The sequence below is a fragment of the Artemia franciscana genome, chromosome 19, assembly GCF_032884065.1.
Source record: "Artemia franciscana chromosome 19, ASM3288406v1, whole genome shotgun sequence".
Classification (NCBI taxonomy): domain Eukaryota; kingdom Metazoa; phylum Arthropoda; class Branchiopoda; order Anostraca; family Artemiidae; genus Artemia; species Artemia franciscana.
The window spans coordinates 30,849,942-30,994,120 of record NC_088881.1 but is presented as its reverse complement, the minus strand read 5'-3'; the positions used below and the strand labels follow the sequence as shown (position 1 = coordinate 30,994,120).

At 35.3% G+C, this 144,179-nt stretch overlaps 3 protein-coding genes across 10 annotated transcripts in view; 2 read left to right on the top strand and 1 right to left on the bottom strand.

Moving 5' to 3' along the window:
* LOC136039551 (phosphatidylinositol-binding clathrin assembly protein LAP-like) overlaps positions 1 to 61,697 on the top strand; it is a 119,371-nt gene extending 57,674 nt beyond the window's left edge. For 2 of the 7 annotated variants that reach the window (XM_065723383.1, XM_065723380.1), the window contains 9 exons: positions 5,282 to 5,388; positions 13,423 to 13,603; positions 15,808 to 15,966; positions 21,465 to 21,672; positions 36,702 to 36,890; positions 40,738 to 40,906; positions 44,058 to 44,178; positions 53,804 to 54,047; positions 59,099 to 61,697. In XM_065723383.1, coding sequence (XP_065579455.1) covers positions 5,282 to 5,388; positions 13,423 to 13,603; positions 15,808 to 15,966; positions 21,465 to 21,672; positions 36,702 to 36,890; positions 40,738 to 40,906; positions 44,058 to 44,178; positions 53,804 to 54,013 — 1,344 coding nt within the window. In that variant the 3' untranslated portion in view covers positions 54,014 to 54,047; positions 59,099 to 61,697. Of the gene's footprint in view, positions 1 to 44; positions 87 to 5,281; positions 5,389 to 13,422; positions 13,604 to 15,807; positions 15,967 to 21,464; positions 21,673 to 28,039; positions 28,130 to 36,701; positions 36,891 to 40,737; positions 40,907 to 44,057; positions 44,179 to 53,803; positions 54,048 to 59,098 lie in introns of all 7 variants that reach the window. The other 5 variants (XM_065723386.1, XM_065723385.1, XM_065723381.1 and 2 more) reach the window with 4 other exon arrangements.
* Positions 61,698 to 76,954: 15,257 nt separating this feature from the next.
* Positions 76,955 to 115,197, bottom strand: LOC136039552 (uncharacterized). 2 transcript variants are annotated; one of them, XM_065723389.1, is made up of 4 exons: positions 115,099 to 115,197; positions 106,626 to 106,800; positions 96,382 to 96,600; positions 76,955 to 77,352 (listed from the first exon to the last, which is right to left on the bottom strand). In XM_065723389.1, exons 1-4 carry the CDS (start codon positions 115,113 to 115,115, stop codon positions 77,095 to 77,097), a joined length of 669 nt encoding a protein of 222 aa, XP_065579461.1. In that variant the 5' UTR covers positions 115,116 to 115,197; the 3' UTR covers positions 76,955 to 77,094. The 2 variants fall into 2 exon arrangements, with proteins under 2 accessions (XP_065579461.1, XP_065579460.1); XM_065723388.1 differs by lacking the exon at positions 115,099 to 115,197 and adding an exon at positions 108,755 to 108,913.
* Positions 115,198 to 127,364: 12,167 nt separating this feature from the next.
* Positions 127,365 to 141,064, top strand: LOC136039550 (protein adenylyltransferase FICD-like). Its single transcript, XM_065723379.1, has 2 exons — positions 127,365 to 127,487; positions 138,674 to 141,064. The coding sequence occupies exon 2, from the start codon at positions 138,714 to 138,716 to the stop codon at positions 140,472 to 140,474; it is 1,761 nt and encodes a 586-aa protein (XP_065579451.1). The 5' UTR covers positions 127,365 to 127,487; positions 138,674 to 138,713; the 3' UTR covers positions 140,475 to 141,064.
* Positions 141,065 to 144,179: the final 3,115 nt, after the last annotated feature.

Genomic DNA, 144,179 nt, shown 5'->3' with positions numbered 1-144,179 from the left:
TTTTTTTAGATCTGCATAATTTTCTTTAGTTTCTTTTGTTTTAGCTAGTCGGTGTCGGTGGGGATCTCCTTCCAGATTTGGCTAAGGTGGGTTATGGATATTTGTCCTCTTTTTTTCTTTCCGTTTTTTTTTTGCTTTTCTATACTATCGCTGTTTGGTTGTACCCGACATTTTCAAGGTTCTGAAATAATTGCCGAAACCAGTTTTAAACACCAGAAACCACTTCATTCAAAGGAGGGATAATACTCGGTCATACTTCAATCCTTGGTCTAAATTACCATGCTTGTCCTTCCTTGGAGGACAGCTTAGCAAATATTTTTTTTTCAATTACCTCAGAAGAATGAAAGTGTCAGATACGTCCTTTAGGTTTAACTGCGACGATATGTTTTATTTATTTTATTTTTTGTGTTAACAGTATATTATGTGATGTCACTTAATTACATTTTCCTTTTTATTAGTTGAATGACTGTGGAAAACTCGCCTTGTCGTAATTCTAGACATCTTGTATAGGTGTGGTTGTTTTGTGGCTGCAGTTTGAGCAGAATGAAGAAAGTCAATCTGCTTGTTGGTTTGAGTCGGTTGAGGATCAGCTAAGCGGGAGGTGTGTGGTTGACGTAGTTGATAGTTAAATGATTGCGAACCCGTAAGCAGTTGATGCAGTTGATTGTCAAATTTCTCAGGAAATGGAACTGTGACTGCATATAACTGCTACTGCATATAACTACAACTGCATATAACTGCAGCTGCATATAACTACAACTGCATATAACTGCAGCTGCATATAACTACAACTGCATATAACTGCAGCTGCATATAACTGCAACTGCATATAACTACAACTGCATATAACTGCAGCTGCATATAACTACAACTGCATATAACTGCAGCTGCATATAACTACAACTGCATATAACTGCAGCTGCATATAACTACAACTGCATATAACTGCAGCTGCATATAACTACAACTGCATATAACTGCAGCTGCATATAACTACAACTGCATATAACTGCATGTGACTGTAAGTGCATATAATTGCAACTGCATATAACTGCAACTATAAACCACAAATGCATATTTAAACCTTGCGAATGCAAATTTAATATCTTCAAATTTTTACTTTTTTCGTTTCAAATTAACCTAAACAGAAAAGGGAGCGTGATGGGACATTATATTAAGGTTTGGCTTGACAAAAACAGCTGAATAATAAGTGATGCAGAACTTAAACCTTTTCCCTGTGGGGGGGGGGATTGGCACATCATGATCGAAACCAGCAATATCAAAATCCATTCTGGTAATTAGGAGACTAATGACAGCATCTGAAATAGAATCCAATGGATTAATACGGCAACATTTTATTCCCTTACGTTTACAGGGTAAGTGTCTTCCCGAAATTCTTATATTTTTATGACTTTTACCATAGTTCTCTATCAAATTCATCGCTACCCTAGAATAGGTTTTGGTATGTATATCGATGGTTGTCGTCTTTCTGGGCTTCAGGGAGAGAAAATTTGGTTATAATATTCTTCACTAGTCGACGGGGTTCTTTTATTTTTGATAATCAGAAGAGGACAATCAAAGCGAATAGGGTTCTTAGAAAGCTTGAATTTAAGGGAAAGAATCCTTCAATCGATTCATTGGAGTTCTTCAGATTCAGGACAACCATTGCGAACATTATACGACCATCTTCTACCGTAGATATTGCAATTTCCTTACCCCATCCTCCAAAGTCATTGATTTGAGTCTTAATTCTCGTGGTGAACGTGACTCGTAGTTCTCTTGGAGACTGTGGCTCGTAATTCTCGTGGTAATCGTGGCTCGTGGTGATCGTCATTCTTGTGGCTTTTCCCGGGGAGCTTTTATCGAAAGTTGTCAACCGCTTTTGGATGCACTCGGCAATTAAATAATTTTTTCTTTTACCGAAAGCAAAGAGCGACATTAAAACTTACAACGAACAGAAATTATTCCCTATATGAAAGGGGCTGTCTCTTCCTCAACGCCCCGCTCTTTACGCTAAAGTTGTCTATTGTTTTACAAAGTAGAGTTGTGAAAAAGTCAAACTTTAGTGTATAGAGTGGGGTATAAAGGAGGGGACAGCCCCTTTCACATACGGAATAATTTATGTTCGATTTAAGTTTTCATATTGCTCCTTACTTTCAGTAAAAAAAACTTGTTTTATTTTATTTAATTTCTGAATGTTTTTGAAATAATGAAGGTTTTGATTTTGGCTCGACGTACATTAATTATTAAATTGAAATTTGTATATTAATTTTACTTTTTTCGGCTAAATGGCTTTCTCAAAGTTTTGAACGAACGATTTTGAGAAAAATGAAGCGGGGGAGGGGACCTTGTTGCCCTCCAATTTGTTAGGTTACTTAAAAAGGGCACTAGAACTTCTAATTTTCGTTAGAATGAGACCTCTTGCGACATTCTAGGGCCACTGAGTTGACGAGATCACCCTTAGAAAAAAGTACGGATGCGTGATCTTTCTTCTGGCAAAAAATACAAAATTCCACATTTTTGCAGATAGGAGCTTGAAACCTCTACAGTAGAGTTCTCTGATACACTGAATCTGATGGTGCGATTTTCATTAAGATTATATGGCTTTTAGGGGGTGTTTCCCTCCTTATTTCGAAAATAAGGCAAAATTTTTTCAGGGTCGTAACTTTTGATGGATAAGACTAAACTAGATGAAACTTATATATTTGAAATCAGCATAAGAATCCTATTCTTTTGACATGTATATATTGGTCTCAGAATTGTTTTTTAGAGTTTCGTTTACTATTGAGCCGGGTCGCTCCTTACTACAGTTCCTTACCACGAACTGTTTGATACCAACGTTGAGTCAAAAACATAGCGTGAAGTACTTAAATCTTGTGCCAGGACTTGATTTAAACCAAAACTTCTGGATCATATCATAATAGAAAACAAAAATGGACTATATATTAGAGAGTCATAGTTATAATTATTGAAGACGAATTCGAAGAAGGAAAGAACTATTTCTGTCTTTGACATTATAGCCTGCGTGGATTTAATAATGTGTTTGAACATGTCTTATCCGACTTTTCGGCTTAACTCGGATGTAAACTGTAAAAGATAATAACAAATACTTATCCGACAACTTGTGCAACGTTATGGATGATTAGGGGAATAACCAACACTATTCTTTTGCAGTGCAGTATAAATAGCTTGTTTTCATACAGCTTGTTTTAAAATCCCTTAAGGTTTGTTTTCAAATCCCTAAGAATTGTTTTCAAGCTCCTAGAATCCAAATTTCACAATTAGTACCCCATCTAGCTCTCGCCATACAATTTCATGTTCTATTTTTTTCGCAAAGATCAAATTTTTTTTGTGTACTAATGACGTCATTTATCTTCGTTCATCCTGCTTTCCATTATTAGTAAGTGTTACTTGTCCGACAGCCAATCCAAACCGTTTTAAGTACTATTCCTCCTAACCGTTCGGACTTTTCGTAGGATAAACGATCGGACTTTTTGGATAAGTAATTTTGGGATGCTTGAACGCATTATGAATGAGGACATGTCTTTGCATTTACTTAGCATTAAAAAAAATGTCAAGAAGCTGCAAAATGTCCATAGAATGGGGCCGAGTGCCAAATGGGCCATGACCAGCAAGGGCAAATATCGAACAAAAAAAAATCGTGTTAAATATACTACTGTCGCGTCGGACCATATGCAATCAGGGTTGCCACCACGGTCAGTTCCTGAAATGCTATAATTGCCCAAATTTGCGTGTTACACAGCGATTTTCGCTTCTACAGCAAATAGTATTTTCGTGCTACATTTGGCAACCTAGATCACATACTACAGTGCTACACATAATGGAATAGTACTAAAATGGCACTTTTGTGCTACAGGTTGCAACCCTGGATGCAATCTGTCGGCTGATGTTCAGCAGCCAGCGGAGATTGACAACCGTAGCCATTATTTAAGTTTTTTTTGTAATTTAATCCATAGTTCGATTTTTTTTTTTTTATGTACCACTTGAAGATTTATTCTTAAGGTAGCCTTTGGTGATAATGAGTTTATTTTATGATGTTAATAAATTCCTTGGTTGTGAACAAATTTTCCTAGAGTAAGATTGATGGTTTTAATTTGTGTTAAAGACGATTATTGTAAATAATTGAAACAATTATTTTAGATCATAGAAAAACCAAATTTAAACAATCATTATTAACTATAGAAAAACCAAGTAAGAATTATCTGCATATTTGTAAGAATATCATATCGTGTAGTATTACATAGTAAATTTAGTGCCAAAGTGTTAAAGTGTTTTATTATGTTGTATAGGGCGATTTTGCGCCAAATTTTGGAAAACACCTTTTCTCATATTAAAAATGGAAGAAGTAAAAGTTATCCCTAGATCAAAGGCATATCCAGAATATTTGTCCAGGGGGGGGGGGCTACGCTTTTCACTGCATAATTCGTTCTTTACTACTATATTTCCTGTTACAGTTCATATCCCCCGTGTTCAATATAGACTATTGTAATTAATTACAATTACTAAATAAACAAACGTAATTATTATGCTGTATTGAACGCCGTTTGAACGTCAAAATTAATTTTACGTGAGTGATTTGAAAACTAGAAGAAAAAGTCATAATCTTGTGGTCTAACTATCTTTCAGTACACCAACTGTGGTTCTGATGTACAAAAAAAAATGTAGTTGAAATAAGAAATGAAAAGCCCATCTAAAGGTTTTTATTTATATTCATAGTTTCGTGGGGTAGATTCGTATGTACGGATCATCCTCAAAAGTGCTGATTCCAAACCCCAAGAGTTAAAGAGATTGCAGCTCCATAGAACCTTTTAAGAAAGGTTTTAATAGAAGTTTTTTTAATCTATCCTGATTCATAATTGCACCAAAAAATTTTTACCATAAAAAAAGAAGAAATTCTAGCCTATTTAGTTCTGTCCATAATAAGCTAATATTTAGTTTAATAAGCGCTTTCGAACGCTCTTCAATAGTTGCAATTGCTTATTGAACTCAAGAAATTACAAAAGTAATTTTAGTTATCTTATTGAACGTAGGATTGAAGAATTCCCCCCCCCCTCCCCAACTTGCACACACATCATATTTAAATATCAACCTTAATTTTTTTAAAGTTTTTATTTTCAAAAATTGAGAAGAATTCAGAAAAGTTTTCTTGTTTTAAGATCCTGAAGTCTATGCATGATTTTGTCTAGAATTATATTTTGTTGTAAACAGTAACACAATAAAAGCTTTAATATTTCTTTGAAATTTAACTGTCTTATTATAGGCTCCAGGAAGCCTCCTCGATGCTCTCGAAGCTCATTTAGCAGCTTTGGAAGGAAAGAAGCCGGGGAAAGAAGGACCTCCTGTTCCGCCCCAGTCTCAGGCTTCTAGGTAAGGAACTAATCGGAAAGTTTTTTCAGTGGCACAAGTGTTTCTTATCGGGCAACTCCACCTCCCCCATACATTACCCCCAACTCCCTCGGAAATAAACCCCAACTCCCTCAGTTATGTGTAACAAATACTAATCTAAGCAAGTGATAGTTGATTTTTTTTACCCTTTTCGGTTTATCTACGTGTTTGACGGTCCAAGTAAAGTAAACCGTCGCTTTCGGGACAAACTTTTTCTAATATTTTAAAGAAAGCAGTTAAGCTTTGTGGGGTGTAACTTCTAAAAATTTTCCGGAATTTAACTCTATGCTGATTCCTGAAAGTTTTTTTTTCCCCTGGTCCCATTACTTTCTTTAGAATATTATAGGAAGTTTGTCCGGAAAGTGTTTGTCCTGGTTAATTGTCCGTGGTGTTTCATGATGCTAGTCTTTGTAACCTAATGACGTTATTTGCATTTCAAACGCTGAAAACTAGGGACCCTACTTAGAGGATACGTTGCAAATCTTAGTACGTTGCAGCTCAGAGACGTCATACGTGCTTTTCATATTTAGCGCAATTTTCATATTTAGAGATGTTTTATTTAATTAGTTATGTTTGTAGGGGCTTTCTCTTTCGTGAAAATGTACTTTTTTGTATCTTCAAAATCTGAGTAACTCGAGTCTCCTTGTACCTCTAGAAATAGTTTACCAACACTAATATAAGATGAATAGGACACAACGTCGCTGTTACGCCTAAAGGTCGTAACTGACATTTTCACACTTCTGAGATATTCGACAAAACTGTTTGCTAAGCTGTTCGAAAGGGAGAATCAACAGGGAAATGGTTTTTGCTAAGTTAAACCGATTGGCCTACAAGGCAGATACGACATCTACTTGTAACAGAAATTTTAGCCTGATGTCAGATAAGAGTTTTAATACAAACGTATAAAGTGCAACATGATTCAAGTTTTTTCTTTTGTTATTCAGCTAACAGAATAAAAGGAACTCAATCTGGAACGGATACACTTAAAGATCTTCCAGATCCTCTTCTTTGACGTCTAACTCATCCAAGGCATCCCTGGTCGATTCCGATGAAGGAAGAGCAGCATAGTACTTGTGGAAAGTCCTGGGCATTACAAGAGTATAGTATAAGTCAATCAGATCTTTGTATTTTGCTGGAGGAAAAGGTCCCCCGTATGCACTGACGAGCTGCAAGGAGTTTTCCTTGGGTTTCATTCTACGTCGCGATTCGTTCACTTTTATGACTGAAAATTCAGAGTCGTAGTCGTACTTGAAATGGATCTCGGTTGGCCGCTCAATCGAGTAGTTGAACCACTTTATCGAATTCCATTTCACTTGCAGACTTTCCCCATCGGCCCCGTAGGCCCATTTTCGTTTTCTCAAGATAGTGTCAGCAGTTTGCTTGAAGTCCAGCCAAAAACTATAGTCATTGATCACGTGCACCTTATATGGCTCAGGGTTAGTTCTGGCTATTAGGCAGATGGTTCTCCAGTTTTCAATAGAAAACACAGGTAAGTTTTTGGCTGCTATTTCGATGAATGAGGGCATGCTGTCCCCTTCCTGCTGAGATTGGCCACTTTCAAGAAATATATGATTTTTTTCTTGGACGTGATGCAGTGTCTGAACAGCATATAAAAACATAGAGGCAACAAATCGGTTTTTGAACCGCCCACAGCAGCCACCAGTAACAAAATAGAATTTCCTGTAGCTCGTATACTCTTTCAGAATGTTATACATCAGTGTTGCGACTTCATTGGCGCCTCTTTGCCCTTTCATCTGTTCCCAAACGTTGCAGTGAGCCTCTTTGGTTACCAAATTGAAAATCGTTATGTTATAAACTGCTAGTTTTCTTTTGTAAGAGATAGGACTGGTCTCTGCTCTGAGAGTTTCAATTACTCTATGTAAGTCCGTATTCAGCAACATAGCACTCTCCAGTCCTTCCTCACTGTGCAGAATACCATCTTTTATCGCATTTTTTACTTCGCGAACACGCTTTGCTCTTGACTGGTGCTGCTGAAGTGACTCAGCCTCATTCTCTTTTTCTCCTTCAGTAAGTAAGTAGTATCGGGTGCAAGTATGGCATTGATCCTTTTTGGGAGTGTGGAAAGATAAGTTCAACGATTTGAAAATTTTTCTGTAGATACTTTTACACACAGGTACTCGTCGGCTGCCCAAGCAGGTGTCAGTGTACATTTTATACATTTTGGACTGGTTAAGTTCAGAGCTTAGATAGAGTCTCGTAGAATTTGCTCGACAATAGTGCGACTCGACTGCAAGAAAACTGCTAATGTGATCTCTGGCGTAAGCTAACTGGTCATCCGTTAGTCTCTTAGAGACTAGGTTCTTGGGACTCGACATGTTTCTTCTATCTCTGCCAGTGGTTCCAGTATTGGTTTTGTTCTTGACACATCCAGCAGCAAACTTTTCACCAAGTCCCAGAGTTGCCAAGAAAAACTTCTTGCACACTTTTTTACAAGTACTATTCACTTTTAATGTGTAACAGAGTGAGTTTTGCTGCCGTCAACTACTGGCACCTGTCCTTCTCCGAACAACTGGCTTCTTCGTCACACACTTCGAAATGAATAGTCTCTGTGACTCCATGGAGCCTAACTCCTTGCCTAGCAGCCAGAAGCTTTCGAATATAGATTTTCAAGCATCTTTATCAATAGTTTTGCACTCGAGTTTGAATTTGCCTCTAAATTCCTTTAGTTCTTTTGCTGAAACAACTTTTTGTGTTTTCTGTGCTGTGTATTCTTGTCCGGCAGCATGTTTCTTTTTCCTGTCAATATAGGTCTCTTTCTTTCTTTTGGAATGTTGTTCTGTGTTTCTTCTTTCACCTGATTGCTGATCATCAACAACATCCAGTTCTGTAGCAGTCACTGCTGGAACAGTTGCTCTGGAACAGTCGCTAATGTCTACTTCAATAAAACTTTCCTGATTGGGAGTTTCCCCGTCACTGTCTGAGCTTGAGCCATCCTTGTCTAGCACTCAAGCCTTGTCTTTGGGATCACCATCTGAATCAGATGACGAATCTTTGTTATTGTCATCTTCTATGAGCCTCCGAAGCTATTCCTCTGAAAGTGCAGTCCTCTTTGACATTCTGCTGCCTGAAAGAGAGTTCTGTTTCATTAAAACTTCTTCAACAAGGTAATACTGGACAGAGGATAAATCAAAAGTGGACTAAAATTATAAAACAAAATAAGGATAGGCATATAAGGATATGCCAGTCAGGGAAACTTTTAATTCCATATCCCTTGAAAATATTCTAACCCTATGCTTTAAACCATATACCTTGATTGACCAAATGCAAACCCTTTGCTTTAAACCACTCAATTTGAATCCTAACGCAGCCTGATTCAAGGTATGTGGCTTAAAGCAAAGGGTTGACATTTGTTCAATCAAGGTATATGGTTTACAGCATAGTGTTAGACCATTTTCAAGTTATATGGAACAGTCTAACCCTATGCTTTTAACCATGTACCTTGGTTTACCAAATGCCAACCCTTTGCTTTTAACCACATATGTGGTTTCAAGCAAAGGGTTGGCATTTGGTTAATCAAGATATATGGTTTGAAGCATAGGGCTCGACAATTTTCAAGTACTATGGAATTACAAGTTCCCTGACTCTAAGTATGTAAGTCCTCTTAGGGGGAAGGTTTCAGGCATAATGCGTTTTTTCTTAGATCAACCTTTCAAAAAACTGGAAAATGTGGAAGCCTCTTACCTCCAGATACGTAATCTGGTCAGGTTTAGCCCCATAATCTTCTGAATTATGATTTTTTATTTCCCAACTTCCAGATTTCATAATTGCGTAACTGACAAATAACCGATGAAACTCAGTTACGACCTTTAGGCGTAACAGCGTTTTGCAGATGCGTCCAGGTTGGGATTCGCCATTTCGGCAACAAGTGGACGTTACGTCTCCCTGTGGTCGCAAACTTGTAGCACAATGTCCTAGGAGTCTAAAATACAGATTAACTCAGTTTCGCCAAAAATATCACTTAGGACCTTTAGGTGTAACAGCGACGACAAGTAGAGAGCTCAATATTCTCAATACTGAGCTCAATAGCTTAATAATCGAACTCTGCTTCCCCTTTTCTTCTATCTCAATGCTCGAAAAAAGAACAGTATAATGCTATGTCTATTTTGTTTGTTCAATTGACGTGTTTTTGGTAATGTTAATTTCCTGTCATATTTCGGAGAGCCCAATTTTCTTTTGGGGGAGTTGGGGATATTAGAAACAATGACTACCTGGATTCACTACATAAATTAGCCAAATACGGACGTTGTTAGTGAATTACTAATCACTAAGTAAATAGTAAATTAGCTGCTAGTCTCCTGGAAACTTTGTTATGTGAATTGTCTCGGATCAGAAGTCACTCTAGAGTTTAGAAAAGTAGCCATTTGTCGATTCTGTACGGGATAGTGTTAAGCTTATTTCCTTCCAAAAGCCTCGTTAAAAGCGCATTAATCCACGAAATTGTGGAATTTACCATCTCCTGAAGATTTAACTGTTTGTACTTGTTATATTTGGTCTTTCTAAATCCCCGGAAATAAGCCGTTTCTGGTTTATAGGCCTTTAAGAACACGTTTATTTTTCTAAGAAACTTCTAGAGTGTGTTCCTGATGAAAATTACAATTTAATTCGCACCTACTTCAAGTTTAATGCGAATTAACGGCTCTTAAACTATTGCATTAATTCGGATTATAATGGTTATTAAAATATGAGTAATTTTAATGAGTAATGAATAAAACATAAAAAATATGAGCGTTTTGGCCATTTATCGCAATTTTTCCTATTTGATGGTGATGGCGCATAAGCTAACGCTAAAGATGCTAGGTAGTTAACCATATTCAACAAAAATTAATATGAACTTAATTTTTGATAGTTCTAGCTGTTTTGCTCTCTCATCTGGCTACTCCAGCTGCTCTCAACTGGAACGAAAAATTTAATTTTTATTCAGTTTTATTAACTTTTGTCGAACCATATTATACAAAAAAAAACATATTAAAAACCATATAAAAACCAAAAACCATATAAAAACAAAAACCATAGTAAACCATATTCAACAAAAATTAATATGAACTTAATTTTTGACTGTTCCAGCTGTTTTGCTCTCTCATCTGGCTGCTCTAGCTGCTCTCAACTGGAACGAAAAATTTAACTTTTATTCAATTTTATTAACTTTTGTCGAACCATATTATACAAAAAAAAACATATTAAAAACCATATAAAAACTAAAAAACATATAAAAACCAAAACCATAGTAAACCATATTCAACAAAAAGTAATATTAACTTAATTTTTGACCGTTCAACCTGTTTTGCTCATACATCTGACTACTCCAGCTGTTCCAACTGGAAAGAAAAATTTAATTTTTAGAAAAAGGAAAACAGCTGTTAACTGAAATTTTTCCTTTAAAATAGCCGATGATATTATAATTGTAATTAATTATAATTTAGTTATAATCAATTATTTATAATTAATTATAGCCCATTAATTAAAAATAGCTATTTTCCCTGATTTGGTTTTCTTAAAAGTAAAACAGAATTGTCCGACAGAAATACTTCACTTATTTTTTTGTTGTTTTTTTTTTTCAGGCGGAAATAATGTAAAAGTGTAAAAGTTTGAAAGAATGTAGTTATGCAAACACTTCTTTTTTGTTTCTTGATCTTTTTAAGAAGACTTTGGATTTATATTGAGTTTACCCTTGAAATGAACCGAAGTATCTTGAAGTTAATGGTGTAGCTTTACATATTTAAATTTATGTAATAGTTAGCATTTCTAAATTTTTTTCATTTTTTTCTAGTATTAAAAGAAATAAAATTTTATAAGTTTCGAATTTCCAGCTTTCCTGCTTATTCGAATTTTCAATAATTCCAATTTATCGGAATTTGTAGGAATCTGTAGTTTTTTTCGTCATGTTTTTTTCGTCTCACCTAACTACTCCAACTGTTCTCAACTGGAACAAAAAATTTAATTTTTATTCAATATCATTATTTTTTGTCGAATGTACTGCTAGTTTCTGATTAAATAGAGGGCGTTGGCAAAGAATTACTACGTTTTTATAAGAAAACGGTAATTTTTCTATGACTGCTTTTCTAGTTAGGGGAGTGTTCCTTATAGTTGATAACTGGGGACGGCTTTGTCTAGACAAAGCTTATAGAGTAACAAAGGTACAAAATACCGCTATTCAAGAGATCTTGATGTGTCATTTCTTTGTGGCTACCGAAGAAGAAAGTATTTTTCTAAAACAAATTGTTTTCACAAAAAGAAAAGCCGCTCTTTCTCAGAGGTACTTTTTTTTAATTTTACGCTCTATTATTTACCTTGAACTTCAAAGAGATATTGATTTATTGACTATATCAAATATAAATTTTACCGTTAATTTTATTTCTTTGGTGCCCTAAAGCTTTCCATTTTATATGCCAAAAGCTTTTCTTTAGAGGGAAATATTTAATAATTGAGAAGCTTTATAAGCCTTGAGAAGCTAGAAGTATGATAAGCTAAAAAATTCACAAGCTTTGGGTAAGTAAGCATCATCTATTGTTTGATTGAACAGATGGCGTTGAAAAAATTAAGACGTTTTTATAAGCAAATTAGGATAGTGAAAGATCTTAAACTATTTTTTTTTTACACATTTTTGCTTACTGACAGTTTTCAACTTAGATTTTGCTGTTAATTCTGTTTTTCTAATAGGTTTATGTAATATTGTATACCGAAAATGTGTCTCAAAGTCAAATATTTAATAATTAAGAAGCTTCATAAACATTAAGAAGCTAAATAATTAAGAAACTGATCAAAGGGAATGAGTTACTTATAAGAGTTGAGACTTGTGGTAGTGTCGGCAAAATACCAAAAATCATCAACACTATCTAGCGTTTGGTGAGACTTGGCATCTTTTAAACTTACGTAATCATTTTTCTGTCAGAAATGCTTCACACAAATATGAATGACTTTATATGAATGACTTCACACAAATATGAATGACTTCACACAAATAAATCAGACAATATTACTACGTTAGTTTCACCAAACACAGAAAATAAATTAATATTTTAATATCTTAAATAAATTAATATCTTCAACACAAATATGAATGACTTCACACAAATAAACCAGACAATATTACTACGTTAGTTTCACCAAACACAGAAAATAAATTAATATTTTAATATCTTAAATAAATTAATATCTTCAACACAAATATGAATGACTTCACACAAATAAACCAGACAATATTACTACGTTAGTTTCACTAAACACAGAAAATAAACTAATATCTGCTGTGTTGCATGTCTCTATAGCTTAGAATTCGATATCAGTTAACAGAACTTGTAAACGAGGGGATTTCATTCAATCTGAGTAGATCCATTCAATTAATATCTTAAGCTTTTCGATATTTCAAGTAGATTACTTTTGTTTGAACGCGTTTAATTTGTATTATTTTATTCTTTTAATAGTGCGGTCCTAGAAGCTATGATTTCAATCCGTTCTTACCGGATCCATAAGTCACTTTCATACCGAATTTACGCTCTACCGAATGACGTTATCACCGAACTTCTTAGAACTTGAACTTCGCAATCTGTATTTAGTCTTTAGCCTACACTTTTTTTTTATTTACTGTTTATTCAAGATATCGAAATTCTATGTCCATTTGACATTCTCATCATTTAACACCCTTTGACGTTGGAATTCTCGTTATTTTGCAATGAAGTGTTGATCTTCTTTTCAAGAATAAAGTAGATAGAACCATCCCCCCCCCCTCTTCACAAGCCTAAGATTTGTATTGATAGTAGCAATTGTAGTTTGCTAATAATTGTATCAAACCCCACGCTACTTCAGGCTTTTCCCCTTTTTATGTATTTTAATCAAGTACCAAGTTTGTCAGTATTGTAATTTATCTTCAAATATTATTTCTTATCAATTTTTCTTGACTTTCTTTTGCGATGCTAGTTATTATTATGTTTTTTTTATGCTTTCTTTTTTTGTTGGCTTTTTATTTTGTCCCCTGCATGCTGCTTTTTATTTTTGAAGGAGTACAATATCTACTGCTATTGGAACATTTGATTCAACTAGTTCATCATTTGGCAATGCTGCAACTAATAGTAATTCATCACGTGATTTTTTAAGCGCCAACGGAAATGGAGTAGCTCTAGACGAGACAACTAAAAGAAAAGTTATAGCTGAAGAAGAAGCAGCAATGGAAATGTTCAGGGTGAGTTTTCAAGGTTTTTACTTACAAGTCAACTCGGAATTTGCTAAATTAAAAAAAATCGGCAAATGTTCGCGATGATGATACAGAGTGTGCTGATACGCTTCAGGCAGCTTGTTGCTATAAGATGCTGTTAGTAGTAGGTACCAATGTATAAGTTCGACTCTTGCGTCAGACTATGAGTGTTTCTGTCTAAATATTCAGTTCTTCTATTCTTTTTTTTTTATATTCTCTGTATCCGACATTTTAGAATATTTACTTCTACCGCTTCCAAAATTTAATCGAATTTAAATTTAAAATGAAAAGCTATTCAAAATATGAAAAATATATTAAAAAAATTGAAAAAAAACTGAAGTAAGTGATGTAAATAACGACGAAGACTACGCTGTCTTTCCATCACAAACACCAAAAACAAGAAGAACAATGGGGAATTTTTTTTAAGGGAAACAAATTAGAATGAATGTTTCGGTCCCATGTCCAAGGGCCGTCCTCAGCAATACAACTAAGAAAAAACAACTTACAAGAGGATAAAATCGATAAAACTAAAATGAACAGTTTTTCAAAACAGTCCCAGTATCCTTACCTCAGCTGGGACTGTTTTGAAAAACTGTTCATTTTAGTTTTATTGATTTTATCAATAAAACTAAAATGAACGGTTTTTCAAAACAGTCCCAGTATCCTTACCTCAGCTGGGACTGTTTTGAAAAACTGTTCATTGGTGGGCGTTGTTGGGGGGTTAGTTGCCCTCCTATCACTCGACTATTAAGCAAGGCACTTGTTCTTTCAATCTCCAATTGAGTGAGCTATTTTTGAAGTTTTTACTACAACAAATGACCATCTCAAAATTTCTGTCTGATGCATTTCGAGAAACTAAGAGATTTGAGGGGGTAGTATTCACCCTCCGATGACTCTGAATCTTAAAAAGGGCACTAGAACTTCTAATAACTAATCCAATGAGCGCCCTCCTAAGTTAATACCATCATAACTTACAACCCTTGCCCTGATGGCTCTGGGTTTGTCATCCTCAAAGACATAATTTTTCGGACCTTTCAACTCTGTTAAACAAACTGGATATTACAGAATTTTGATTGGATGCGTTTGTGGAAGTTGTTGTCGTGGGAGGGTGGTTAGTTGCTCTCCAGTCACTTTTGACTATTAAAGAGGGCACTAGTCCTTCTAATTTCCAATCGAGCGAGCCTTTTCAAAGTTTCTACGATAACAAATAGTCTTCTCAAAATTTCTATCAGATGCATTGCGGGAAAATATGAGGTGTTTGGGGGGGGGGGTATCCACCCGCCCCATCAATCTGAATCTAAAAAAAGCACTAAAACTTATGATTAAAAATCCAATGACCCCGAAGTTTTTTCGATCACCCTTTATGTATAAACCTTATATGCCCTCAGGGCATAACTTAGAACCCTTGTCCTAAAGGCTCTGGGGGGAGGGTGTAGTGGGGTTTGAATCCTCTAAGACATAATTTCTGGACCTTATCAACTACGTTGAACAAAATGGCAATCTCAAATTTTGATTGGATGTGTTTGGGAAAATGGTGGGTGCGGAAGGGGTGTTTATTGCCCTCCAATCACTTTTGATTATTAAAAAGGGCACGAGCTCTTTCAATTTCTTATTGAATGAGCCCTTTTTGAAGTTTCTATGAAGTTTCTTTACTTTCCACAGGCCACATCCTATTTATACTTTATATGAACGAGTCACTCCTTGTGCCAGGTAACACAAACTTTCACTGCCACTGAACCATGGATGCCACTGAGAAGAACCGCTGCTCCAGGGCTGGCAGAACTTACTGATTGGCTAATAAATATCTAAACCTTTGCAAATAAACCAAAACCGTCTATTATATATAGTGGCATAAACTTCTTTGTTGATATTCCTTATCTAGGCTTGCCGAAAATAGTCTCATGAAGACTTACAAACCAAACCGAGGTTTTGAAGATGTACACCTTCAGACACAATTTAATGGGAATATAGGGAAATGAGATTTTATGATGTTCTTTCAGTACTTTGTGAATATAGTGTTTGTGTTGTTATTACTCTTATTGTTCATTGATTTATTGGGCATTTCTCTTATTGTAAAATTTCTTTCATTAGTGAAATCAATGCTCGACCTGAAACATACCTGAGAAATAACGTTTTATTTATGCAAAATATTACATAATATATTTTGTAATAATTTTTCCTTTTTTTTTTAGAAAAGCACGAATCCATTTCTGAGTTCTCCTACAAATTCAGCACCCCAAACTGCCCCTTCAGCTTCTGTAACCACGACGTCCTCAAATTCTGCTATTATCGACTTATTCAGTTTAGAAGAGCCGCCTATCAGTGCCATGACCTCTCAACCCATTACCCAGGTCAGCTATTTATCAATTTACTTCTACGCCAGAGTTTGTTAGTTTAACGTATAAACTCTTATTCTTTACGCATGATCGCCCATGTCTGAACATTTTCATACGATCGTGATCACGTAGAATAACCATGTGGCTAACATTATGTGTCTGTCCAGTGTGTAAGAATTCCTTTTTTTTCATATTTAAATTTTTCATTTTTCATGTGTTTTTTTTCAAATTTTTTCAAAAATTTTTTCATTTTTTCATGTCAACAAGATTTACCACAGTGTCACTTGTTTGGACCAAATTTGGTCCCAACTTTGGTCCCAACTTTGGTCCCAACTTGGTCCCAAATTGGTGTGTTTGAACTTTAGCTTTTGTTTGGTGGATGTTAACTAGCGGTGAATGAACATGGATGTTCTTCAGAAAGGTCAAAATAGCTTGCCTTGACACACTTTAGCCTGCGTCACAATACTTAGGAGATACAAATCGTTTAACTCACAAAGCTTCAAATTTTTCTAGGGCAGTGGGGTATTTCAATGTTTCAAGGGCATCTTTTAATGTTTCAAGGGCATTTTCCTATCTTCTCAAAGACCACATAATGTTACGACATCATTTAATTTATATAGTGACAGTACATTACTACTGCCAATTCTAAATCTCATTTCAGCACTATGCCACTTTTAACCAGCGTAGCTTTGCACGCTCTTCCTCCACTCCCAGTGTACTCATAATGACATTATCATGACAAATGACTTTACAGGCGTAACATATGTAAGATACATCATTATGTTTTCCCTTAGATTTAGCATTTTAATTATCTATAGAGGATTTCTGGTTATTTTTTAGGAATTGGATATGATTTTGGTTTTTCTTTAGGATTTTAGTATTTGGGATTCGTAGGATTTTAAGATTCTAGTAAATGTAGGATCTTTGGTTATTTTTGTGCAATTTATTTAGGTTTGTCATCTGCTGCTGATAGTTAGTCTGTTTGGTTTGTTTTAATGTCTGGATAAATTTTATGAAAAAGTATTTACATATTATCCCTTGTTAAAATAAGAATAAGTCAAGGTTGTTTAGTCTGTGGGATTAGAAGACACAAACTTGAATAACAACCACTCCATTTCCTATCCGTTTCCTCTCTTAGTTAATTGTTTGTGAAAGTTTCACTTGCTTTTGAGTGTAAGAATTTTTTTTTATTTCCCTGGTCTTTTACATTCGTGTGTTTACAACAACGTCTACTTATTAAGTATTTAATTTTTACTTTATGTGGGAGAAAAAATTAGAATAATAATTTTATCCAAATAACTGAGTGTGCCAGATCTTAAATTTTCTCCACGTCTTCTTGGTTATGAAGTACTATATGTGTATGGCCAGAAACGATACTCATTTGATCACATCATTAGAATGTCAAATGTGCTTTGGTGAAAATGATCTTAGCCAGTAACCTCAAACTCAAACGAGTGATGGGTCTACCCTTTTCACTACTAACTTCATTCTCCCGAGAAGCTTTGTAGCATAGGTCTACTTAACGCAGTCTACTTAACATAGAACTGAGTACTTTAGGAGCAGCTTCACCTGGCGTTGCACTTCTATCTGGAACAGTCTTCCCGGGGCTGATATTCCTGCAAATCCTTCTGTTGACTTCTTCAAAAGAAAGTTCAATGTACATTTAAAGTCTCGAGGTTTCAAAACGAGGTAATTGAATAGCGGTACATCAGAAAAGCGGCATTTGAATAGCGGCACTTCATGTATCTGGTGCCGTAAAAATACAAATAAAAAAACACGCAATCAAGTGATTACGAATAACATTTTTTTATTATCACGCTTAGATATCTGTTCTTTCTTCAAAACAGCACCAGCGAGAGGACGATCACAAGCTTTTCACTGGTGAAATCACAAGTTAAAATTGCAAGAAATTTAAAGTAATTTACGTAATTAATTAATATTTTATTAGTTAGTAACTAATTAGTAATAATTATAAGAGACTAAGGAGTTCAAATTTGTAAGATGATATTGTTCAATTTCCAACGGTGCTGGTACCCTTAGTAGAGGCTAATATTTGCTTGAAGTTCAGAATTCAAAGTTTTATTTTTAAATACATGTTGGAATCACAATTCTCTTATTCCCCCTCGAAAGGTTCTGTGGCCAGGGATACAAGGGGGATAAAAAAAAATATAAGCAAAAAAAAAAGGATCAATTGCCAAATAACATATAAGATTAAAAAGAGACCATATCTGAGACCTGGGAGTCAAAGTGCAGAGCTGACCACCATATATACTGAAATAGACACTCAAGGGACATTAGAAAGTGAGTCATGAGACATGGGGATATTTGATGTCATGGGTCATGTGTTGTGATGAGTCCTGTGTGGACATGAGAGTCAATATAATTGTATCATTTCTGTTGTTGATTGACTTATATGGAGATCACGGGTAGGTGAAGCAATGGTATGACGGATAAGGAACTTAATATGATTTACATCTACTGATCCTGCACTGATGCTAACATCTGGGGAATTTATAACTGATTTTTGAATAATATAGGTAGATTTTGCTACAGAAGCGTATTTTGCTATGGAGTTTCAATATTAATGCTGAAATTTAGCGTCTTAAAAAATCTTGCAAAGATAGGCCCACATAATTCAAGCATCAACAGAAACAGAACACTTTTCTTTAGCATACGTTTGCTTTTATGGTACTGTGTGGCTCATTTTATTTTTCACTAAGTCCTTTTCAGTGACTTGGAAAAAATCGACTCCAACTTTGCCCCCTCCCCAGGATGTTGACGAAATTACGCCCCTTTGTGCTAGTGTTATACAGTTGTTGTCTTAATTGTTGTCTCATCAGCTTCAAGGATCTGTAGGGCTTCTGTGAGCTTCGATGGTGAATCTGAGACAAGAGCAAGGTCATCGGCCTCTTTTGTGCCTTGGGAAAAATTTAGATATTTGCCCCTCTCCCCCCCCATTGTATCCCACAAAAATTTTCGTGCCAAATTTTGCAAAATTTTCAATTATTAATAATATTATTTTGAATTAATTAATTAATTAATAATTCTATGTTTTAATTATTTTAATTTATTATGTAATCTATTTAATTATTATTTTAATTTAAAATAATTGTGATTGTTCAGTTATTTTAGTCTTTAATTTATTTTTATTCTAATAATTTATTAAGAATTTATAAATTATCAATTATTATTAGTAGCAATTATGCCCCTAAAGTTATCCCTGCCTTTATATAACTTTGGAAGCGAGTTTTAAGAACATGTTTCTGACGAGTAGTAAGGCGACTAAACAGTTACAGTTATAGCTTACAGCAATTTACACTAAACAGTTACAGCAATTTCAAAATAGGGCGAAGAGGTGTTTTTGAGACAGGAGGATGCGGAAACTATTGTTTGTGTGGCCCAATTTTTTTTATAAGAAATGTTGATTTTGATTATTTTTTTATTAGATCTATTCAATCTATTTTACGGATATTGATAATTGTTGTAGCTGTCTTTCTGAAGAGCTCTGTCTCTTCTTGGATGGCTACTTGTAAAATGGTTCAATTTGTTGTATTTTTTTAAATAAAGTTTTATTCTTTCAAAACTCAATTCGACTGAATTATTTCCCCCCTCGCGCAAAATACCTTCCCCCCTCCGGAAAATACCCCCAGAAAACATTTAATTTGAGTTTTTTTTTTAATTTCCGTATGGGGAAGGAATTTTGATGCTTGTGTATTACGCGCCGCTCACTCAAGTTTACGCTGTGTAAACTCGAGAACAAACAGGGTTTCATCGTTAGTTTAATTCAGCTTAGCGCGAGACAAGACAAAGACAAGTGACAGAAAGTATGGGAAATATATAATTTGGGCTATATATTTGCACATGGGGGGGGGGGGGGGTAAAGTATTCGGACAGTTTGAAGTCGGAAAACAATACTTCATAATATGCAGGATAATTATACCTAACTCATTTTGCATGCAGACCCGCTGTACCTTACCCCTCCCAATCTAATGTGCATATCTTAGCGCACGTTTGTTTTTAAAATAACGAATAAACTAATAAAGAAAAATGTTTGTTCTCGAATTTACACATCGTAAGCTTGAGTGAGTGGCGTATAATACACAAGTGCTGGAATTTTTCATGCAGAGAGACCTGGATGTTTCGGTATTATTAAAAACGATCAGAAATTAAATTTAAAAAAAATATCTTTTTCAACTGAAAGTAAGGAGCAACATCAAAACTTAAAACGGCCAGAAATTATTACGTATATAAAAGGAGTTTCCCCTTCCACGAGGCCTTGCTCTTTACGCTAAAGCTATACTTTTTGTCCTAATTCCTTAAAAATGATTCCTGAAATTATGGCGGTTTAATTAGAATAATAAGCTTTGTTTTGAGGTGGGGGGATAAACTAGATATCCTTAAAACGTTATAGACATTTTTAATTTCAGAATAAAAGCTTTTGCAACAAACAAGCCAATGTGCTTCCTCAATTCTCGGTTCCGTAAGTCTATTGATGCTAGTGAATCTGTAAATTATAATTTCTTTAATAAGGACGAGGTCTGTAGTATCTCTTCTTCACAGAGCCATTTGGGTTACCCTTGGGGAAAGGCGAACAAAATTTGCATATGTTTCACCAACAGTGAGCCACAAGGCCACAAGCCCCGAACAAATTCACTTTCGCTTAGTCATGTTGTATTCTCAGAACTTGCCTCCCTCGTTCTGCCTTGACAAAATTCCTATTCTTACCTCCGCGAAACTCCACAGAAAGGTATAGAATAACTTTCCCCCCTTAATATTGCCCCTGCTTACTTTATCTCGGTTGATGTGCTTTCTATATTTAACAGAAAGATACAATATTATTTCTCTTCCAAAAAAACAGCGTAGACATACATAACTTCTGGAATGTTTGGATTTAACTTAAAAATTGAATAAACGTGATGCTGACCTGTAGCATCGTTATACAAATAAAGAAGAAGGCATGGACATAAAAAAAATCACCATTATCGTTTAGAAGGAGTCTTGAATAATTCCATGAATAATATATTTAACAAATAGAGAATACGGGTATAATATTCTCTCTTAAAACTATTATGTCACGATTTTGCGCAGATGTTCATCTGTTCGTATGATGAACGACGACAGACTGCCCAATATACTTCTTGTTGGACAGCCGTCAAGGACCAAACGAAAAGCAAGCTGCCCCTGGATGGGGTGGGAGGATATCATTAGGAAAAATTCGAGGGGAACGGCAACTTCTTGGGAGGATGTAAAAGGGGAAAACTTTGAACAGGTTGAGATGAGGAGGAGCATGCTTACTTGTGTTGGCCTCATACGGCTTGGTGCTGCAGTGTGTTGTCAGTAATAGTAGTGTCAACTTCGTATTGTTGCCAAAAGTACTCAAACACAGGCCCTCCCACCCTCCTACAATAGCCAAATCAACTACTTTAGCTTAATTGTAATGCATTTTTGCTATCTTTTTGCACTAATAAACGAATGAATTAAAAATGAATCGAGTCCGACTTTATTATTTTCAGGCGTCAAATTCTACAAAAAGCCTTGATGATCTGTTATCACTTGGAGCAAATCCGTTTGGATCGACTCAGGCAACTACTCTTCCACAACAAGCTCCTCCCATTCCACCGATGCCTATGACAGGAGGAATAAATTGGAGCTCTTCCAACTCTGTCACTTCGCAGCAGCAGCAATTCTTTTCTGCACAGACTGCAGTAGTGCAGCCTAATGGTAAGTTCTTTTATTTATTAAAGAATACGGCATTAGAATTTACAGTCTCTACTGGCGGTGCTGATTTCCGTTTCTTGGCCCTTCAGCCAGGAAGTGCAATGGGGGTTTGGGGCCAACCATCCTGTGATTTCGCATACCTTACCTTTTTACCTTCCCCAGATCTCTCCAGGTTCCCATTTAGAGCTGGTTCGATTCTGGCTTAGCTTACAGAGTCATGCCACTGACCCCAGTCCCAAACTAAATAATTGGGTACACTAGGATTCGAACCCTCACCCTCTCAGACAAAGGATCCTGAATCCAGTGCACCATCCCAGTCATTTATTTATTGCTAAACAAATTTAATGGTTGACTGTTAGGTGACGGAACAACACCGAATGTTCCTGATTCCGGTTCACCCCACGCTTCTGATTCTTTGATGCATTTCATAGTAGTGAGCTAGGGTGGTGTTAACCTTTTTAACATTGTTAACCCAATAGAGGTTAATAGATACCTAGGCTATTATGTGTTTGTTCTCTCATCTCTATTAGAGGAACATTCTTTATAAAAACGAAAATAGGCCATGAAATTGTGCAGTTTTCTTCATGAACTCCTTCTTACTTATTGAACTCCTCTTTTATGCCCCTTTTGATTCTTACCTGCTTAATAACGATTAAATAATTTATCACATCTTGCTTAAATCAATTGTAAATATTTTAGGTATATATTTATTAAGATATAGTCAAACACATAATAAGTAAAATCTATTAATGTATAATGGAAAAATGCGGGTCTGATGGAGTAACCAGTAAAAAAAAAAACAAGAAACAAAAAGCAGTACAATCAATCTTAAAGAAATAAATATAATCAGAAATGAATAGTTTCGAAGGTGTTCTCATCAGCAAACTGAATTCGCTGCCTCTCATTTCGTTTTTGGATGATGAATCAAGAATTAACAATTACATATAAAGGACGAGTAATTATTACTAGTCCAGAGGGATAGTCGAAGCAAATTTTTGCTTACTCATAGAAGCAGCTTGGAATGTTTAGAAATAGGCAAAGTTAGAGACAAAGGCACAAAATGCTGGACAACAAAGGCAAAATGGGCAACAAAGACAAAAATAGAGACCATGACGAAAAATGCCCAACAACAAAGGTAAAACGGGCAAAAACCGGCAAAAACTGGCAAGTGGGCAACAAAGACAAAAATGGAGACCAGGCCGAAAAAATACCGGACAACAAAGGCAAAACCAACAAATTTGGCTAACGGGCAACAAAAGGCAAAAATAGAGATCAGGCCAAAAAAATACGGACAACATAGAAAAAACGGCCAAAAACCGGCAAAAGGGCAGCAAAAAAAGAGACCAGGCTAAAAGATGACAGACTACAAAGGCAAAAAGGGGAAAAACCGGCAAACAGGCAACAAAAGTAAAAATAGAGACCAGTCCAAAAAATGCCGGTCAAAAAAGGCAAAACGGGCAAACTACATTACACACTAGTTACCGAGATCTATAATTTTGACCAATGTTGGCAGACATTCAAAATGTGTTTACCTAGTATTCCTCACCTAGTTGGACATTTAAGGAGCAATCAGAGTACCTCTTGTATTATACTTAATATTGTTTGTATATCATAAAATTATTATTATAAAATTTTGTTAATATGTAGTTTTAAAAATTATGTATAATTATACGGGTATACTTAGACTTACAAAATTTGCTTCAATTCTTGACACTTCTCTGTTAATATATAAGGACTTCATCCACAAAATTAGCCAGAGAGGCATCAGAACTCCTAAAGAAAGTGCAAGGGAGATGCACTTCCTGCGTTTGGAGATGTACTTCCCCTTCTTGTGCAGGCAAAGCCTGCACGGATTTGATGTGGGTAGTGTATGCCAAACTATCTAAAACTCAGTTGAAATCGTATATGTTACTGTTAATGTTCAAAAGTTATGATTGTCGAATTTCAACAGCGAATGGCATCAAACACCAAATACGTTACTGAAAGCTCAAATATTTTCGTACTTGTATCATATACCCCCGGCCACTCAATTTGTTCATTCATTGACACATTGTAGAACCGGTTTTTTTCGTTAGTTTCTTTCAGTTTAGGATGATATAAGACAAAGAGAAGTGGCAGAATAGATTTTGTGCTATATATTTGCACATTAGTGGGGGGGGGGGTAAAGTATTTGGACACTGTGAAGTTAAAAAACAATTCTTACTTCATAAATGCAGGATAATTGTACCGAACACATTAGGCATGCAGACCCGCTTTACTTTACCACCCCTCCCCCTAATATGCAACTACAGCCCAAATTTGCTCCTAAAGGGTTATATTTTATCATACTTAGATAAATTTCATTAGGATTGAGCGTCAGAGAAACAGGTTCTACTTACATGAGGGTATTAGGTCGGGTGTATATCACACAAGTATCCATATTTTATTTCATTCTTTTGCATTCAGACCCTCACTAGTGTATGCCAATAATCACAGATATACTCTACTGAATGTCCAAAAGAGAGGAAAAAATCCCCAATTCCTTAAAAACCAATCCTTGTCTCTAATAAAATAACCTAAGTGTTCTAGCAGTTGTTGTTGGAATAGAAAACTCCTACTTCTATAAACATGCAAATAAAAATGGTGCCCTCAAGTAGATTTACACAAGTAATTAATTAGTAATTTGTAATGAAAAAATACTTTCTATGGGCGGGATTGATTTTCAAGAAGTTTCGTTGAAGCAGCTGCAGCTAATTTGAGAAGCATTGGGCATGGCTTTGGACACTTGACACTGTCATTGACATTGACATTGGACACTGTCATCATTGGACGCTTGAAACTATCATTTACATTGACATTGGACACTGTCATCATTGGACACTTGGACACCGTTATTGAAAAAGGAATTGTTCTACAAACAAATGCACTTGTAAAAACAAATGCACTTTTTGTAATTCAAATTGCCATAATAATTTAAGTTGTTTTAAAAAATAAGATTTGAATCACAGAAGTTAGTAGATTTCACATTCTTTCAATATTTTTAATATTGGGTGCTCCAGCTATATTGCAATCGGATAATGGTAGAGAATTCAGCAATCAACTCAAATCTAAAATTTACGCTATGTGAAATTTTTATTACTATTATTTTCTTTTCTCATTAAAAATGTACTGTGTGTTTTACGTTTTTAATCATTGCTCCCTAAAAGAGTATCGAAAAATGTACCGCGACTGAATTACGGAGAAGAAAATAGAAATATCGGAAATGCTCAACGTTCACCATTAGTGCATCGTGAACGTCGACATTCTCCTGTAAATTTCAGAAATAAGGATATTTAGCAAATATTTTGGACATACACCAATGTTTTTGTTTTTTTTTTTTTTTTTTTTTTTTTTTTTTTTTTTTTTTTTTTTTTTTTTTTTTTTTTTTTTTTTTTTTTTAGACAAATAAAAGATTTTGGACATTCTTTGTATATATCGTCAGTCGGGTATCAAGAGGGCGTATCTTCATAGTTGTGAATTTCCAGAAGAGCAGAAAAAAAATCTCACAACTTTTTTATTTCCCCTCCGATAACCATAAAACAAAAACGGATCGGTATATAAGATAAATACATATCAATCCGTTTTTGTTTTACCATTATCGGACGGAAAATAAAAAGTAGTGAAGCTTTTTCCTCTACTTCTTTGAAAATTTACAATTATGGCATATATATATATGTATATATATGTATATATATATTTATTTATATATATACTAGCTGTTGGGGTGGCGCTTCGCGCCACCCCAACACCTAGTTGGTGGGGGCGCTTCGCGCCCCCCCAAGCCCCCCCGCGCGCGTAAGTCGTTACGCGCCATAATAGTTACGCGCCATTGTAGTTGTGTCCCTATGTCCCACCTGTGAATATAGATAGATAGATATATATATATATATATATATATATATATATATATATATATATATATATATATATATATATATATATATATGGTTTTAACTACGTAAAACTTGCGAATATACAACATTCTTTGCTGTCCCATTGTCTTTGCATATAAATAGATTGTCAGGTTTACCGACTCTTGAACATGCAACATATAATGGTCCATGGGAAAACAATCTGTATTCAGATCTATACCTCATGATTCTAATGATTGCCCTTGAGCTTTGTTGATGGTGATTGCTAATCGACCATTCCCTGTCCCGGTGTCCCGGTCGTCATTTACATCCCCCTGTTTCCCCCGGTGTCCCCGTTGTAGTTGTGTCCCTGTGTCCCGGTCGTCATTTATATTCCCTGTGTCCCGGTCGTCATTTGTATCCCGGTGTCCTGGTCTGTATATACATTCGTTTTTTAGTTTTGTTTTTCTCCTTTATTTTTTTCCTTTTTTTTTCTTTTTTAGCTTATTTAGATTTTTAGATTTTTTAGTTTTTTTATTAGTTTTTAGTTTTTTTTTCTTTTTAGTTTTTTTGTCCCGGTCGTCATTTATATCCCCCTGTTTCCCCCGGTGTCCCCGTTGTAGTTGTGTCCCTGTGTCCCGGTCGTCATTTATATTCCCTGTGTCCCGTTAATTTTTTTTTTTACTTATGTCCTGGTCGTCATTTATACTCCCTGTGTCCCGGTGCTTTGTTGATTGCTAATCGAACATTCCTTTTGTCCTGGTCGCTTTCTCTTTGAGTGTCGTCATTTATTTTTTTCTTTTTTAGTTCTTTTAGTTTTTACCTTTTTTAGTTTTTTTTAGTTTTTTAGATGAAAATTTTTTTTAGTTTTTTCCTTTTTTTCTTTTTAGTTTTTTATTGGTTTTTACCTTTATGTTAGCTTATTTTTCAGTTTTTTCCTTTTTTTTTAGTTTTTTTTTATTTTTTTTAGTTTTTTACCTTTTTTTAGTTTTTTTAGTTTTTTTAGTTTTTTAGTTTTTTAGCTTTTTTACTTTTTTTATTAGTTTTTAGTTTTTTTGTAGTTTTTGCCTTTTTTTAGTTTTTTCAGTTTTTTTTTTAGTTTTTTATTGGTTTTTACCTTTATTTTAGCTTATTTTTCAGTTTTTTCCTTTTTTTTAGTTTTTTTTAGTTTTTAGTTTTTTTAGTTTTTTACCTTTTTTTAGTTTTTTTATTTTTTTTATTAGTTTTTAGTTTTTTTTGTAGTTTTTGCCTTTTTTTTAGTTTTTTTAGTTTTTTAGCTTTTTTATTAGTTTTTAGTTTTTTTTGTAGTTTTTGCCTTTTTTTAGTTTTTTTAGTTTTTTAGCTTTTTTATTTTTTTTATTAGTTTTTAGTTTTTTTTGTAGTTTTTGCCTTTTTTTAGTTTTTTCAGTTTTGACGTCACCTGATCCAGTTTTTTCAGGTGACGTCACCTGATCCACGATCCACAGATCCACAGACAACTTATTTTTATATATATAGATAGTTTTTTTTTTTACTTATGTCCTGGTCGTCATTTATACTCCCTGTGTCCCGGTGCTTTGTTGATTGCTAATCGAACATTCCTTTTGTCCTGGTCGCTTTCTCTTTGAGTTTCGTCATTTATTTTTTTCTTTTTTAGTTCTTTTAGTTTTTACCTTTTTTAGTTTTTTTTAGTTTTTTAGATGAAAATTTTTTTTAGTTTTTTCCTTTTTTTCTTTTTAGTTTTTTATTGGTTTTTACCTTTATTTTAGCTTATTTTTCAGTTTTTTCCTTTTTTTTAGTTTTTTTTATTTTTTATTTTTTTTAGTTTTTTACCTTTTTTTAGTTTTTTTAGTTTTTTTAGTTTTTTAGCTTTTTTACTTTTTTTATTAGTTTTTAGTTTTTTTTTTGTAGTTTTTGCCTTTTTTTAGTTTTTTCAGCTTTTTTTTTAGTTTTTTATTGGTTTTTACCTTTATTTTAGCTTATTTTTCAGTTTTTTCCTTTTTTTTTAGTTTTTTTTAGTTTTTAGTTTTTTTAGTTTTTTACCTTTTTTTAGTTTTTTTAGTTTTTTTAGTTTTTTAGCTTTTTTATTTTTTTTATTAGTTTTTAGTTTTTTTTGTAGTTTTTGCCTTTTTTTAGTTTTTTTAGTTTTTTAGCTTTTTATTAGTTTTTACTTTTTTTTGTAGTTTTTGCCTTTTTTTAGTTTTTTTAGTTTTTTAGCTTTTTTATTTTTTTTATTAGTTTTTAGTTTTTTTTGTAGTTTTTGCCTTTTTTTAGTTTTTTCAGTTTTGACGTCACCTGATCCAGTTTTTTCAGGTGACGTCACCTGATCCATCCACAGACAGACAGACAACTTATTTTTATATATATAGATATATATATATATATATATATATATATATATATATATATATATATATATATATATATATTTATTTATTTATTTATTTATTTCTTCCTGTGCTACCTTTTTTTTCTTCCCATGTTCGGGTATGCATGCTAATGACGGTTGGTGCTAATTTTAGGTCATTGCTTAAACAATTTAAGCTCTCAGTTTGTAAGTGACTCTACGTTTAATACTGTCTTTGGCACGCCCAATGGAAAGCCAGCTAATGGTAAGGGTTTCCAGAAAATTTGCGTGAAAATACTAACCAAACTGGGTAGAAGGTATTAATGACCATATAAAATTGCTGCCGATTTTTGTTAGAAACTCCCCAATATACTTTTTTTAAACCACATTATTGTTTTCTAATTAGTGGATTCCAATGTCTTATTGTGCCGACTCAGTTTACTTTTGAAATTGACGCCAAATGACAGGAAAAAGTAGACATTCTTTAGAGGAAACGTTCCTCTAAAATTCCAGCGGTGAATTTGAATGTTTCCTGTGGTGGCGCAGTGGATTTGACCTTAGCTTGGTAATACGGGACCCAGAGATCGAATCACGCTGCTGGAATGCACTGCAGGGCCGACGCAGGGACCTTAGTAGTCAAGAAGCGTCGTTAATTCTTAAATAAAATAAATAATAAATTAGAAAAATGTCAATTGTATTTCCACTAAAACAGTCTTCCACTAAAAAAACTTCTTTTTTTAAGTGGGGCGGCATTATGTCCTTTCCCGTGATAGCCCTTGATGCCAATCATTAAATGTTGAAATGTGTATAGATTGCTTAATTTTTATCAAAATAGTGTTTTAAATTCTTCTGTGCGAAACTTTATTTTTTAATGTTTTTAAAATTCTATTTTTAAATCTGACTGTTTTTTTATGACAACTACAATAGTATTTTTCAATAAGCAACATTTTCATGGCAGTAATTTCAAAAACAGTCAATAAAAGAGCAGCATTAAAACTTAAAACGAACAGAAATTATTCTGAATACGATGGAGGCTGCCCCTCCCCCATCCCATGCTCTTTACGCGAAAGCTTGGCTTCTTGTCATAACTCCTTAAGAAAGACAGCTCAAACACAAGAGTCATTGAATTTGAGTCAGATGCACTTTGAAAGAAATTTCAGATTTTAGCGGAAAAGTGAGGCTTAGGGAAGGGGCAGCCTTTCTCATATACGGAATAATTTCCGTTCGTTTTAATTTTTAATGTTTCTTCTAACTTTTGGTTGAGAAAACTTGTTATCTTTTTATCTAATTGCCAACAAGATCTGTTTTGACCGAATTTGCAAATGACACTGACAAAAAGTTAAAATTACAAATGACACCGGCAATGCCGCATCTAGTGGGGTATCAAGTTTGAACCCACTCCCCCGAACTTATTGCCTGGCTAGTAAAAAAGTAACAAAATGAATATAAACAAATTTTGATACGTTTCGTAATTTTTTTTGTATTCCCCTCCCGGAACGAAAATTCTGGTCATGTCCTTGGTCACTAGTCTACCCGGGCAGCTTAGGTGAAGTTTTGGAAATATCTCCTTCCAATAAGTCCGAATTACTCCCACCATAAAATTTTTGTGAAAAATACATTAAAAAGCATAGAAATCCTGGCTTTTCTGCTTAAACACACGTAACTTTCAGAGCATCACCCTTTGGAAATACCTACCGATCCCCCCTAAAGATATTGTACTGCTAATACTATTACTCCTAACAACTAACTGCAGTACCAAGCCGCCTGGGGCTAACACAGCTTTGCACGCTTCTCCAAACGAATGTATTCAGCTTCCCTCTTTACACCCCCCAAGAAGTCACGATTTCCTTTAAATGCTTGCTCACTACTATTTCTCCTCCATTGGGGGGCGAAATGCTTTTCGTTTGGCCCTAGATGGATTGCCGAAAAGGACGAATTTTGACAATCTGCTAACCTTCCAACCATCTTTCCTAGCCAGTCACTTGTCGAGAGGGGGCTTGAGTCCCTTCAAATTATTTAAAACTACGTATGTATTAGAATTTTTTCGTTAAATTTGAGAGTTGATGCGCCAATGAGTAACTGGGATAAGATTGAGTACGTCATAATTGAATTTTAGCTAACAATTTGAATTGGGGAAGAGTTTTTTTTTTAATACGAAAACGGCAACAAAGGAAATAAATGTAAAATTAATTGGAACCTCAATAATGATTAATGTCAGATGAACTATAGCTAACAATTTTAGTCAGGGAAAAAGTTTTGTTTAATATAAAAATAGCAACAAAGGAAATAAATGTAAAGTTAATTGGAACGGCAATAATAATTTTTTTTTTTAGATGAATTGTAACTAAGAATTTTAATTGGGGAAAAGGTTTTTTAATATAAAAATGGCAAAAAAGGAAATAAATGTAAAGTTAATTGGAATGGCAATAATAATTAATGTCAGATGAATTATAACTAACAATTTTAGTTAGGGAAAAAGTTTGTTTAATATAAAAATGGCAACAAAGGAAATAAATGTAAAGTTAACTGGAACGGCAATAATAATTTTTTTTTTTAGATGAATTGTAACTAAGAATTTTAATTGGGGAAAAGGTTTTTTAATATAATAATGGCAAAAAAGGAAATAAATGTAAAATTAATTGGAATGGCAATAATAATTAATGTCAGATGAATTATAACTAACAATTTTAGTTAGGGAAAAAGTTTGTTTAATATAAAAATGGCAACAAAGGAAATAAATGTAAAGTTAATTGGAACGGCAATAATAATTTTTTTTTTTTAGATGAATTGTAACTAAGAATTTTAATTGGGGAAAAGGTTTTTTAATATAAAAATGGCAAAAAAGGAAATAAATGTAAAGTTAATTGGAATGGCAATAATAATTAATGTCAGGTGAATTATAACTGACAATTTTAGTTGGGGAAAAAGTTTGTTTAATATAAAAATGGCAACAAAGAAAATAAATGTAAAGTTAATTGGAACGGCAATAATAATTTTTTTTTTTAGATGAATTGTAACTAAGAATTTTAATTGAGGAAAAGGTTTTTTAATATAATAATGGCAAAAAAGGAAATAAATGTAAAATTAATTGGAATGGCAATAATAATTAATGTCAGATGAATTATAACTAACAATTTTAGTTAGGGAAAAAGTTTGTTTAATATAAAAATGGCAACAAAGGAAATAAAAGTAAAGTTAATTGGAACGGCAATAATATTTTTTTTTTTAGATGTATTGTAACTAAGAATTTTAATTGGGGAAAAGGTTTTTTAATATAAAAATGGCAAAAAAGGAAATAAATGTAAAGTTAATTGGAATGGCAATAATAATTAATATCAGATGAATTATAACTAACAATTTTAGTTAGGGAAAATGTTTGTTTAATATAAAAATGGCAACAAAGGAAATAAAAGTAAAGTTACTTGGAACGGCAATAATATTTTTTTTTTTTAGATGAATTGTAACTAAGAATTTTAATTGGGGAAAAGGATTTTTAATATAAAAATGGCAAAAAAGGAAATAAATGTAAAGTTAATTGGAATGGCAATAATAATTAATGTCAGATGAATTATAACTAACAATTTTAGTTAGGGAAAAAGTTTGTTTAATATAAAAATGGCAACAAAGGAAATAAATGTAAAGTTAATTGGAACGGCAATAATATTTTTTTTTAGATTAATTGTAACTAAGAATTTGAATTGGGGAAAAGGTTTTTTAATATAAAAATGGCAAAAAAGGAAATAAATGTAAAGTTAATTGGAATGGCAATAATAATTAATGTCAGATGATTTATAACTAACAATTTTAGTTAGGGAAAAAGTTTGTTTAATATAAAAATGGCAACAAAGGAAATAAATGTAAAGTTAATTGGAACGGCAATTGTAATTTTTTTTTAGATGAATTCTAACTAAGAATTTTAATTGGGGAAAAGGTTTTTTAATACAAAAATGGCAAAAAAGGAAATAAATGTAAAGTTAATCGGAATGGCAATAATAATTAATGTCAGATGAATTATAACAAACAATTTTAGTTAGGGAAAAAGTTTGTTTAATATAAAAATGGCAACAAAGGAAATAAATGTAAAGTTAATTGGAACGGCAATAATAATTTTTTTTTTAGATGAATTGTAACTAAGAATTTTGAATTGGGGAAAAGGTTTTTTAATATAAAAATGGCAAAAAAGGAAATAAATGTAAAGTTAATTGGAATGGCGATAATAATTAATGTCAGATGAATTATAACTAACAATTTTAGTTAGGGAAAAAGTTTGTTTAATATAAAAATGGCAACAAAGGAAATAAATGTAAAGTTAATTGGAACGGCAATAATAATTTTTTGTTTTAGATGAATTGTAACTAAGAATTTTAATTGGGGAAAAGGTTTTTTAATATAAAAATGGCAAAAAAGGAAATAAATGTAAAGTTAATTGGAATGGCAATAATAATTAATGTCAGATGAATTATAACTAACAATTTTAGTTAGGGAAAAAGTTTGTTTAATATAAAAATGGCAACAAAGGAAATAAATGTAAAGTTAATTGGAACGGCAATAATATTTTTTTTTAGATTAATTGTAACTAAGAATTTGAATTGGGGAAAAGGTTTTTTAATATAAAAATGGCAAAAAAGGAAATAAATGTAAAGTTAATTGGAATGGCAATAATAATTAATGTCAGATGATTTATAACTAACAATTTTAGTTAGGGAAAAAGTTTGTTTAATATAAAAATGGCAACAAAGGAAATAAATGTAAAGTTAATTGGAACGGCAATTGTAATTTTTTTTTAGATGAATTCTAACTAAGAATTTTAATTGGGGAAAAGGTTTTTTAATACAAAAATGGCAAAAAAGGAAATAAATGTAAAGTTAATCGGAATGGCAATAATAATTAATGTCAGATGAATTATAACAAACAATTTTAGTTAGGGAAAAAGTTTGTTTAATATAAAAATGGCAACAAAGGAAATAAATGTAAAGTTAATTGGAACGGCAATAATAATTTTTTTTTTAGATGAATTGTAACTAAGAATTTTGAATTGGGGAAAAGGTTTTTTAATATAAAAATGGCAAAAAAGGAAATAAATGTAAAGTTAATTGGAATGGCGATAATAATTAATGTCAGATGAATTATAACTAACAATTTTAGTTAGGGAAAAAGTTTGTTTAATATAAAAATGGCAACAAAGGAAATAAATGTAAAGTTAATTGGAACGGCAATAATAATTTTTTTTTTAGATGAATTGTAACTAAGAATTTTAATTGGGGAAAAGGTTTTTTAATATAAAAATGGCAAAAAAGGAAATAAATGTAAAGTTAATTGGAATGGCAATAATAATTAATGTCAGATGAATTATAACTAACAATTTTAGTTAGGGAAAAAGTTTGTTTAATATAAAAATGGCAACAAAGGAAATAAATGTAAAGTTAATTGGAACGGCAATAATATTTTTTTTTAGATTAATTGTAACTAAGAATTTGAATTGGGGAAAAGGTTTTTTAATATAAAAATGGCAAAAAAGGAAATAAATGTAAAGTTAATTGGAATGGCAATAATAATTAATGTCAGATGATTTATAACTAACAATTTTAGTTAGGGAAAAAGTTTGTTTAATATAAAAATGGCAACAAAGGAAATAAATGTAAAGTTAATTGGAACGGCAATTGTAATTTTTTTTTAGATGAATTCTAACTAAGAATTTTAATTGGGGAAAAGGTTTTTAATACAAAAATGGCAAAAAAGGAAATAAATGTAAAGTTAATCGGAATGGCAATAATAATTAATGTCAGATGAATTATAACAAACAATTTTAGTTAGGGAAAAAGTTTGTTTAATATAAAAATGGCAACAAAGGAAATAAATGTAAAGTTAATTGGAACGGCAATAATAATTTTTTTTTTAGATGAATTGTAACTAAGAATTTTGAATTGGGGAAAAGGTTTTTTAATATAAAAATGGCAAAAAAGGAAATAAATGTAAAGTTAATTGGAATGGCGATAATAATTAATGTCAGATGAATTATAACTAACAATTTTAGTTAGGGAAAAAGTTTGTTTAATATAAAAATGGCAACAAAGGAAATAAATGTAAAGTTAATTGGAACGGCAATAATAATTTTTTTTTAGATGAATTGTAACTAAGAATTTTAGTTGGGGAAAAGGTTTTTTAATATAAAAATGGCAAAAAAGGAAATAAATGTAAAGTTAATTGGAACGGCAATAATAATTTTTTTTTAGATGAATTGTAACTAAGAATTTTAATTGGGGAAAAGGTTTTTTAATATAAAAATGGCAAAAAAGGAAATAAATGTAAAGTTAATTGGAATGGCAATAATAATTAATGTCAGATGAATTATAACTAACAATTTTAGTTAGGGAAAAAGTTTGTTTAATATAAAAATGGCAACAAAGGAAATAAATGTAAAGTTTATTGGAACGGCAATAATAATTTTTTTTTAGATGAATTGTAACTAAGAATTTTAATTGGGGAAAAGGTTTTTTAATATAAAAATGGCAAAAAAGGAAATAAATGTAAAGTTAGTTGGAATGGCAATAATAATTAATGTCAGATGAATTATAACTAACAATTTTAGTTAGGGAAAAAGTTTGTTTAGTATAAAAATGGCAACAAAGGAAATAAAAGTAAAGTTAATTGGAACGGCAATAATAATTTTTTTTTTTTAGATGAATTGTAACTAAGAATTTTAATTGGGGAAAAGGTTTTTTAATATAAAAACGGCAAAAAAGGAAATAAATGTAAAGTTAATTGGAACGGCAATAATAATTTTTTTTTTAGATGAATTGTAACTAAGAATTTTAATTGGGGCAAAGCTTTTTTAATATAAAAATGGCAAAAAAGGAAATAAATGTAAAGTTAATTGGAATGGCAATAATAATTAATGTCAGATGAATTATAACTAACAATTTTAGTTGGGGAAAAAGTTTGTTTAATATAAAAATGGGAACAAAGGAAATAAATGTAAAGTTAATTGGAATGGCAATAATAATTGATGTTTCAAATGAATTATAATTAACAATTTTAGTTGGGGAAAAAGTTTTTTAATATAAAAACGGCAAAAAAAAGAAATAAATGTAAAATTAATTGGAAGGGCAATAATAATTCATGCGAGATGAAAGGAAATGATGGTTGAGGTTTTTTTATGGCATACTTCTTGAACGCATGTCCATGTGTATTCCAAATTTTAGGGAGGCATCACGAGGTTTTTCTAGGGAAGGGAACTAATGCTTAAGCCAAAATTTTAGCGTCAAAAGCTTAAGATTTTTAACCGTTGGCATATTTTAATGTAAATATACATGGAATTTACTGAACGATCTTGAGAAATATCTAATTATAGGTCGAGCTTAATTCGTTTCTAGTCAACAACTAACCACATATGCTTTCCAGGGTTGCCGCCTGTAGCACGAAAGTGCTATTTTAGTACTTTTATTATGTGTAGTACGGTAGCACGTGCTGGGTGTTGCTCAAATAGTGCTAGAATAGCACGAAAGTGCTATTTTAGCCCTATTATAGTCATTTTTTTTACTATGCACCGAGAATTGCTGTGTAGCTTGCAAATATGGGCGATCTTAGTACTTTAGGAACTGACTGTCGTGGCAACCCTGATGCTTTATGTTCAGCTATACAGACGTGCCTATAGTGATTTTCTATGAACAACAATTAGCTTATGTGAAATTGCTGATGGTATGGGAACTACTACATTTGATTTTATACTCATAATTAAAATACTTTTTAAAATACTTCCGTTACTTTTTATGCCCTACTGCTTATATTTTACCATTAATCTCCTTGGTTTTAATGTTTTTTTTTTAGATTTGCTCTAAAAAATGTGATGGAATACAGACTTGTGCGCAAGTGGGCCACTCTTAGGACCATCGTAAATGTCAATTTTTTCATAAATATTTGTATATAATTGGTCTGGCTCTTTTCTTTCGCATGAACCCTCCTCCACCCCCGTATGCAATCAATTGCAGTAAAGTGCGGAATTATGGTCAATTATGAACATAATGATGTTAGTCAATGAATCATGGGCAATGCGGTATCTGATAAATCTAAAACAATTTACTATGAAAGCATATAGAAGGATACTGCATTCAATCTAATATATAAAATGCATATCGAAATGTCTAACATTTAAAATTTCTGAATGTATATCATCTTGTGTTTGCATGAGTCGATAATACTGACCATAACTAGTCCCGTCTGCCCTCAAATTATGTTTATCGAATTTTATATTATATTGGACCCCTTCCCTGGGAAATTTCGTCTGATGCCCTCCCCCTCCAGTTTTCGCTGTTTGCAACTATGTCCATGTACATCATGCACAATTACTTAGTTAACCCTTTTCGTTTTTTAATTCGTAACCATCATAAATTACCTTGACAAACTTACGGAAGTAACCATGCGAAAGAGGGAAATCTACTGAAGGTTGATATTAATTGCAGTTTGATCAATCAAAGCGAAGATTTGATTGAGCTGAAGATTTAATTTTATGGTATTTTGGATCTCTTCCCTGGGAAACATTGTCTTATAACCCCCCCCCCCCCCCCCTCCCCCCTCCCCCCTCAGTGTGAAAGAGAGAGATCTACTGAAGGTTGTAATTAATTGCAGTTTGGTCAATCAAAGCGAAGATTTGGTTGAGACGAAGATTCAATTTTATAGAATTTTGGACCTCTTCCCTGGAAACATCTGTTATAACCCCCCCCCCCTTCCCCAAATGCGAAAGAGGGGATCTACTGAAGGTTATTGTAATTAATTGCAGTTTAATCAAGCAAAGCGATGATAATCAGACATCTAGCAATAATACTTTTTTTTTATGCAAGCTGCATCTGGACCATCTCAGTCTGAGCCAGTGAAGCCAGGTCCTTTTGACGATTTGCTAGGGGATTTGGGATTAACTATCAAGCCCCAGTCGAAAGAAGGCTCGGGCAGCATTAATAACTCTCCAGCAAGGCTAAGCACTGGCTCAGGGGCTGAGAATCTTCAAGCTTCTCCTGCTAGAGTTGGCTCAGGTACTGTATAATTTTCTTCATTTCTTATTACATTAAAAGTTGGGACAAATCCAGGGGATAGTTTTATGGGCATAGACCCCCTAGAGGGTCAATATCTGTTCAAATCAAAGGATTAGATTGCCAAAAAGACCCCTGAAGGAGCTGAAGTTTTGTTCGTTCCCTCTGTGGGGTTGTTGTTATTTTAAATATAAAGAGTACATATAGGCAAAGCTGTCCAAATAGTCGATCGGTAATTTAAAATTTTCTTCGGTTTGAAGTTTTTGAAATTTAACCAAAATTTTAATACGGAACATCTAAATTCGGTTTGAAACAAAATTTAAATTTTCTTTGAACGGCTCGGTAATTCAAAATATCGCTTCAACAAACTTAAAAAAATTATTTAAGCAGCGATTGCTTTTATCTTTCTAAGAAATACAACCAAATAAAAATGTTTTGTAAAAAATGCCTTTTTAAAATAGTAAATCAAAATATGAAAATTATAAGTGTAAAATTTAAAAAATCTGTATAGCACCTGCAAGTTCCGTCGGCAATGATTGGCTCTACTCTTATGTTGGACATTGCGAAATCGTTCAAATTGCTGGAAAGTTTTTTTTTGGAACAAACACAATTATGCATTCGATTGAAACGTGCAAAAATGATCTTCATTTATGACAAGAATGGTCTACAAATGGACATTTTGAAAATCAAAGAGGGTTGCACCCTGATACACCATTCATATCAGACTTTTATGAAATAATCAGTGGCTCAGTGCAATACGATGAGCCTCCATCACTTATTATTAACATTGATTTCGTATCTCTATCATATCCAAATGATGCACCTTCTATTGTGGCCTCGTGCTTGAACAAGTGTGTCTGTATGCCCAGTTTTTTAGTGGAAAAGCAAGAGCATTCTCACAGGCTCCACTCTCAACTGTCAAGTCGGCCAGCTCTGCCACGTCAGCTGCTCACACTCCCTGTCGTGTTAACTACCATTTCTGCTGATATTACGTGATGATATTTGTGCAGAAAATTGGTTGCGTTGATAATGCGCTCATAGTTAGTAGTAAAAAAAAATGGAGTTTTTATACATTTAATGGATGAACAGTCAGCCACTGCAGTAGTCATATCTGTCTTGGATTTTTCTACGATTAGCCATGGCTTGATGCCACAAACATCAACGGACTATCTCCTCTACCGTCATATTCGTGCCAGGGTTTTCTAGAGATCCCGCACTTTCAGCATTAGTATGAAGAGGCATGGAAGTTCTAGAATCGTGCAACCGAACTTTAAACCAAAGAATAACTTTATCTCCCAATCAAGTTTGATTTCAAGATTGAATATTGCCTGTTCCGACTGGCAATAGAAGACTAAGCAGTGAATTTGCTGCCAAAAATTTGGCAATTCGCATGAGAATAAAAGAGCTATGTTAAATGTAGGCAGTCTTTCACGCTTACAAGGATAGAGCGTGTTAGGTTCAGATTTATAAGCGCTTTATTGTGGAGGGAATCATCGTACCAATAGTTTGGTATGTCCAGGGCTTAAGAAACACCCCCTCCCCATGCTGCAGCAAATTGTTGCAGCTTTACCTTATGATGTTTTTGTGCGGGTGGAAAACTTTATTGCCTTCATTTGAGTAGAGTTAATCTGATGCGAATTACAAAAACAAGTCGTACACATGCATGATATACTATTGCGATGTATATACACGATATATCATCCGGTATGTTGGGGGATAGAGATCTGGAAAAGGGACGCAGAAAAGTTTTACTCCTATTTTTTGACGTCACAGATTGATACAACCTATTTATTATTATTTTTTCTGATTGCATTCTTTTTACCATATTTGCGTTTAGAGATAAAAAAAAATTAGTTTTTTGGCCCATTTTTTGCCCCGATTGGCCCTTTTTGTGCCCCAATTGGCCTTCCATTTCCTCAGGAATGACAGCTGTAAGTTTTAAACTGATGTAGGATGCCAAGGTTTTAGGCCCATTTACATGTCATCTAACTCCTCCCCCCATTGGTGCCCATAAGCTGAATTTTCGGGGGAGGGCTTATCTGGTCCAATGCTGCGTAATAGAAATCAAAAAACAAAAATATAAAAATATAAGGCAGCGTCAATCAGCTAGGGGGGCTGGTGCCCCCTGCTTCCTCCCCTTACGGGTACCCAAGCTTTCCCATTTAGTCCTCTTAGCCAGACAACGATCTTGCAAGTTTTAGTAAATCGTAAAGACAGTATTTTCTACCCTTTGTTTTACTAATTTTTTGTTGTCGGTGTCCTGGATTTAAAATGTTCTTCTATATCAGGGTCCACTTGGCCCAGGGACTTTCAGTTTTAAACTTTAATCTGTTCAGAAAAAATATTTGTTAGCCTTTTTCCAGGCCCAGTTTCCAATGCCCCCTTTTCTTTTTTTGTGAATTAATGTCCCTTTGCCTCAAGGAAACTCAGGTATGAATTTCAAGCTGATCGAAAAATAGTTTATGATCAGTTTTTGCAAGGCTCTCCCGTCCCCCAACTTGATTTTTTTGTATTATGACTCCTTCCAGCGCAGAGACTTAAGTTTTAAGTCCCTATATAATATAAGTTAAGGCATTTACTTATATAGGTTAAAGTATAAGTTATATAATTTAAGTAGTATAAGTATAAGGATATAAGTTTTGAAATCCTCAGGATAATTTTTTTTTGTCATTTTTGATTCCAGTTTTTGTACAGGGGGAGACGGACGTGCCTCCAAATATTTTCTTGGTGTTTGACTCCTCTTTGCCCAAGGACGTAGACTACGGCTACCAGTTTCAAAGTAATCAGGGCGAAATAATTTTTGGACCACTTCTGTGACTCCTAAAAACCTTATCCGTTAGATAACCAATTGCATTACCAAGACCAAACATGTCTCTCTTTTCCACCGTGAAACCTATCTATAAACAATAGATAGTCGCATAATTTACGGCTCTTCCCCAATGGGCTATGGGTGTTATTTCGTCCTCGGAGACATATCTATTGGACCTTTCGAGTGTTCTAAACAAAACGGATATTTTACAATTTCGATTGGATGTTTTGAATGGCCAAGGGAGGAGATGCAGATAGCAAAAAGGGAACGGGATTTGGGCTGGCTGCCCTCAAGTTGCTTTTGACACCTAAAAGGGGATACAAGAACTTTAAATTTCCAATCGAATGTGGCTTTTCCAAGTTTCTAGGACAATTCCTTCCATGCGAAGTGGCGGAATGAAAATATAAAGAAGGATGGAATGGATCTTAAATTGAGGTAAAATGACCCTTTTATAGGCTACGCTCAAGGGTGCTGCTTCTTGATTTTCTAGTATGTGTTAACTGTTTATTCTTCTTCTTTCTTATTGTCTCTTTAAATCTGTTGATAAAAATTCCCAAACGTGAAGCCATTACAAGTGGGCCTAAGTTAGTATATGTAAAAAAAAAAAAAAAAAAAAAAAAAATCAGGGTTTTAACTCTTAGCCATTATTTTAGTTTCCCTTTCATTTTCATGCTAAAAGGAGAGATAGGTTTTTTGACAGAGACAAAGAGAAAGAAGAAATTATTTTTAGATCACTGCAATGTCGAGAATTAATCAATGTCAACCCTGTTGGCAGACTCGTTCTTAGAGTTGGTGGTACCCGCAGTAAAATTAATTACAGCGACCCCCTCCCGAATCAAGTATAAACAGAAAAGGCTGAATCGAAGTGAAAGATTGAATCGGAATTGGTAGTTCCCAAGCCGCGTTGCTCGGGGTAGTTACCCCAGCTAAACCCTCACCCCTTGGAACGGCTCTATCCCCTGTATTAGAAGAGTATTTGAAGTCCTAATTGTTTGCATAACGTTGATATTTGTGATGAACTGTTTTTTATATCTTTTCTAGGCTACGAAATATTTGGGGACGTTATACAAGCACAAACAGTCTCTGGCTTTGCTTCCGCACCTAAATCTTCAAATCAGCAAAAGGTTATAACCGGAGATTTGGATTCTAGTCTGGCGTCTTTAGCCGAAAATTTGAATATAAACAAGGCAATGACGCCACAAAGTAGACCGTAAGTTTCTGTACTTTTTTAAAAGATGGAATTGTTTTTTTCGTTTCTACTCAGGATCTGATTGGGGAAGGGTATTTTTTTGGGGGATATCCTACAAGAAAGTTAAAAAAAACGCATCAAAAGTTTGTGTTTTACGAGTCGGAAAAACATTTGTTGTTGTTTTTTTATGGGGGGGACCCCTTCCCCCTGAATACGTTGTTGACTTACCTCATAGAATCGAAGTCTATCAGAGACAAAAGGGTACTAATTCTACTACTTTCAATTTTTTTTTGTAGAGGGGTTGGGTTGAAGTGTTTTTTAAACTATCCGTCTTCCGTGTATAGTCAAATTTTATAATGAAAAAAAGGCTTCATGCTCTTTCGCTTTTTATTTATTTTTTGTTTTTTAGAAAGGATGGATTAAAATGTCCGGAAAAGCAAGACTTATTGTTGCTTTTAATTTTGACTATTTGTTTTGCATATAGACGATTTTATTGAAATACTTTTTAAGCTGTTTCTTTTATTTATTTACTATCTTACCGCTTTCTTACACATTTTTTCTAGGGGGAATTGGGTCAAAATTAAAAAAACTGAATTTTAACCTCTTTTCCCCTGTGTAGGTTCATTGGATCAGTTTTTGAAAAAAATAATGAGCGTACTTATTCATTTGCTTTGAATTTAAGTAGGGTGGTTCCCAACATGGGATGCAACTCCCACCGGTGGGGTATAGTAATATATTCGTGGGCAAAGGGCAGGGCGTGCACCCTTTGGCTGACTACACTTTACAGCCTTGATTTAAAAATCTATTTTTTTTCACCAAGTTAAAGGCCTTTCAAGCCTCATTCAGATGAATACATTCATTCATTTATTTCATTTAAAATTCATTCATTCATTTATAATTTTGAATGACAAAGCTGAAAAATCCGATTTTAGATATTCCTATGTGGTGCAGGGCCGAAAATCGGTTTGGAACCAATGGTCCAAGACCTCAGTGGCTATACATACTAACTGAAAAATGGCTGATGACTGATGACTATGACTAGTGACAATGACTAATGACTGAAAAAACGAAGAATAAAAAATAAACTCATCATTGTTTATCTTATGATTTCTTGATTTTTTTTAATAAAAAAATTTGTGAAATTTTGAATAAAAAATTTAGATATCACAAGTGGAGGGGGGGCATCAGGATTTTAGAAATTCCTAGGTGGTGCATGGCCCAAAATTGGCTTGGAACCACTGGTCTAAGACCTCAATGGCTATACATAATGCCTGAAAAACGAAGAATAAAAAGTAAACTTATGTTATTGTTTTTCCTTTAATTTCTTCATTTTTTTCTCGTTTTTAGCAGACTTTATTTACAATGGCCATAATGCGGCTTGAAAGATAAGAAAGTGGCCAGCTACACAAAAGGGCAAATGGTATTTGCCCTTTCAGCTACACAAAAGGGCAAATGGGATTTGTAACCATCAACACAAAAAAAAACCATAAAAGGCCAATTTAATCTTGATCAGTATATGCATGAAACGAAGATGAAACTTAAAAAATGATAATCAAAATTGAATTTGTTCCTGGAATAACAATAACCCTTCCCTCTATTCTTTTCTCCAAAATTTTGATCTGCAGATAAAAACTCTATCTATAAAGAAAAAACTCCCCGAATGGGGAAAATCGGAGCAATAAACTATCAAAATGGGGTATCTAATTCAGAAAGGCGTATCAGAAAAGTGTATCCCAATATATCCGATTTGTGTGTGTGTCTTTGTTGAAGAGATTTTTTTTTTTTTTTTTTGATTTGATTTTAATCTTTAGGAAGCTCAGTCTCAAGCATTAAAGAAAAAAACAAGATTTTTTTTTTTTAGCCTTATACAAAATATAAGGTATTTTCTCTCCTCCGTTTTCTTAAAAAATAAAAAAAATTGAATTTTTTCTATTGTCTTTTATTTTCTCAGAGTCTGTTAACTGATCTACTAGTTCTTTGGGATTTTAAAAATTAATGGTCTAATTATTGCGAGAAAAAAATGAAGGTGTAAGAGGAAAGAAAAAAATATTGGTTACATTTTTCGGATGCATTTCTTCATTTTCATTTTTTTTTCTCTTTACTTTTTGATTCATTACATGCTAGGACTTTAGTGTTTATAGGCGATGTGAAGAAACTGTTAAAAGAGTGGAAATATTTTTGGAAGAATTTTGTGTGAAGTAAAAATGTCAAGAAAATTTGTCTCTCTTTCTGTTTTGAAGCATTTCTTTTTTTTTGTCTTTCTTCTGAGCCTTTCGGCTATTAATTTTTGGGATATTAATTTTTTGGCGATGTTTAAAATTGGTTCTCATTATTGTCAAAGAAAAAGGGGGAGGAATACTGATTGTATTTTTAGGATATTAAAAAATGGCTCTTATTATTGTCAAAAAAAAAAAGGAATGTTCGTACTTTTTTAGGATGTATTTCTCTATTTTGATTGATTCATTGAATGCCAGAATTTAATAATAGAATATATGTTGGAGTTAATAAATGTTTCCAAAATACTGAAAAAAGGATTTCCTATTTTTCTTTTTTTTACAGTTAAATAGACTGTTTTTATTATCTTTTTTACTTCCGAGCCTGTTTATCAGCCTCTAAGTTTTTTTAGATACCAGTAAATAGCTACCTCATTATTTTGTAAAAATAAAGGGGGGAGCATAGTTATAGTTTATTGAACGTATTTCTCTATTTTCTTTCTTGCTTTTGAATTTTGATGAGTGATGGTACCTGTGGACACATCTGCCTTTTTTTTCTATTCTAAATTCATGGCTGAAATTTAGCCTCATTGACTTTGTTCATCTGTTTTTTTTTTTTTTTTTTTTTTTTTTTTTTTTGTCGTTATTGTATCTATTTGAAATTATTATTATCATTTTTTTTTTTTGAATTTATCAATGAGTTCAGGTGCAGTAGTGTAATTTGAAACCACTCAAAATCTTAAGACTTTGATACGATATTATCTCTGTTTCTCTCCTCTCTTCTCTCCGCTTCACTTTTTCTCTCCCCCTCCCTATATATTTTTCAACTTCTTTTCCTTCTTCCCTCTCTCTCTTTCTATCTTTCTGTGTTTTTTTCTATGTCTTGATGCATATTTTTACTATTTCTTATTTAATTAATCCTATGTGTATTTATAGCTAAACGTTATTTTGTATTTTAGAATGGGTGGAGTTATTCCTGCTGCTAGACAAGTGCAGGCCTCGCTACCTATGGGAGGCATGGGTGGTAATATCTCACAAGGAGGTTGGCCACAACAGCATGGAATGTACAGGCAGCCAATGGTATGCTCTATTTGTTTATGTAAAATTGCCTATTTTAAGTGTAAGATACCTTCAAAAGATATTGTTTATACTTATTCATTTATAAGTACAAATAACCTTAAGCGTAATGCATATCACTTGTAAAATAAGAACACCACAAATTTAAACAATACAAATGCAACACAAATCACAGAATAAGTTTCAGGAATTGAGACGAAAAAGAGAAAGCCAAATAAATAAAAAAAAAAACAAATGCACAAACATATTTGACCGTCAAGGCCGTATCCAGAGGTAGGGGGGAAGTTACCTGGTTTAACCCCCTTCCCGCCAAAAAAACCTCCTTTGAACAAAATCGTGCATACGCCCCTGTTGACAGCAGATCAGTAAACTGGTCTTTTAAACAGGTTTAAACTGGTTTTAAAGTTGTAGTAAACTGGTTTTTGTGACGTTGTCCCACTGATTGTGTTAAACCAATATTGTCCCCAAAAAGGATGTTTATTCCCGTTCAAAAAATCTAAGCTAGCATAGAACCTCGACTCTAAGGTATAATATTATTTAAAAAAAAATATTGTATTAAATAATAGAATCTGCAGTAAAATTTACATAAAAAATTATAGTCTTTAAAAAATCACAGAAATAAATCCTTTCGAAGAAATATGGAAGTTTTGACTTTTAAACTTATCGTTTCTCAATTTGAAATACCATCGAATAGACACTGGGTTGCAGTTGGTCCAAGAAAAAAAAAAATACCATCGAATAGACACTGGGTTGCAGTTGGTCGAAGAAAAAAAAAATACCATCGAATAGACACTGGGTTGCAGTTGGTCCAAGAAAAAAAAAATACCATCGAATAGACACTGGGTTGCAGTTGGTCCAAGAAAAAAAAATACCATCGAATAGACACTGGGTTGCAGTTGGTCCAAGAAAAAAAAAATACCATCGAATAGACACTGGGTTGCAGTTGGTCCAAGAAAAAAAAAATACCATCGAATAGACACTGGGTTGCAGTTGGTCCAAGAAAAAAAAAATACCATCGAATAGACACTGGGTTGCAGTTGGTCCAAGAAAAAAAAAATACCATCGAATAGACACTGGGTTGCAGTTGGTCCAAGAAAAAAAAATACCATCGAATAGACACTGGGTTGCAGTTGGTCCAAGAAAAAAAAAATACCATCGAATAGACACTGGGTTGCAGTTGGTCCAAGAAAAAAAAAATACCATCGAATAGACACTGGGTTGCAGTTGGTCCAAGAAAAAAAAATACCATCGAATAGACACTGGGTTGCAGTTGGTCCAAGAAAAAAAAAATACCATCGAATAGACACTGGGTTGCAGTTGGTCCAAGAAAAAAAAAATACCATCGAATAGACACTGGGTTGCAGTTGGTCCAAGAAAAAAAAAATACCATCGAATAGACACTGGGTTGCAGTTGGTCCAAGAAAAAAAAAAATACCATCGAATAGACACTGGGTTGCTGTTGGTCCAAGAAAAAAAAATCCACGCATATATGCGACATAAGCTTTTACATGTTAATTAGTAGATTTCAAACAAATTTCATTTAAAAAAATTGTAATGCAGATAGTAATCCAAAAATAACACAGCCGCTACGGCTAACACAGCCTTAGCGGAAGTTAGCCTTAGCGGGATGGTTCTGCAGTGAGTTGTTTGTAGTAGTAGGAGTTAATTGTATATTTACTTTACCCATTTATATTACTGAAGATGACTCTTAGAGATAAAGTTGAAATATGAAATTAATTCGTTTTAGACTTTACTTTCTTTAAAATTCTTAATTGGAATATATTCTTTATTGAGCTAAATTTATATACTGTCAAACAGGAAGCAACTCTGGAAATCCAATAGACATAAATTTTCAGAATTTAATGAAGTAAAAATATGAATTATTATCATACTACTCAATTCAGAAGAGGCCATAGATCCAAGGCCGTATTCAGAGGAAGGGTTAGGGGTTTGAACCCTCTCTTCTCTAAAATGTTGGCCCAACTCATAAAAACGACAAAAAATGCACAAAAAATATTTTTGATTCATTTTTCAAAGTGTTTTTGTAAACCAATCCCAATCCGGAAAAAAGTAACTTCCTTCCCCCGACCAAAATTCTTGAATACAGCCCCGCGTAATATTAAAGACTTGTTGCTCAAAACATTTATTCTTGGAATTTATTTTCCTTAGGATCTATTTTTCAAACTCTTAACTTTATGACACAAAGTTTGTGTACTCATCAAAGGTGAGTACTCTTTGTAAGAAGAAGGGATTGAGACAGATATTTCAAAATACCATTTCAGGCATAATTCATGCTCTGGTTTGAATCTAAAAGATTCATTCCTCTCATCAAACCTCTTTCAAATATAAATAAGCAAAATAGAAAATAGCTAAATAATAGACCAAGATGATAAAATAGATAAGTAGGATAAACAGATAAAATAGATAATAGATAAATAAGATAAATAAATGCGATAAATGGCAAAAAGCCCATTATTTAGAATTTTACCGTAAAAAATGTTCAGCCCTTAGATGTCATTAATTAAACGACTCTGGTCTCGGAATATGTTCCGATATCCTATTGATCATGATATCGATATCATGAACTCGATATTTGATATCCTATTGATCATGATATCGATATCATGAACTCGATATTCGATATTTGATATCGATATCATGAACTCGTGGATAGTGCTAAAATACTATTAGAACCATTATTCATATTTGGTTGCGTTGATATTTATTTGGTTATTTACGAAAGTAAACACCCGAAACATTTTTGTTAAAAACGTCATTCATTAAATAGATCAGATGTCAAACAGTCCCGCTATGTGATTTTTTTTTGAAATGTTTACATTATTGCAAAAAAAAAAGTTGGAAAAGCTGACCACAGCTTTTCTTATGGGAATGGACATATATCCTAGAGCAATATACCCAATGGTCCTAGAGCAATATATACCCAATGTTAGGGCAGCATATGTTTTAGCGCATGCATTTTTTAGGACAACTATGTTTTACATCTAAAGAGCCTGTAATGCACAGCCTGGACTAACTCTTGCTTATCTGTGATCTAAAACAGGGACCTATAAGATGAAACACGAAGCCAATGTTTACTAATGTAGTAAATATTTACAATATTTACTAAAAAATATTTACTAATATTTACAATGTTAACTTACTATTTACTAGTACAATATACCTGATTTCAATTATGCTACAGTGTTATAACTAACAGATTATAACTATCATTACTGATATTACCTCAAAAGATGTCATAATAACTCACACAATTCCATAACTATAATAACTATTGCCATATTTAGTATAACTTATGATATATCAATATTCTTGACAAGGCCGTATATAGAGGGGAGGGGGCACCAAGTTTGAATTCTACCGGCTCCTGAAATTTTGTCCCATTCGTAAATAAGATGTAAAAAAAAGGTATATAAACAATTTTTCGATGCACTTTTTTAATAAAACCTGCGGGGAAAAATACCCCCCCCCCCATACAAAAAACTTGTATACGCTCTGGATTACCGATGTAATAGCAAAAATTATAAATTTCAATTTCCATAAAAAAAAAGAATAAAAATGTCATTTGTAACAGATGTGACACGCAAGGTTGGAACAAGTCTAGGAAATAGGCATAATTCTAACCCTTTTAGTCACCACTACGAAAATAGGTCAACATTAAGTTCGATCATTTTTTAATGCACCTGTCTTGGTTGTGAATCATATTGAACTGTCAAATATTCCATCAATATGGTGCGGACACCACACCGTTTTTCTAGTGCTTTTTACTGCTCTCTAATTTTGGCTTCATAGTACGCAACACGCGGCTCTCTAAAGGTTCCCAACACGTACCTGATCCTTTTGAAATGCACCTGTCTTGATTGTGGATGACATTAATCTGCCAAATATTCCATCAATATGGTGCGGACACCACACCGTTTTTCTAGTGCTTTTTACTGCTCTCTAATTTTGGCTTCATAGTACGCAACACGCGACTCTCTAAAGGCTCCCAACACGTACCTGATCCTTTTGAAATGCACCTGTCTTGACTGTGGATGATATTAATCTGCCAAATATTCCATCAATATGGTGCGGACACCACACCGTTTTTCTAGTGCTTTTTACTGCTCTCTAATTTTGGCTTCATAGTACGCAACACGTGACTCTCTAAAGGCTCCCAACACGTACCTGATCCTTTTGAAATGCACCTGTCTTGACTGTGGATGATATTAATCTGCCAAATATTCCATCAATATGGTGCGGACACCACACCGTTTTTCTAGTGCTTTTTACTGCTCTCTAATTTTGGCTTCATAGTACGCAACACGCGACTCTCTAAAGGCTCCCAACACGTACCTTATCCTTTTGAAATGCACCTGTCTTGACTGTGGATGATATTAATCTGCCAAATATTCCATCAATATGGTGCGGACACCACACCGTTTTTCTAGTGCTTTTTACTGCTCTCTAATTTTGGCTTCATAGTACGCAACACGCGACTCTCTAAAGGCTCCCAACACGTACCTGATCCTTTTGAAATGCACCTGTCTTGACTGTGGATGATATTAATCTTCCAAATATTCCATCAATATGGTGCGGACACCACACCGTTTTTCTAGTGCTTTTTACTGCTCTCTAATTTTGGCTTCATAGTACGCAACACGCGACTCTCTAAAGGCTCCCAACACGTACCTGATCCTTTTGAAATGCACCTGTCTTGACTGTGGATGATATTAATCTGGCAAATATTCCATCAATATGGTGAGGACACCATACCGTTTTTCTACTGCTTTTTACTGCTCTCTAATTTTGGCTTCATAGTACGCAACACGCGACTCTCTAAAGGCTCCCAACACGTACCTGATCCTTTTGAAATGCACCTGTCTTGATTGTGGATGACATTAATCTGCCAAATATTCCATCAATATGGTGCGGACACCACACCGTTTTTCTAGTGCTTTTTACTGCTCTCTAATTTTGGCTTCATAGTACGCAACACGCGACTCTCTAAAGGCTCCCAACACGTACCTGATCCTTTTGAAATGCACCTGTCTTGACTGTGGATGATATTAATCTGGCAAATATTCCATCAATATGGTGAGGACACCATATCGTTTTTCTACTGCTTTTTACTGCTCTCTAATTTTGGCTTCATAGTACGCAACACGCGACTCTCTAAAGGCTCCCAACACGTACCTGATCCTTTTGAAATGCACCTGTCTTGATTGTGGATGATATTAAACTGACAAATATTCCATCAATATGGTGGGGACACCACGCCGTTTTTCTAGTGCTTTTACTGCTCTCTAATTTTGGCTTCATAGTACGCAACACGCGGCTCTCTAAAGGTTCCCAACACGTACCTGATCCTTTTGAAATGCACCTGTCTTGATTGTGGATGACATTAATCTGCCAAATATTCCATCAATATGGTGCGGACACCACACCGTTTTTCTAGTGCTTTTTACTGCTCTCTAATTTTGGCTTCATAGTACGCAACACGTGGCTCTCTAAAGGTTCCCAACACGTACCTCATCCTTTTGAAATGCACCTGTCTTGATTGTGGATGACATTAATCTGCCAAATATTCCATCAATATGGTGTGGACACCACACCGTTTTTCTAGGGCTTATTGCTCCTCTCTAATTTCTGCTTCATAGTACGCAACACACGGATCTCTAATGGTTCCCAACACGTACCTAGTCCTTTTGAAACACCTATCTTGATTTTGGCTGATTTGAAACTGTCAAATATTCCATCAATATAGTGTGGACACCACTCCGTCTTCCTATTGCTCTCTCTACTGTCTAACGGAGTAATTTTCCAGTGTTTCAAATTACTTTAGACGATTTAAAACATGGATATCAAAAAGGATGTATGCGCTTTCCTGTCGACATTCCTGCCATCTACTGTTTTATTGGTTAATTTTGGATTATAAATAAAAAGGACAACACCGCAGCTATGCTTTTACTTAAACTATCTTCTGAAGTCGTTTAAGAGTTAGGTTTTCTTATGATTAATTTGATGAGACTATGTATATTTTTTGTTGTTGATGTCATCCTACCTGCAAATATTTGTGTGTGTGTGTGGGGGGGAGGGTCTCGTATTCAAACACTATGTCGTTAACAGAGCACCATTATCCTATGAACGCTATGCTGTTCCTGCCATCTGCTTTCATATATGTCAATTTTGGATGGTTCAGCTTAAAATAAAAAATACATAATATTTTTACTTGAACAATTAATTTAAGTAATTAATTCCTGTTGATCTTCCTTTCCTCTACATACCTCTCTACTTGTCGATTTTGGATGATTTAGCTCAAAATAAAAAGGGAAAAACTACAGGTATACTTTTACTTAAAAGTATCTTAAAGTAAAAGTAAAGTTCAAAAGTAAAAGCAAAAGTAAAAGCAAAAGTAAAAGTTAAAGTGTAAGTAAAAGCAATTTTTAAAAGCAAAGTTTGCTTAAGAAATTTTTACTTAAGTTTACTTAAGAAATTTCTATAGTATTTATTTTCTTGTGATTGTTTTGATGATACAATTGAAAATTTTCATTTTAATGTCCTTATGTCTGCACACAGTGGATGGAAGTTTGGGGGGTGGTAGGTCAAATTTCCCAGTATGATGGAGTTAACATGACACCGTTTTTCCATGACCGTTTTTATAGTCTGAGAGACTATTTTACGATTGTATATCTCCTTAATATCATTTATTATTATTATTATCATTAATAATATTATTAATGCCTTTTCATTAATATTATTATCATCATTAATATTATTATCATTAATATAAATATCATTAATATTATTCATTAATATTAAATATCATTAATATTAAATATCAATATTAATTAGTCAATTAAATCAAATAAATCAATTAAGTCAATTAAATCAATTAAAATAAATATCAATATTAATTAAATATCAATATTAATCATTAATATGAATATAATATTAATATTAATTAATATTAAATATCATTAATTTTATTATCAGCCTCATGGTGGGAGGCTGCACAGCTCTGTCAAAAGTGATGACATGTCGCTAGGTCTGGTAATTACCTCAGTAATTATTGTGAGGTATTTGTTATACCTTCACTTGGACGCCCCGAGAGAAGGATTTCTCTTGGTGGTGGCCATTCCACGTGGCGGTGGTTCGTTTGATTGAACTCATTTTCGAGTATTTATGGCGGGATATACTCTGCAATAGTCCTGGTAAGGTTTACCGCGGCTAGTTGATCGCAAAGGTTTTTTTCTACCCGGACCAAGCTTTGACAACTTCTTTGATGAATATACATTTATGAATTGTTAAATACGGACGTAAACTGGGTCATCCTGGGTCGACTACTTGAAGCTACTTGCCTTCTGATACGTTGAAAAACATCCATGAGGCTATTTGGAGCACGAGTAAAGAGAGGACATGCATCCATGACTGGTCTGATGCACGAAGCTTGGGATGACTCCTAGCTTCCTGGAGAAGAAGGTTCTCTCTTTGCTTACGTGCTTGGCCGAAGTAAGATTTGACAAGACATAAATTCCAAGAAGATATAATGTGTTTACTCTTGTTATTGCCCCTCCTTTGAAGATGAAAAGAGGACACGGTCCCATATTTTATCGCCCGAAGTCAAAAGTTCTTTTGGTTTTGACTTTATGAAACTGACAAGCCTTGCATCTGTCCACACCTTTAATTTTCCTAGTCAGCTTGAAGCTCATTATGGGGCTTGCCAGGTCCACTGTGAAGTTTCATTAGGGACTTTCGTTCTTCGTGATGGGTATCTTTGTCGTTGGGTCCTGGTGAGGTTTCTTCACAAGGCTATCCTGTAGGGCGTTTATGAATACCGGAAAAAGAGTTGATACAAAAATACTTTCTTGGGGTGTCTCTGATAGCACTGGATATTCTTTTGAAATGAAGCCATAAAGGACAACATTCAGTGAGTGTTGACAAAGAGAGTCAGGAAGCACACCAAATAGCCGAACTTTTACTCCATAGGTTTTTAGTTTAGAAAAAAGGCTCTCATGCCACACTCGGATTAAAGACTTTTGCGATGTCAGAGAAGAGAAGGGGAACATCAATGTCCCTGAAATGGAAGCACAACCCACCCTTGATGTCGCGCAATCAGACAGTCAAGCGTAGGCTGTTTTGTACGGAAACTGTTTTGTGTGTCAGCCAATTACCGGTGCAATTGAAGGTACCGATAGAGGGCCCTGTTGATGATACCGTCCTAAACTTTTCCTACGCAGAACAGCAGCCTTATTTGACGGTAGGATCCTTCGTTGGGATCAATATCTGCCTTTTCCTCTGGAACTGCATGAGCAGCTTTTCAGGCTGTTGGGAATGATCCTGCTGCAAAGAATGGTTATTAATTTTTTTAATAACAAAGTGTATGTAGCCCCCCCCCCCCCTTCTCTAAAATGTTTGCCTGACTCGTAGAAACATAACAAAAATGAATTTAAACAAATTTTTAATGGGTCTTTCAGAGTTTTTTTTTTGTAACCCTCCTCCTCTTGAATGAAACACGGAGACGTCGGGCTTTAAGAGTACCAAGCTTTATAGAAAATTAGCTTCCAAGAACAATTGACCTTATATTTATAAAACGAACTCAAATTTAGAGCTGGGCTCTATTAATTTTGGGAGCTAGGCTTGTACCTTATAGATTTGAGGTATTTTAAAGACGATACAGACAAATTCTCTTGCAGACAAATAATTTTACTCCTAATTTTTGCAAGACAAATAAATGTTGCAGACATAATATTACACCTCTTTCAAACAAGTAGCTAACCTAAAAGATCAATTAAAGTAAAGACTATCGAAAAAAGGAATATCCAAATTATAACTACTTATGCTAATTTGACAAATGTCATAACATATTACGGTTCCATACAAATTATATTTGGAGGTCGAGTGACCCCCGAAGCCAAGTGACCAGAATTGATTGTCTACGCTAAGTAATTTTGTTTTAAAACTTTTTTTTGCCCTGCTATATAATTTCCTATTAGGATTTTGAACTAACTTACTCAAACTAACATGAAAAGCCCCTCCTGGGCAATTTTGTCTTTTGAATCAATATATTCCATCTTCTGCTTCCATATCCCTATGCCTACACATTTAGAGAGCTCCATGTCCGTAACAACTCAACCTGTAGGCAAAATTAGCATATCTGTACAAAGCCATGCTTTCATTCTATCTAAAAAGAGAATTCTCATTGAAAAATATAAAGAAATGGCAGCCAAAATTAAGAAAATTGTGTTAATTTACCCCCAAAAATTGAATCCCATTAGATTCACAGTAGGTCAAATGGAAAATATACACTGCATTAAAACGTATTTTGTTCATTTATTGTATGCAGGTTTTATTGTTAGGAAAGGGGGAATGTTTGATCCTGATACCGACCAACTCTTGTTGTATTGATGAAACTTGAATTGTGTCCAATTTTGCTCTGTTTGTCCAAAACCTGCTCTCGGTGACATTATATCTTACTCACAGTGGCATCCACCTCATTGTTTTTGTATTCTGGCTCCCAACCATAGCTATGAACCATCCCTAACCCCCTCCCTCTAAGGGAGGGGGTATAAGTTTAACTATTTTTGTCATTATTTTTTTTCAGTACACTTATGACCTTTTGCATTTTAAGGGTGTTGTTCCGGGAAATAATGCAGGAATGATTACTCACAATATGGGGCCAATGGCACAGCCAATGGTTGGAAATATGGCACCAATGTTGGGAAATATGGCACCCGCCATGGGCGGTACCACAATGCAACCCATGGGTATGCAGCAACCACATATGTTTGGCATGACTGGAAGCCAGACACAGTCATTGGATCCATTTGGTGCATTATAAGATGGAACCAATCAAATTAAAGGGGCTCGGCTAGGTAAGTTTGCAAGTTTGTGATTTATAGCACTAATGCTAGAAAATGAGGTAACTTTTCGTTGCTATTTAGGTTGAAACACACGCCCTTAAATTCCTCGGGTACGGCAACCCATTTTCCATAAATGATTGAAGTTGGTTGGTACGAGATCCCTGAAAATGGGCTAAATTTTTTTTTCCTGAATGGTAAGAAACTTATAGTTGGCCTCGTTAGATGCCTGGCCAGGGGGTGGGGGTACTTTAATAAACAAAACAGTACTTATGTCGGGGTTACGAGTCTACCATAAATACGACTTGATAACGGGTTAAAAAAATGTATGTATCACGATTAGCTTGAAACATATCTGAAAGTCCTTGGGCCAATGCCACCCCAATGCACAAATAAATAACTTGAATAAAGAATGTTAAATTTCCTGAAAATGGAACAGAAAGGTTTTTTTTTGAACGTCTAGAAACTTTGAACCTTCGGACCAAAGGAACCTTAGTTTGACAAAAGTTTGGTTTGGGTTAGGGCCCACCATTTATTTTGAATGTCTAGAGACTTCGAATCTTTGGACCAAAGGAACCTTAGTTTGCATAAATTTTTCTTTTGGCAGTAGGGCCCACCAAAAATTGGGCTAAGAATGGATTGGAAACTTTTGTTCGGTCAATTCCAAGCTTGTATCGTTAAGTCCTTGGGATCGGGGGGGGGGGGGGGCAGAAGAAAGAAAGAAACAAATGTTTTTCGTCTCCAAAAAAGAGCTAGAAGTTTTTTTTTTCTTGAAAAGACTTGAAACTTACGTCCCTTAGTTCATTTCCTAATGGGATACTAATTCACAAAAAAAGGTTGTGAAAAATAGTTTGTTTTTTGCTTCTTTTTCCCGGGGTGAGGGGCTTGAAATTTACTCTGGACGCTGGCTTAGTATCACTTTCATGTCCAAGGGCCTCTGTTTTGTGTTCTAGGCACAATATTTTAAATAAATCAAGCAATTTTAAATCCTGTTTTTTCACGCTGAAAAAAAGAGTTTTCTTAAATTAGCATTGACCTTCAGTTTTGTCTGTAAAATGCCATTTAAAAACAGGGTATTAGACATGTTCTTTCGGGCTGGATCACCAAGACAGGTGGCTCTCTCACATTCTTTTGAGCTGGACAGGCGCAGCGCATTTAGCTGAAAATGCCCGTATTTATTGAGCTCGGGCGTATTTCACGTCTGCTATTGAACACAGAGAAAAAAAGGACTTAATTGTAAAAAGAAACTTATGAATAGAAAAACTTGTTCGTCTTTAAATTTCACCCATCGAATTTTTAAAGATTATGTCTCTCCAGAAATTGTAGAAAAAAAAAGGAATAAGGAATAATGGCTTACGAAAATATATTACAGGCGTAGAACAGGTGAAATGAATCACTTTTTTGTACCACAGAACCGCGGGAAAGTAATCTCTTTTGCTTGTTTTAAACGTGGAATAAGGAAAATGGCTCAGAGGTGTAAACATATGAAGTGAGTCGCTCTTTTTTTTTACCACGGAGTTGTCGGAAAGTAATACTTCTTTGTTTTGTTTGTTTTAAACGCAGAATAAGGAAAATTTGCTTACGAAATTATGTCACAAATGTAGGCCTATGAAAGGAACCACTTTTTTTTTCATTGAATCACGGAAAACAAGGATGAGCGTATGATTCTATTGAATCATATGTTCAAAATAAGCACTAAAGGATAGGTAACTTTCTCCGTTTTTGGGACTGCAATATTTGCCGCGTATGTTTTGTTTTTCGTTTGACTATCCTGTTTTTTGTGGCACTTGGTATCTACCGGAAAAATTAGAAAAAATGAGGTATTTATAACTTACGAACAGGTGATCGGATCGTAATGAAATTTGATGTTTGGAAGGATATCGTGTTTCAAAGCTCTTATTTTAAATTCCGACTGGACCGGTGACATTGCAGGGAGTTGGGGGGAGGACCTAAGATCTTGGAAAACACTTAGAGTGGAGGGATCGGGATGAAACTTGGTGGGAAAAATAATCACAAGTCCTAGATACGTGATTGACATGACCGGAACGGATCTGCTCTCTTTGGGGGAGTTGGGGGAGGGTTAATTCTGAAAAATTAGAAAAAATGAGGTATTTTTTACTTACGGACAGGTGATCGGATCTTAATGAAATTTGATGTTTGGAAGGATATCGTGTTTCAAAGCTCTTGTTTTAAATCCCGACTTGATCAGGTGACACTGCGGGGAGTTGGGGGGGACCTAAGATCTTGGAAAACGCTTAGAGTGGAGGGATTGGGATGAAACTTGGTGGGAAAAATAATCACAAGTACTAGATACGTGATTGACATGACCGGAACGGATCCGCTCTCTTTGGGGGAGTTGGGGGGGAGGGAGGTTAATTCTAAAAAATTAGAAAAAATGAGGTATTTTTAACTTACGAAGGAGTGATCGGATCTTAATGAAGTTTCATATTTAGAACGATCTCGTAACTCGGATCTTTTATTTTAAATCCCGACTGCATCCAGTTTCATTGGGGGGAGGAGGAATCTCGGAAAACGCTTAACGTGGAGAGATCAAGATGAAACTTGGTGGGAAGAATAAGCACAAGTCCAAAACATGTGAAGGAAATAACCGGACCGAATCTTCTCTTTTTGGTGGAGTTGGGGGCGGGGAGTAATTCGAAAAATTTAGAAAAATGAGGTATTTGTAACTTGCGAACGGGTGAACAGATATTAATGAAATTTGATCTTTAGAAGGATTTTGTGATTTAGAACTCTTATTTTAAATCCTGACCAGGTTTGGTGACATTGGGGGGAGCTGGTGGGGGAAACCGGAAATCTTGGAAAACGCTTAGAGTGGAGAGATCGGGATGAAACTTGATAGGAAGAATAAGCACAAGTTATAGATATGTGATTGACATGATTGGAACGGATCCGTTCTCATTAGGGGAGCTAGGGGTTGTTAATTTGGAAAAATTAGAAATACTGAGGTATTTTAACTTAAGAAGGGGTACCGGATCTTAATGAAATTTGATATTTAGAAGGAACTCATGTCTCAGAGCTCTTATTTCAAATCCCGACCAGATCTGTTGACATTAGAGAGAGTTGGAGGGGGAAACCGGAAATCTTGGAAAATGCTTATAAATTTAATGCGTGACTGACGTAACCGGACAGGATCTGCTGTCTTTGGGGGAGTTAGGGGGTGGGGTTCAGTGCTTTGGCGAGTTTGATGCTTCTGAGCGTGCTAGGACGATTGAAATTGGTAGGCATGTCAGGGAGCTGTACAAATTGACTTGATAAAGTTGTTTTCCCCGATTCGACCATCTGGGGGGCTGAAGGGAGAGGAAAAATTAGAAAAATTGAGGTATTTTTAACTTACGAGTGTGTGATCAGATCTTAATGAATTTTGATATTTAGAAGGACCTCGTGACTCAGAGGTCTTGTTTTAAATCCCGACCGGCATTAAGCCTCTGATTTTTCTTTTAAACACAATCTATTGATTCTTAGAATTTTGCCAGAGCTCATACCATATGAGCTCTTAGCTCTTCCGACCTCGTCACAAGTGCCATATGAGCTCTTAGCTCTTGTTGTTGTATGTTCTTGCATTAGAGTTAGATTTTATAGCATCAAATATATGAAATGAAAATAGCCAAGCGAATTTATTTTTCATTCACGCTATGCAAATTTGAAATATTCGCCAAGAAAAAGCTGCCTTTTCTGTGAATAAGCTGCTTTGTCGTTCGGACGTCGTAACTTTTAATAATCCTTAGAGACGATCTTCCACTCTGAGCTTGAAAAAAAGGAGGGGACAGGTTTTATAACCACGACTAGGGCTAAAATAAAGTAATAGAAACACTAAAATCTGCACGGGAATCTTGATAGGTTGCCAAAACAAAACTGTATCAGGCTTAGGCAAGGCCGTATCCCTGGGGGTGGGAACCCTCTCCGAAATGTTTGTCCGACTCAAAAACTTGTCAAAATGAATATAAATCAAATTTTTAATGTTTTTTGAAGTTTTTTGTAAATCTCCTCCCCCCCCCCCCCAAAAAAAAAAAAATGCTGGATACGGTCTGGGGCATGCTTAGTTTAACACTCCAGCTTGTTCGTATTACTGGTGTCTCATTGAGAATTGTAAAAGGGAAACACAGGGCCGAAGTGTGTGGCACACATGGTGTGTTGATATTTATATAAGGTGGTGGGATGTCAGCGCACACATTTTTTGTACAGCTCATGGTTTGATGTGTGGTCAATTTAACGAGGTCAGTTGTGGTCAATTCATTTCTTTAGACATGTAACTGTAGCCAGCCAATGACCAAATCAGCCGAAACTGAAAACAGCCGAAACTGAAAACAGCCGAAACTGAAAACAGCCGAAAACCGTATCCGGTATCCGTAGAATAACCAGGGCCAAATATTGGTTATTAACGAAAGATTTGGAAATCGAAATAACACAAAATTCCGCATTAGAGAACATTTATTTAGTAAAAATTGACTAAATTTGTGTTCCGTCACATCTCTTAACCAACAGCTAGATTGAAAATTAGAAGAATTATACTTGCTTGATATCCTTTTTCACCCACTCACCCAAATTGTTTGTTTTTTGGCCATTAACATAAAATAATGTTTTATTATTCGAGGCATTAGGATAGATTTTAAATGTTTTAAATGATAATGTAACTGTAACTGATCAATGTAACTGTATAATAATGTTATGTTGTGTAAAGGTATGTAAATATGATATGCAATATATTTTGCAATAAAAAAATATAATGCTTCGTAATAGGCAAAAAAAGAAGAAAGAAAATTCCCACTCCTTCTACCCTACGCTTAACACTTGAATAGTTTAGGTGTTGATTGGATTAGGCATACACGCACATACTCTTGAATTTACACAGCTGAAAGACGTGGTTTCTACATTTATTTTTCTTTTTTATATTCATTTATTTTGGCTTTGAAAATAAAAAGTAGCTCAGTTTGTTAAAGACCTTATTCTTTATTGTGTTTTTATTTTCTTCTAAAAAAAAAAATCTATTTCAAGTTTCGTCCATAATTCTATGTATACAATAAATATTTCTTCTTCTTCTTCTTTAGGTTCGAAAGAGGAACATCATGATCCACCAGTGTTGACGCGCTGTTTTTTGTTGTTTTTGTATTTGCAAAAGAGGAATAGGATTAATCTGTGTAAATAGCATAGTTCAGCTTCTTGTCTTATTATTAGTTATATATGTACATTTGCGTATAATAGACACATTCCACTCATTTTCGCTTTTTTCCCCCTATTTGTGATATTTCTTTAATGTCATATCGCCTGCTTTGCGTTTTCTTCTATTGTCTTTAGTCCTTTGTACGGGATTGAAGAGCTTACTATTGTTGCGAATGTTCATACAAAAATTCATTAAACATGGAATGGGGAAAATACGCCCTAAGAGAGGGGAAAACTCGAAAATCTTTAAAAAACGGAAGATATCTAAAAAAGAAAATGTTGGGTAAATCTTGATATTTCTGCGGCGAGAGGGACATAGCCCTGAAATTCATTAGTGCCCCTTTAACTTTGTATTAATGCCTCAAAGGTCCAGATTTTTTTTTCAAAAGTACCCACTTGCTTTATTTTTAGTCAAAGTTTTGTGGAAATACACAGGGACGTACGTAAGACGAGTGCTTCGGGGCCCATCCATTATACCTTAAGAAATTTAAAATTTTTTCGAATTTATGGAAGCCTTTATTCAAATTTTCCTATTTTTTTATTACCCCTCCCCCTCCTTTCCTGTTTTTGCAGTGTGGATTGATCCTCCGCTTGGCAATGTGGGGCCCAGGGCTCGATCCTCGCCGCAGCAAGGTTGGGCGACTTGTTTGCTTATTGTCCCTTTTAAAAGAAAACCAGCAGGTGAAATGTCGATTCAACTTATGGATGGGGCACTAGACCCTTAAGGTCCGAACCGGCGGTGCTGAACTCCGTCTCAAGGCCCTTCAGCCTTTAAGTACAATGGCTCTAGCAAAACACCCTAGCAATGCCTTTGGAGGATCTTTATCTTTTTTATCCCCCCTTCTCCCTGAAAAAATCATACGTACGGGCGATATAGCACATTTTAGAGGCGGTATTGAAGTATGATTAGTGATTTTCTTGTTTTCTAAATATTTGTTGTTACGTCTGTTGTTACATCGTATTTAAAGTTTCCCCCCTTCTGAGATATTTACCAGATACAGTTTCTCACAAGGTTACGTAGGTAGGAGAATCGAAGTTTAGTTGAGCATACATTGTCCTGTTTATTCTCCCTGTTTTATCATGTTTTTGCCCTGTTTATTCTCCCTGTTTTATCCTGTTTTTGCCCTGTTTATGAAAATAGATTAATGAATGGGGTTGGTAGACATTTCAGAAATGCATAAATATTCGACTTGATTAGAAATACTTTCCGAGTTTTCTGATATACTTTTCAATAACATTCATCTTGACTCTTTTGTAATTACGTTTTTATGCTACAATTTAAAAAAGAATGCATTTTGACAATAGGTCAGAGAATAGCTCCAGGTCTCCCACGTATGGCGTCATACTAATTTGACAGAGTCGGAGTTTGCAGACATAGTGAGCTCTTACAGGATGGTTGGATTTTTCTATATATATATATATATATATATATATATATATATATATATATATATATATATATATATATATATATATATATATATATATATATATATTTTATGCACATGTAAATTACAGTGCATAGAGCCTCTCAAAATCCAGAATCTCTCCAATTTTGGACATTTCTTGTTAAGATTGCCAGGTAAATTTGACTCTTTATTGCCCCACCTCCAAAAAAAGTGTTATTGAGCTTCCCCCTCAACAAAAGAGAATGCCTGTGACTTTTCTTGTTTAAAAGGTCAGCTAAAGGAAACATATTTTAATATATAATCAGGGGTGTCAATTGGGGGGGGGGGCATCTCCCCCTCCTCCATATTTTGAAAAATATCTTTGTTCTTTTTTTATTAAATAAGCTTTCTTTATTTGTGCACGACATGTAGGTATGGTTGTGGATCTTATTGGAGTATTTCCTGATTTTTTCTACTGTGCTCTTCAATCCCGTTCAAGGTTCATTTTGACTTTTTTGTATTCACATTTAGTTGTTTTTTGCCAGCATTTACAGGTTTATGTGTTATGATCGTGGTGTCTTCTTGTTTGTACTTAAATGTCCTTTTTTTTCGTTTTTTGGAGTTCATTTAGTTTACTTGTTTCTTTTTGTTTCTCTGTTTCTTTTTGTTTCTCATCTTTGAAAATTGAATATGCAGACTTTGTAAAATATAATTTGAAAGTGTTACCACGTGGAGGGCTCATTGTTCGAGTGAAAAAAAAATGGTTTAGAAGAACCATTGGTATGGGAGGTTAGTTAAGTTAAAACTCTTACTTTCAATTTTTTTTTTTTTTTTTAAGACAGTCATAGGTCAGTGGCAAAACTTTGTGTGTTTAGAATCAAAGGTACCCACAGGGTAGGACAGGAAGAACCTCTCCCTGCCCAGGGTGGAGTAGGAAACAACGAACTTTTCCCTTTAGTTTGATTTCCCTCGCATTTTTCCTCTTTAAATCGTGCATTTTCTGTGTCCGGAGACTATTATTAACTGCTAGTGAATTGATGATTGAACGTTACTGTTAATGCTATTGGTTCTTTAGCAATATATACTTGTCCTAACTGCAGATGTGTTAAATTTAAACAACATTTTAGCATGGCCAGGTTACTTATATAGCAAAGTGTCACGTATGTATACAGTAAACGTAGCAAACGCATATAGTAAAAATCTATATAGCAAAATAGTAACGGGCCCTTGATGAATGATAATACCCTGGGTGTGTAATAACAACTGGGGTAGATAGTAATTTCCAGATTGGTGCGTGAACCCAACAAAAACATTAAATTACCCGGAGTGTATAATGTGATATCGAGACTGGTTTTGAATAACAACAAATGCGAACCCTGTCGTGGACCCTGCGGAATGAAATGGCACAGGATGCTAGCATATTTTATTGATCTGAGAATGAAGGAGCATTATACAGTTTGTTGAGAAATCCAAAAGCAAACGTTTTGACACCTAACGGAGCGCCTCTTATGTTTTTTGTTCGAAGCTAGGACCCTGTGGCATAGGAAACTGGCATATTTTCTTGATCTGATAATGAAGCAGCATCTCATACTTTCCTCGCGAAATACAAAATCAAACTTCATTTTGGCTTTTCATAATGGGCAGTATTATAAACGAAATAAAAGTTCTTAGTTGGGGCTTATTTCTTCTATTAGGGTTGGTTCGGATTTCTAGTCTTGAACCCTCAGGGTCTTTGTCCCTGGTGTTTGCTACGCTCATTAATACCCTCTTTAATTACTTTGTACGTTCATTAAGTTGTACGTTAATAACGTTAATGCGAGGATACGTTAATTACGTTATGCTTTGAGGAAATGCGAGTACAAATAAGTATGCATAGTATAAGGTCGAATAAGAGCCGAATTTGGCTATGGGGACCGGATTCCCTACGCCGTAGGATAAACAAGTTTTCATTTGAGTGACAACATGCCAAATTATAAGGATCGCCGTCAACATTTTTAGCAGAAATATATGTTTATTACGTTGTACGTTAATCCCGTTTATGCGAGGATACGTTAATTACGTTATGCGGTGACGAAATGTGAGGACAAATAAGTAGTCTTGGGTCTAATAAGACCCGAATTCGGCTATGGAAACCGGATTCTCTACGCCATATGACGAACAAGTGTTCATGTGGGTGATAATATCCCAAATTATAAGGATCGCCGTCTACATTTTTAGAAGAAATGCATGTCAAATACGTTGTACGTTAATCCCGTTTATGTGAGTATGCGTTAATTACGTTCTGCGGTGAAGACATGCGAGGACAAATAAGTATGCATAGTCTAGGGTCTAAGTAATAAGAGCCGAATTTTGCTATGGGACCGGATTCCCTACGCCGTATGATGAAAATTTTTTTATGTGGGTGATAATATGCCAAATTATAAGGATCGCCGTGTACATTTTTAGAAGAAACGTATGTTAATAATTGTTTACGTTGTACGTTAATTACATTAACTTTGTCACACAGTTGTGACTTGTAATTTCGCTTCTTCGTCTCTCTTCTGTGTTGAATCAAAGTAGGAAAAATGTGTTTCTACATTCGGAAAGTCCAAATAAATGAAACTTTCAGTTTATGTGCCAGAAAAACGTACTATTATAATCTTTTTATTGCAAGAGTTATATTTGGAAGGATCCGTTGTTTTTCTAAAATGTTAATTAGAAGATTTAAGAGTTCCGCTTTCAATCAACACACCAGTCGTGTTTCTAATGGCAGCATCACTTGGTAATTTTTGCTTGATAAATGTTTTTTTTTTCAGAACTCTATTATCATTAGTGCTAATTAATTAATTTCTTTCCAAGACAACAGATAATGCAAAATTATCCGTTATTTGAAGTACTGTAAGTGAAGAACAGACTACAGTGATAGTTTTGTTATGTATTATAAACAATTTAGTTGCATAATTTATTATTAACTGCTATTTTAGGTTGAATGTAATAACAAGCAATTAATGATCATCAATATTGGTGTCAATCCACAAAAACTTATTTTTCCGAGTAAAAAGGGTGAGAGTTTTTTCGCCATTTTTCATAGTTCCAAGAAAGATATGTTTTCGAAATGTAGGAGGGGGGACAAATGCTCGCCCCTCCCCAGCTGGCACCTCTGATCATTAATGATAATTGATTGTGAGAATACAGAATTTGCTGTCCTCTGTTGTAACTAAGTTTTGCTAAACGAGTAATCTAGCCTTAAAACGCAACCTAAATTTTTATTGATTTACTTTATTTTATTGATTTTATTAAAAAATCGCTTTCCGGTCAACTTTCTTTATTGAAAGTAAAAGAGCCAGGTGAATAAAATATTTCAGGAAGCAGCTTAAACATGAAATCGTAAAACTCTCTGAGTTTCGTTCACGTATTCTAATGTGTTGTAGTGGCGTCAATTCACGAAAATTTAAGGGAGAATCAATATCAATATGTAGGGGGGAGTTGATTTTGTCGTTTTTTCAACTTTTGCGATGAAAATACCAAAACAGAAATTTTTCAATAAAAAAAAAGAAGAATTTTCTAAAAACTAGGGGAGAGGGTACAGGACCCCCCCCCCCATCGACGCCACTGATACGTAGTCATTTCATATAGCCTTCAAATCTATGCGTCCACTGACTACATTAAAGGGGATTAGTTGTTGTCTTTCTTCATTAAATGTATATTTTTAATTGTGTTATTTGTAATAGTATTTGACAGACAAATATAATGTGAGCAGCATACAAATGGGGGGGGGGCTACGGAGCTTCTAATGTCAAATAAGCGTAGGAGGAGTCGTTGCCTTTTTTTACTTCACATCTATAAGAACACGGGATGACTACACGCTTCGAAGGAATAGTATAAAAAAAAACTTTTAGTTGTCGTGTTTTGATGGCTTTTGACCTTACAAATTGTCTTTGTTTCATCAATGTTCGAAGGGCGGGTCCCATCCTCTTTCTCTTTTTCTTGCACTTCTCTATCTCCCTCCCTCGCCCTCTCTCCTTTTCTCTTCAGCCTCCCTCCACCCCTTTGCTGTAATTCACTCACTTACTCCCTACGTTTATAATATTATAAGAAGTGGTTGTGTACCCGATATTCTGTTCTGTCACTTTTTTTATGTTATGTGCAATTCTAGCGTCTGTTGTTATATTAGCACGTAATAAGTGATTGTTCGTAGAACGTGTCGAAAGTGGCGTAACTTAGAGTTAACATATATTGCATCATACTGTATAAAAAAAAAATTATGATGTAAATTCTGGTGTTAATGACAGGCAACGCATTTAATTTCTTCCTTGTGTTTGGATTGTATGTTATCGGTGTAAATACGCAAATTTGGAAAAATTGTCAGGCTGGAATGTGATAAGACAAAATCTTTTGGAAAAGGTTTATCACTAGCTATACTGTAAACAAGTTTGCATTTTATGTCCAAACATACATGCTTATCTGTTGGCAGAGGTGTATAGAAAATTGACCCTAGGGGGGGGGGGATTGTCCTGGACAAATCAGAACATGTAAGCGTAATTTTATGCCATATTTTAGTCCGAGTGTGGTAGAGCTTTAGAATTCATCTTCGTGGGAGGTACCTCCCCTGTTATGCGTAGGTGTGACACAGAAGACATAAAGCGAACTATCCAAATCGAAAATTTATGTTTCGATTTAAAACGGTTTTGTTGGAATTTCATTGGTTGGTTTGCTTTCTGGCTGCTTACTGAAACGCCAATTGAAAACGCGGCCCCATAGTGTCAAATGGAAAACGCCCTCCCTTAAGATACGAATACTTCTACGGATCTGAGAGACATGAATAATGATCTAAGTCTTGCCTTAGATTAAATTGAGGTTATGTTCAGCAGTGTTAGTTTCAGTAGGCCTTTGGTTTTATTGGGACTATGCCAATATTCCGTCATACCTATTATCCAATTGAACTCCTCACTCTGTCACAAACGGTATGCTGTGTTTAATGATTGGTGCAGAAGCATGAAACAGTAGTCAAATTCACGGGAAAGAAAATCAATACGCAAGGTGAAAACAATTTAATTACAAGATAAGTAATTAACGTGTGCAGTTGAATTTAATTTTAACAAAAAAGGAGAGTATAATTTATGAGTTATTAGGTCAATTTGAGGCCAATTAAACAGATTCTATCAAGTGAGTAGCAAAGAAAATTTAAGAAGAAGCTTAGTGGTTTTTTTTTCATTTTTAATGCACCATTGGCTCAAATTGGCTTCATAAAATTACGTATTCAGTGGCAAAAAGTGTTATACCATTTTTGGGGGGAAATTATCATTATTAGGGAATATCCTAATGAATTTAAAAAGGGTTTTGACCTAAAAATAAGATATACTTGGTGAGATTGCCTCAGAATTACTCAGATGTTACTAAATATCCCTTTATCAGTATTATGTCACATCTGTTGTGTGTAATAGTTGACTAAAATGGGATAGATATGTTTTTCTGTGTTTAGCTTACTATTACAGTCTTTTTGATACACATATTTGATGTTTTGTTTATGAATGTTCGTTCTTATGAAAGTACCTAGGTAGAAAAGAAGAAAAATTATGGACAAGTAAAAGATTGCTGTTTGCACATCAATTTTTGTCGACATTATTTGCTGTTTTTATTAAGATCATTTTAGATAATATTATTGGCATCAAAAAAGAATAACTGTTAAGCCTTGATCTTGATTTTATGAAACCGGGTTGCGGAAGAAAAATCTACGAATGCTTACCCAGGATTTTTCGGGGGAGGGAACATCACTTCCTGCAAAAAAGGACAAATCAAATGGAGAATGCAAGAAGCTATAGGAAAGGTAGTGCAGCTATCGAGATTTAATGGGTGGGTCACAAACCCAAAGGTCTTAGTGACCTTATGTTGATATGAACTGTTCTATAATCTGATTGGTAAACTGTTGCATAATCTGATTGATTTTGAATTCGTATTAGAATAATAAACTTGTAATTTTTTTTTTAATTCCTTCATGTAATATTGTCCTATTCTTAGACTGATACTGGTAAGTGTTGTATGTCCTCCTGTGCTGTCTTAACACATGATTTGATAAAGTGATTTCAACATTAACTGAGAAGATGATGCAATCCATAAATCAAATAATTGTAGACGTAGATGAGAAGATGCTACAATCCATAAATCAAACAATGGTAGATGTAGATGAGAAGATGATGCAATCCATAAATCAAATAATGGTAGACGTATGTGTTTTGTATGACATAGGCTGTAAGCTTTGAAGATTATATTTGCTAAATCAGATAACTGCCTCATTAATAAAAGTTCTATCTTCTTTAGATGATGCATTTACAATTAAAAAACGCCGCAATTGCAGGGGTGCCAATTCAGAAAAATGTGGGGGATGGTGAGGGTTTCTTTTTAATGACAATATCAAAAAAGCGGCATTTTTTCAAAATCTAAGGTGGATGGCTGCCCCTTAATTGATGTCCCTGAGTATCTGCTTTCTATCGGAGTTTATCTTTGCTGAATTTATTCGGAAACATCCTTCCTTGTCAACAATTTAAGGGAAAATGTAGAAATTACTGCAAACTCATATCTGTGTTTAATCTTTCTTTTCATGTGCCAACCCCCATCAAAGAAAATTATGATCAAGCCCCTAATTAATTAGGACTATAGTAGGCCTAGTCTTGTTGGGCTTCTCCGTCAGTATTTATTCTGAGCAAAAAATGAAAAACATTCCAATTAATGGAAATTTTGTACCTATATTTAAATTGTGTCTTTTTTAAATGTCAATCTCTTTTTCCCCATCAAACACAATCCTGGTCGCTCTACAGTAGATTTTGGTTGTATATACAAATGAGTTAACCGGAAAAATAAGATAGAACAGAAAGGATAAGATTTTTAGGGCTTTTATTTAACTAGGTCGTTTTTTTAGGGATTTCATTTAGCATGAATTTAAACGAGTTAAAACAGTAGTGCCATTAACAACACTATCTCTATGGAGGTGTTCGTTCGAATTTAAAAACTTTAGTTAAACTTATAGACTCCAGCAGGCAGGGGCAAATTTCCAGCATTTTTATTGTGGGGGGCAAGAGGGGTCCATATCCAGATAGTCAAGGGGCATGGGATATACAATAATTAATAAATTTTGTTATAAATTTTGGGCCTTGCTTTCTGCGCCTCCAGCCTTATATATGTGTCTCCAGCCCTGTCGGCCACTGACCACAAATTGGTCGTCTATATCTTAGTGGGTTTTGAAGAAACTTGCGAACACATAATGCACGATTTCTATTTCTTCAATGGATGAAGCTGTACCTGGAAACTCATCTGAGGAATGGGGAACAAACCTGCGTGTCGTAGTATTCTCTGTCTAGGAGTGATAACTCTCCTGGTTAACATGGTTAACACTCAGAATTCACACTCTTAAACAGGGACCAAATCTAAAATCTCCAGAGTTCTCAACAGAATCTCGCAAATGAATTAGAAAGGCCCCACTTGAAACTATTAAAATTTGAAATATTAATATGATTAGCACTCAGAATTCAGAATCTTAAAAAGGGACTAAATCTAAAATCTCCATAGTTCTCAAGGCAATCTCAAAAATGAATTAAAAAGGCCTACGCTGAAATTATTACAATTTGTAATATTAATATAGCTAATACCCAGAATTCAGACTCTTAAACATCGACCAAACCTGCAATCTTCATAGTTCTGAACGGAATCGCGAAAATGAATTCGAAAGGCCTTTCTTGAAACCATTATAATTTGAAATATTAATATATTTAAAAGGCAGAATTCAGACTCTTAAACAGGGACCAAACCTGAAATCTTCATAGTTCTTGACGAAATTTCGAAAATGAATTAGAAAGCCCCCCTTGAAACTATTTCAATTTCAAATATTAAAATAGTTCGCACTCAGAATTTAGACTCTTAAGCCTGCAATCTCCTTAGTTCTCAACGAATCTCGAAAATAAATTAGAAAGGCCCCACTTGAAACTATTTCAATTTCAAATATTAAAATAGTTCGCACTCAGAATTTAGACTCTTAAGCCTGAAATCTCCATAGTTCTCAACGAATTTCGAAAATGAATTAGAAAGGCCCCACTTGAAACTATTACAATTTGTAATAGTAATATAGTTAATGCTCAGAATTCAGACTCTTAAACAGGGACCCAACCTAACATCTCCATAGTTCTGAACGAAATCTCGAAAATGAATTAGAAAGGCCCCACTTGAAACTATTACAATTTGTAATATTAATATAGTCAATACTCAGAGTTCAGACAAACAAGCACTCTCAATTTGCAGATCAATGTGCAAATCAAGATAAAAGCCAGGATTAAGTTGGATGTTTCAAATGACATGTGACTGACCAGGAAGACAACTCAGTCAAGATTTATAAAACTTGCTGAACAGATGCAATCATCACATTTATAAATACTAACTAAAAATTTTAGATCTTTTGTTTAGTCCTAAAGCAAATGTCAAACCGCTTAAACTGTGTTATATTTATAAAATATTGAGGATAAAATCGGGGAGTTGCAAAAGCCTTCCAAAACCTAAAAAGGTTCATAATTAAGGAAAGATTGAAAGCTAATTCTGTGCGAATCTGCTCAGCAAGTTTTGTAAATCTTGGTTATTTATATAATTGAAATAGTTACAAGATGGGCCTTTCTAAGATTTTCGAGATTTCTTCGAGAACTATGGAGATTTCGGGCTTTTTCCCGGCTTAGGAGTCTGATATATGAGTGTTAATAATCTTAATATTTAAAACTGTAACAGTTTCAATTACTACTACTACTACTACTAATAACTCACTGCAGCACCAAGCCGCCTGAGGCCAACACAGCTACGCACGCTCCTCCTCCAACCTAATCTATTTAAAGCCTCCCTCTTTACACCCTCCCAGGAAGTTCCCATTTCCTTTAAATCCTTATTTATGACATCCTCCCAACCCAGACAAGGACGACCTGCTTTCCGTGTAGCCCCAGACGGTTGGCCAAAAAGGACAATCTTCGGTAATCTGTCATCCTTCATCCGTAGAACGTGGCCCAGCCATCTCAACCTTTCTTTCATTATAGCCCCAGAAAGCGGGATTGAACCACACTTTTCGTACAACCTACTGTTTGAAATACGGTCAGTCAGCCGGGTACCCAGAACAATCCGTAGGCAATTTCTCTGGAAAACATCTAGTAAATTTTCATCTGCTTTTCGGAGTGTCCATGCTTCAGAGTCATATTTGACCACTGTCATCACTGTAGCTTCCAATATTCTAATCTTGGTTTGTAGGCTTATCTTTCTATTCTTCCAAACTTTTTTTAACTGTGAAAAAACACCCTGAGCTTTAGCTATTCTACTTTTAACATCTTCACTGCTCCCACCATCTTTACTAATAATACTACCAAGGTAACTGAAGCTCCCAACCTGATCAATCTTTTCGTTACCTAAGGTCACCTGTTCATCTTCACTTATTCCTAACCTTAGTGACTTAGTCTTCTTAACATTAATTTTCAAGCCTATTTTAGCACCCTGAACTCGTAAAACCTCTAAAAATTCATTCATTTTGCTCACACTTTCATCTAATATGCTTAAATCATCAGCATAATCTAAGTCCAGGAGCGTTCTTCCTCCCCATTTGATTCCATGGTCTCCAATTGCCTTTCCTGTGCTCCTTAAGACGAAGTCCATCAAAATGATCCATATAAAGGGGGATAGAACACAACCCTGCTTAACTCCTGATTTAATACAAAACCAGTTGCTAACCTCATTTCCTACCTTAACCGCAGCAGTATTATTCTCGTACATAGCGCAAATCACTTTAATGTATTTTTCTGGTATACCATATAACGATAAGACCTTTGTTAACGCTGTTCTATCAACAGAATCGAAAGCTTGCTCATAATCGATAAAACTAAGGACCAAAGGTGTTTGACAACGAAGGGACTTCTCAATTATTAACCTAAGAGTGAAAACATGGTCGACACATCCTCTACCTTTTCTAAAACCGCATTGTTCTTCCCTTAAAACTTTGTCTACAGCATGTCTCAGTCTAAAAAGTATCATATTACTCAGTAATTTGCTACCTACAGAGACCAGACTAATGCCTCGATAATTCCGACATTCACTCTTGTCACCTTTCTTATACAGTGGTTTAATTAAGGTTTTCCTAAAATCATTGGGTACTTCCCCTTTTTCAAAAATCATGTTCATAATCTTCAGTAGCTTATTCCTAACCTCAGAGCCACCATATTTATGGAACTCATTAATCATACTATCAGCACCTGGGGCCTTATTATTTTTTAATCCTTCTAGTACTGTCGCTAATTCTTCCTCACTAAACAAATCTTCCTTCACATCCAAGGTATCACAAACTTTTTCATTTTCATCTATATCTTTTCCTGCAACTGTATCTCGGTTTAGCACATTCTCAAAATGTTCCACCCATCTTTCTTTAACTTTTTCCTTATCACTAATTGTGACCCCATTTCTATCTTTAACTGGGACTAGTCCGGATCGGCTACTTCCTTTCAATTTATTAACATGCCAGTATAATATTTTACTATTATGCCGTCTAGCCGCATCTTCCAGATCCTCAGCAATTTTATCCATCGCCTCCATTTCACATCTCCTTAGTTCATATTTTAATGCTTTCTCTACTTTCTTTACATTCCTTTTGTTTTCATACGACCTATCGCTCAGATAATTCTTATACAAACCCCTTCTACTCTCTATTAAACCTAAAGCTTTTTCACTAATATTCCTAGTTGCTGTCTTAGCACTCTTCCCTAGGACACCATCAGCAACTTCACAAATTGTTTTTCTGAAATTATTCCATCCATCTTCCACATTGTCAAATTTTAAACCCTCAAGTTTAGTACTCAACTGTTCCTGGAATTTTTTTCTCAAATTTTCATCCTGAAGTCTACCAACATCATAACTTCCCGGGAGGGAGTTACTCTTCCGAAATTTCAGCTTTAAATTAACCTTAGACACTACTAGATGGTGATCTTTACTTTTAACATCAATAACGGCACTCCTATACACCCTAGTATCTTGTATTGATCCTGCTAGTCTTCTGTTTACAATAACATAATCAATAAGGTTTGCTGTCTTACCATCACGTGAATACCATGTCAACTTATGGGCCATTTTGTGACCAAACACCGTATTGGTTATAACTAGGTTGTTATACCTACAAAATTGCAAAAGCCTATAGCCATTACTGTTTTCTTTTCCTACACCAAAATTACCTAGGTTAGGATACCATCTATCCCTATTTCTACCAACCTGGGCATTAAAATCTCCTAGCAAAAACACCATATTTCTACCTGGTACCCTGTCTATTTGCTCCTGTAACTGTAAGTAAAATTCATCTGAGTCACTAGTATCTCCATCAGTTGGTTCAATGGGGGCATATACTACTATAACTGATACCCTAAACTTTTTAGTCATAAAATGAGCAATTAGTATTCTATTATTAATACCTTCCCAGCCTAAACAAGACTTAGCAGCTTCCTTATTCATCATGAGCCCTACTCCCTGTCTATGTACCCCATCCTTCCTTCCTGAGTAAACAAATTCTATGTCACCTAATTTCATGCTTCCTACCCCTGGGATATGAGTTTCTGAAACTCCTAATAAATCCAGTTCAAACCGTCTGAATTCGTCAGTCAAAATGTCGATGCGATAGTCATTTTTTAACGTCGTAACATTCCAAGTTCCAATTTTCATGTTCTTTAAATCTTTGAAATTATTTTGGCCTCAAGAAAAGCAGTGATCCCGGATACCAGTGCAGGATGGGGACCAACATATCTTCTCAAGTCTACACCGAAGCGCTTAAGCCGGCTTAGAACCGGACAGCAAGAAGTCCCTGGGACCTCCAGTAAGTTGGAGGCTTTGTGCAATCCTGGGCCCATCTTGGTCACAACATGGTTTTCAGCACTTGGCGATGCTCTTCTATCAACAAGAGTCGAAATCCTGCACAGACAGTCCCAAGCCTATTACCTCCGACTCATTATATATTCATGCCTACAAATATTATGCTACTACGGGGAGGCAGCCCATAGTAGATAAATTAGCTAGGAAGAGGTTTTTCAGCCCGAAAACGCCCATCAAAACAAACCAAGCCCAGAAAATTATCCAATAATCAGAATCCCGTACGAGTGCTGTGTTGTTTACTAGGCTATAATTTCCTCGAGGGGCGCCACTCCTCAAGTGGGAAAAATTGACCGCAAGTTTCCCAGTCTTGCAGGTACCCCGAAAGGGTCGAGGCAGCCCTTTACAGAGGCCGTTGTCCATAAATCTGGATCTTACGCCCTGCCGCAGTTGTCCTCCTATAGAGGATCCTCCCACGATGGTGTTCTGCTTCACCATGCAATTTAACCCATTACTGGGAGAAGGTTTGTAACTCATCTGACGCGTGAACACGGCAGTTGGCCCTGCTGAGTTTACATTTGAGGGGCCTTCTTCCTCCTCCACCTGAAATTATGACCCCCAGGGGAGGGTTTCCCAGTTTCTATTATGGGCCCCACTGGGACAAGGTCCTACTTGGCCTAAGCCTCCTATGGAGCTACTCTACCTATCTATAGGGCTTACATGTATACATATATATATATATATATATATATATATATATATATATATATATATATATATATATATATATATATATATATATATATATATATATATATATATACACATACATATACATACATATACATACACACATACATATACACATACACACATATACACATACATACACATATACTCACTAACGTGCAAATATATACCCTGAATTGGTATAGGCTAGGTCTGTATATGGTGAATATTAATTTCCTTTCTGATGCAAATGCGAACCTTTCTAATTAATTTTCAAGATTTCGTTGAGAACTATGGAGATTTTATGTTGGGTCCAGGTTTAAGAGTCTGAATTCTGAGTGTTAACTATGTTAATATCTCAAATGATAATATTTTCAAGTACACCCTTTCCGATTTATTCTAGGGATTCCATATTATGGTAATATTTTGGGGATTAATATTATGTTAATATCTTAATATTAATATTTATGGAAATTTCGTGCTTTGTTTTTATCTCTAATCGTAAATGTCTCAAGTTGGCCCTTTCTAATTCAGTTTTAGGGCTTCATTAAGAACTTTGGAGATTTCAGGTTTGGTCCGGTTTAAGATGCTGAATTTTCAGTATTAACAATATTAATATAGCAAATTATAACAGTCTCAAGTCGTCCCTTTTTAATTTATTTTAGGGATTTTATTGAGAACTATGGGGATTTCAGGCTTGGCACCTGTTTAAGAGTCTTAATTGTGAGTGTTAACTATGTTAATATGTCAAATGATAATATTGTCAAGTACGCCCTTTCCAATTTATTTTGGGGATTCCGTATTGTGGTAATATTTTGGGGATCATTGTTTTGCGCTCATGATGAATAAGGAAGCTGCTATGTCTTGTTTAAGTTCAGGGTATCAGTTATAGTAGTACATGCCCCGGTTGAACCGACTGACAGAGATGCTAGTGACTCAGATGAATTTTACTTACAGCTACTGGAGCAAATAGACAGGGTACCAGGTAGAAATATGGTGTTTTTGCTACGAGATTTTAATGCCCAGGTTGGTAGAAATAGGGATAGATGGTATCCTAGTCTAGGTGAATTTTGTGAAGGAAAAGAAAACAGTAATGGCTACAGACTTTTGCAATTTTGTAGGTATAACAATCTAGTTATAACCAATAAGGTGTTTGGTCACCGTATTGTTGACATATAAGTTGACATAGTACTCACGTGATGATAAAACAACAAGCTTTACAGATTATGTTATAGTAAACCGAAGAGTGGCAGGATCAATACAAGATACTGGGGTATATATGAGTGTTGTTATTGATGTTAAAAGAAAAGATCACCATCTAGTAGTGTCTAGGGTTAATTTAAAGCTGAAATTTTGGAAGGGTAACTATCTCTCGGGAAGTTATGATGCTGGTAGACCCCAGGATGAGAATTTGAGAGAAACTTCCCAGGAATAATTGAATACTAAACTTGAGAGTTTAAAATTTGAAAATGTGGAAGATGGTTGGAATAACAATAATAAAAAAAAATTGTAAAGTTGTTGATGTTGTCTTAGGAAAGAAAGATAAGACTTCAGCTACGAATATTAGTGAAAAAGCTTTATGTTTAATAGAGAGGAGAAGGGGTTTGTACAAGATTTATCTGAGCGATAGATCATATGAAATCAAAAGGTATGTAAAGAAAGTGGATAAAGCATTAAAATATGAAATAAGGAGGTGTGAAGTGGAGGCCATGGATAAAATTGTCGAGGATCTTGAAGACGTAGCTAGACGGCATAATATTAAAAATTTGCACTGGCATGTTAATAAATTCAGAGGGAGTAGTCCCGGATTGACTACTTGTCGCAGTTAAAGATAGGAACGGGGCCACATTTAGTGATAAGGAAGAGTTAAAGAGAGATGGGCGGAACATTTTGAGAATGTGGTAAACCGAGATACAGTCGCAGGAAAAGATATAGAAGAAAATGAAAAAGTTTGTGATACCTTGGATGTGAAGCAAGATTTGTTTTGTGAGGAAGAATCAGCGAGCGACAGTGCTAAAAGGATTCAAAAATAAAAAATCCAGGTGCTGATTGTGTTGAAAGTGAGTTTTTTAAATATGATGGAGATTTGACGTTTGGTCCGGTTTAAGAGGGTGAATTTTCAGTATAAACAGTTTTAATATGTCAAATTGTAACAGTCTCAAGTCGGCCCTTAATTTGTTTTGGGGACTTTATTGAGAACTATGGGGATTTCAGGCTTGGCACCGGTTTAAGAGTCTGAATTCTGAGGATTAACTATGTAAATATATCGGATTGTAAGAGTTTCAAGTTGACCCTTTCTAATTCATTTTAGGGATGCCATTGAGAATATGGGGTTTCAGGTTGTGAGAACTATGGAGTTTTCAGGCTCGAAGGTGGCTTAAGAGTCCAGGCTTTCAAATTTTAATAGAGCAAAGGGACTTGAAAGTAAAAATTGACTGTTATGCCCTGGTCATCTTTACGATAAAGGGTAAGCATTTTTTGTTAATTGGTGTACCTTTTAGTTGCTTCTGGTATTTTTGAAGGTACGAAAGGTTTGGTTTCATAACCGCTATGGCAAGACAAGTGCAATTATGAATAGGTAGTTAGATCTCGGTCAACTTCTTGATTAAGGGCACAGCTTAGATACCAATGCAGTTATGAAAACTCGATTTATTTTCTGTACACAGTGCGCGGTAGCGATACTAGCGGTTGGAGACAGGAAACTGGCAGTCTGAATCTAAAAGTTGGAGCAATACACAGCTTAGATACCAATATTTCAAGGCTAAATGGTGTTCCCGCCTATGGTGTTGTAGTATGATCTACGCGTCGGAGTGCCGGCTTGGAGGAGGCAACAAGTTCAGAGCTCTGTACCAAAAGCTTATCATGGACAAGATAGGAGATTTCATAACTGTATTGGTATCTAAGCTGTGATTAAGAGGCTAGAAACTTCTGAAAATTGGTTTACCATTTATTTGATAAAAATAATAATAATAATAATAAAGTCAAACAAAGGTCAAACAATCAAAGAGTTCAAACAAAAATAAGGGAGTTTTGATTGAGAACCGGTTGCTAAACGCGGTCGCCTTCAGAGTTGAAAGGCTATTTACATTTACTGACTGATGTACATTTGTTTTATTTTTCGTATATTATTTCTTTTATGATTAATTTTATTAAAAATATGTTAATTGTTATGTTTTAATAAAACAGGCTTCAAGATGCGGGAGGGCGGGTTTGATTGATGGATACAACACGATGGGACGTTCATGACATTCAAGTCTCTAACTTTAAGCTAAATACTTCATTGGAAAAGTGCAGATGATAATGCCGTTTATACTAATTAATATATTACTATTATTTCACATAAATATTCAGTAAATTTACCCCAAAAAAAACAGTCAGAATAAAACTCGATGCGTGGGACAGATCTAAATCCTCTTTCATTAATATTTTACAGCATCTTCGAAAGTAGTGTCTTGGTAAAAACCATTTTCTCTGTCCATGTCTCGTTATTTGTCATTCTCTTTCTCTCTCTCTCTATTTCTCTCTTTATTTTTCTACCTCCTTGTCACTCTATGTTTGTATTGCACCTTATGTATTGCTCCTTATGCATCTTATGCATTGCACCATTTTTAGAACTTCGAAATGGTGCCATTTCAGCGATTTGCGCCGTTTTAAGAATTGCACGAATTTAAGTATTGCTCTCTCACTGACATTTTTTGGCTTTTTAAAAGTAGTGTCATTAAAGTTTCTTTCCTTATTCTTTTTTTTTGTGCGACGATGGAAAACTAACATGGTGGTTGATATTACCGTAAAGAACAGATACACAATTTATATTTCAAGGTATTGAATGTTAATAAACACGCTTAAAACACATTTGAAAGCGTCAGAAATCACAGCACTTAATTATAATGTAAAAAAATAAAAGCAAAAAGTTCTTTTTAAAATATTTATTTTCACTCAACGAGACCAATAACTCCGCACGCCAGTCGTCCACCAGCATTGCCAGTTTTTCGACTTCCGTCATCACCACCTCTGCCCAAATCATCTTCCTTCTCATGAACAACAAAAGCCCTTCCAAGGATATTATAATGTCCGGTAAGACTTGCAATATCATCGATCGTGTCAATGTGGGCAACTCCATTTTGATCAGCTATTATGTTACCCAGGTCGCCAACGTGACGTGCATAAGATTCCTTAGCTCCATGATCGAGCTGAAAATAAGACAAACATGAGAAATAGATAATTTATTTCAATAAGTTCGTGACTTCCACCCTCATGAGTCATAAAAATCCAAAGTTTTTAAGATCACACCCGCATTTTGAGAAAGATATTTGACTCTTCTGAGCAAACTGATCAGAAGTTTTGTTAAAAATGTATATTACGCTTATATCAATATTAAGATAAAGCTGCGGTTCATCAAACAGTTCTTGATAACGAACTGTAGTAAGGAGCGACCCAACTCAATAATAACCGAAACTCTAAAAAATGGAATTTTGATACCAATAGTTACATTTAAAAAATTGCATTTTAATACTGATTTTAAATATATAAGTTTCATCAAGTTTACTCTTACCCATCAAAAGTTACGAGCCTGAGAAAATTTGCCTTATTTTAGAAAATAGGAGGAAACACTCCTGAAAAGTCATAGAATTTTAACCAAAATCACACCATCAGATTTAGCGTATCAGAGAACACTGCTGAAGAAATTTCAAGCTCCCATCTACAAAAATGTGAAATTTTGTATTTTTTGCCTGAAGACAGATCACGGATGCGGGTTTATTTGTTTTTTTTCCTCAGGGTGATCGTATCGACACAGTTGTCCTAAAATATTGCGAGAGGGCTCATTCTAACGGAAATTGAAAGTTCTAGTGCCCTTTTTAACTGACCGAAAAATCGCAATGCACCTAGGTCCCCTCCCACGCTCATTTTTTCCCTAAGTCACCGGATCAGAATTTTGAAATAGTAGTTTTGTTCAGCATAGTCGAAAAACCTAATAATTATGTCTTTGGGGACGACTTGATCCCCCACAGTCCCTGGGAGAGGGGCTGCAAATTAAAACATTGACGATTGTTTACAAGTAGTAATGGTTATCGGGAAGTGTACAGACGTTTTCAGGGGGACTTTTTCGCATTGGGTGGGGGTCGGTTGGGAGGAGGGGGTTACGTGGGAGGATCTTTCCATGGAGGAATTTATCATGAGGGAAGAGAATTGAAGGAGCCGCAGGATTTTTTAGCATTATTTAATAAAAATGAGAAAATAGATAAAAAAAAAGGTTTTTTCAACTGGAAGTAAGGAGCAGCATTAAAACTTAAAACGAACAGAAGATATTACGTATATAAGAGGGTTTGTCTCCTCCACAATACCCTGCTCTTTACGCTAAAATGTTTTTAGTAATTTCAACTATTTATTCTACTGCCTTTGTGAGTCAGGAGTCATTCTTAAAGAATTGGGACAAAATTCAACTTTAGTGTAAAGAGCGAGGCATTAAAGAAGTGGTGAGCCCACTCATATACGTAATAAATATATACAAATATAGAAATTCGTTACGTAAGTTAATTCGTAAGTTACGTATATTTATCACTAATAAAAAAGTTCGTAAAAAAAAGTTCGAGTTGCATTTCAAAGTAACCAAAAATTGGAGAGAAACTATGCCTCCTCCCCCACCTCTTTTTTTCGAAATTGTCCGCTCAAAACTATGAAAAAGCCGTTTTGCCAAACAAAAAATTTATATGCAATTTCGTTTTAATCATTCATGATTAATATGTATCATTCATTAATCATTTAATGAATAATAATATTAATCATTCATATATATAAATATGTAAGTTCGTTACGTAAGTTAATTTGTAAATTACGTATATTTATTGCTAATAAAAACGTTCGCAAATAAATAAAAAGTTCTAGTTGCATTTTAAGTAACCAAAAATTTGAGGGCAACTATGCCTCCTCCCCCACCCCTTTTTTTCAAGATCGTCCACTCAAAACTGCGAGAAAGGTATTTTGCCAAAAAGAAATTATATGCAAATTTCGTGTTAATCATTCATGTGCGGTGAGCCAAAATCAAAACATGCTTTAATTCAAAAACGCTCAGAAATTAAATAAAAAAACAAGTTTTTTTAACTGCAAGTAAGGAGCGAGATTAAAACTTAAAACGAACAGAAATTATCCTGTATATGAAAGGGGTTCTCCCCTCCTTAACGCCTTGCTCTTTACGCTAAAGTTTTTTATTGTTTTAAAAAGTAGATTTGTGACAAAGAGTCGAACTATAATGTAGAGAGCGGGGCATTGAGGAGGAGACAACCCTTTTCATATACGGAATAATTTCTGTTCGTTTAAGTTTTAATGTCGCTCCTTACTTGCAGTTAAAAAAAATTATTTAATCAACGCCTCCAAACAATAAATCCTTAGTGATGATAAAGTAAAAAATAAAGTTTTTTCCAATTAAAAGTAGGGAGCAACATTAAAACTTAAAACGAATTATTCCGTGTATGAGCGCGGCTGCCCGTTTCTCGACCCTCACTCTCTACGCTAAACTTTTTAGTTTAAAAAAAAAAAAAATAATTCTCATTCAAAGACAATGTCAAATTGTAGTTCAGGAGTTGTTCTTGAGCAATTTGGGATAAAAGTCGAAATTTAGTGTGAAGAGTGAGGGGTGAGGAAGGGGATACCCCCCTCATATACGAAATAATTCCATTTGTTTTAGTTTTTAATGTTGCTCCTTACTTTTAATAGAAAAATATTTTGTTCATTTAATTTCTGACCGCTTTTCAAATGATGCTACAAAATACCCCTCCCCCCGCATAGCATTTTTCCTGAAAAAAATATACCCGAAAACTTTTATCACCACAGAATATTCCTCCTGTGGACCCCCCCCGCAGAAACTTCCCCAATTTACAAGACAAATTGTATAGCTTACAAACCTTTCCCCAGGATATGTGGGGGAGGGTCCTATCATCACTAGAGATATAGTTATAGAGCTTTACTATGCTGATCTAAGTTGCCATCTCAAAATATTGATCGGATAATAAGGGCTTGGGGTGGGGGTAGTTCCGCGCTATTCTTTTTAGTCCCCTAAAAAGGGCTCTAAAGCTTTTAATTTCTGTTTAATCTCTCCCCTCCCGAACTTCTAGCACCATTGGTTCGATGTGATCACCCTTGGGGAAAACAACGAAAAAAGACAAACAAAAAAACATCCATTTGTGATCTTTTTTTTCTGGCGAAAAATTCAAAATTCCACATTTTTTAGCTAGGAACTTCAAACCTCTACAGTAGGGTTCTCTGATACGCTGAACCTGATTCTGTTGAATCTGATTTCAATTTCGCTTTAATTTTTTTTTTTTATATAATCAGGCAAATTTTCTCAGGCTCGTAGCTTTTGACGGGAAACCTATAACTTAATGAATCTTAATGAGTAGTGTAGTAGCTTGTTTTCATAAACCGTTTGATCACTACTTAATATGCAGCATTTAAATTAGAAGTGTCAAACGATGAAAAAGAGAGCATGAAGACCAATTCCTTTCTACAGAAAGATTCAACATAAGTCACGGCTCAGCATAAGTTGCAGTCCATCAACACCTCGAATGACTCATTATTTATAGCCTTTATCCCACTCGCACTTTCTAAATTAAAACCACAAAACAAAGAAATAGATAGTAAAGATTAATGATATCCTGTATACAGAATTCAGCTACTGTTGCAGTTAAGCTTATTAAGTTTAAGTTATGATTTGAAAAACTGTCAGAAAATAAATAAACAAAGAGCTGTTACACTTAACTTTAATTTCTCGATTCAAGTAGATTTTTTTTAGTTTCAAGGATAGTGAAAATACAATGTGGTGGTTTGTTAATCCAAAACTAAAAGCTTCTAGAAACGCATCAAACATTTGTTAATATGCATTTTCGTTGCGTCTTTATGAGTTGGACATTTTTTTTGGGGAGGGGGGGGGTATGGGTCAAAATCTGAGACCCCCTTCCTGGATAGGCCTTTCTTTGGGTTAAAAACTTAAAATAAAATTTAAATCAAAAAATTAAAATAAAAAATTCGAAAATACGTCCAAGTATTTCCTCCTTTACAAATCCTTGAGGTTTTAAATCAAAAGTATTAATTTAAATGGTTTTAATTTAAATGGTTGGTTTCTAGTTTCGGGTTTTGGATTGGCAAACAATCCATTTTTGGAATTCGTTTTCACTGTCCTCAGAACTTTAAATATCAAACTTTTAAAAGTGAGACACAAAAATACAGATTTCAGTTGTTCTAAGTCATTATCATAATTAAAACGCTATTATTAATTTCATAAGAATCCTGGTGGGAGGGGGCAAAGTTGGAGCCAATTTTCTCAAATCAAGTGAAAATGACAGTAAAAACTAAAACAAATAAGCAGTTTGGTACCATAAAATAATAATACTTTTAAAGTACTATAAAGGTACTTTATAGTACTAGATAACTTATAATACTATAAAGGTAAATATGTACTAAAAAAAATGATCTGTTTCTGGTGATACTTGAACTATGCAGGTTTATCTTAGTTTGGACAAGATTTTGGAAGAAACTAAAATTTCAGCTGGGGGGATTAGGGTCTGGAGGGAGCAAACCAAGGTCTAGGAGGGGCAGTTGTCCCCCCTGCTCTATAGCAAATTACGCCCCTGGAGGCAATGTGGGTATTTTTCTATTGAAAAAAAATGCATTTTCCAATGAGAACGCAATATAAACTTAAATTATTCCGATCCCCTAGGATCATTGGTTCGATACAATCACTCCTGGGGAAAAAAAAGGAAAAGAGGTGAACAAAAATAGACAACAACAAATAAACAGGCATCCGTGAAATTTACAAATTCCATATTTTTCAGATTGGAGCTTGAAATTTCTTCAGTATGGTTCTCTGTCTGATATGCTGAATCTGAAAGTGCAATTTCTATAACGATTTCCTGACTTTTTGGGTATGTCTTCCCCCTATTTATACATACCTAATACATACCTATCGGGTATGTATTCCAGAACACCAAGAAAATTTTTTCATGCTCGTTGCTTTTCATGCCTAGCATTAAACTTATTGGATGTTATATATTTTGAATGATCATAAAAATCGAATTCTTTTGACGTCTTTGTTGTTATAAAAATCTTGTTTTTAGAGCTTCGGTTACTACTGTGTTGCGTCAATACTTATTTACAGTTCGTTACCTTGAACTGTTTGGAAAGAGAACATATTGGCTTCAACCTTGACGGTCAACGGTAAAGGAAGCAATATAAAAATTTGCAAATTTACCAAGAATATTTAAAATAGAATCCCCGTCTTTATCATTTTTATCATTATAAATGCCTGTTTATCATTTTATCCTTTTCCCTTTAATTTTCCTTTGATTTAGTTTATTATTAATCCTTTTATCATTATGCAGCCTGTAGCTTCATCAACTATGTGTGTTATACTTATTTACAGTTACAACTTATTTACAACTCTTTATACTTTATCAAACTTATACCATACGTATAAGTTTTTTTGCTGTTCTTTTTATCTCTTTATACTATACTTTATGCTTATACTTATTTACAACTCTGTATAATAAAAAATACACTATAATAACCCAATATAAGTCCCAAGGACAGTGAAAATGAATTCTGATTGTTTAAATTGGTTTATACAGTCACTCTCATCCAATCAAAGACCAGTTCACTCTACTGTTGGTTCAAATCTGAGACAGCTGGTCCAATTTTTAGTTTTTTTTTTATGTATACACATAGGGAATTATATAAATTGCTTAAAAATAGTAAAACGTACAAATTTTAAACGATTTGCAACTGACTAATTAGGAAAAATTGTATAGGACTAAAAATTAAAAGGAATACAATTTTTAATTAAAAAAAGCCCTCCAGTTAAGTTATACACTTTTTTAAGTTATACCAAATAATAATTTTTTCGGATAAAATATCAGCAAAAAAGAGTCTATACAGCTTAGAAATGTCAGCTTTTCTTTGAAGGTGTAGTTGTCTTTGGGAATCAACACATTGTTGCAATGTTTCAATTTTTACGGACAAAAAGCATTGTCAAACTTAGCCAATTAGTGTATCTTCTTGACTAAACGTGACAACACTGATGATCAGACCTAAGATGGACCCAGGAAACGTAAATGTTCTTATTTGGATCTCCTTTGCATTTTACCAATAGTGTATATTACAGTGTTTTATTCTATTTACTCATTCAATATATTACTGGTTAGATTGGGTCCATATTCATAATAAGGTAAAGGTTAAGAGTACGGCATTAGACTTTACAGTCCCTACCGGCGGTGCTGATCTCTGTTTCTTGGCCCTTCAGCCAGGAAGTGCAATGGGGGGTTGGGTAAACGATTATATTCATAATGGTTTCTTTAAAAAAGAATATTTAGTTTCTATCAATTCGGTATTCATCTAAACAACTTGAATCAAACAAATATGGAAAAAAAGCAATCCGCATTTAGATGGTTCAGATAAAGCTTGGGGAGTCCACAATTCAACCTTTAACGCTTCACCAAAACATACTACTGGAATCAAAACAGATTATGCAATGATTTATATTATAAAAATAGTTTGAATTGACCATAACACCCCCCCCCAATGCACAATCAAGAACTGAGTGGTATAGGTGAAAATCATGTGCGTCGTATCTCCTCACTGAAAGTTTCAATCAATGCCGATCCTTCAATGTTCAATCCGCATTCATCAACGCAACCAGTAAAGAGAAAAAGACGAAAAAAAATTGATGATGTTAGATCTATCTTTGACGCAGCCAACCTTTCCAAGGTTGATGGCCTGATGATGTGACCGAAATGGAATGCGTGACAATAATCTTTAAAGCCCATTAACTCCCACATCCCTCGATTGCTCATCTTTTAATGATATATCTGTAGTGCATGACTAGTATTTTGTAACAATGCATGCGTAAAAAACGAATCAAATTATAACGTAGTTAAGTTAGTCAAATAAACAGGAGATAAAGATAAGTTTTGATTAAAAAAAAAATTACGTGCTCAATTATTCATAATTGCTCTATGTATTAAGTGGATTAGAAATACCAGAAATACCATTTGGAGGGACTACACTATAAGGCAGTTTATAGCAGCAGGGACCCATTTAGGTGGGTTTTCGATTGAGGAAGGTATATTCTGTGAAGCAAAAATGGCGAGTGAGGTTGCTAAAGGCCCATTCATAATATGGCTTTACTAACGCTGAGAATTAACTAGTGCTTGTTTGGCCCAATCAGAGTTTTTTCATTGTATTTTTCAGCCAATCAGGAAGTTCTATGAGAAATCTGATTGGTCTAATTAGCGTTAGACAAATCTTGGAATTAGTAAAATCTCATCACGAACAGACTTTAACAAAAGTCTGACAGGTCTGTCCAATTAACAGCGGAATTTTAAGGAACGGGCTTTCCTCTCTAATCCCTGCTCCTACGATTTTTATGAAGTGTCCCAGGAAATTTGGGCTGAAAAACCCCTTTCATGTGACATCCCTCTGCCTTTTCGGCAAACAATTTCTCTAGCGCTGCAAAATTTACTGGTAATTTCCGTCAATATCGGGATTCGGGCTGGTGTCTGATAGAGAGTAAGTTTGTCTGGTTTTAATAGAATTTGTCTCGAGATCGCCATCTCATCATAATAGATTACCCTAACAGTTACTTTCAGTTTGTTTGAATTTAATTTTAATTTTTATTTAATTTTAATTAAAATTAATTAAAATTTTAATTTAATTAATTTTGAGTTTGCTACTTTTAATTTTAAGCTTTGCTTTTTACATTTAATCCCAGTCTAGCACCAAGCATATTTTTGAGGATTTACCAAAGCAAATTACTCGCTAAATTTCTACAATAAAAGATTCCTCTGAATCTTAAACAAATACCAATTGTACATATTTTACCAGTGCACATATAGGAAACAAATTCAAATTAAAGATAAAATTTCCGAAAAGGGAAAAAATGTTTTTTCGGTTTTGATCCAACATAGAAGAAAACAAATGTTCATCAAAATAAAGACTTTTTTTAAATATAAAAGGTGACTTTAATCATAATTCGACTCTTATCAGAACCGATTCTAATACCATGGCCTGTTTTCTAATATCATGCCCTGTTTTGTCAGAACTCAAAATGCTTTACATGAAGAATAGCTACCGATATTTGCTTTTTGAAAAACTAAATGAAGCCTAGATGGCTTAGCGTCAGTGTTTCTTGCCTACTCTTAGTAATTCTGTTCCCACCTTAGAAAAGGTGCCCCTTCACAAAAGGACACCCCTATAAAAATACTGGGCCAAATGTTTGTTAATGGTAATTGGCTGAAAAATGCCCAAAAGTAAATCTGTTTAGTTTCTAGCAAATTTAAGGATTGGTAATGCTTATAAATTTGTTTTTTTTTTTAGTGTAGGTGTTACATAAATATAGTAATTAGTTTTGTAGTTTAAAGATGTTTGCACCCCCGAAAAGAGAGAAGAGGGACTTATTTGAAAAAGAAACATCAGCCAAAAAATACCGCTTAAATTACGAGTCCAAAAACCACAACAGTGAATTTTACCAAATTGCTTCATCAGACTGTTAAGACTGCTTTAAAAAAAGCTCAAAAGCTTTTCGTTTTTTCTACTGACTTAAATTTTCGCAAAGAATAACCGATCAGTTATAATGTTAACTTCAACCAGTCATAATGTGATTGGTAAACCGAAACACGGCAGAGATGTTAACCATAAAATGAAAGTACACTTTTTACCATGGAATTTCAGGAAACCTCTCTCAACCTCTCTTTTTTTTCTGGTAAAACTTTATTTTAGAAACTTCTTCAATGTTAGCGGTACCAAACAGAAAATGAATACTAAGGACGTTATTTGGGGCATAAATGTTACACGACTAGTAATTTGTAACGGTTGTGTCTTAAAAGGTCAACCAATGAAATTAAAGCACGCTTTTTACCATGGAATTAAAGGAAAACCATTTAACCTCTCTTTTTCTCTTTCGTAAAACGTTAGGTCAGAAACCTCTTTAACATTAGGAGTACCGAAAGTTATAACTAGTTAAAGTTAAAGTTATAATTAGGATTAATGTTAGGAGTACAGAAAATGAATAACAAATACGTTATTTGGAGCATAAACCTTGCACGATTAGTAATTTGCAACGGTTCTACCTTAAAAATAATCAAATTGTGAGGTAGCTGAATTTGTCTAATGTTAAAAAAGTCGCAGATGAAGAAGAATTTATTTTTTCAAATCGCACGGATTCACAGATTACCTCACGACATCATGTGTATGAAGTGGAAAATAAATATCAAGGACACCGTTTTAGGATATCTGTAGTGCTTGACGAATAATTTGTAATAAAAAATTATTACAACCTTAAAAAGAAACTTTAGGGAACTTAAAAAGAAACTTTAGGGAACTTAAATAGAAACTTTAGGGAACTTAAAAAGAAACTTTAGGGAACTTAAAAAGAAACTTTAGGGAACTTAAAAAGAAACACATGTTCCTTGTTGTTTTGTAATTACCAATTTTTTGCTCTTTACGTAGTTTAATCTCTTTTCATACTGTTTCTTTTCAAAGATATTTGGTTATTAAAGCAAGTCCAATTTGTAACAGCGATTTCTACTAAGCTTCAAATTTTCATTTTACTTTTTAGGGTTTTTGAATTGTTGTAATCTCTTGTCAAAATATATACAAATACTTTGCAATTACTAGTTTTCTGCTTTTTCTGCTATTCAATGTCTTTTCATACTGAAGTAATTGAACGGTAAATGAAGTAATTGAAAAAGTGATTGAACGGCAACTAGCCCCCCTCCTCAAATTATGTATTTGAAGATGACAACCATCCCAAAGCCCTCAGAGTAAGGGTTGTAAGTTACACCCTGGGGTATTTAAGGTTTATATAGAGAGGGATCGTAAAAACTTTGGAGGGGGGTACATTGGATTGTTAATGAGAAGTTTTAGATTTTTTTAGGTTTAGAGTGATGGGAGGATACTCAATGATATAACATATCTACGAACGTCTCATCCCAATCAAATGTTAGTCCATAATCCCTTCTGATTTCAACTGCTATATTGGGGGTTATTGTCTTCTTTTCACCACTGTCAACTCCTTCAACTTGCAACAGTGTAAAACTACTCACTTGTTAAATATTAGAACCGATAAAATTGTTTCAGCGAGAAAATAAACTTGCCATGCAATGTTTCTTGGAAATATTCTTATCACCAGAAGCAGAGATAACGCCATGTGTGTCGTAAGAATGATGGGGCACTGTGCGCTTGTATTCCTTGAGGAGACCCCGGGTGTACTAAGCGCTTGTATTTGTTGAAGAGACCCCGAGGGTACTGCGCACTTATATGAATTGTAGGTATACTGCTCTTCATCACCCAGCCTTCAATGTGAGTAACGCACCCTAACATCTTTATTTAATTTCGCATTTTTTTGTCGAAGTTTATGTCTGTTATTCAATATTTATTCCATTTCTTGGGGTCTGATTGAGCTGACATTTTACATACCTGCTCTGCAATGTTGTATACACTATCTTGTTCTATATAAAAGTTATATATTCCATAATACTCCATTGACTAAATTATTCATTAAATTTTGCTGACACTTAACAGCCTATTTTGATTAACAGCAAAATATTCTTGCGTCCCCTTCCTTGAAGAGGTCAGCTTTGTCATAGATCCTTGAAAAGCAAAGCTAGAAATTTAGCTGTCACCTCTTGTCGTGTTCAATTGAGGAGGAGCTTTATCTCTCGGTAGATTTCCCAATGAAAACGAATTATCTGTATAAAGCAACTGACATAGTTATTGTGCATTTGAAAGAGAGGAAGGTGTTGTCTCATGGTATTATAAATACGCTTTCCGAAGCCCTAGGCTTAAATAAACAAGGGTCTTAAAATGGCCTTCAGTATTTATAAAATACACTTTATAACAAGAGCTAAGAGCTTATATGGCACTCGTGACGAGGTCGGAAGAGCCAAGAGCTCACATGGTATGAGCTCTAGCAAAATTCTAAGAATCAGTAGATTGCTTTAAAAGGAAAATTAGAGGCTTAATGCCGGTCGGAATTTGAAATAAGAGCTCTGAGTCACGAGGTCCTTCTAAATATCAAACTTCATTAAGATCCGATCACCCACTCGCAAGTTAAAAATACCTCAATTTTTCTAATTTTTCCTCTTCCTTCAGCCCCCCCCCCAGATGTTGGAATCGGGGAAAACGACTTTATCAAGTCAATTTTTACAGCTCCCTGACACGCCTACCAATTTTCATCGTCCTAGCACGTCCAGAAGCACCAAACTCGCCAAAGCACTGAACCCCACCATCTAACTCCCCCAAAGATAGCGGATCCAGTCCGGTTACGTCAGTCACGTATCTACGACGCTTATAAGCATTTTCCAAGATTTCTGGTTTCCCCCTTCAGCTCCCCCCCAATGTCAACAGATCTGGTCGGAATTTGAAATAATAGCTCTGAGACATGGGTTCCTTCTAAATATCAAATTTCATTAAGATCCGGTCACCCATTCTTAAGTTAAAAATACCTCGATTTTTCTAATTTTTCCAAATTAACAACCCCCAGCTCCCACAAAGAGAACGTAACCATACCAATTATGTCAGTCTCGTATCTATAGCTTGTGCTTATTCTTCCCACCAAGTTTCATCCCGATCCCTCCACTGTAAGTATTTTCCAAAAGTTTAGGTTACCCCCCCCCCCAAATATCCCCTTCACCGGATAAGGTTGAAATTTAATATAAGAGCTCTGAGACATGGTATCCTTCCAAACATCAAATTTCATTAAGATCTGATCACTCCTTCGTAAGTTAAAAATACCTCATTTTTCTAATTTGTTCAGAATTAACCCCCCCCCCACTCTCCCAAAGAGAGCGGATCTGTCCCGGTTATGTCATTCACGTATCTAGGACTTGTGCTTATTTTTACCACCAAGTTTCATCCCGATTCCTCCACTCTAAGCGTCTTCCAAGATCTTAGGTCCCCCCCTCAATTCCCCCCATTGTCACCGAATCCAGTCGGGATTTAAAATAAGAGCTCTGAGACATGACATCCTTCCAAATTTTAAATTCCATTAAGATCCGATCACTCTTTCGTAAATTAAAAATACTTGATAAGCCTGCAAGTTTCATCGTCCTAGCTTGCCTGAAGTAGCAAAACCGGGACAGACAGACAGACAGACAGACCGACAGAGAGACAGACAGACAGACAGAATTTGCGATCGCTATATGTCACTTGGTTAATACCAAGTGCCATAAAAACGCTTTTAACACCAGATACGATAAAAGTACCCGGATGACCCGGTTGACTGGCCGTATTTCAAACAGTAGGCTCTATGAAAAATCTGGTCCAATCTCGCTGTCTAGGGCAATAATGAGAGAAAGATTGATATGGCTAGAGCCCTTTCTACGGATAAAGGATGACGGATTTCCAAAGATTATCCTTTTTGGCCAAATGTCTAGGGTTAAACGAAAAGCAGGTTGTCTTCAGTTGGGGTGGGAGGATGTCGTAAGGAAATACTTGAGGGAAATGGGAAATTTCTGAGTAAAGAGGGAGGTTTTGAGTAGATTGGAATGGATGAGGAGTAGGCGTAGCTATGTTGGCCTTAGGTGGATTGTTCCTGCGGTTAATTGTTAGTAGTAGTGATAGATAAATGTTGCGTAAACTGTGAAGCATGAATTTTTGTTCGTTGTAAGTTTCACCTTCTCTCTTTACTTTCATCATAAAAAAACTTTTTTTATTTTTATCTGCAAATAGGAAAGATGTTACGCTCAAGTTATATTTGCATTGGGTATGTTACGGACAAAAGGGAAGGCAAATCAACCAATGAGACTCCGAGGAAACTGTTTTTTTTTCAACACATATAGGAAAACGGGATTTTCTATTCGATGATTTATTTGCCGTGTTTATTCGTAAAATACCAAATGAAAACGAATCTCTCCAAAATGATGATGCTTACAACTATGTGCCATACGAAAGGAAGTGGAGCTCATGCCATATTTGAAATTTGGATTTATCTAAAAAAAAATTTTTAAGGCTGTAACCTAACGCTTTTTTAAAGGAAGCTTCCTGTGGCCCATCTCCATCCTTATTTGCCAATCCTGGTCTCTGAATCATAAGTATTTTCGGTAAAAATATAAGAAAGAACCTTTTTTTCAAAACACCATTATATCTAAATGGACAAAAAACATTTTAATTCTCTAGCTAACCGGAAAAATAGAAATTTGTAAGGCTAAGAATCCGAACATAGGCGGGTACGGCATACTTTATAACACATTTATGATGACGTTATTATTATTTTTTGACTAACATTATAGTATTTAAAAACATATTTTATAATATATGTATTTATGACATTTATTGACATGAGTCAATGACATTTTATTTTATGGCTTAGTTATAACTATTCAATAATATTAGCTACATAGTAGTCCTTCAATGTGAACAAAAGAACAGAAAACCTTCAGTTTGAACTTTGAACATAGAGATATACCAAAGAATGGTTATGTCAGGACCGCCAAACAGTCTCAGCATATCGAAATTTACAAGTTGTTCTTATACCACGGGAAAAACTTACTTTTATCGTATCTGGTCTTAAAAACGTTTTTATAAAGTTTATTTTTTATAAATATTCAAGGAATTTTAAGACCATTGTTACTCTAACTTCCTGGAAAACGTATTTATGATATCATGAGACCACGCCCTCCTCTCTTTCAAATGCACAATAACTATGTCATTTGCTTTATACAGATAATTCGTTTTCATTGGGAAATCTACCGAGAGATAAAGCTCCTCCTCAATTGAACACGACGAGAGGTGTCAACTAAATTTTTAGCTTTGCTTTTCAATGATCTATGACAAAGCTGCCCTCTTCAAGGAAGGGGACGGAAGAATATTTTGTCATTAATCAAAATAGACTGTTAAGTGTCAACCAAATTTAATGAATAATGTAGTCAATGAAGTAGTATGGAATATATAACTTTTATATAGAATAAGATAGTGCATACAATACAACGTTACAGAGCAGGTATGTAAAATGTCAGCTCAATAAGACCCCAAGAAATGGAATAAATATTGACTAGGAGACATAAACTTCGACAAAAACATGCAAAATTAAATAGAGATGTTAGGGTGCATTACTAACATTGAAGCCTGGGTGATGAAGAGCAGTATACCAACAATTCGTATAAGTGCACAGTACCCCCGGGTCCCTTCAACAAATACAGTCCTAAATATGCTCAAAGCCTAGAGTGTGTGGTAAGAGGTGGGTTAGACTAGGTTATGTAGCTAGGGAGAGTCTCTACTTGATTTTTAAAATACTTTTCCGAATAAAACTTTGGATTCATTAGTCTGCACCTGATTCATCCTCGGCCACACACATCCACTTTCATCATTCCAATTACCAGTCATACTGATGGAATTCATTCTGCAAAATTCGGTCAAGATCTACTGTTATGGTTTCTGGTGTCCGTGCTTGATTGTATTTCCTTGACGGATTCGGTTACATCTTTGTTGGTTGATGGATGACAGTTAACGGATGGTTCCATAAGAAGGGTCTAGTTGATCTCAGTTGAATTTTGTAAGGATTAGCAGTTGTTGCTTACGGGGCCTTGGCAAACGAAGTTAGGAAATTAGGTAGAAAAGACAAGCCAATTCTAAGACTTCAGGAGATGTACCTTTTCAAATAAAATCTTTGTTGGGTAATTGTAAAAAATTTGTATTGATAATTTTTTTTCTAGTTCACTTATTTCGGTAATTTCTGATTAAACAAACAGTTCCGATTCTTTTCTTGAAAGGCACTGAAAGCATCGTTTTCTTTTTCTTAGTAAAAGTCAGTACCGAATAATACCATTTACGTTATACCCAGATATCTATTGCAAAAATTGAAGACCGGATACCCGTCTCAAATATATGATCGGCTTAATTGCATTAATAGTTTTAAGTGTTTTAACTTGACTCTGCTTTAACTTTAATTGCCTTAGCTGTGGATTTTAAGTTTTGTATAAACCTTAACTACTCCTTTCTGGTGATGTCTAGGTTTGAATGAATGAATGAATGAACTTTATTACCCCTAAAAGTATAAAAAAAACAAAGTACGGAGTATTATAAATAAACAAAAACAAAAACAATAAACAGCGAAGAAAAAAAAAATTCAAACTAACAAAAGACAACATGGACTAATTAACCAGTATCAATATGGAAAAAAGGCAGCAGAGGGTCATAAACGTGAATGAAGTTGATAGTCTTTTTACATAAATCATCACTGGAAGACCAAATCCGAGAAGGCACATCAATTAAACCAAACCGAGCAATTATTTTTTTTGTTTCGGTGCCATCTAGGAAGTCGGAGGAGGAATTTGCAATATCTAAAATAAGCCGTACGTAGAGTACGTCGATCTTTCTTGCGAAACAGATGAGCCATGCCTGATAAAAACAAAAGCACAGGGGCGCGATAAGCGTTATAAATCACACACAAACCGTTGCGGTTGTAACGGCTTTTGTTTGGGGATATTTTTCCGTAAGCGACGCATAGGTTTTTCACGGCTTGATTCACCAGGGATGAACAGGTAGTGGAAAGTGTTGGGCCGAAACACAGACCAAGCCAACTAACTAAAGAAGAACATGGTAGAACTGCAGTCCCAGTAACGAATGGAGCGACCGCATAAGGGCTATTAAAACAAATAAACTCGTATTTAGACGCATTAACTGACAGTCCAATCTAGATAGTTCATTGGTTAATATAGTAAAATTAGAAAGCAATCCACGGCGAGTCCGGGCAACAAAAAGAACGTCATCTGCACATGCAACAGAAGACAAACCAATATTACCGTAAAAACAGAACTTCTAAGGGGACGCAGGCACGATGTAAGCACGCATTTAAATATACTACGAGACAATACGGCACCTTGCCGAACTCCCTTATTAATTTCTAACGGGTCAGATATTTGGCCATTCCAGGTAACTTGAATTTTAGACTTTGAATACCAAGAAGACAATAAACTTAGTAGGGAAGGATTAACACCTGAAGACGCAAGAGAAAATAGAGCCTGAGAGTGCACAATATTGTCGAAAGCTCCAGAAATATCAACAGTAAGACAGTATAAAGACATTTTAGTTTTTACGGTATCTTTAATGAGTCGGCTTAAAACATGATGTGCATGGGAGCAACCGAAACACGATACTGTAATGGGACGATAATTCACACATGACGTGGGGTCCTTGCCTCGCTTTTGAATAGACGTTACACGGCCACAAAGGAAACTATCAGGAACAAGCGAGTGTGCTAAGCAAGACTGGAAAAATAATTGTAGATGGTTAAGTAGAGCAGGACAATCATAAGCGAAAAATCGGTAAGAAAGGCCGTCGCCATCAAGGCTATTCGAACGCTTAATTTTTCTTAAAGCCCGGCTAATTTCAGATATTGCTACAGGCTGGACATGAGCCTGCAGGATACGATATGGTAAAAGCGGTTTAAGCAACTTATAATAAAAAGACTGAAGAAAACTATTAAATACACTGAACACACGCTTATAATGATCTACAAAATTAGCTAGCTGGAGACAAGATAGGGTAGATGGGGAACATTTCTCACTATTAATAACCTTATTCCAGGAGGCCTTATCGGTGGGGTCTGGCCATGCATTCAAGTGTGTTCTCTTCAGAATGGCCTTATATTCAAGTTTACACTTTTTTTTCACAGAGAAAACAGCTCCGGACGATGGTCGGTCACATGATATCCAAATACGTAGCCAAAATTGTGGCTTTTTGCTTAGCACCTTTTACTTCAGGATCAACGTTCCAATTAGGCTTTCTTGTACCAATCCTAACTTTATCCACAGGCACTGCAGCTTTGGAAGCTGATTTAAGGCAATGGAAAATTTGATAAAAATAGCAATTTAGGTCAACTCTACTTGAAGGCGAGGAAACTGACGTTTGCAGCAGGTGATATGGCACTTTTATGGTCGACAGTAAAGCAGTTAGCGTAGCAAGGTATAGTGGGACATTAGCACGATCCCAGTTCAACTTCGTATGCCACTTCGGCTGAGCCGAAAGTGTTTTGCCAGATAGCTCACAGGACAAATTACAGCTAAGGATAAGGTAATCGTCATCAATCTTCTCTTCGTCCAACCTGACAATCGATGATATTAAGCTGGAACTGGAAGAGATCACGTGATCCAGGTTCGATTTTGAACAGCCTCTGTTATGAATATACGTGAATGGAAGGCTCTTAACTGCGACGTGATATATGCTAGGAAGTGATTCTAGCAAGAGGATTGATCTATCGGAGGTACCAAGAATGTCACAGTTAAGGTCACCAGCTAAAACCCAATTTAGGTCTTTCAAACGTAGACTTTCGAGTAGAGACTTTAAACTGGAGCAAAACGATGCTATAGAACGTCGATCACAAGGTAAGTAAACGTTTATAAAGGCGGTACTATCACATTGAATCGCTAAGATGTTATCATCACAATGAACCACAGAGGGCTTTGATGGGTAACGGAAAAAAATGCTAGGCCACCGGAAGGGCGGCCTCTAGTTTTCTTGGCTTCTTGCGAAAAAAAATGGTGGACAGAAGTTCGCTTCAGGCTAGAAACGTTTGATTTGGTCAAAAGATGTTCTTGCAAGAACACTATGTCATGGACTAATAATTCATTAATTAACAAGTCTTTGTCTTTTGTGCCGTTAATATTGAGAGAAGCAAAACCAAAAATAGTGGCTTGTTTCATTTTGGAGCAGAGTTCAGAGCGCGTTTGATCACTGGGCAATTCATACTATAGGAAACATGAGCTTCGCCGCAGTTGGCACATTTTGGAGCCTCTGAGCAAGGATTGTCTTTAGTATTGGAATGGCATCCAGAACATTTAGAGAACTTCATCTCATTCGGGCACATGGGCAGTGAGCTAACGAATGATGGATACTTTGGCATCTAAGACACCGTCTGGGCAATTCTTTGTATTCCGATATTTTAAAAGACTCGTAACCCAAGCGCAGACCTGTAGCGATGGCAGATTTTAGCGCAGCGGAATCAAGGAACTCTAAACGGAATGTATGAGAAGAGCCTCATACATTAATAATAATTAATTATTAATAATTAATTTATATTAATAAGCATCTAATATTGGGATGCGTGTGCGGGTAAGTAAGTAAGCAAGACGGTACTAGACCCTTAAGGTTCAAACCGGTGGTGCTGATCTCTGTTTCATGGCTCTTCAACCAGGAAGTGCAATGGGGGGCTGGGGGCCAACCATCCTGTGCTTTCACACACCCTTCCTGCTTACCGTCCTAGATTTCTCCAGGTTCCCATTTAGAGCTGGGTCGACACTGGCTGAGTTTACAGAGTCACACAACTGACACCCGTCCCAAACTAAATAACTGGTCACAACTGGGATTGAACCCATGCCCCTTGGACAAAGAATTCCCACACCAGCGCGCCAACCACTTAGCCAGGACGGCTTTATGGGCTAGCGTGTAGCCGGATTGGTCAGAGCTAAGGGCTCACGTGGGAGGAGGTAGAAAAAGATTCTCCTCATTATAAACCATTCATTTCTTCCACAAAGTCTATATACATGGTTTAAACACAAGAGAAGAACTTTACAGAAGCATGGCACAAGAGGAACTTCTTTAATGCGCTCAGAAATCCGTGTATAAATAATCTCTAAGGTCCGTTGAATTTAGGTCTTTAGAGTCTCGCTATTCCATATTCTGCTAAAACTCGGTCATTCACGATACGATAAAACGAATATACCACTTTCCATACTCCAGAAGACAAGCATCGTAAATTCCAATAGACCTTGTGTTCCATTTAAAGTTTCCAAAACACATTATAAATTACAGCATGACATTAACCAGAATTGCAAACATATCTCTTGTTCGAAGAATTTTGTTCATAAGTTTACTTTTGATTACCATTTACTCCGATTTTTAACGATTTACTTTAATTTATTGGTTAAGAAAATTTAATTTGAAAATCGTGAAGATGCATAAAAAATCAATTTCAGGGTATCTAGAAGGAGAGCTGAATTTCCGATTGTAAGAGCCAAAAAGCGTTCAAGACACTGGAGGGGTGCCAGAATTTTCCCTATGGATCCCATATTTCAACCAATTGATATGCAATTTTTTTTATAGGAATCTTTCTTGATAGTACTTTCGAACCTGATGTACTATCGATTGTTCTTGATATTTGCACGCTACCAAATGCCCCCCCCCCTACGTACTGTCCTGTTCAGTCTCTTTTAGTAGCCATGATATCTAAAAGTACTAACCTTTGCAGGGTTGTAATGAGACCCCGTTGACCCACATCCGCCGGTAATGTCTCCTTTCTGGTGGATGTGGAATCCATGTGGCCCTGGTCTTAGCCCAGTAATGTTTCCAAAGATTCGTATTGGACCTGATGGAGGTAACGATTGTTCTATCCTAATAACTCCCTCTACACCTGCGTTGCCGGTTAGTTTTGCAATTGCAGCTTTAGGCTCCTGGTGAGACTGTTGGGAAATAAACTGATTAATAAAAATAACATTTTACAGAGGCTTTCAAAATAAATGAAATAGTATGTCAACTTAGTACATACTTTGCTCTACGAAACAAATGTAACTATTTAAAAAATTCAAATAGACAATTCAAAATAAAGAAAACGAAACTAGATAAAAGTATATCAACATTCAAGAAGTATAGCCATTTCAGCATAAGCATATATCATTATATCTAAAAATCAATAGTCACTTAGAAATAGTTAATTAGTTATCAAATATTAGTCATTATCAATCCACTATATGATCTTCAATGTGCTGAATATAAAGTTCATGTGCTGAATATAAAGTCTTCAATGTGCTGAGCTTCAATGTGCTGAGTAATGTTCAAAGCACTTCATATGCTGCAGCACTTCAATGTACTGAATATAAAGTCTTGGAATTGTGCAGCGTAACAGCTGAAGACTCGAATGAAATGGGGTTCCATTTGCAGAGGCCAAACAATCAAGCAAAGTGAACAGTCAGTTGCGAGGGCTAAATACCCGAATGAAGAAAGGTTTCATTCGTTAAGGCAAAATTTCAGAGCAACATTTCACCAAAGTGATGCCCAAAGGCTGGAGTTGAAGCAAAAGCAGCGAAAGGAGTTGCCAAAAGCCCTGGAAGGCATTCATTTTGCTGGAAAAGGCACTGGCAAAGCCTAGCCTAACATCCTCTTCTGGCTAGTCTGGATTGTCCCGACCATCTTCAAGTTTGTTGGAAAATTAAAATCCAAATTGTTTCATAGCTTTGGAAACAGAACCCTAACTCCCGTCCTCTCGCTACCAAATTTACAACTGAACCTGTTTATACTTATGATCTTTCAGGAATTATTTAAGGAATATTATTGGGAGACCAAAAGCAGGGACTTGTGGCAAGACCCTTCCCATCCACACAGCGTCATGAATATACACAAGCTACACCTTTTTCAACTAGTGATGGTTTAGGGAAATTTTAGAGAAATGTCTCAAGTGATCGAACAAGTTTGATTCACGAGAATGCAATAATTAGAAAGTTCACATTTGTTGGTAGATTATCACAGTGGCTGGTATTTAAGGGCTTGTGAACTACTGGACTCAATATAACAAGCATCAACATAATAAATATATTATAACTAGTACACTTTGTACTATACTTATTGCTATTACTATGCTTATCACTACTATATATATATATATATATATATATATATATATATATATATATATATATATATATATATATGGTTTATTTAAAATGAAGTGGCCATAAACTCTAGAAAAAGCACGAAAATACAACATTCAACAAATTTAAATCATTGTCTTCAACATCTCCACGCTTTTCCCTGTAAAACCTCTTTCCGCAATAATTAGGTATCTCATAGTCCCTAAAATGCCTGGGAGTAGAGTGGAGTATATCCCCTAAAAGAATTTACTTCTTAAATTCATCAAATTTTGGCATTTACACAGAAAATGTTCCAGCCCATCAAAAAGACCCCCCATTCACCACAAAAAGAGCAAACACAAACACCTCACAATCCATCCTTTTTATGTGACACCCAGTATCCTTTACACGGTGGTATGCAGTATCCCCCCGTTTGGAATCAGGGCTCTGCTCCATAGGTCCAGTTTCAAATGAAATTGCCTACCAGACACTACTTTAATCTGGCTATTAAAAGAGAGGGTACTATATTTTTCTATACCAGTTAGCCATACTTGAATCTCCAGGTCCCGAAGGCGCAATTCTAAATTGGAGAAAGCTAAAGCTCTAGCAATAGGAGGGTTGGACGGGAGTGACATCTCCATTTGTGAGCCATTCCTGAACATGATTTAACATGGCTTTCCCAATCTTTCAGTCATGTTTTGCGTTTTCTTAGATATCGATTATCTCAAAACCGTATCTAAGCTGTTTGTACTTTTAAGAGTATTGCTTGCTTGATGGGTTCTGAAGACTTTGGAAAGATAAATATTTTCCAAAATATAAAATATAAATATAAAACATAAAGTTTCAAGAGAGCCCATTTTCATGGGCTCTCTTGATCCTTGCAGGGGAATCAGACCAATTATGTGTCTCCTCCCACTCGAAGCTTAAAATATAATCAGGAGGGCCCAGTTATGTGAAATTAAGATAAAAATAAAACATAACGGTGTCTGGCCTGTTCCAAATGTTTAAGTCATCTAGCTAAATTTGCACCAATTTTTTTTAAATTTGACCCCACTCCCAGGAAATATTCTGGCAGATACCCTTTAGTTGTTATTTCGAATATCTACTTTCAATAAAAAAGTGGCGATCTAGACTCGTTGGACAGGAAACAAGACTTGAGACTGGGGAAAAATGGGCAATACCACCAAAGGACTATCTGACCCCTCTCCCCAGAAAATTGCTGGGAAGAGGCATAAAATTAGGGGTCGAAAGTTGATTATTTTGACCTAAAATGTATTGCTTTGAAACTATAGACCTATAACCTGGGTATCACTAGTATCCAGAGGTTTTGAATGGGTATATAGAGTTAGAAGACGAAACATTTAGGGCTGGATTCACATATGGATGGAACTTTTTTTTTCTTTTTTTGGGCTCTAAGGGAATTATCCTAGAACTTGATAGAGCTTTTTCTTAAAAGCTACAATAACGTTGCTTTGGCATTTGGTTTGAGAACATCATTTTTTGTTTTGTTTTTTAAAGTAAGGTACAGACCCCGGGGTGAGGGTTAAGGGGTATGGTCTATATAAAAAATTAAATTCTTTCATAATTATGTGTCCACTCATCACAAAAACTTCCATATAATTCGTCTGTCTTGTGCTTTTTGCGGCTGCCTCCCCTTACCCCCCTGGCAACAAGCTCCTGTATATGTGCCTACACTGAACCATGCTAAAACAAAAAATGAATACTCAGATTTGTTTTTAACATAAGGCCAAATGAGAGAGAAAACACTCGCATTACTTAATGTCAACATTGGCAAGGCTCTTTGTGATGTTTCATATATATCGTTATGTAACATGCAATTGTTCAAAGGTTATATTTAGGCGTTTTTTTTCCGGTCATCTGGCTAATATATTATATAAGATCAAATTGTGGTAAACGTATGCCAAACTTTTTAGCCAAAGCACTTTTCCACATGCATAGCCAAGCAAATCATCGGACAATATTAAAGAATTGATTATAATATTTAATTCTTGAATTCGATTAATCAGTGCGTTGTCATGAACTTCTGTTAAATATTATATTATATAAGATCAAATTGTAGCAAACATGTGCCAAAATTTTTAGCCAAAGCACTTTTCCACATGCATAGCCAAGCAAAACACCGAACAATATTTCAAAGAATTAATTATGCTATTTGATTCTCAAATTCGATTAACCAGTGAGTTGTCACGAACTTTTGGTAAAGTTCATATGAAACACGGAGCTGTAGAATTAACATAAGATTCATTTATGCAAGCCAGGATTTTGTTTTATTGGTCCCCTGCCAGCTGCGAGTTAGGAAAATTCTATGGTACCACTAAAAAAGATAAAATGATAACAAAATAAAGTTCTGACCAGTTTAAATTTTTTGAATCTGAAAGAAACACATAGAGGCTAGTGAGTTAGACAGGGATGACCCCTTAAAGCAAGCTCAATTTAGGACCAAAAACCATCTAGCCCCATAAATCGAGATAAAACAATAATAGACGTTAGATTCTCGCTACTTTTCATCTTTGATTTCACTCTTATATTCTAAAATTTAGCATGATCCCAACTGCAAACTAACCTAGCGATGGTTCTTAAGTCTTTTACACTCGGGGCTAAATCTTGATTGGCACCCCCCCCCCTTGTCTCCCAAAATTTTGCAGGCCAAGTTTTACCAAATTTTCATTGATTAAAATTTTTTGTGTTTATTTAAATCTTACTTTACTTACTTTAGCTTTTACAAAATTATTAATTATCTCATGCCAATTAATTACTTCTAATTCTTTAATTTATTCTGCTTACTTTTTGCTTAAAATTTAATTTTGAATTGATTTAATTCGGTCAACTTACTAATATTTTCAAGAAATGGTGATCAAAACATGGGATAATCAAAATTTCAGATTCAATTTGCTTATAATTACTGCCAACTGAGCCCTTTACCTCATTTGAATAAAACTATTAAGACTACTACTACTACTAACGACAATTCACCGCAGCACCAAGCCGCCTGAGGCCAACACATCTACGCACGTTGCTGCTTCATCCCCATCTATTCAAAGCCTCCCTCTTTACATCCTACCAGGAAGTTCCCATTTCCTTTAAATCTTTCTTTATGGCATCTTCACACCCCAGACGAGGACGACCTGCTTTCCGTCTAGCCTTCATCCGCAGACCGTGCCATAACCATCTCAACCTTTCTTTCATTATCAAACAGTTCGTGGTAACGAGCTGTAGTAAGGAGCGACCCGGCTCAATAGTAACCAAAACACTAAAAAATGGAATTTTGATACCAATAGTTACATCAAAAGAATCGCATTTTAATGCTGATTTTAAATATATAAGTTTCGTCAAGATTAGTCTTACCCATCAAAAGTTACGAGCCTGAGAAAATTTGCCTCATTTTAGAAAATAGGGGGAAACACCCTCTAAAAGTCACACGATCTTAACGAAAATCACACCATCAGATTCAGCGTATTAGAAAACCCTATTTTAGAGCTTTCAAGCCCCTATCTACAAAAATGTGGAATTTCGCATTTTTTGCCAGAAGACCAATGACGGATGCGTGTTTATTTTTTATTTATTTTTTTTTCCCACGGGTGATCGTATCGACTCAGTGGTTCTAGAATGTCGCAAAAGGGCTCGTTCTAACGGAAATTAAAAGTTCTAGTGCCCTTTTAAGTGACCAAAAAAATTGGAGGGCGCCTCTCACGCTCATTTTTTCTCAAAAGTCACCGGATCAAAATTCTGAGATAGCCATTTTATTCACTATAGTCGAAAAAACTAATAACTATGTCTTTGGGGACGACTTACTCCCCCGCAGTCCCCGTGGAAGGGGCTGCAAGTTACAAACTTTGACCTGTGTTTACATATAGTAATGGTTACTGGGAAGTGTACGACGTTTTCAGGGGGATTTTTTTGGTTGGGGGAGAGTTGATGGGAGGGGTTACGTGGGAGGATCTTTCCATGGAGGAGCTTCTCATGGCGGAAGAGACTTTCAATGGAGGGGGCGCAGGATTTTCTAGCATTATTTAAAAAAACAATGAAAAAATAAATATGAAAAAATTTTTCTACTGAAAGTGAAGAGCAGCATTAAAACTGAAAACGAACAGACATTATAACGCATATGAGGGATTTACCTCCTCTTAATACCTTGCTCTTTACGCTAAAGTATTTTTAGTAATTACAACTACTTGTTCTACACCTTTGTGATTCAGGGGTCATTCTTAAGGAATTGGGATAAAATTTAAGCTTTAGTGTAAAGAGCGAGGCATCGACGAGGGGCGAGCCCCCTCATATACGCAATAAAAACATACGAATACTGAAGTTCGCTACGTAAGTTAATTCGTAAGGTACGTATATTTTTTACTTATGAAAACGTTCGTAAAAATTTAAAGTTAATGCCTTTTTAAGTAATCAAAAAATTGGAGGGCAACTAGGCCTCCTCCCTCGCTCCTTTTTTTCTCAAAATCTTCCGATTAAAACTATGAAAAAGCTATTTAGCCAAAAAAAAATTAATATGCAAATTTCGTTTTAATTATTTATGTGTGGAGAGCCAAGATCAAAACTTGCATTAATTCAAAAACATCCAGAAATTAAACAAAAAAACAATTTTTTTTTAAATGAAAGTAAGGAGCGACATTAAAACTTAAAACGAACAGAAATTACTCTGTATATGAAAGGGGATTTTCATCCTCAGCGCCCTGCTCTTTACGCTAAAGTTTTTTTTACTGTTTTAAAAAGTAGAGTTAAGAGAAAGAGTCAAACTTTAGCGTAAAGAGAGGGGAGTTGAGGAGGAAAAGCCCCTTTCATATACAGAGTAATTTCTGTTCGTTTTAATTTTTAATGTCGTTCCTTACTTTCATTTAAAAAAAACTTGTTTTTTTTGTTTAATAGCCCTACAAAGCGGGATTGAACCAAATTTTTTATACAGCCTACTGTTTGGAATACGGTCAGTCAGCCGAGTACCCCAGAACAAACCGTAGGCAATTTCCCTGGAAAATATCTAGCAAATCTTCATCCACTTTCCGGAACGACCTTGCTTCAGGGTCATATTTGGCCACTGTTGTCGCTGTACCTTCTAATATTGTAATCTTGGTTTGCAGACCTATCTTCCTATTCTTCCAAATTTTTTAAAACTGTGAAAAAACACACTGAGCCTTACACAGCTTAAACACAACAAGGTGATTAAAACCATTAGATAACTTTTTTGAAATTTTGCACCTTTAAAATTTCTGCGCCCTGAGCAGTGCCCACTCTACCCCGCCCCTAAAACTGCCCCTGAACAAGCCATAATTTGTTTCAAGTTTTTGGGGGTATCTACCTTATGAGTAAAATAAAATTTTTGATGGTGCCACTGAAACATAAAACAAATACATCATGTGCCACAATTAAAATTTATTAGAAGTATCATTGAAAACAAAACGTACCGGAATCCGTAAAATCATTTATGAGGAGTGGCCTAAGAGGGAGGAGGCAGTAATTTGACTTAGCTAAATTACTGAAGGATGCTGATTTTAAATAGTTTTCACATTTTTGGAGGTTTTGATCCCTCTAGACTGGCTAATTCACTGAGCATTCCAATGGTTGATTCTAAATCGGTTTTGGAGTATATCCCAATCCAAAGTTTCTGGGTATATTAAGTCTTTTAAACAGCTATTTACCTTAAGTTGCTTCAAACTTGTCTTTTCAACCAGTTTAAATTGTAAAAAGTGTTCTATCACTTCAAACTCTTTCACCTTTTCTTACTTAGAGTCAGATAGTCTACTAAAAACTATAAGGGCGGATCAAGAGCAAAATCTTGGGGGCGGACACTGTGACAAGGGCTCCAATAAGTAAAATCTTGGGGGAGGCCCGTTTCACAAGGGTGACAATAATTGACCAAATTGACAAAGTTATTTTAAGAAAATATTGAAAACAAAAAAATAAAAAGAAATAAAGTTGGCAGAAAATATCCTGAGGGAGGGCCTGCCCCCCCTTCGGTCCCATGGATCCCCCAAAAAAACTGTTGGGGTTATTTTTAGCCACTTTATGCTAGCTGGATGTTGAGCTAACTCAGTTTTCTTAAATAAGAAATTCAAATTGAGCATATATCACAGAGAAATATCAGCCCAGATCCTATAAAAAAGATTTATAGCCTAATTATTCAATTCTCTTTAATATTTCTCACTTTTTTAATGGAGTTGCCTGATGAAATTTGGGGGCAATGTGACAAGGTCACCAATATTGGACCAAATTGACCAGTTTATTTAAAAAATAGTGAAAATCAGAAGAAAAAAGAACACGGAATGAGGGTACCAGAAAATAAAACTGCGGGGGCCTGGGATTGCCTCTGACTCCCTTGGATCTGCCGGTGGTGGAAATTCTACTATTTTTATTTTATCTATCCATGTTAAATCAGCGACCACGTAGTTTTCACCAGCTTTCCATAATCTTTGGATATAAGGGTTACACAGAACCTAGTTCCTTTCATAAAAAAAAGCAAAAACAAGAATATGGTCTCTGCTCATTTAATTTGGGCGTATTTACGGAATTATAATAGAAAACAAGAGCTAAGAGCTCATGTGGCACTTGTGACGAGGCAAGAAGAGCTAAGAGCCAAGAGCTCATATGGTATGAGCTCTAACAAAATTCTAAGAATCAATAGATTGATTTAAAAGGAAAATCAGAGGCTTAAGGCCGGTCAGGATTTAAAATAAGAGCTGTTGGTCACGATGTCCTTCTAAATATCAAAATTCATTAAGATCCGATCACCCACTCGTGAGTTATAAATACCTAATTTTTTATAATTTTTCCTCTCCCTTTAGCCCCCAGATGGTCGAATCTAGAAAAACGACTATCAAGTCAATTTGTGCAGGTCCCTGACATGCCTACCAATTTTCATCGTCCTAGCACGTCCAGAAGCACCAAACTCGCCAAATCACTGAACCCTTCCCCCAACTCCCCCAAAGAGAGCGAATCCGGTACGGTTACGTCAATCACGTATCAAGGACATTTCCTTATTCTATCCACCAAGCTACATCCTGATTCCTCCGCTCCAAGTGTTTTCCAAGATTTCCCCCTCCAGCTCCCCCCAATGTCAAAAGATCTGGTCGGGATTTGAAATAAGAGCTCTGAGACATGAATTCCTTCTAAATATCAAAGTTCATTAAGATCTGGTCACCCTTTCGTAAGTTACAAATAAATTTTTTCCACCAAGTTTCCTCCCGATCCCTCCAATCTAAGTGTTTTCCATGATTTTAGGTTCCCCCACCCCAAACTCCCTCCAATGTCATCTGATCCAGTCGGGATTTAAAATAAGAGCTTTGAGACACGATATCCTTCTAAATATCAAATTTCATTGAGATCCTATCACCCATTCGTAAGTAAAAAATACCTCATTTTTTCTAATTTTTCAGAATTAACCCCCCCCCCCCCAACTACCCCAAAGAGAGCAGATCCGTTCCGGTTATGCCAATCATGTATCTAGGACTTGTGCTTCTTTTTCCCACCAAGTTTCATCCCGATCCCTCCACTCTTAGTGTTTTCCAAGATTTTAGGTTTCCTCCTCCCAACTCATCCCCCCCCCCATTTTCACCAGATCCGGTTGAGATTTTAAATAACAGCTCTGAGACACGATATCCTTCCAAACATCAAATTTCATTAAGATCTGATCAACCGTTCGTAAGTTAAAAATACTTCAATTTTTCTATTCTTTCCGAATTAACGGGCCCCCCACTCCCTTCCCCCCAGATGGTCCAATCAGGAAAACGACTATTTCTAATTTAATCTGGTCCGGTCCCTGATATGCCTGCCAAATTTCATCGTCCTAGTTTACCTGGAAGTGCCTAAAGTAGCAAAAACCGGGACCGACAGATCGACAGAATTTGTGATTGCTATATGTCACTTGGTTAATACCAAGTGCCATAAAAATTGCTACGAAAAAACTTTATCTGTGGGAATTGAACCTACAAGCCTTCAGCCATCATGTGTAGCCCTTACCTTAAGCCCAATACGGCACAATATACACTTTTCATTGCTATTTATTGTGAAAAACTTCCTGTTTGAGATTTCTGCGGCAACGGCAATTTTTTCAAGTAGGTTATCAATTAACAGTGTTTTTTATCCGACAATAATGATATAAGATAAGATAAGATTTATTCATCATGAAATACACATACAACATTCCATTTACTATTTTCCCAAAGGTTCTTTGACCTTTAAAGAAAGGGGAAGATATGAAGAAGCGAATGCTCAAAGTTTGATAATTGAAACTAAAACACCCTTGGTGTGTAGAGGAATTTTAAGATTCTCTATCAAAGAGAAATATGCTATGCAAGAGTTTTCATATCTTCTCTGAAATACTCTCTAATATCTTGCATGTCACATATTCTTTGGGTATTTCTATTTACAAATACTCCTTGTATTGTCTGGTGTCGATAACAAACATACAGAGAATTTATATGCGAAAAGTTTCTATGCTTTGTTTGACTTATTTTTATTATACAGGAAATATAGCGAAAAATCAGCCATAAGAATGTAGTGTTAAGATGAATCGTAAGGAAAGACATAATTCCGTAGAAATTGATCACACGGAAATATAAGAACAAAATGAGAAGAAAGGTGAAAGAGACAGAGGTAGAAAGAAATAGAGAGAGAGAAAGGGTGAGAAAGATGTTGAAACAAAATGAGAGGAGAAGTACAGGAGAGAGAGAAGAGAGAGAGAGAGAGAAAAAAAAAGAAAGAGAGTGAAAGAGATGTTGAAGCAAAATGAGAATTGGGGTAGAGGAGAAAGGAAAAGAAAGAGGGAGAGAAAGAAAGAGAGAGAAAGAAAGCAAGAGAGGGAAAGAGAAAGAGAGAGAGAGAGAGAGTTGAATACTTACAAATGGATCAAATCGATAGCGGCCCCCGTCTCTGTTGTACGGTTTAACGAAAACATCATGGACTGCGCTTCTGTAATGTGGGATGGGAGGGGCACTACGAATAAGAACTTTAGGAGAATCTGCTATTACTCGTAGATTCCTTGCATTTGCCATGGCAGCAATGAAGAGAAGGGAACTGAAAAGGCATAGAAACACTTTTGTTCAAAGCCAATCGTACATTTAAGAATTTATAGCAAGGGGAAGGAATTTTTTGACAAATCTAGAATATGTATATGTAAAAAAAACATAAAAAATCACAAGGAGAACTTTGATATTTGGGAGGAAAGGACATGACCGAAGTCCCCTTCTAATGATAATTATCATGTCAAGGTCAGTATTTGAGTGAAATATCCAATACGGTTGAGTATTAAGGATGAGTCCTAACTCAATGGGTAATAAAACGAAATGAAAAAGACATAAACTAAATGCAGTTATATTTTAATGTCGTCTTAAATTGAAAAATTGGAGATTTATGCTTGATTGAAGACTGATATTTTATTTTAGTTTTACTTATATTTTTATTTTATTTTTTTTTATTTTATATATTTTTTTTTTATTTTATTTTTTTTTTATTTTTTATAATTTATTTTATTATATTTTTATTTTATTTTATTTTTATTTTACTGATTTATTTTAGTTATGTCGTGTTTATGCACGGATCGGTGTCTGTACGAGGCTAATAAGAAATTTGTAAAATTGACACATTGTGAGTAAGAACAGGAATTTTTCCTTTTTTTCGTACGGTAAAGATCCTGTAGCAAGATCCCCGAAACGGTCACGATTCCTTTACCGAAGGAAAAAATTTAATAAAATAAAGGTAATTGTGTTCGATTCGCTGTTCAAGACTATTGAACCATGAACGGTGAACCGTTGAACACTATTCAACCACTACTCAGTGGGGGCAATTGGGGGAGTGTGGGTTCCAGTAGGTAATCACCCCCTAATTTTCGACAAAACATTTGTTTTTGGCATTTTGAGTGTAAAATACTGTTTTTCATGGAAAAAAATCGACAAAAACAAAATTCTCACCTTCTAGATATTGAAAAACTCATCCCCCTCCCAAATATTTCCGTAAATTAGTGCCGTTATTATAGTGTTTTCTTCAGAAGAGCCCATAGAACAGAGTGCTACCTAAATTTAGTCATTATTTGGAAAATAGCAGCAGGGGCATATGATTGTCGAAACCGAAGGGGGGGGGAGGAGGCAAAGTCGGAGCCAATTTTCCCGAGTGAAGTGTAAATGACCATGTAAAAGATGGTATAACACCATGAAGGCAAAGGTATATTAAAGAAAATTGATCTGTTTCTGTGGATGCTCAAGTTATGTAGGCCTTTCTTAGTTTTGACAAGATTTTTGAAGACGCCAAATTTCAACTCGGGGGAGTGGGGTAGACTGGGTTCTGCGGGCAGTAGTATCCCTCATAAAAAATCACGGCCCTGAATAGCAGTCACATTAACGAATTACAGTACAAGCTGGTAGTCTAATATTGTTTTCAAATTTTAAAGCACTACGAATTATGATTCTTTTCAAAATTAACGTAAATTTCGAAGAGTTCCAAAAATTTTCGGAAAGGTTTATTCTATGAACTGACGACGTATGCAAAATGGCTAAATATCTTCTTCCTGTGTTTATCCTATCTTGAAATACACTATTTCCTATAATCAAAAAAGATACTGAATACGGCATGGAAAATATAGTCCCTTCTGACGGCGCTGATCTTCGTTTCGTGGCCCTCTAGTCAGGAAGTACAATGTGTTAAAGCCATCCTGTGCTTTAACACACCCTTCCTGTTTATGTTCCCCATATTTCTTCAGGTATCCAGTTAGAAATGGTTCTACTCTGGCTGAGCTTACAAAGTCACGCCACTAACCCCCTTTCCAAACCAAATAACCAGCGGAACTAGGACCTGAACTCCCGTCCTCAATGACAAAGGATTTCAAGCCTAGCGTGCTGACCACTCGGCTAAGGGATTATTTCCTATAATTAATTTCCTATATATAATTATTTCCAATAATTAATATAATAGAATTTATTTATTACTTACATGGAATATATTATTTATTTTAGATTAAGTTTAAACGAAAACTCACCAAATAATTAATGTCATACTCTTGAAGTAATTCCGACTGTTCGAAGTGGAAAACTAAAACGATAGATGATTACAACTGAGTGTGCTGTAATCACAAATTAAAAGAGCAGAACCAAAGGAGTAATAAACCGACACACATGACGTGGTTTCTCTCTAGCTGTTTATATAACATGCTGAGACGACCTTGGTGTCAAGCAGTTTCATTATTATTAGATTAGATCAAAGCTAAAAAAAGGTAACTTAATTATTTCCTTTTCATTTCATGTCAATAACCTGGGAAATTACTTCTTTTTTTTATTGTTGTTTCTAGCTACTAAAATTTGAAAAAATAAACACAACCCTTAAATCACTCCAAGGATATCAAATTAATAACCCCTTTTCACCCTTTATATTCATCTACTAAAGCCTGAAAGGCTTTAGTGGATATTTGGAAATTTCATATTTAGAAGGACCTCGTAACTGAGATATCTTTTTTTTAAATTCAGATCGAATCCAGTGTCATTGGGGGTGAGTTGTGGGGGGGAGGACCGGAAATCTTGGAAAACGCTTAGAGTGGAAAGATCAGGATGAAACCTGGAGGGAAGAATAAGCACAAGTCCAAGATACGTTAGTGACAAAACCGGACCAGATCTGCTCTCTTTGAGGGAGTTGAAAAATTTCGAAATAATTCGGAAGGAAAAATTAGAAAAAAACTTAGGTATTTGTAACTTACGAAGGGGTGATCAGATCTTAATGAGATTTGATATTTAGAAGGATCTTGTGCTTCCGAGCTCTTATTTTAAATCTCCACTAGATCCAGTGGCATTGGGGTGAGTTGGAGGGGGAAACAAAATCTTGGAAAACGTGAAAATTGAGGTATCTTTATCTCGCGAATGGGTGATCGGATCTTAATGAAACTTAATTTATAGAAAGATCTTATGTCTCAGATGCTCCATTTTCAATTTGAATTGGATCCGAGGACATTTGGGGTTGGAGGGGAGAAACAGAAATCGGGGAAACCGGAAATCTCGGAAAACGCTGAGAGTGGAGAGATAGGGATGAAATTTGATGGGAAGAATAAGCACAAGTTCTAGATACGTGATTGACATAATTAGAACGGGTCCGCTCTCTTTGGGGAAGTTTGGGGGATTTCCAGTGCTTTGGCGAGTTCGGTGCTTCTAGACATGCTAGGACGATGAAAATTGAAAGACGTGTCAAGGACCTGCACAAATTAACTTGATAACAGTCGTTTTCCCGATTCGGCCATCTGGGGGGCTGGAGGGACAGGAAAAATTGAAAAAATTAGATATTTTTAACTTATGAATGGGTGATCGGATCTTAATGAAATTTGATATTAAGAAGGACCTTGTCCTTCTAAAATCCTTACCGTATCCGGTGATATTGGGGGAGTTTGAGGGGAAACGAGAAATCCTGGAAGACGCTTAGAGTGGAGAGATCGAGATGAAATTTGGTGGGAAGAATAAGCACAAGTCCTAGATACGTGATTGACATAACCAGACTGAATCTATCCTTTTGGGGGAATTGGGGGGATTAATTCGGAAAAATTAGAAAAATTGAGGTATTTTTAAATTACTAACGGGTTATCAGTTCTTAATGAAATTTGATATTTAGATTGAGCTCGTATCTCAGAGCTCATTTTAAATCCCGACCAGAGCTGGTGACATTAGGGGAGTTGGAGGGGGAAACCTACAATCTTGGAAAACACTTTCAGAGGAGAGATCAGGATGAAACTTGGTGGGTAGAATAAGAAAATATCGTAGATACGTGATTAACGTAACCAGACTGGATCCGCTCTCTTTGAGGGAGTTCGGGGGAGGGTCCAGTGCTTTGGTGAGTTCGGTGCTTCTGAACGCGCTAGGACGATGAAAATTGGTAGGCTTGTCAGGGACCTGCACAAATTGACTTGATAAAGTCGTTTTCCCCGATTCGACCATCTGGAGGGCTGAATTGAGAGGGAAAATTAGAAAAAATAGGTATTTTTAACTTACGAATGGGTGATCGGATTTTAATGAATTTTGATATTTAGAGGGACCTCGTGTCTCAGACCTCTTATTTTAAATTCCGACCGGCATTAAGCCTCTGATTTTCCTTTTAAATCAATCTATTGATTCTTAGAATTACGCTAGAGCTCATGTGATTTCGCTCATGAATTTTGATCATGTGAGCTCATATGAGCACTTAGCTCTTGTTTTTTCATTGTTTTTTGTTTTAAATAATGCAAGAAAATCCCGTGCCTCCTTCGTGGAAATTCTCTTCCCCCATGAGAAATTCCTCCATGAAAAGATCCTACCACGTAAACCCCTCCCCCTCAACCAAAAAAAAACCTTGAACATGTGTGTACATTTTCCAATAACCATTGCTATATGTCAAAGTTTGTAACTTGCGGCCCCTCTCCCGGGGATTGTGAGGGAGTAAGCTGTCCCCAAAGAAATAGTTATTAGGTTTTATGACTATGCTGAACAAAATGGCTATCTCAAAATTTTGATCTGTTGATTCTGGGAAAAAATGAGTGTGGGAGGGGGCCTAGGTGCCCTCCAGGTTTTTTGGTCACTTGAAATGGGCACTAGAACTTTTAATTTCCCTTAGGATGAGCCCTATTGCGACATTCTAGGACCACTGGGTCGATACGATCACCCCTGGGGAAAAAGCTCATTAACACATACCCGTGATCGGCCTTCTGGTAAAAATACGAAATTCCCTATTTTTGTAGATAGGAGATTGAAATCGCTACAATAGGGTTATCTAATACGTCAAATGCGATGGTGTGATTTTCATTAAGATTCAATGATTTTTAAAGGGTGTTTCCCTCTATTTTCCAAAATGAGGCAAATTTTCTCAGGCTCGTAACTTTTGATGGTAAACACTAAATTCGATAAAACTTATATATTTAAAATAAGCATAAAAATCTAATTAGAGTTTCGTTTATTATAGAGCCAGGTCGCTTCTTACTACCGTTCGTTACCACGAACTGTTGGACAAGAGTGCAAAGTTGTCTGTAATACGGAGCTCCAATTTGTATGCAACATATTCAAATGTCAAAGCCTCAAGCTGTCTCTTATCAAAGAGTTCGTGGTAACGAACTGTTTAATAACGGACGTGGTAACGATCCCGCTCAACAGTAACCGACACTCTAAAAAACGGAATTTTGATGCAAATAGATACATCAAAAGAATTGGATTTTTATGCTGATTTCAAATATATAAGTTTGATCAAGTTTAGTCCAACCCATCAAAAGTTACGAGCCTGAGAAAATGTGCCTTATTCTCGGGAAAAGGGAGAAACACTCCCTAAAAGTCGTAGAATCTTAATGGAAACTAGACCTCCGTTGCCTGTGCAACGGGAAGTGTTGCAGCAACTGTGCCCTGTTCCTTAGGGCACAGTTGCGGAGCAACAGTCTCCATTATGTCCTTCAGAGGACATTTTTCTAATGCGGCTACTCGTACTGGTACTTCTGGAGTGTATTGGAAATGATACGCGATAAAAAAAAGGTTTTTATTTTTTATCTGGAAAACTATTAGGAATTTTTACACACTTTCTGAGGAACTTTTTAATCCATTTCACGTTATAAAAATGAAATAGACATCAAAATCGAAAATCTAAGAAAATTTCAAAAAATCGGAACGAGATTGACTTTTCCGGAATTATTTCCGGGAAATCTGTAAGAGCTACGGAATTTCATGCTTCAGTTCTCAAAAACATCAATAAAAGTTCTATATGAGTTCATAATTATTTTATCTCTAAAACGTTTACTTCCGAAACTAGGGCCGTCTTAACTTGACGCCAATTCGAAGTATTATATTTCGAGACGCACATTTCGGGAATTATTTCCGGGAAATCTGAAAGAGATACGGAAATAACGTCTTATAGTTTTCTGCTTAACTTTTGATGGTCTAAGCTAGGAAAATATAAAACAAACCAAATTCACCAAAAAATTTAAATTGCCCCGAGGGCATGACAAAACTTCCAAATAGAAAAACCCAAAGAAGGAATTTTATTTCGGAGAAACTATTGTAAGCTCCAGTTGCTAGGAGATCGAGACCTGTCGAACCGCGTTGGAAAAAAATTCTAGCTGGTCCAGAACAGAAGTTACCTCTAGAACGTCGAAACTTCGGAAATTATTTCTTAGAGAACGAAGCAACTTGGTATATAGAACACTTCACTTCTTCTTGCATACTTTTCATAGCACTACTCGATAAAAATATAAGACATATCAAAATCGAAAATTTGAGAAAATTCCAAAAAAATCGGAACGAGATGGACTTTTCCGGAATTATTTCCGGGAAATCTGTAAGAGCTACGGAATTTTGTGCTCCGGTTCTCGAAGAGACAAATGAAAGTTCTACATGAGTTCAGCATAACTGTATTTCTAACAAGTTTATTTCCGAAGCTAGGGTCGTCTTAACTTGACGCCAAACATCGAACGCAGAGTTTCTAAGAAAAAACGGTTTATTTTTTTTTATGGAAAACTGTTAGAAATTTTAGGAACTTCTCTGGAACCTTTTTACTCCGTTTCACGTTTCCCTTCCCTCTGAAAAATCTCAAATTTTTAACTCTTATCACTTCGGAGCTACAGGTCGCTGATCACGGTGAAAAAAAAAAAAAGAGAAAAAAACTACGAAAGCAGTAGTGTTGCTCCGCAACACAATGACACCTTCAAATTCAGTGTAGCAGAAAACCCTACTGTGGAGGTTTCAAGCTCCTATCTGCATAAATGTGGATTTTATTTTTGCCAGAAGAAATATCACGGATGCGTGTTTATTTGTTTTTTGTTTTTTTTTTCTCAGGGATGATGGTATCAACTCAGTGGTCCTAGAATGTCACAAGATGGCTCATTCAAACAGAAATTAAAAGTTCTAGTGCCTTTTTAAGTGACCAAAGAAATTGGAGGGCATCCAGACCCCCTCCCACGCTCATTTTTTCCCAAGTCACAGGATCAAAATTATGAGACAGCCATTTTGTTCAGCATAGTCGAAAATTCCACTAACTATGTCTCTGATGACGACTTAATCCCCCACAGTCCCCAGGGGAATGGCTGCAAGCTATGGACTTTGCTCGTTGTTTACATATAGTATTTGTTATTGGAATGCATGCATGCATATATTTTCGGGTGGGGGGGACTTTCTGCTGGGAGTTTTTCAGGGGGAATTTTCTATGGGAAGGGAAGGTTCTAGGGAGTAAATTTATCAGGGAAAATTATACAGTGCAGAGATATGCAAGAATTCTTATATAAAATTCTTTTTATATCCTTGCTTTCTCTTTTCCATCTCAATTTCACGCGCGGAGTCGTTAAGAGTAATTGTCTGGTGTTAATTTTCACCAGGATCAAATTGTCTAGAGGATAAATTCATGATGAGGGAATTTCTCTGTGGAGGTGAGGTTGGATTTCCTGGCCTTATTTAAAAAACGATCAGAAAATAAATGAAAACAGGTTTTTTCTACTGAAAGTAAGGAGCGACATTAAAACTTAAAAAGAACAGAAATTATTCCGTATATGAAAGGGGGTGCCCCTTCCTCAACACCTGGCTCTTTACGCTAAAGTTTGACTCTTTCTCACAGCTCTATTTTCTAAACAATAAAAAACTTTGGCGCAAAGAGCGTGGCGTTAAGGAGGGGACAGCCCCTTTCATATACAGAATAATTTCTGTTCGTTTTAAGTTTTAGTGTCGCTCCTTACTTTCAGTAGGAAAACACTTGTTTCTTTATTTAATATTTTCACAAGTCAATAGTCCGAGTCAACATATCTAAGTTTAAAATGGTGGATTTTTCTTAAGACTTACCGCTTACGATTAAATGTCTAACTTATTATTTATTTATGGATTTAGAAAGTATTATAAAAAAAAATCTTCAAGTAGTACTTAAGAAAATATTTCTTGCTTCAATCTCGAGGAGGCTACTTCAAATTTACAAGTAGCCTACTTGGTGTTTGATATTTTTAACAGAAATGTGAAGAATACTTTTTTTGTAACTGTGGTTGAATTTTCACAGATGGTAAATAGAATTATAGGGTTTTAGAATTACAATTCCAAGATGAGGCTAACATTAAGACAAGTCTGTGGCCAAAGGAGATCTGGGTTGAAAAAACCACATGGTAAATGGTCCTTTACTTCTGGCCGATCATAGGAGACAAAAAAAAATATGAGTGAGCCACTTTGAAAATTTAAATTTCAGGATTTGCGATCAAATGAGCCCTCATCGGATTTTCTGCGATCATTCGTTCCATAATATGAAATTGGAAGAAGACACGAGGGTGACAGCATGCTCTTTAAATAAGTTAATTCTGTTACATAGAGTATAAGCAGATAAAACAATACAAAAATTAGCGAAAACAGTTAAAGGCTGACTTACAAAATTATCAAGTTCATGATCTCTTAACTATACCAGATTAAGCACTAAAAAAAAACAACATAAAAATCGTGCTCGTGCTATGAACAAGGAGCACAGAAAGCTTTACGTATTGGCTACAATTTAAAACAGTAAAGAAGCCTTGACTTTTAGAGGAAGTTATAAATATATATACCAATTATGGATCTATACGAATAGAATAATTATGTCAGTATATAACGAGACGAGTTATTTAAAGATAGTTATATAATCCAGGATATCATTCGCTCGAAATTCAGAGGAGGACTAGGAAACTCAATCCATAAGGGGATCAAAAGTTGGAACAATCGTAATGAAAAAGTTAGTAATGTTTCTTCATTTAAGAAAGTAATTAATGAATTTTCCTTAATAAGCATGATTTTTATATCTGTTTCTTTCAATTAGTTTTTCTTAGATTGAACTCTTGGGGAATTAATACAATATATGTCTGTTAACTGGACCTTTGATTTTTAGGGTTGGTGACGCTGAAGGGTAAATATGACATATTTGTTCCACTGTTTTTATTATTGTAGCGTTGTCACTGACTTGGAAAATTTTTCACTTCTTGGGGTAAAAAGTTGGTCCAACTGACTAAGTAGCCCGGGTTTTCAATCCAAATAGCAGAACAAACCCTACGATGGTTCGGGATCCTGCCTTAAATGCCTCCACATCGAACCAGAAAGATCATTGACGACGTCCGCCCTATCACTGCCGGCTGAAGCGACCCCATGATTGGGAGAAGAAGAAAATGTCCGATAGCCGATTCTGAGATAGCCCAAATTGTTCGATGAGACTGGCACACACATGCATGTACAAACACACACGCGCGCGCGTGTGTATGTGTGTGTGTGTGTGTGTGTGTGTGTGTGTGTGTGTGTGTGTGTGTGTTGCAATTTAAATAAATTAAAAGAGTGTAATTGTATCCAGGCTGTCAACAAGCATGGATCGAATTTTGCGGGAGCATTATTAAGTTTTATTTTTCAGGGCAACTTGAGGAGGTATAAAACTAAACTAAACAGCGCTGTTTGTGTCAGGATTAAAAACTGTTGGAAAGTTTCTCCAGTTTACAAATAACAAGTAAAACTATTGATTTGTAGAGGAAAAAACCGAAAAAATATAAATTTTTTTCTAAGAAAAAGATTATGCCAATACAAAACGAACAGAAGTTAGTCAAATACAAAAAAAAACAACTCCCCAACCAACTCTTTCAAAGAAAACTAAAGAGCTCTATTACACCAAAACTGAGCAGAAATAAAGTCAAATAATCTTCGAAGGGTAAAACTACCACAAATCATCATCAATAGATAAATTTATTTTTTATTTATTTTCTTTATTTCCCTCAAAAAAATGAGGAGTACGCTACAATATAATAAAAAAGAAAAAAACAACTGATAACACTTACAATCAAAACCTATCAAATATTGATCCAACACTTAAAAAAAAAAAAAAAAAAAAAAAAAAAAAAAAAAAAAAAACTCTAAATAGATTAGCCTATAAATCATGAAGAGCCAAAACTGTTACTAAAAAACGGAAATAAATTGTGGCCTAAAAGGCTAATTTTCGCCCTATCTTCAAATGTTTTATATTTTTTCTTTATACAGACTACAGGATCCTTCACATTAAGCTTTAAAACAATCTCAGTGTTACTAAAAGAAAGGGGGAAACCAAGTAAAAATTTACAAAATTTAAAATAAGCAACTTTAATGGGCGAAAGATCAGAAGGTCTGAAATTTCGGAAGAGGAGGGGCGGGAACAATACGTGAGGCAGAGCAACAGCGCTATACATACGACCAAGGACGTCCCGACGGTAAAGACCCCGAAAACGAATTAAAAGACCAAATGCCTTGCGTAGTTTCATCTGAACATGCTGAACCAGGACTGGTTTGAAATCTCTTTTCGAAGCAGCATAAGGTAATCCCAAATAGGTGACTATTGGTGACGACTGAAAAATAACACCATTGCCGCAATCGAGAGTCGCCCTGGCATTATCCTCTAAACAATTTACAACAAAAAATTGACATTTTTCAAAACTGATAGAAAGGCCCAAACCTTTTAAACAATTAATTAAAATATTAAAATTAGAAACAAGACTAGACTTGGACCGGCTTAGAAGGATAATGTCATCAGCATATGCAATGTAAGACAGATTTCGAGATAATGAAACAAACGAGCAGGAAAGAGAATTAAGGGCAGTAGCTAAACAAGAATTGAATATATAAGGAGAAATAATTCCTCCTTGTCTAATTCCTCTACCCACTTGAATTAATTTGGACTGAGACGAAGACGAACTCGGACAGATACGGATCTTTAAACCAGAATACCAAGAGCGAAGGACTCGTATGACAGCTAGGGGCAATCCAGCATGGATTAAAGTGAGCAGAGTGGATGCATGAGAAATGTTATCAAAGGCCCCTTTGATATCAATCAAGAGGGCGTATAGCGGTTGACCAGAGATTCTCGCTTCTTCAATAACTTTGCTGAAAGATGCATGGGCATGGTCACATCCCAAACCTCTCTTGAAACCAACTTGATTAGAACCAGTGTCAAGAATTTCAAGAAGATTCTTCAAACACAACTCAAACACTTTCCCAATCATAGAACCCCTAGTAATTGGCCTCCAGGAACTACAAGATGACAAGTCTTTTTTCCCGCTCTTAGGAATAGGCGTAACTATGCCAATATAGAATGACGATGGTACTAAACCAGTAGTAAGTAAAAGGTTGAAAAATGCCAGCAGAGTAACAAGAAAAGAAGAAGGAGCAAGTTTGAGGTGATTAGCAAATAAGCCATCATGATCCTTAGCCGACTGCGCCTTTAACGTTTTGATTGCTCCACGTAACATATCCTCAGAAATCCTGTAATCAGTTGAAAAATTCTTCAACCTTTCATCTAATTGCAACACAACACTGTTAGAATCGTACGAAGTCGACAACTTAGAAAAATATTTTTCCCACTCTTTTAGCGATGGTGTGGAATTAGTATCAGGCATGTTAATCCGCCTATTGCCTCGGAGAACATTCCAAAGGAGATTCTTGTCCTTGTCGTTATCAATGTTTGAAGAAGCTTCTTCTATGACCAGGTTATTATGACGACGGAGCTCTGCTTGGAATTCAGCCTTTCTCTTTTTCATTAGCAAAAAAACTGGATGCGAGTCTCTTGGCTTACCGAGGGCCCGCCATTCCCAATACGCTTGTTTAGCCGCCTTATTAGAATTTACCAAAAAAGGATTGAGGCTCCAAAAAGGTTTCTGCGCGCCCAATCTTATCCTATTAGTAGGAAAAGCTGCCGCAGCACCATACTTTAAGCAATAGATTAATTCAAAATAAAGACAATTAATAGTCAAAGAGGGATTACTATCCATTGAATCCAAACTATCAGGGATATAGACTTTATCAATTAAAGTCCCAACTCTTTCTTGGTAAAGCGGTCTAAAATTTGGATTCCAATCAACCCGATCAAAAAATTTAGGAAGCTTATTACCAGAAAAACAAACTGGGGAAGGACGAGAAGCCAAAGGGGGTATAAGGAACTGAAGCGGCATGTGGTCACTAACGGGGAAATCTTCGATTACAGTAACCACAGGCAAAGGATCACTTGGGTTAGAAGACAAAATATGATCAATATTAGTTGTACTACCACTCCAATGAATATAAGTAAAATCCTGGGACTTCGGTAAAACAGAAAAATTAGGAAGACAAGAAGATAAAATTGTACCCCTTTCATTTGCTATATTTGGATCACAGTTAAAATCACCTAAAATATAAGTACGCAAATTTGACTGTAAACTAGAGACAAAACGACTAAGATTAAAACAGCATTGAGTAAACGCATCAAAAGAAATATCATCATGGTAATCAGTCGGAAAATAACAATTAATTAAAACTACGTTTGAAAAACTACAAGCTAAAAAATTTGTATCAATTGCTAGAATAGCTGCATTAAGAGACTTGGGTATAATAGTAGCTAAACCACCGGAGGGACGTCCACCAGTCGGTGTAGCGGGAACAGCAAAAATGTCATGCTCAGTAGACAGACTAGAAAGCAGATTCAACGAATGATCAAGGAGGTGGTGTTCCTGAAGACATAATAACGATGATTTTTCATTCAAAAAACTATGAAGTACAGGTAATTTCCCTAACACACCATTTGAATTAAAGGACGTAATACAAAGTAATACATTCATTTACAAAATTTCTTTAAAATCGGACACCTAAAGCTGTAAACTGGATGATCATTCGAGCCACAACTGGCGCATTTAACTGTCGCTTGACATGGGGAGTCTTTAGTCGAAATGTGATTACCGCTACATCGGGCATATTTGAAACATTCAGATTTACACTGGTTTTGAACATGGTTAAAACTTTGACATTTAAAACAACGCCTAGGCTGAATACGATCACGTTCCACTAGGAAAATCTCATAACCGAATTTGATGCCATGTTTGATGTAAAAATGCAGGTATTCTTCTGTTTGAAAAATAACTCTTACAGTTTGCGATTTTCCTAGCCGATTAAACTCGATTATACCCGGAAAGTCCAATGCGTAGGCACTAACATCAAAATCAATGTCCACACTCCTGATAATTCCAAAAAATCGCCGAGGCTTGGAAGTTATTATGCTTTCAGGAAAATTAACCTTTAGATCACAACTGAGCTTCGATGCATCTTGACATGGTACCGATGCCATAACACTACCCTTAGTTGCTTTAACATAACGAATATTTGCACACCCTGTCTTATCAAATTCTTTCTTGCGGCAGACAGGATCCTTCAGTAGGAGAGTGGGTGGGTTTTTTATCACTATGGTCTCTAATGGCACAGTCTTTAGTGAGAGAGGCGGTCATTCATGGGGGGCACAGTGGGGGGATTAAGATCAAGATCATTGCCAGGCGTTATTTTTTCTCTAAATTAGATTCGATACGCTCAATAGAAGAAAGTGTTTTTTCAAGCTTTCGGGAATAGTCATAAACAAGTTTATCAAGCCGGACGCTGATGTCAGGCTTTAATACTGGACATTCATTAAAGCTCCGTGGGACGATTACAGGCCATATGAACTATTTCGAATCAAGTTCTACGATAAAACGCATTATGTCCGAGGCAGTAGTCTTTTCAGCTGTTTTTCCTCTCCTTTCTTGCAATCTACCAGCTTTACGACACAGACATGAGAGCAGCGTTTTTGCTACATTCAACTCCTCTAAACGATAGAATCCTGCCATTGCGTTAGATATTTCATCAACACTTATTCCTGCTTTCAACGAATCAAAAGCGAAAAATAATATCGAATTTACTATGACATGCGAAATTCCTGTCTCTGACACAAAAGTCTTATCAAAATCGCATGCATTGACTGGCTGGCTTGTGACGTCAGATATATTGTCACTTGCAATCAGTGCTGCAACAAGTACTCCAAATTCTTACTTAAATATCAAGTATTAAGTACTCATTGTTTTTTTACTTAAATATCAAGTAATAAGTACTTTCCAAATTCTTACTTAAGTATCAAATATCAAGTACTTGCCAAAATTGTACTTAAGTATTACTTCAAGTACTACTTCAAGTAATTATTCTTATATATATATATATATATATATATATATATATATATATATATATATATATATATATATATATATATATATATATATATATATATATATATATATATATATATAAATATATATATATATATAAATTTCTGATATAAAGCCCATGCTACCTTTTTTCAAAGCCATTCTGAAGGCTTATTAGCCCCTTCCCTTGCCTATAAAATGTCCCCTGTCATTCCTCTCTTGGAAATCTTGATCAAGAACCAAAATTTCCATTTTATCGTTTTTAACCGTTTCCCTTGTTCGGTTGGTACACACCCAATGAAGTCCAAGAAAATAATCTTAACCAATTTTCAACACAGCGGCTTGAAAGCAAAAGACTTTCAAAACAATTAAGTGCAGTCAAAAAACTACTGATTGGATCAGACAGATCACATGACAGGATTAACACAGTGCACGTTGAGGTGAACTTCTGGCGATTAGTGTTCAGTCAAATCTGGCACGTTTGAAAAATACACGGTTATTCTGAAACATGTGGGAATTATAAAAAAAAAATATTGAAAATATTTTTTTCCCTTGTTTGGCTGGTAAACACCCAACGAAGTCCAAAAAATAATCTGAACCAATTTTCGACACAACGGCTTGAAAGAAAAAGACTATCAAAACAATTAAGTGCAGTCAAAAAACTTCTGATTAGATCAGACAGATCCCATGACAGGATTAATACAGTGCACATAGAGTTGAACTTTTGTCGATTAGTGTTCAGTCAAATCTGGCACGTTTGAAAAAATACAGGGTTATTCTGAAACATATCGGAATGGTGGAAAAAATATTGAAAATAGAAAAATAAACTTTAGATTGGCTTTAAAACTGATAAAAGGTAATAAAGTAGTTCATTCCCTGATTCAATAAGTAAAAACCTTAGCAACAAAAAACTCAAATTTAAAAGTAAGGAGCCAAGTGAGTCAGTTGCAGATTTTTTTAATAAGAGAAATCAAAGCTCAATAATCAAAAATCAATTGATGACATGTCTCGCCCTCGGCACCTTTACAAGGAAACTGCCTCAAGTTTTCAAGTTAAATTTCAGACACGCTATGAAAATGTATAGCATCTATATCCTTTGGCTGGTTTTCACTCAAGCAAGCCGCATGCTGTGTAGTCAATTCAGATGGTCGGTAAAACTCCCTACAAACATATATTATAAAATCACGGGCCTGCAGCAAGCCCGCTGATTCAGACGCATTCCATACGGCTGGTCAAACTGCAGAATGAATGAATGAATCAATGAATGAACTTTATTATCCGTAAAAGTATAAAAAAACACAAAGTACTGAGTATTATAAATAAACAAAAACAAAAACGATAAACAGCAAGAAAAAAAAATTAAACTAACAAAAGACAACATGGACTAATAACCAGTATCAATATGAAAAAAAGGCTGCAGAGGGTCGTAAATCATCACTGGAAGACCGAATCCAAGAAGGCATATCTATTAAACCAAATCGAGCAATAATTTTTCTGTTTTGGTGCCATCTAGGAAGCCGGAGGAGGAATTTGCAATATCTGAAATAAGCCGCACGTAGAGTATGGAGATTTTTCTTACGAAACAGATGAGCCATGCCTGATAAAAACAAAAGCACAGGGGCGCAATAAGCGTTATAAATCATGCACAAACCGTTGCGGTTGTAACGGATTTTGTTGTGGGATATTCTTCCGTAAGTGACGCGTAGGTTTTTCACGGCTTGATTCACTAGGGAAAAGGTAGTGGAAAGTGTTGGACCGAAACACAGGCCAAGCCAACTAACTAAAGAAGAACATGGCAGAATTGCAGTCCCAGCAACGAATGGAGCGACCGCATAAGGGCTATTAGAACAAATATACTCGCATTTAGACGCATTAACTGACAGTCCAATCTTAGATAGTTCATTGGTTAATATATTAAAATTGGAAAGCAATCCACGGCGAGTCCGGGCAACAAGAAGAACGTCGTCTGCATATGCAACAGAAGACAAACCAATATTACCGTAAGAAACAGAACTTCTAAGGGGACGCAGGCACGATGCAAGCACAAATTTAAATATACTAGAAGACAATACGGCAGAAGTTGCAATCTATCTGCTTCTAGTAGCAGTTTTCATACCATGAAGTGGTAAAAACCATGAGACTAAGTCGAAAATCTTCTGAGAAAAAAGGAATAAAACAAGAGCTAAGAGCTCATATGGCACTTGTGACGAGGTCGGAAGAGCCAAGAGCTCATATGGCATGAGCTCTAGCAAAATTATAAGAATCAATAGATTAAGTTAAAAGAAAAATCAGAGGCTTATTGCTGGTCGGCATTTAAAACAAGAGCTCTGAGACACAAGGTCCTTTTAAATAACATAATTCATTAAGATCCAATCACCCGCTCACAAGTTAAAAACACCTCGTTTTTCTAATTTTTCCTCTCCCTTCAGCCCCTCCAGATGGTTGAATCGGGGAAATCAACTTTATCAAGTCAATTTGTGCAGGTCCCTGACACGCCTACCAACTTTCATTGTCCTAGCACGTCCAAAAGTACTGAACTCGCCAAAGCACTGGACCCCCCTAACTACCCCAAAGAGAGTGGATCCAGACCGGTTTCGTCAATCACGTATCTACGATATTTGCTTATCCGCTTTATCCGCTTTCCCCCTCCAACTCTCTCCCAATGTCACCAGAACCGGTCGGGGTTTAAAATAAGAGGTCTGAGACATGAGTTCCTTCTTAATATCAAATTCAAAATACTCACGAACAGTCATCCGCTCTTAAGTTAAAAATACCTCAATTTTTGTAATTTTTCCATATTAACACCCCCTCCAATTCCCCCAAAGAGAGCAAATCCATTTCGGTTATGTCAATCACGTATCTAGGACTTGTACTTATTCTTCCCACCAAGTTTCATCCTGATCACTCCACTCTAAGCGTTTTCCAAGATTCTCGCCCCCCCCAAATCCCCCCAATGACACTGGATCCGGTCGGGATATAAAGCATGAGACCTGAGTTACGATGTATTTCTAATATGAATTTTCTTCCGATGAAATTCAAGATCCGATAACTCCTTCGTAAGTTAAAAATACCCCATTTTTTCTAAGCTTTCAGAATTAACCCTCCCCCCAACTACCCAAAAGAGATTGAATTCGTTCTGTTTATGTCAATTACGTATCTAGGACTTGTGCTTATTTTTCCCACTAAGTTTCATCCCGATCCCCCACTCTAAGCATTTTCCAAGATTTTAGGTTTCCCCCTGCAATGTCACCTTATCCGGTCGGAGTTTAAAGTAAGAGCTCTGAGACATGATATCCTTCTAAATATCAAATTTAATTAAGATCCGATCTATTTTTTCTAAGTTAACCCACTCCCCTCCCCAGATAGTCGAATCGGGGAAACAACTATTTCAAATTTAACATGGTCTGGTCCCTGATACGCCTGCCAAATTTCATCGTCCTAGCTTATCTGGAAGTGCCTAAACTAGCAAGCCCGGGACTGACAGACCGACAGACCTACAGAATTTGCGATCACTGTATGTCACTTGGTAAATACCAAGTGTCATACAAAGTAATTTTTCTCTGGGAATGGAATGTTTGGTTGAAGGTTGGCTTCAGTATGACTTATTTTTGAAAAGAGTTATTTCCAGGCTTTGGCCAAGCCATGGGTGGAAGTAGATATAGGCCATACTAAACTGAAGGAAAACTCGACTTTCGTAAAACTTGAAACCCCCTCTCCCTCGCCCTATTTTAGATAGGGCTTGTGATATTAGAGCTCGATATGAGCCCTCATCCTAGAAATCTTTGGTCTAGCTTTCATTTGGATCCGTTGCTCCATTCGCAAGTCATACTAAATTAAACCAAAAGCTTCACTGAGATCCATCAATCTCTCGCAAGATCCATCAATCACTGAATTAAATGAAAAACTCAACTTTTAATTAAGCTTGGGTCTCAATCCCAGGACTCAATGCATTTTTACTCTTATGCACCTTTATTCAATTTTCATCGAAATTCATCTCCATATGCAAGTTACAGTGAATTAAATGAAAAACTCGATTTTTTTTTTTAACACTTAAAGCCCCATCACCCTAATTAAGCTCAGTTTTAATCCAAATAGTTCTATTCAACAAATCTGACTGGCGGTTCTCCTGCTATAATCGATTGCACAGACAGACAGATCTCAAAATCTATCTTGATGGATATTTTCCACTATCAAAATAGGTGATGATACCTGGATGATGATATGCCATTGTTTTCCTTTTTTGGATCCAATTAGCCAACATTGCTACCTAAGACTTTGCAAAATCCGTCCGTCCGTCTGTCTGTCTATCCGTCCGTATGTGTAATCACGTTTAGGGGGAGAAACGCTGGTTGGATTTGGATTAAAATTTTGATGGCCAGATTTGGTGCCAAGGATCATGAGACACATTAAGTTGAAAGATGAAGACCCTAGCTCAAATAAAACAGGGGGGAGAGGGCTCTACCTGCTAAAATAGTTTTTCGTTTTATTCAGAGTAACTTGCGACTGGAGTGATGGATCTGAATCAAAATTGAATCAAAGAGGTCTAAGACCATGACACATATCAAGTTTTGAGATAAACCCTAGCTCAAATTTAACAAGGGGGAGTGGGTTTTAATTCCTGAAAAATTTAAGTTTTCTGTTCAATTTAGTATAACTTGCAAATGGAGTAACGGATCCGAATGAAAACTAGACCAAAGATGCCTAAGATCAAGGCTTATATCAAATTCTGATATCACAAACCCTATCTCAAATAGGTCGAGGGGGAGAGGGTTTCAAGTCTTAAGAAAGTTGAGTTTTCCTTTAATTTAGTAGGACCTATAGCTTACGAATGGAGTGACAAATCTGAAGTCAGATTTGTCTGAATACATGAATTTGCTGGAACGAATTTGACAAAATACCACTGCATTGGATCCAGCTAGAATTCGATAGACTTGTGTATTGCAGACAACATTTAGATGGGCAAAGATTCATGGCTTCGGTAATTTTACCAATAATATGGTCCTGAAGATGATGAAATGGTAGAAATCTGGTTCAGTTGACGAGATGACAAAACTTAAACACTTATGTCCGAAATATAAGCCCAAATGGACTACAGTATGCAACATTTAGCACAAAACAAGGGATTTTAGCTCCCTGTCGACCAGTGAATTGTGAAATAATTTCAATTTTCTTTGTTATATAACTTTTAAACAGAAATTAAACCAAGTGTTAATAATACTATAATTTTTTTTCTTAAAAAAAATACCTTATTTCATATTCAAAAATAGGGCATGGAGCTATATCTGAGTTTACTCTAAATCTAAAGGGTGATGTTTTCTTGTACATTACCAAAGCACAGACACACAAAAGCTATATCTGAGTTTGCTTTAAATCTAATGGTGATGTTTTCTTGTACGTTGCCAAAGCACACACACACAAAATTTTCGTGTCAAAGGTAAAGTATTTGAAAAACAAGTACATTAAAAGTATCTTAAGTAATAAGTATTTTGTAATCTTACTTAAGTATCAAGTAATAAGTACACCCTAGAGTTTTTACTTAAGTACAAGTACAAGTAATGGAAAATTTTACTTAAGTAGTACTTCAAGTAAAAGTACTTCAAGTAAGTGACAGCACTGCTTGCAATTATCTCAGTGGAATGTTTATTTGGTCTTGAAATAGACTGGATTGACAGGTCCACGCTTCGACTGCATGAATTTTCAGCTACAGAATTAGTATTAGCGGGAATGGATTTTTGACTGCTGATTATCGGGGATATACAGGGATTATTGTTAGAGATGCAAGATTCATGTACTTCATCGTTATTTGAACAGATTAAGCAAATCCAATTCGGTTTTTCTTTACGCTCAATTGGGGAAATGCCTGCACACTGTGGGTGAAACATCTCGAGACAGTTTGTGCATTGCAGGGTAATCCCCTTGCCACAAGATCGACCACAACCAGGACAAATAAATATTGACATTTCTCACTCCTTAGGTCTGGGCTTAAATAAGCAAGGCCAAAAAAAAAAAAATCGCCTTTAGCGCTCCATTAAGCTTATAATGCAATAGAATCCTTTATGTAGGTCAATAAGTATAGTAGGGATTATGCGTCACTATAATCCCTATTGCGAAATTTTGAGTTTCTTCGCATAAAACTTACTGAATTAATAATGTCCATGCAATATCCAATTTAGATGTTGACACTTTGAACTCTGAACTGATACTGATACTTTCTTAAAACCAGATTATAATTTGCACTTTATTCAAAAGAAAAAAAAACATAAGACCATGGATTGTCAGTTTAATATTCATTACTGATATTTATTTCTTAAAGTTTTAATAATTTTTATTTATTAAAGTCAGAAAAGTTAAACCATCGTTTGTCTTTCGTTTTCAGTAAAACGCGAATTGTTCTGTTCTTGAAAAGGTGTGGGGGTTCTCAGCCCTACTCATGGTAATTTTTGCTCGTTTTTGAGTTTGACTAAGTTATATATTGTTATCTCTGTTCGTTTTGGGCTTCATTTGTTTATTGATGATGATTTCAGGTAGTTTTACGCTTCTAATTCTGCTCCTGCGTTGTTTAATGGAGCTCTTTACTTTTCTTTGAAAAGCTTGTTTTGTGGAAAAACTTTATTTAGATTAAGGAACAAACAATCTTAAATGTGCACGTTGAACTCCGTTTATCAACAAAACTAGCAACCTTATCAGTGTCGTTATATTTTATGCTGGAAAATCTGTCTAGATTCTTTAGTTATTTTTTTTCAAAATCAGGGGGGAAAATGAATTACTAAAAGAGAATACAGTGAGCCTTGAAATTTACCTAAAGGTGAGTTGTAATTTATTATGACTACGTTCCTGAGCAAGAGGAGGTATTAGGGAGAAGGGGGCAGAGGGGGCACTTGCACTGAGTGCAGAAACTTTAAGGGCACACAATTTCAATTACGGTCAAAATCATTTTGTAGTTTTGAAATATTGTTTTTATTAAAATAAAGTAGAGGGCACCGTTAATAAGTGAAAATTAATTAACAGTTAATAGGGTACAGGTATTATCTTATTAATTAATTAATATAATTAAATAATTAAAAATTATATAATGACAATCAAATAATAATAATTGAATTAAAATAAGTAAGAATAATTAAATAATTAAAATAATAAATTCAAAATATTTAAAAAATAAATTATTAATTAATTAATAAATTGAAAATAATTTTGTTAAAATTTGACCTGAGAATTTTGTGGGAGACAGAGGGGAGGAGTGGTAATCAAGATTTTCCCCAGCTGTGCCCCAGCTGTGCCCCAAGATTTGCCCCAGATGGGCCAGAATCACCACTCTGCTGAGCATAGTATGAGCCTTCTCTTGTCCTTAAGAAATAGGACTAATGTAAATAGTCCCTAAGTAGGACTGAAAACATTAAAAAGTTTTTCAAAGGTTTACAAATAGAGATATCAATTTCTATACGATCAGGCTACTGTAAAATCTAGAATTTCCTTCTTGTTTGGTTGAAAATAAAGCCATGGTTAAAAGAAAACTGAAAAAATATATTGAAGGCAAAAACGTATTCATCTTTTTCAAGGGGGGCTTAAACTTTTAAGGAGAGCAGATTTCCGAAAAGGTATCAAAAATACGAGAGTTACACAGAAAAGATGAAGAATCATTGAAGAATCCCAAATATATCGAGATTACAGGGGGAGGAAGAGTGTAAAGGCTTCTTCCCTGTCTGATAGTCTGAGGTTAGAGGCCAGTAATTTACATACATAGGCCACTGATAGAATTCACAGCTATGGGAATTCTAGACAAAAATACCTCTGTTCCGGGCGGTAAGGTTTTTGGTTAATGTAATATCAAACCGTGCGTAGTAATTATGCTACGGTAATTGCTGCAGCCTAGTAGGGGATGAAACACAGTCCATTATAGTGGGAAATTAAGAAATGTGTTCTTAGATAAATTTTGAAATGCAACCCCGTTTGGCATCGATTTATCAATGGTAACTAAAATTTTGATTTTTCTTAATAGTAGAAGTCAATTGCGAAAAATTGGTAATTTCGAAAAAGACCCATGAAAAAAAAATGGCGGATGCAAATAAAAACAAAACCGTTGAAGTCATGTCTTGAGAACATTGAACAGAGATTTCAAGCCTCTTTCTGCAAAAATAAGTAAATTGACTATTTTTCCAAGAAGGATGGTCATTATTATGTGTTTCAAATGAAATAAGGGGCGTATTACAGCGAAACTACGAATACTTCGTGCGCTCAGGGGAGGTAGCCTCATAACACCGGTAATAATATGAAATTTTCAAGCAATGATTTCTTGAAAGCATTTTGGAAAATATTTTCTTTACCAATAGCTTTTCAAAATATTTGAAATAAAAGCAATGCCGTTTGAAGCAAATACAAGCAATTAACCCTTTTCTCCAGTAGCCTACCATTCTGAAACTAATAATAATAATTATAATAATAATAATAATTAAAAAAATAACATTCCTCTGGTGTTAGAGCAGTCATTCTCAGTAAATTGAGATAAAAATCAAACTTCCGTGTAAGTCGTGGAAAAGAACTGTAAGTAAAGAGTGACCTGGGTTAATGGCAACATAAACTGGAAAAAACGAATTTTGATCACAATCAATATACCAAACGATTCACTTTTTGTGCTGATGCCAAATTTATAAAATTCATCAAGGTTAAAGTTACCGACCAGAATCTACCAGTTTGAGAAAATTTGCTTGATTTTCAAAAAAGGGGGGAACCAGTCTTAAAAAGACAAAAGATCTTGATGAAAAGATCGCATTCAAATTGGCATATAAGAGATCCCCATTGTAAAGGTTTCAAACTCCTATCTACGAAAATGGGGAGTTTAGCATTTTTTTTCTCCAAAGAAATATCTCGAATACGTTTTTTTTCCTAGGGGGAGGGGTGTATAGAACCGTTGTTCATAGGATATTGAACGAAGGCTCGTTTGAACGGAAACAAAAAGTTCTACTCTTTTTTCTTTTTTGGAGTCTTAAGTGACTGGACTAAAATGTGATTTTTCAAAAAAAATCGCATTCTTTGGTATTTATTACGTGTTATTATCTATATATGACGTCATGATGTCATGTAAAACTTTAATTAAAAACAGTGGTTTTCAAACTAAAACGAATTGAATATTCAAAAAGAAACTTTTTTCAACTAAAATTAAATGCAACGTTAAGGGTTAAAATGAACAGAAACTTTTCCGTAGATGAGGAGGGTTTCTCCCTCCTTAATCCCCTACTCGTTATGCTAAAGCTTTTTATTTTTACAAAAAATTCCTACTCCAATTAAACGACCATTGTGTTTCAGGAGTCATTTCCAAAGAATTGGAACAAACAATCAAATGTCAGTGTAAATAGCGGCAGACTGACGAGGGGGTGGTCCCCCTCATAGATGGAATAATTTAAATTTCTTATGTTTTAATGCTGCTCCTTACCTTCAGCTGAAAAAAACGATTTTTAAACTCTATTTCTGATCGTTTTTCAAATCATGCGGGAAATTCGCCTCTGCTCTCCGTAGAAAATTCCTTCGGAGAATTCCCCCTCGAACTATTATAATTGATCCATAGAAAATTACACCCTTGTAAAACCTTGCCCACCAGAAGAATCACCCAGGATAATTCTCTTCTCGTTGAAAATTGCCCCGGATGATTTCTCCTTGTAAATTTTCCGTAATATCATAGCATTATTTTCTGTTTATTTAGTTTCTGATTTAGTTTCATTTTTCGCATTATGCCGAAAATTCTCGGTGGAAAATTTTCGGAAAATTCACCTATCCCCCATGTAAAATTCGTCCCACAGAAAATTTCTCTCAGTAAAATGCTCATTTCAACCCTCCTCCCCACGGGAAAATCACCCCAGGTAATTTTTCTCCCCGCTAAAAATTTCCCCAGGACAATTCCCTCGAAACTTTCTCATCGCATGTAAAATGGAGCAGCCAAAGAAAAAGTAAGACAAATAAAAAGATTCCGTATGTACATTCCGAAAAAGTCACCCGTTGAATTATCCCCGGAAACCTTCGCCCCGCCAAAAATTTTCCTTGTCAAAAATATCCCCCTCCAAAAAAAATCCCCAGAAAGATTTCTATATAATTTCCAGTTGAAAATACTATATGTGAACAATTGGCAAATTGCATAACTTACAGGCATTTCCCCAAGGGTTATGTGGAGATCATGTCAGCCTATGGGGCATAGTTATTGGGCCTTTCAACTATTCTATGTCAATTGAGTATCTCAAACTTTTGATCAAATGTCTTTGGGAAAAAACAAGCATCCGAAGGGGGCTATTGTCCCTTCATTACCTTTTTCGGTCACTAAGAAAGGGCACTAGAACTAATAATTTCCCTTAGTATCAGACCTCTCTTCATCTTCTAGGACTATTGGTTCGATTCGACTACCCTAGGGAAAAAACAAACAAAGGCATCCGGGAAATTTCTTCTGACTAAAATGTAAAATTCCATATTTTTGTTGATAGGAACTTAAAACATCTACAGTGGGGTTCTCTGATATGCTGAATATGATGTTGTGATTATCATTCATATCACCCAATATCTTATGAACGTTTCCAAATTTTTAAATCAGACAAATTTTCTAAGACTTATAGCTCTTGATGGATATTAAATAAAAAAAACAAGTTTTTTTAACTGAAAGTAAGGAGCGACATTAAAACTTAAAACGAACAGAAATTACTTCGTATATGAAAGAGGCTACTTCCTCATCAACGCCCCGCTCTTTACGCTAAAGTTTGACTCTGTCTCTCAATTCTTCTTTTTAAAACAGTAAAAAACTTTAGCGTAAAGAGCGGGGCGTTGATGAGGAAGCAGCCTCTTTCATATACGAAGTCATTTCTGTTCGTTTTAAGTTTTAATGTCGCTCCTTACTTTCAGTTAAAAAACCTTGTTTTTTTTTATTTAATTTCTGAACGTTTTTGAATCAATGCATGTTTTGATTTTGGCTCTCCGCAGAGGAATAATTAAAACGAAATTTGCATTTTTTTTTGGCTAAATGGCTTTCTCATAATTTTGATCGAATGATTTTGAGAAAAAAAGAGCGGGGGAGGAAGCCTAGTTGCCCTTCGATTTTTTGGTCAATTAAAAAGGCAACTAGAACTTTTAATTTTAAACGAATATTTTTATTAGTAAAAGATTTACGTAACTTATAAATTAGCTTACGTAAAGAACTTTTGTATTCTCATATTTTTATTACATATATGAGGGGGTTCGCCCCCTTGTCAGATCCTTGCTCTTGACACTAAAGCTTAAATTTCGTCCCAATTCATTAAGAATGACCCCAGAATCACAAAAGCCGTAGAATAAATAGTTGAAATTACTAAAAATACTTTAATGTAAAGAGCGAGGTATTAGGAGGAGGTGACCCCCTTAAATGGGTAATAATTTCTGTTTGTTTTAAGTTTTAATGCTGTTCCTTACTTCCAGCTGAAAGAACTTTTTCATATTTATTTTTTCATTGTGTTTTTAAATAATGCTAGTAAATCCTGCGCTCCCTTCATTGAGATTTTCTTCCCCCATGACAAATTATCGATGGAAAGTTCCCCCAGCATATCCCCCTCTTCTCAACCCCTCCCCAAACCAAAAAAATCCTCCTGAAAACGCCTGTACACTTCCCAATAACCATTACTATATGTAAGCATTGGTCAAAGTTTGTAACTTGTTGCCCCTCCCATGGGGACTGTGGGGGAGTAAGTCGTCCCCAAAGACATAGTTATAAGGTTTTTCGACTACGTTGAATAAAAGGGCTATCTCAGAATTTTGATCTGTTGACTTTGGTGAAATAATTAGCATAGGAGGGGGCCTAGGTGCCCTCCAATTTTTTTGGTCACTTAAAAAGGGCACCAGAACTTTTCATTTCCGTTAGAATGAGCCCTCTTGCAACATTCTAGGACAACTGAGTCGATACGATCACCCCTGGAAAAAAAAAAACAAAAAAAACAAATAAACACGCATCCGTGATCTGCCTTCTGGCAGAAAATACAAAATTCCACATTTTTGTAGATAGGAGCTTGAAACTTCTACAGTAGGGTTCTCTGATACGCTGAATCTGATGGTGTGATTTGCAATGTTTTAAATTGCAGCCCCTCTCCCAGGGACTTTGGGGGATCAAGTCGTCCCCAAAGACATAATTATTAGGTTTTTCGACTATGCTGAACAAAACTACAATTTCAAAATTCTGATCCGGTGACTTGGGAAAAATGAGCGTGGGAGGGGACCTAGGTGCATTGCGATTTTTCGGTCAGTTAAAAAGGGCACTAGAAATTTTAATTTCCATTAGAATTAGCCCTCTCGCAATATTTTAGGACAACTGTGTCGATACGATCACCCTGAGGAAAAAAAACAAATAAACCCACATCCGTGATCTGTCTTCAGGCAAAAAATACAAAATTTCACATTTTTGTAGATGGGAGCTTGAAATTTCTTCAGCAGTGTTCTCTGATACGCTAAATCTGATGGTGTGATTTTGGTTAAGATTCTATGACTTCTAAGGGGCGTTTGCCCCTATTTTCTAAAATAACGCAAATTTTCTCAGGCTCGTAACTTTTGATGGGTAAGACTAAACTTGATGAAACTTATATATTTAAAATCAGCATTAAAATGCGATTCTTTTGATGTAGGTATTCATATCAAAATTCCATTTTTTAGAGTTTTGGTTACTATTGAGCCGGGTTCGTTACCACGAACTGTTTGCTCATTACACTGTGAATTTTAACTGTTTGGAACCAGCAGAGAAAGCCAATTCTTTCGAATTTCATCAAAATTTCTTTCTTTCAGAGTCTCAGTTACTATTGGGCCGAGTTACTCCTTACTTACAGTTCTTTACAACGAGCTGCTTGAATTGCTACAAAACCTAAGCGTAAAAAGCAGGGGGTTAAGCCCTCTCTTATCAGGCACAAGTTTCTATTAGCTAAAGTTTTAATGTCACTCCTTACTTGTTTTTATTTAAAGGGATAAGAGATGTGACAGCCCCCATCTTATACTGGATAAATTCTATTCATTTTAGACTTTAGCGTCACTCTTTTCTTCCACTTGAAACATATAAGTTTAGATTTCCTCGAATCTGACAAAGCCTGCTGTCCCCCACGAAAACTCTGCTTTTTACGGTAAAATCCAACTTTAATCGCAATGCTTTGACGCATAAGGACTTGTAGCTCCATAGTGTGGAGGAAGCTACTCTCGGTACTCATATTACATGCTTGGTTAAAGTTCCTTCCTCAAAGAAGAGGGGGGCATACCAAAGGGGGGGCTATGAGGTACACCATAAGTTTTGAGCCTGAAATTCAACTTAAATTTTTTTTTTTTTAGGACCTCCCTCTCTACAACAGATTCAATAGGTTCGTCGAAAATAGCTGGTGCGCAGCCCTCCTTAATTGTGTTTAACATTACCATAAATATCATGCATTTTTTAGTTTAAAGTCATGAGGTTGCAAATGAGCAGTTTCAACTGAATTAATGAATTCTTGCGTGAATTCAATTTCTACTTGCTGTTTATCCTACACAATATCTTATATTTTAAAGGATTTGCATTATCCAGGGATTCATTTTGATTCTTGATGTTGCTTCTCTTATAACCGCAGGCTTTGTTTACGAGTTGATCTAATCCTCACTGTCGCTTGTCATTTAACCGCAGATTATCGTGTTATTCTCTAGTTTTAAGTGATAGGGTGGAAAATCAGCAATTTCAATTGAATTAAGAAGTTCCTCATTCCTGTTTATCCTTCACAGACTACAATAACATGTTATCTTTCCATACCTTTTATTTTAGTTGTTCAGAGTTATATATCATCTTGCGTAATATTTTATAGAATTCGTATTCTAATAGGATTCGTTGTGATTCTCGCTGTTACCTCTCATTTAACTACAGATTTTGTTGCACGTTATTTTCATTTACGATTCGGTGTGAACCTCGCTGTTGCTTGTGCTCAGACCGTGGATTCCCTGCCCATCGTTTTCATTTGTATTTTGTCGTGATGCTTATTGTCGCATATCTTCTAACCGTAAATTTCATTGTGCTTCATTTTTGGTCATCATTACCTCAAACATTTTTTCATGCCTTTTACTTTGCCTGTTTGGATTCATTCACCGTCTTTTATAATTTCGCATGAATACTATCCAGGTCAGGGGCTTTGTTAGTCTTCAGGGACTGTGTTCCGAAGACCTTTTATTTCTTAATGGGGGACGGCTTGGGTCTCTTGGGTATCGCAGAAGTGGTAAAGACGATACTTAGTTCAGACGCTACTGTTGGGCTCAGCTCTTCGCAGAAGTATTCCTCATATCCTTCAACCCTTCCCTCAAGTCTGCAATTGTGTGTCCGTGTTTGTCTAATAGCAGTGAACTGGCCGAGTATGATGTTACCTTTTAGACTTAGAGATGCTGTAGATAAATTTTCAAGAGAACAGTGTTACTTTAGGAAGGAGAGAGGATGTGTCGGTCAATTAGTTTTTACTCTGATATTAATAACTGAAAGGTGCCTGAGGCATTAGACCCCTTTATTGTTTAGTTTTATAGATTATGAAAAAGCATTTGATTCAACCGATAGAAGAGCCATAGCGAAGGACCTACCCTTGTATGATATAGCGAATAAATTCATTAAAATGGTAAGTGCTATGTACTGCTGTTAAGGGATGAAATGAGGATAGTAGCTGGTTTCGCATTGAAACAGGAGTTAAGCAGGATTGCGTTCTTTCACAATTTATATACATCATTTGATGGACTGTGCACTAAGGAACACGGTAAAGGCTACGGGAGAGGATATAATCAAATGGGAAAGTGAAACTCTTCTAGACATAGATTTTGCTGATGATTTGGGTGTCATATATAAAAGTGTTAGCAAAAATGATGTTTTGGAGGTTCAGAGGTTTTAGAGTGAAAGAATAGGTATACACTATAGGTATACATAGGCTTACACTGGAAATAAGTGATGGTAAAGAGGTAGTATTGGGTAGCAAAAAGATCGGTCAATTAGATAGCTTTAATTACCTAGGTTGTATCATTAGTAAAGATGATGGACGAAGTGAAGCTACTAAAAGTATAATTGCCCAGGGTGTTTCTTCACAGTTGGAAAAACTTCAGAAAAAACAAGAATAGTAAGATAAGTTTGCGAGCCAAGATGAGAACATTGAAAGCTACAGTGATGACAATGGTCAAGTTTGGTTCTGAAACACGGCACTCTGAAAGACGGAAGAGGATTTATTAGATGTTTTCCACAGTATTTTGCTGGGTACCCGTATGACTCACCATATTTCAAATTGTAAGACCTACAAATGTTGTGGTTCTATCTTCCTTTTTAGGGTCATAATGAGCGAAAGTTTGAGATGGCTATGACACGTTCTGCGGATGAAGGATGATAGTTTGCCAACAATCATCCTTTTAGAACAAGAATCTTGGCCCAAAAAAGGATATCGTCCCTGAATGGAATGGGAGAAGGTCGAAGGAAGTATTTAAGTGAAAATGGAACTTCTTGTCAGACTGTAGAGGCTTTGAATAATTTGGGATGGAGGAACTTGCGCAGCTGTGTTTGTCTCAGGTGGCTTGGTTATGCAGTGAATCGTTAGTAGCGCTAGTAGTAGTAGAACAGTTTTATTCAGAATTCACACAAATTCTTTGTCCATATAGTGGTTGTCATATTTCTGGAATTCGTCTTCCCACTCACAATAGTTCTCATTGAGGTAAGGTGTGGCAGGTCTTGATGTTTTCTCTTCTATTAGGCGTTTCAACCTCTTGCTTTGTGTGTTAGAGGGTCTCTGTTAGAGGGCAGGCTTCTGCCTGATTTATAATTTCAAGGCGGAGCCATGGTTTTTTGAGTGAATATGATTTCGGTGGGTTACTCAAGCCGATTATATCGATGATTATCGATGCACTTTCTTCGACTAGTCAGTGTATCTTATTATGTGGTTAGAGCTCACTTAGGTTGGATATTTGACAACTTGCTTAGGAGTGCGGGCTTATTTATTATTATTATTATTTTTGGGGGGAGGGTACGTGAAACCACATAAAATAAGTGGTCACAAAATATCAGCAGACGGGTCAGTTGAACAAAAATTCAAAGATCTAATGCCTTTTTTAAGTAGCAAAAGGGAACATGCCACAGAAAAGGGCAAGTTTCTGTTCTTTAGAGCTGCAGAACTAAAATGCCATCCCAGATATAACCAAAATGGTACCGACGGAGAATTCTGAAATGCTTAGTCAGCTCAGAACTGTCGGAATGCTATGCAAATTACCTTCAACCGTCAGACCTTAGAACAGGAAAGTACCAATTTCCACGATTTTCTGCCACAAAGGAAAGATTTTGACACTGGCCAGAAAGCTACGAATAACAATTCTTACCTAGCCGATTGGCTTAGAGCTATGGGGGTAAATCAACGGATGGCCTACATGTTGGATGATCCTGAGCCAAAAACAACAGCTCGTTGAGGGAAAGTAAATTTTTAGGGGTTATTTTCTTCAAATGTCCGTTTGCGGTTCTTCAAAATATCAGTATGTAGGGGTGACAATTTAACCCCTTAATAACCCATTAATTAGATAAATGCAATTAAATTGAGTGTTAAATATTAATACCAATAAATAAAAAGTCCCAATTTATTGCAGATGAAACTTTACAAGGTTGTAACCGCTGCCCGCAAAAAGGATATATTTAGTCGTGTTTGCTTTTTCGAATGTTTAGAAACAATATTGGATTATCAAATGCTTGAAACTACTAACTTACTATGTGTTCTATTTTAAAAGCCTTTCAGAGAAACATTTGTTAAGCTTGAACATAAAGACTAAGATTGGTAGGGTTTGTGGAAAAGGGTAACCCTCTTGTTAAAGTAATAGTTTTTAATAGTATGGGTTTTAATGTCACTCTTTTCTTTGTTTAAAATTCTTAATTTTTGGCATTTTTTTTAATATGTCAGACAAATCGGAAACTCTTGCATAATTCTGATCTTAACATGCTGCGACATGCTGAGTTTTGAATCTGAAAGCATTGTTTCCTCCCCCCCTCCAAAAAAAGAATCAACTAACAAATTGTAGAATGCAAAGAAACCTAACTGCAAATGAATTTCATGAACCTTGTTTTCAATTTTTAAATACAATATAAAATATGTTTCACTTGAATATACCCCCTATATTTCGTTGCACCTCTACAGAATTTCGGAAAACCTTTTTCGATATTTTCATTGAAAAACACGTCTCTTTGGCACTTTCATTGAAAAAAAGCATTTCAACAATGTTTAAAACCTGTCCCATGTGTATGGCCACTACCATTACCACTAAATGTCAAGCACACCTTTTGAAATACGTACCTAATTTACTTTGATTTGAAAACTCTAAATTGTAAAGCTTTCCTTGCGTTAGTTACCAAAATACCCAGATACCCTTAAACTTTAACTTGGGTGAAATTACAATACAACTTGGAAATTATTTGTAGAGTAGGTTTTGATTTGAGGAAGTCCGAAACATTAGAAGTATTTTCATTGGAACCCCTCCAAAAACAACATCTTAATCATCAAGAGTAAAAGGAGGTACACCATGTCGAACTATTTGAAGGTGGGTCTGGAAGGGGGTGGGGGGTGGAAGCAGCACAAACCTAAGTATCCTTCAATTATACATATTGAAAATTGTTGCATGAGTTATTCAACCAAGGTACCGTATCTCCGCTTCATATGCTTTTAATCTGGACTTCTGTGTTCATATATTTGCCTCATGTTTACAATTACCAAGCTCAGGACCTCTTAAATTTTGATTGAAACAAAACACTCTTGTAAAATATACCGTCAGTTGGCTCTGATTTAACACAGTCCTTTTAAAATAACCATTCCTTAGGTACAAAATTTCCTTAATGAAAATCAGCCAAACGAGTTGCAACATGAGTATATGTGCAAAGTTGAAGGTGAGGGTTTTGAAAGGGGATACGCTCAAGCACCCAATATTGGCTCTCAAATCTTAAGGACAAAATATTTGCATGGTAATGATTTCAACAAGATACGATAATAAATTTCTTTTTTACAGGTAAACTGAGGAAGAGGGTCAAAATCATATAACGTCAAAGATGACAAGCCAAACTACTGAGGTTGTGATAAATCATGCGGTTAAAATAGAAAATTTGGGTCAGTGTGACAAAGACTTAATGCCTGTTTTAAAATTTGAGTTCCATTATGCTGGCACTTTGAAGCCATATGATAAATTTTCAGAGCAGAGATATTCCAAGGAAACAGATTCGATATTTCATGACGAAAACCGTGATTCGAAAAGAACATCGTATGTTTCTCCCCACAATATGTCTCCGATGAAAACTGGAGCCTCTTCCCAGTCAATTTACCACCAGACTAAGGTTAAGGATGAAACAATTAATTTACCACCGAAACAAATAATATTTGAGTCTGAAAAGGCTATATCCGCCAAAAGCCAAGATAAGGCATGCAATAATATCATTAACCCCATTAAAGTCACCAAGTATAAAAACGAAGCCCTTTATATTAAAGAAACCCACATTCCAGAAGAAGTCATACCGCAGTTACAAAAACCTCCACTAGCATCGGCTACACCAGCAGAAAATGGAATGCATCGAGGAACAGATGTATTAATTTCGAGTCAAATACATCCGTCAGGGGTTGGTTTTACGTTAAGTTGCACCTTAGGAGTGACTTCTGTGGATGGTCAAACTCAAAATAAAAGCAAAATTAATGAGGCCCTAGTGGCAATGCATTATGGAAATCTAATGAAAAACTCGGGCAGATATCAAAAGGCAGAAAGGCTTCTTAAGCATGCACTAGCATTATCTCCTGACCATCCAGACATTTTGAACTCTTATGGTGAACATCTGGAGGGAATAAGATGTAATTATGTTGAGGCAGATTCTTATTACAAAAAGGCCCTGAGTGTATCTCCTCGCCATTCCCATGCCTTAGAAAACCACAAAAGAACCCTGCCTTTAGTTGAGAAATTTGATGAGTGTATGCTACAGAATATTGCAAGAACGAAAGAGAAAATTGTAAATTTTCCGGGTGAAGCTGTTTTAAGTAAAGTGTCAGACGATATTAAGTTTCAATATATTTATCATACGACAGGAATTGAAGGAAATACGATGAGTTTAGCAGAGACACGGGAGGTTCTTGAAAGTCAAAAGTGTCCATCTGGTAAAAGTTTAACTGAACGAAATGAGATTCTTGGAATAGACAGCGCTTTGAAATATTTATGGAGTACACTGCTTAACAAACCAGGGGATATATCAGAGAAAGACATACTGCAGATACATGAGTACGTTCTGGGTATGGTAGATCCTGGTGAAAGTGGAACTTACCGTCACACGCAGGTGTATATTAACGGTCATAAGCCTCCACCTCCTCAAGATGTAAAGTTTCTCATGAGTGAATTTATCATCTGGCTCAACTCATCTGAAGCCAGAAGCTTACATCCAATAAAATACGCCGCATTAGCTCACTACAAACTTGTGAATATTCACCCATTTACTGATGGTAACGGACGAACTTCTAGACTTCTAATGAATTTAATATTAATGCGAGCTAAATATCCTCTTGTAATTATAGATAAAGAACGAAAAGCTCAATATTTTGCCGCTTTAGAAGCCGCTCAAAAATATGATATACGTCCTTTCATACGATTTATTGCTTTTTCTGTAGAGCAAACGCTGAATGAATATCTTTTCGCCATTGATAAAATATCAGTTGGAGGTTCTGCACCTGTACATTCACTCGAAGCTAACATCTGTAAGGATCAGAGCAAAAAGTCAAGGAGAAATGACGATAAGCCTAGTCGTTCTATACTAGTCAAGGCTTTTATCCCTGCTTGACCATATTAGCTTTTCTTTACATAGGGTCATTGTTCTCACTAGGTTATCAAAGATTTTAGCTATCAAAACAGAGTAAGCCCTCGAAACAGAGTTAATTCTCAAAACAGAAACAGTCGTCTTTTTATAGGTCAAATAATATACAGAGGGACACAAGTCATTAAAATAACCCTGTCTGATCTGATATGTCTTAAAATAAGTTGGTGTTGAAAATATACCTATTTGTTGTGTTTTTGTCAGGTTCACCACATAGGAAATCTATTCTCTGCATTAAGCCAATATTTTCTTTCTAGAAACTTCGGGTTTTGATAATAGATGTTTAAATGATAAGCCAAGTACACATGATGGAAAACAATGGGAACCACAGAATAATGGAACTCAATTCTATTCATTAAGCCAAAATGTATTTTTAGGATTCAGTATTGTGGATTTTGGTCTGTACTAATTAAAACATATCATACCTTCTGTGTATGTTTATCCAGTATTAGTTGTTTGGAAATTACACATAATATTGATCTTATTTATTCAAGAATTATTTTTTAAATTATTGTAATATGCACTATAATAGAAAATAAACTATTTGAGGCAGTCAAGTTTAATTGTCATTTAGGGAGAATAAGAACTTGTGACCAAAAATAGCCTACATTGAAAAGTCAGCTACAAATTTTGCTTGCATCAACATAATCAATCCCAGGCTTTATATCACCCAATTTGTCCAATAAAGAGACAAAATTGAAAAATACAATGAGTAAAATGAGAACCATGAGAACCAGCATGAGAACCAAATGAGAACCTAATTATTTTTTTTGTATTATGGCCATTACGAGCATTACTATGATGTCGAAATACTGGTCACTGGCGGTAGTAGCAGTAGAAGCAGAGTAAACTAAACACCTAATAAAAATGAAACCAATAATGAACTTACAAGCTACAAAAAATAAAACTAATATTCAACTCAAAATAGAAACAAATAGAAATTAATAAATAATTAAACAAGGAAGTTTTTCTGTCTTTTACCCCAATTATAATTTAAAAACAACAGATATTATAATAGCTAAGAGAGATAAAACAGTTAAAAGAAACCAAAATAAATTAAAACTGATATTCTAATCAAACTCAAAACAAACAGAAATTACTAGATATATGAAGTGGAGAATTTTCCCCCTTGCCCTCGAATCATATTGCGATTGTTACTCGCACTTTACTTTGTCAGAAGTTAGGGTCACATAAAAAGCCGTCTATCCTAATGCTAATAAAAGAGTTTAACCCCAATGTTTTGCAGCTAAGAAATAATGCAAATACAATTTTTTTTTTAATATGCTACCATTTAGTATTTTCCCGGCGATAAACATCCTCATAAATCATGTATTTTATAAGGCATGGGGTTTAGATCTTCCCCATGTTTTGTAGTGGTGTTGTTTAGTAATTGATTATTATATCCAAATGAGCAACACAGAAATGACGAGAAAATATTTAGATTCAATTAATCAAACTTATGGATTAAAATATCATGAAGGAAAACTAGATTGGACTAATGTTTTGAGTTAGAATGACTTTGAAGTAAGTTATGTTTGTTTTCTAATAAGATTCGTGAAGCAATCCATGAATGTCGTACCCTTGAAGGACCACATGAGAGTAGATTAAGAACAAAAATTCTAAATTTTCGTGGTTAAGAATTGTGTTATAAAACAGAATAAATTATCAGAGTTTGCTATCGAAATATTGTTGAAAAGTAGAAACAAGATGCTAACAAGTATTATTTCTTTTTTGCTTCTGAACTTGCGAAGAATGTCGTAACTTCAACGGTAGATATATAAAACGAATTTCTGGGCCAGATAAAAGTAAAGACAATTAACATCCTTTATGAAATAGTTCAACCAAATTGGGAAGGTCCACAAACTGAGTCGGCACAGAGAAATAACACAATCAAAAAGATATTGGTACAGGAAGTCTGAGAAATTTTCCCCTCCCAAGTTGACTCCTTCCCTCCAGAACTTCCCTCCCCTGGAAAAATATATCCAGCAGAAAACTTACCCCCCTCCCAACCCAAAAATGTATGCGTATATTTCAATGATAAGTACCACAAGTAAAAAAATGTACAAATCTCATAACTTAAAGACCTTCCCTCAGGGGTTGTGGGGGTCGTGTTATCTTCAAAGGCATAGTTATTGGACCTTTCAACTATGTTAAACAAAATAATTAATTAAAATGTATTTCAATTATATTAAACAAAATGGTTATTTCACGAGTTTGATCGGATGACTTTAAGGGAAAATGTTGTGGGAGAGGGGCTAGCAGCCCTCCAATATTGTGGTTACTTAAAAAAGAGAACCTGGACTTTTAATTTCCGTTCAAATGAACCCTTTTCTGACAATCTAGGACCATTGGTACGATACAATCACCACAAGAAAAAAAAATTAGCACACATCTGAGATTTTTTTCTGGTAAAAATGCTAAATTTTACGTTTTTACAGATGGGAGCTCAGACCTCTTCAGTAGGGAACCTGGCTTTAAGGTGTGTTTCTTCCCTGTTTTGAAAATAAGGCAAATTTTGTCAGGCTCGCTGCTTTTGAAGGGTAATACTAAACTCAATGAATCTTATTATGATTCATAAATCAATATGATTTCTATACACTGAGTTAGTTCCAATTCCAGAGCTTTTAGTCTGAAAACAATCAAATAGAGGTAAATTTGGTTAAGCATTGTTTCCATAATATATTGTGGATAATATAGCTAAGATTTTTCTTTACAAATATAATTTTTGGGAACGTGCGAAGAAAAAGAAATATTGTATGAACAAGCAATCTGTGTTTCAAGTCGCGATTCTTTCTACTTTTCGAACTTTCTAAACTTCTTTTTATCTTCGTTCTAAACAACTTCTATTACTACAAACTAAAGTTACCACAAAATATTTGATACAAAACTGGTCTTGCAACCCTTGGACTAACAAGGCACCCCTTAGTCATGCACCCTTTCTTTCATTTATTGGACTATTATCATGCTGATTCAACGTCTTCTTCTACATATTTTTCTCTTATTTTGGATATTTGTCACACATAAACAGCAGCTTTTTCCATAAAATACATGGGGGCAAAATTATACAACACTACTCCTCTGGAAACAAAATACTCCGTTTCAGCTCAATCATTTCGATACAGTTGTAAAAATATCGTCTTTATTCTAAGGCACATAAATTCTGTTTAGCAAGACTATCTGTTTTTTCTGTGTAGTGCACAGTGCCTTTGGTTAAATACTTTGCTATTTTGTCAATCATTAATGATGTTTTAATATGAATTCTTGACTTTCTAAAAAGGCTAACGTTTAGGCTCTAAGAATTATTGATCTGTTCCTGGAGTTGTGTGCTTTTCTGTGTGTTTTTTATTTAATAGAGTCAAGTCAATTACCTTTTGTATGTGCTTTAGTTTTTCAAAACTTCACGGACTAATAAAGCTAAACCTAAGATTATTGGAAAGAAGTAATGAAAGTAAACTAAATATTTAATGTACAATGGGAGTAATTCCTGAAAATCTTAGCAATTGTAGATTGTATTATAGCTGAATTTTAATTTTTAATGTTGTAAATGTAAAAATTAGATTACTTTCATTAAAGCGCAAATAACAATGACACTAGGATTTCTAACTTCTGGCTTAGGAGGGGGACAGTAGCCAAACCTTTGTTATTGATAATTTTGGTTTGTTTTAAGTTTTG

Coding starts and splice junctions, on each gene's coding strand:
- LOC136039552 (XM_065723389.1), bottom strand. Junction 96,601..106,625: donor GCTATCGATTTGATCCATTT/GTAAGTATTCAA, acceptor ATTTCCCAACAG/TCTCACCAGGAGCCTAAAGC. Junction 77,353..96,381: donor CTCATTACAACCCTGCAAAG/GTTAGTACTTTT, acceptor TCTTATTTTCAG/CTCGATCATGGAGCTAAGGA.
- LOC136039550 (XM_065723379.1), top strand. CDS start 138,714: ATGACAAGCCAAACTACTGAGGTTGTGATAAATCATGCGGTTAAAATA.